This window comes from Triturus cristatus, chromosome 2_1, assembly GCF_964204655.1.
Source record: "Triturus cristatus chromosome 2_1, aTriCri1.1, whole genome shotgun sequence".
Classification (NCBI taxonomy): domain Eukaryota; kingdom Metazoa; phylum Chordata; class Amphibia; order Caudata; family Salamandridae; genus Triturus; species Triturus cristatus.
In genome coordinates this window covers 705,468,450-705,612,628 of record NC_140581.1, presented here as the reverse complement: position 1 = coordinate 705,612,628, position 144,179 = coordinate 705,468,450, and positions in this window count along the sequence as shown.

The window sequence follows — 144,179 nt, the reverse complement described above, 5'->3', positions numbered from 1 at the left end:
TGTCTTTCTCTATTACTTGCCATTTCACATCATCTGCCGAATGTGATTTCTCTTTATAATGTTCCACAAGGGGAGCATTCTCCATTTGGCAACGTATTAGGCTACGGTGTTGGCCAATGCGTGTTTTCACAGGTTGAGTGGTCTGGCCTATGTATGTCAAGCCACAAGGGCACCAGATACAATAGATCACATTGGGCGTAGAACAATTTGTCAGGTCACGGAGTGTGATGTTCGTGTTGCCATGTGTGAAATGCTTAGTCTCCAAAGTATACCTACAGGTGACACAGCTCCCACATTTATAGTGCCCTGTCAATGGGGGAAGTGACCAGAGGTCGTGTATGGTGCTCTTTGTGTTGATAACAATGGTGTCTGAGTGTACTAGGTGATTTTTAACATTTTTTTGAAGGAGAACATCGGTAATGCTTGACACGAGTTCAGGGTATTTAGTGTGGGCAATGTCTTTTGATGGTTTTCTTCACCTGAGTACTTAGTGGGCAAGAGGTAGTCACACATACACTCTGCGCCGTATGTTTCTTGATGGTCTTGGTGAGTAGTACCTCATGAGGGCTGAACCACGCCCTTTTCATTGAGGTCTTGACCAATCTCATGGGATATCCTCTCTCACGCAGTCTGTTGCTTAGTATGTTTGCTTCCCTGAAGAAGTCTTCCCTCTGTGCAGTTACGCCGAAGCCTTACAAATTGGCCATATGGTAGACCATCCTTCAGAGACTTGGGATGGAAGCTGTTGTATAGTAACAATGTGCTTCTGTCTGTCGGTTTCTGATACAGTGTTACATTCATTTGATTGTCACGGCCTCTGATCTTTAGGTCCAAAAATTGAACCATCTCTTTATCTTTATTGTATGTAAACGTCAGTGCTGACTGACATTCGTGTAGGTGTGTGATGAACATTTCCAAATTTTCTTCTGTACCTGTCCAGATGAAGAAAATGTTGTCGATGTAGCGCTTCCGGCACCTGATATTATTGAAGAATGGGTTGGTATCATTGTTAATGTATTTTTCCTCAAGGTCACCTACATAGAGATTAGCCAAGTTCAGTGCAAAAATAGCTCCCATTGATGTCCCTGAGCATTGTTGGAAGTAGCTAATGTTAAATCTGAAATAGTTCATTGTGAGTGCTATTTCTAGAAGATAGGTAATAAACTCAGTGGGAACTTCAAATGGTGATGGACAGGAGTCCAAAATAGTTTTGATTACATTAATGCTCTCCATCTGTGGGATATTCATATACAACGAATCGATGTCCATGGTAACTAGCATCTCTTGCATAGGGTTATATTCCATTCCTTCCATCAAATTTATCATATACGTGTTATCTCTGATGTATGTGGGCAGGACAGAGACATAAATAATCTTTAATAAAACTGTTGATGTAGTGTCCCAGGGGTTCCAGGACAGACCCGCAACCGGACAGGATGGGTCTCCCTGGAGGATTAGTAGCTTATGTACCTTGGGTAAAGTGTATAAGACCAGAGTCCTAGGATATTCCTTGTTGAGGTAGTCAAATTCTTGTTTGGTCAGGAAGCCCTCATCCAGTCCATTTTTAGGGACTTCTTGTATTTGTTTCTGGATATCTGTCAAGGGATCCCGTGGCAATCTTATATAGTGTTGGATGTTGTTCATTTGTCTCATTATTTCGGCCTAGTATGTTGTTCTTTCTTGGATGACGATCCCACCCTCTTTGTCTGCAGGTTTCAGGATGATGGTCTCATAATTTTTCTGTGTGATCAAAGCCTCACGTTCAAGTCTTGTAATGTTGTATGGGGTGAATACTTTTTGTTCTTTAGGATGTCTTCTAGTACACCTTTTTCAAAAGCTAGGATCTCGGGAGGCATCATACTGTTGGTTGGTATAAATGTAGATTTTGGTCGCATAAGAGATTTCGAGGAGCATGGGAGTTTATTACTGAAAAACACTCTTAGGGGCCCATTAGGATGGCGTGTTGGGACCGGCCGCCAGTGGTGTGGCGGTCCTTCACCTGCAATTAAGATGCCACCGTGGCGGTGGCATCCTCCATTCCCAGCATTGTGAGCACCGCCCGCCACAATGCTGGGAATGCACTGTGTGGCATCGCCGTCACGGAAAGGCACAGCTCTGCCTGCATCCAAATATGGATGGCGGTGTCTTGCAGACACCGCCACCATATTGAGCAGCTTTTCCGCCTGGTCGACTAGTCGACTGGCGGAAAACAGGCAGACGGTCTTTCTGTCCGCCGGGGTCCCCCCATACTATTATGGCGGGGAAGAAATGGGTGGCGGGCAGGTAAGGATGTAGGGCAGATCGCCACCGCCATGCGGGCGGTGGCGATCTGCCCTACATCCTAATGGACCCCTGTGTCTTAGTGTCCTGAAAAATGTGTGGGGTTCCGTTTGAAGTTTGAAGAAATCAGTTGTTTCTGTCAAGACGTACGATAAACCCTTGCTCAAAAGGTACAGTTTATTGCTGTTCATTATGTGTGTGGATAAGTTGAAGACAGGGAAGGTACTATCTGTGTTCAAATCGTTGGTGTTTCTTCAAGGATCCACATTGTTATTCTGGGCAATGTTCATTTGGGCTCTTCCTTCTTCCATCTCTGTCATTGGCCTTCTGGTCCCCAAGTGTAGTATTGGTGCCGCATTTGCCTTTCTCCTGCAAACTAGTGCCACACTCTCTTTTGGTTCCGGTTGGTCTCTCTGCCTCTCCGTGTCTGGCCTAAAAAAGGCTGTTGTTGATTTCTTTGTAATCCACTGGTACCTTCACCCCTGTCGTCTGAGGTATTTGAACTTACTGAGGAATCTGAGAAGCCAATAAGGTTGTTATTTTTGTATCGTCCCCAGATTACACTTTTCTTGTATTGCTGTGGTTGAGTATAGAAGTCTTCTTGTAGATAAGGGTTTATCCGCTTTCTTTTTCAATTTGAAGGAGTTGAATTCATGTATTGTTTTGTTTAGTTTATCCAACGCAGCCTTGGACTCTTTGATGTTATAGACTATTAGACCTTGGGGGATGATGTTGGCCTTCATGTACTCTGTCAGCATTCGAGCGTGTAGCTCTGTGCGGGCATGTTTTACCAGTGCACCTATAAATTTATACTCGGTCCGTTACTATATGGCCGCCGTAGGTATGGTTATGAACACAGTGAGCATGTTTTTGGCATGCAAACATTCAGGCACACACTTTCCTTATATCAATACCATTAGTTCCTTGCATAAGAAACATATTTAATAATAAGAAAACATGCCTCATCCTTTTACCGATGCACCAATAACCACTACAATCTGGCCACTGTAGCTATTTGCTAGGTTGAGCCTTCTGCGCATGTGCCGATGTATCCTGTTCCAGTACATGCGCTCTCTCTTCTTTGTCGTCTCATTGAGTAGGCGTTCCACATCCGGAACATCCGCTCCATTGAGAGTTCTACTGGCGATGCTGAAGTAAGAAGCCTTGACACTGCCTGCAATTAGGCAGGTACGTTTTCAGTAACAATTACCCCTCTGATGCCATAATACCTTATTTCTTCCAGTTCGTCCCAGACTAATTACGAGTCTTGCACATCGGTATTATATGGGTTTCTACCCTTAACCCTCGATGAACTCCGGTTGCCCTATAATACAACCAAGTTGGAATTAATTGAAATTCTGGTGAGTCCGCCTGCATCACTTTAATTCTATTGTGCACGGCGCTAGCCTTGATTATACATCACTCACCCTTACCTTCCCTTTATTGTAGGATCCGTAATCTTGTTGTTCCTGTTCGTCTGGTCATCATACACCCACAGACAATTTATGACCCGGTAAGCACTATCACTTACCACCCCATGCAGGTGACACCTTTTAACTGGAGTCACCTTCAAGCTGATTTACTCATATGTGACCCGAATAGGTACCTCTCCTATCGCCAAGATACACAAAAAGAAATAGACGCCTTGTGCTGATACTGGTAAGCCACAGCGCGCCATATTTGCTTAGCACTTGCAGCACTACTAGAAAGTTCCTCCGCCCTAATTTCACTTCCTCTCATTAGTCCCCAGAAACGCTGTCCTGAAGAGACCCTGTATCAAGAGAGGATCGAAACGTTGTCGACACTAACAAAAGAGAGAGCCTGATTGATACATTACCCATTGTTTACAGCTCGTCCTTTTGTATTTTTACCAATAACCTGTTCCCCCGCTACTCACCTTTTTCACTTAGTACTCACCATGTTAGGTTATGGTCACTTCACTGGGGCTCACAAATCACTCTGATGTGCTTATAGTGTAAACTTTACAAATTCTGAAATGTATACGGAAATATTTCTGTGGTAATAATTGTGACTACAGAATAATCCCTACTCACTTCGCCTGAAGTGAGCACTATCTTAACTAATTGCTGTTTTGGGCTTTTTCAAGATTTTTCTCCTAAGAAATTGTGTAATATATATAATTTTCGGGTATTTTGACCAGGGTCTATTTAGGAAGGTCGTCATTTGAATTATTTTGTCTTAGATGAATCTGAGCAAGTTACACTAGTTTGCATATAACATATTGTTTTGATAAATGAGTTCCTTGTGAACAATGTATCTTTGCTCAAATGCAATACCCAGCTCACAAGGATGTATAGGTTGCTCTTGTTCTTTTGAAATAATAATACTATCTTCAGTTAACAGCCATGATCAATCTCTGTCATTTGATGTAAGGGAGTGCCTTTTTGCAGAGTATGAGAGCACTTGCATGTTTTAATGCAGCCTGGCCTATCTGGTATTTGCCATATTGAATTATTGGTCATTCTGCAGCTCAATAGAATACATAGACCCTCCAAGGGCAATTAGAAAGTGAGCCTATAATTATAGTGCAAATGTGTTGGTTCAATAAAAAGGTCTTAAACATAAATGCCCAAAAACAAACTTTACCCACTCCCTGATGGCCTCTCTGGAATCTGTAACTCTACATTTCCAATGTCCCTGAAGGAAAACTCTTACGATTCAAGGTGAATGTGAATACATTATTCCATTGGCCATGTTCATTAGTCTGAATGTAATACATCATCATCACTGGTGCCAGATGAGGGTGACAATGCTTAGTATGTTGAAATAAAAGATGGGTTTGTTTCTCTATGGAGAACTTGCTCTCCTTCATCCTTCCTCTCTTGTCAATGATGTCAGAATCTGCGTTGCTGTCTCAGATCTCTAATCATGGCAGATACCAGTCGAAACCTGGCAAATTACTCACCCCCATCAGGTACTCTTCCCTAAAGTAGAGGAAAGAGCCTCAGTATCATATATAAAAAGACAGTATATGCATTTTGTATGATTTTCCATTTTCTACACTAAATCCTATCGGACAAGCTTATGCCAGGGATTTCTTTGTCCTGATGTAAGTCACTGACACTGACCTGTTTGAACCTGTTGCTGAAACATGTTGACGTATGGATGTAGGTACAATTATAATCCCCTAACATCCTCAATAACCACTATTTAATAGTGTCCAAGGTGCCCTGAATAAAGCAAGATTAGCGTACGTTTTAGACAATTTTAATCTCTCATTTGTCATGTTCTTATGCTAGGGTATACAATCAATAGTTTGAGACACATCAGTTGAGACCATCTCACTGATATTATTCTATATTCGAGATGAAAGTCCAGTGATGAAGCATGCCATGGTGAGGATTTTATTTGAGGAAAAGGGGATCTTCTGACTTAAATCTTTCCCTTTAACTCTGCAAATCGAAGTGTTTGGTTTGTTTGCCTGGGCCTTTTTTTATGTATTTATAAATTACTCACCACATCACAGATAATAACTGTATCCAGTGAAATAATGTGCAAGTGCACTGCTGAGATAAGCATTGAACAAGGAATGCAACACGTTGTGTATGTGCTCCCCTGCACTTCAATCTTTTCATTAATAAGGGCAAAACACTCATCGACCTGGCCATTGATGCCTCTAATGTAGGACGTGTCAAATTGACAATAATATTTGCTGACGATGCATGCACCCTGTTCCAGGCACAGCGACCAATGTACCAATTACATCTGCTCTTTGAGAGGTACAGCATCAAAGAATTTAAAATCAAATTTTAGAATCCACAGAGTGGCTCTGGTACGAGTCAAAAACTTTAACATACAAGCAGTGTGGAGGCCTAGGTAGTGGGATTTCATCTTAGTGGGTGCAACTAACCTCTTGTCTTCTGGTTTTCATTAAATGCCTTTTTTTATAACTTCTGCACATGAAAAAGCAGTACAGCATAAAAAAGTATTGACTGTATTGACTGATGTTATTTATTACTATTGTTGATGGGGGCATCATTACGCCTTTGATATAGTAAACGTACCATTCTAAGTAATGAACATTTTGTGTTCAAAATAGTTTATTAAATTTTATTATAATAATACCAATGACAATACCAAGAAGAGCATAGGTATAGAGTACCCATAAAAAAAGTATCATTAAATAACAGTTAATTAAATACAAAGAGGTACAATGCAATATGAATGTAGTAATCAAAATATAAAAGGGACAATCAGTAATTATCATACAAATAATTTCAAATAGAGCTACTATAAGTTAAACATGAGCAAAATACAATATAAGGCAATATACAGGAAGTAAGAATAACTAAGAAGATAAATAGTGATCAATCGGTTTCCAAAAAGAATGATAAGATTCACAATTATGAGTAATACCAGACAAGGATAAGTTGACACCTCTTCTCTATAAAAAATATTCCAGGACCACCAAGCATGAAAGAATAATATGGACACATCTTTCCAACAGGCAGTAATAGACTTTAGAGCGACTGAAAAGTTTACAAGTCAAATAAAATAATTGTTCAGAAAGTGCAACAGATTTACATAACAGTAAAGTAAATGAAAGTTCATCAGAGATATTAGGTATTTGTTGTTTAATACTCCAAATTTCATTCCAAAATTTTAAGATAAATGAACGTTCAAAAAGCATATGTTTTAACGAGCCAATATGCAAGTTACAATGCCAACAATTAGAATTTGGAAGAAGTTTAGCTTTAAATAATTTTGATGAGGTCCATAAGCAATTAAACAAAATATAAGAATTTGTTTGATAAAGTGATTCAGGTAACCATCCTGAAATATTGGTCAACCATATTTTTTTCCATGTATGATATGAAAAAGCAATTGAAAGCTCATTATTTTAAAATGTTGAAATCGTATCAATATTGTTACCTTGAAATGTTTTCAACTTCATACACATTAATGAAACAGCATGAGAGGAAGAGGAGACCGATTGAACATAAATAGTTATTTCTGATTTTATAATTGTAGGAATTTTATAAGGAAAGGAGTCTAGTTTAGAATTGCATAAAAGTTCAGATTTAAGGAAATCAGAAGGAGGGAATTGAAATTTTGCCTGTAACACATCAAATAATATAAAAGTATCATCATGGTAAATATCTTTTAGGTAAAATATACCCACATTGATCCACGACTGCAAGAATTTGACAAAACGAGGGAGCTTTAGTCGGGAATTGTACCAAAATGAAATTTCTACAGAATTAAAAATAGTTGATTGAAAAAGTGAATCTACATCGTTTAATATTAACTTTGTGGACTTTAAAATATTAGATTTATTAAATTATGTTTCATTATTGGACATGGTTAGTAAAGTAAATAATGGATACGGAGCCACTAAATTTATTTCTATAAGAAGCCATGTAGGAGGACTATTAAGGTGAGAGTGACTAAACCAAATAGAGCTCTGTAAACGCTTTATGATAGTTAAAAAAATCTGGCATACCAAATCCTCCATTACATTTTGCCATTTTTAGTTTTTTATAGCAAATACGAGGTGATTTATTATTCTAAAGAAACTTAGAAAGATGACGATCAATAGTTTTATAAAATTTCATGAAAAATAAAAACTTTTAGGAGCTATAGTCATTTTTATTGTGTCCATTTTCCCCCACCAGGAAAGGTGAAGTGGAGACCATTTAGATAATCTATCACTAATATAATTTATAATAGACTCAAAATGTAATGTAATACTTTTCTTTATAGATGAAGAGAATAAAATACCAAGGTATTTGATTTTGTCTCTTTGCCAAATTATTTCTTTCATGGGTAGCATATCTGGGGTACAATGAGTATTTAAGGGGAAAAATTCAGTTTTATTGGTATTAAACGCATAACCAGAAATTCAGGAATCTGCAGGCACATGCATCAAAGGAAAAACCGGTTGCAAACGGGCAGATTCAAAGAATCTGCACCTTTGCGACCGGCATTTTTGCATTTGGGATGCATCATCCCAAATGCAAAAATTGCAATTTAAGGAATCTCTAAATTGCGATTACTTAAATTTAAGGAATCCCAAACTGAGATTCCTTAAATGCAATGCATTAAAGTAAAAAAATTAGCGATTTCGCTAATAGATGGAGCAAATTACCATGAAGTTTAACTTCATGGTAATTTGCAAAAACTTTGAAAAATGCACTTTTGAGTATTTTTCAAAGTTTCATGTTGCGCACACACATGCCCTTAGGGCATGTGTGTGTGCAACATATGTGCACAGATCAATTTCCGGGGTGCAATAGGGTGTCATTTTGACACCCTTGCACCCTTGAAATTGCAATCTCCAATTCATTCCTGTGGGCCTGGAGGCCCATAGGAATGAAAGGGACGGCATTCCTTAATTGCGACTCGCAATTAGTGAGTCGCAATTAAGGAATGTGTAGGAATTGCTATAAAAATAGCGATTCCTACATGCATAGGATTTGCAATTCCTTAATTGCGATTCCTTAATAATCGCAATTAAGGAATCGCAAAAGCCTACGTTGATGCATGTGCCAGCTAATGAGATAATATCTAACAAATGAGGAATTCAGGATTCAGGATTACTTATAAACAAAAGTACATCGTCTGCATATGATAATGTTTTAATGTGATCTCTTTAATACTAATACCGGTGATATCATTACATTTTCAAATATAAATAAGTAACGGTTTGATAACAAGAATAAAAAAAAGCGGGCACAATGGACAACCCTGTCTGGTACCTCTTAAAAGAAAAAATGTATTCGAAATTTGACCATTAATAAAGAAGCGAGCAGTAGGGCTAGAGTAAAGAGCATATATCATACGAATAAACACATCACCAAAATTAAATGTAGCTAAAGTGTGAAATAAAATTTGTCTATGGACTTTATCAAAAGCTTTTTCACCATTCAGTGCAAGAACTCCAGATGGTAAGGAAAGATTAGACCCTTGTTCAATAGCATGCAACAAAACTCTTGTGTTATTAACCGAACATCTATTTTTCATGAAACCAGATTGGTCAGGATGGATAAGAGAATCCAATACGGAGGTCAGTCTGGTTGCAAGAATTTTAGCATATAGTTTATAATCCTGATTTATTAAGGAAATAGGGTGGTAATTCTATACAAGTGTTGGATCTTTGTTAGGTTTTGTTAAAACAATAATTAAAGCTTCTTTAAAGGAACCTGAAGTTGAACCTGAAGCACTAAAAAAGGAAAAAAGTTAAGCAAATGAGGAATAAGTTGCAAATCAAATTCTTTATAAAATTCTGCTGAAATTCCATATGGACCTGGGGATTTATTTAGTTTAAGAGATTTAACCCCTTCGCTGCTAGGCCTTTTCCCCTCCTGTGCTAAGCCTTTTTTGGGCTATTTGGGGTAGTGCGCGCTTAGGCCTCTGTAACTTTTTGACCACATTAGGTATCCACGCCAAATTTGCGTCCTTTTCTTCCAACATCTTGGGGATTCTAAAGGTACCCAGGGTTTGTGGATTCTCCTAGAGGGTTCCCAGAAATTAGTCAAAATACAGCAATTTTTTTTTTTTGTGAAAAATGGGAAAAACAGGCTGCAAATGAAAGCTTCTGGGTTTTTTCTGCACATGGTATCAAAAAAGGGTTTGTGGGGCTGAAATCACCATTTCTCCAGCTTTTAGGGAATGACAGAATTTTGTTAGAAAACCAACAATTTTTACACAGTTTTGGCATTTTTCTGGGACATGCCCTATTTTTGCTATTTTTTGTGCTTTCAACCTCCTTCCAGTTAACGGTAGAAATGGGTACAAAAACAATAATGGATCCTGGAAAGCTATACATTTTTGAAAAGTAGACAAAATTCTTAATTCAGCAAGGGGTCATTTGTGTAGATCCATCAAGGTTTCTTTATAGAAATTTACAGGTAAATATAGGAAAAATTAAAAATTTGTTGAAAAAAGCAGCCTTGTGAGTCAACGTTTTCACCTGTAACTTCTTTGAATTATGACATCTCTTTGAAAGCAATGTACCGTTACATCCGGTAGACCTTCCTGGTTGTGGGGACATATAGGACTTGTAGGTTCACCAAGAGCCCAACGAACCCAGAGTAGAAAACTGAGCAGCATTTTGTAATGTTTTTTTTTTTTGGTCCGGGTATATAGCAATTATTGTGGGAAAATGTATACATGGAAAAATCGGTATGAAAGTCACCTATGTATTTCTGAAATGGGAACAAATTACAGAGTTTAGAAACAGTGCATATTTGCACATTTTCGAAATTGGGAATACTCATATTTGCATGACAATTATTGGTCATTTTTCAAAATGACTTTTTTTTTACACAATGTCTTTCATTTGGAAGGGAGAAATGCATCAAAAATCAATAGGTAATAACAGTTGCTTTACAAATTTGAACTACCCTAAGTCTCCCGATAAAAATGGTACCTCACTTGTGTGGGTAGGCATAGTGCCCACGACAGGAAGTGGCTCAAAACCTAAGGTGAACGCACCACATTTTCACACTGAAAATTTACACTTTATTTGCGAAGAGTCTAGCTGTAGTTTTTGAACCCTAGCCCTGCCGGCACCTAGGGAAACCTAGCAAACCTATACATTTTTGAAAACTAGACACCCAGGGGAATCCAGGATGGGGTGACTTGACTGCCTCCCACCATGGTCTGTTACCCAGAATCCCTTGCAAACGTAAAAAATTGACAAAAAAAACACATTTTCCCCACATTTCTGTGATGGAAAGTTCTGGAATCTGCGTGGATCCACAAATTTCCACCCACCCCGCGTTCCCCAAAGTCCTACGAGAAAAATGGTACCTCACTTGTGCGGGTCGGCCTAGTGCCCGCGACAGGAAACGGCGCAAAACGCAACGTGGTTTTGCAGTGAAAAATGACCCTTTTTTTGGCAAAGTGACTAGCTGTAGATTTTGAACCCTAGCCCTGCCAGCACCTAGGGAAAACTAGCAAACCTATACATTTTTGAAAACTAGACACCAAGGGGAATCCAGGATGGGGTGACTTGACTGCCTCCCACCATGGTCTGTTACCCAGAATCCCTTGCAAACGTAAAAAATTGACAAAAAAAACACATTTTCCCCACATTTCTGTGATGCAAAGTTCTGGAATCTGCGTGGATCCACAAATTTCCCCCCACCCCGTGTTCCCCAAAGTCCTACGAGAAAAATGGTACCTCACTTGTGCGGGTCGGCATAGTGCCCGCGACAGGAAACGGTGCAAAACGCAACGTGGTTTTGCAGTGAAAAATGACCCTTTTTTTGGCAAAGTGACTAGCTGTAGATTTTGAACCCTAGCCCTGCCGGCACCTAGGGAAACCTAGCAAACCTATACATTTTTGAAAACTAGACACCCAGGGGAATCCAGGATGGGGTGACTTGACTGCCTCCCACCATGGTCTGTTACCCAGAATCCCTTGCAAACGTTAAAAATTGACAAAAAAAACACATTTTCCCCACATTTCTGTGATGGAAAGTTCTGGAATCTGCGTGGATCCACAAATTTCCACCCACCCCGCGTTCCCCAAAGTCCTACGAGAAAAATGGTACCTCACTTGTGCGGGTCGGCCTAGTGCCCGCGACAGGAAACGGCGCAAAACGCAACGTGGTTTTGCAGTGAAAAATGACCCTTTTTTTGGCAAAGTGACTAGCTGTAGATTTTGAACCCTAGCCCTGCCGGCACCTAGGGAAACCTAGCAAACCTATACATTTTTGAAAACTAGACACCCAGGGGAATCCAGGATGGGGTGACTTGACTGCCTCCCACCATGGTCTGTTACCCAGAATCCCTTGCAAACGTAAAAAATTGACAAAAAAAACACATTTTCCCCACATTTCTGTGATGGAAAGTTCTGGAATCTGCTTGGATCCACAAATTTCCACCCACCCCGCGTTCCCCAAAGTCCTACGAGAAAAATGGCACCTCACTTGTGCAGGTCGGCATAGTGCCCGCGACAGGAAACGGCGCAAAACGCAACGTGGTTTTGCAGTGAAAAAGGACCCTTTTTTTGGCAAAGTGACTAGCTGTAGATTTTGAACCCTAGCCCTGCCGGCACCTAGGGAAACCTAGCAAACCTATACATTTTTGAAAAGTAGACATCCAGGGGAATCCAGGATGGGGTGACTTGACTGCCTCCCACCATGGTCTGTTACCCAGAATCCCTTGCAAACATAAAAAATTGACAAAAAAAACACATTTTCCCCACATTTCTGTGATGGAAAGTTCTGGAATCTGCGTGGATCCACAAATTTCCACCCACCCCGCGTTCCCCAAAGTCCTACGAGAAAAATGGTACCTCACTTGTGCGGGTCGGCCTAGTGCCCGCGACAGGAAACGGCGCAAAACGCAACGTGGTTTTGCAGCGAAAAATGACCCTTTTTTTGGCAAAGTGACGAGCTGTAGATTTTGAACCCTAGCCCTGCCGGCACCTAGGAAAACCTACCAAACCCACGCATTTCTGAAAACTAGACACCCGGCGGCTTCCAGGGAGGTATGGCTTGCGTGGATCCCCCAAAGTTTCCTTACCCAGAATCCCCTGCAAACCTCAGTTTTTGCTCAAAAAATCACTTTTTTCACACATTTTGGGGTGGGAAAGTAGTGGCATCACCGGGCTCACACAAATTTACCACCACCCAGCCTTCCCCCAGGTCTCCCGGTAAAAATGGTGCCTCACTTGTGTGGGAGGCCCAAGTACCCGCGGCAGGCAAGGGCCCAAAACGTAGTGAGGTGACATCAAAATGGCCCATCGCAAAACCACCTGGTTTTGTAAGGGGGGTCACTTTGGTTTTTGGCCCGGTGCTCGGCGGCCATCTAGGGAAACCTACCAAACCCACGCATTTCTGAAAACTAGACACCCGGCGGCTTCCAGGGAGGTATGGCTTGCGTGGATCCCCCAACGTTTCCTTACCCAGAATCCCCTGCAAACCTCAGTTTTTGCTCAAAAAATCACTTTTTTCACACATTTTGGGGTGGGAAAGTAGTGGCATCACCGGGCTCACACAAATTTACCACCACCCAGCGTTCCCCCAGGTCTCCCGGTAAAAATGGTGCCTCACTTGTGTGGGAGGCCCAAGTACCCGCGGCAGGCAAGGGCCCAAAACGTAGTGAGGCGACATCAAAATGGCCTATCGCCAAACCACCTGGTTTTGCAAGGGGGGTCACTTTGGTTTTTGGCCCGGTGCGCGGCGGCCATCTAGGGAAACCTACCAAACCAACGCATTTCTGAAAACTAGACACCCGGCGGCTTCCAGGGAGGTATGGCTTGCGTGGATCCCCCAACGTTTCCTTACCCAGAATCCCCTGCAAACCTCAATTTTTGCTCAAAAAATCACTTTTTTCACACATTTTGGGGTGGGAAAGTAGTGGCATCACCGGGCTCACACAAATTTACCACCACCCAGCGTTCCCCCAGGTCTCCCGGTAAAAATGGTGCCTCACTTGTGTGGGAGGCCCAAGTACCCGCGGCAGGCAAGGGCCCAAAACGTAGTGAGGCAACATCAAAATGGCCTATCGCCAAACCACCTGGTTTTGCAAGGGGGGTCATTTTGGTTTTTGGCCCGGTGCGCGGCGGCCATCTAGGGAAACCTACCAAACCCACGCATTTCTGAAAACTAGACACCCGGCGGCTTCCAGGGAGGTATGGCTTGCGTGGATCCCCCAACGTTTCCTTACCCAGAATCCCCTGCAAACCTCAATTTTTGCTCAAAAAATCACTTTTTTCACACATTTTGGGGTGGGAAAGTAGTGGCATCACCGGGCTCACACAAATTTACCACCACCCAGCGTTCCCCCAGGTCTCCCGGTAAAAATGGTGCCTCACTTGTGTGGGAGGCCCAAGTACCCGCGGCAGGCAAGGGCCCAAAACGTAGTGAGGCGACATCAAAATGGCCTATCGCCAAACCACCTGGTTTTGCAAGGGGGGTCACTTTGGTTTTTGGCCCGGTGCGCGGCGGCCATCTAGCGAAACCTACCAAACCCATGCATTTCTGAAAACTAGACACCCGGCGGCTTCCAGGGAGGTATGGCTTGCGTGGATCCCCCAACGTTTCCTTACCCAGAATCCCCTGCAAACCTCAATTTTTGCTCAAAAAATCACTTTTTTCACACATTTTGGGGTGGGAAAGTAGTGGCATCACCGGGCTCACACAAATTTACCACCACCCAGCGTTCCCCCAGGTCTCCCGGTAAAAATGGTGCCTCACTTGTGTGGGAGGCCCAAGTACCCGCGGCAGGCAAGGGCCCAAAACGTAGTGAGGCGACATCAAAATGGCCTATCGCCAAACCACCTGGTTTTGCAAGGGGGGTCACTTTGGTTTTTGGCCCGGTGCGCGGCGGCCATCTAGGGAAACCTACCAAACACATGCATTTCTGAAAACTAGACACCCGGCGGCTTCCAGGGAGGTATGGCTTGCGTGGATCCCCCAACGTTTCCTTACCCAGAATCCCCTGCAAACCTCAGTTTTTGCTCAAAAAATCACTTTTTTCACACATTTTGGGGTGGGAAAGTAGTGGCATCACCGGGCTCACACAAATTTACCACCACCCAGCGTTCCCCCAGGTCTCCCGGTAAAAATGGTGCCTCACTTGTGTGGGAGGCCCAAGTACCCGCGGCAGGCAAGGGCCCAAAACGTAGTGAGGCGACATCAAAATGGCCTATCGCCAAACCACCTGGTTTTGCAAGGGGGGTCACTTTGGTTTTTGGCCCGGTGCGCGGCGGCCATCTAGGGAAACCTACCAAACCCACGCATTTCTGAAAACTAGACACCCGGCGGCTTCCAGGGAGGTATGGCTTGCGTGGATCCCCCAACGTTTCCTTACCCAGAATCCCCTGCAAACCTCAATTTTTGCTCAAAAAATCACTTTTTTCACACATTTTGGGGTGGGAAAGTAGTGGCATCACCGGGCTCACACAAATTTACCACCACCCAGCGTTCCCCCAGGTCTCCCGGTAAAAATGGTGCCTCACTTGTTTGGGAGGCCCAAGTACCCGCGGCAGGCAAGGGCCCAAAACGTAGTGAGGCGACATCAAAATGGCCTATCGCCAAACCACCTGGTTTTGCAAGGGGGGTCACTTTGGTTTTTGGCCCGGTGCGCGGCGGCCATCTAGGGAAACCTACCAAACCCACGCATTTCTGAAAACTAGACACCCGGCGGCTTCCAGGGAGGTATGGCTTGCGTGGATCCCCCAACGTTTCCTTACCCAGAATCCCCTGCAAACCTCAATTTTTGCTCAAAAAATCACTTTTTTCAAACATTTTGGGGTGGGAAAGTAGTGGCATCACCGGGCTCACACAAATTTACCACCACCCAGCGTTCGCCCAGGTGTCCCGGTAAAAATGGTGCCTCACTTGTGTGGGAGGCCCAAGTACCCGCGGCAGGCAAGGGCCCAAAACATAGTGAGGCGACATCAAAATGGCCTATCGCCAAACCACCTGGTTTTGCAAGGGGGGTCACTTTGGTTTTTGGCCCGGTGCGCGGCGGCCATCTAGGGAAACCTACCAAACCCACGCATTTCTGAAAACTAGACACCCGGCGGCTTCCAGGGAGGTATGGCTTGCGTGGATCCCCCAACGTTTCCTTACCCAGAATCCCCTGCAAACCTCAATGTTTGCTCAACAAATCACTTTTTTCACACATTTTGGGGTGGGAAAGTTGTGGCATCACCGGGCTCACACAAATTTACCACCACCCAGCGTTCCCCCAGGTCTCCCGGTAAAAATGGTGCCTCACTTGTGTGGGAGGCCCAAGTACCCGCGGCAGGCAAGGACAACAAACGTAGTGAGGCGACATTTGGGATAGGCAATGTTGATGTCGCCTCACTACGTTTGTTGTCCTTGCCTGCCGCGGGTACTTGGGCCTCCCACACAAGTGAGGCACCATTTTTACCGGGAGACCTTGGGGAACGCTGGGTGGTGGTAAATTTGTGTGAGCCCGGTGATGCCACTACTTTCCCACCCCACAATGTGTGAAAAAAGTGATTTTTTGAGCAAAAATTGAGGTTTGCAGGGGATTCTGGGTAAGGAAACGTTGGGGGATCCACGCAAGCCATACCTCCCTGGAAGCCGCCGGGTGTCTAGTTTTCAGAAATGCGTGGGTTTGGTAGGGTTCCCTAGATGGCCGCCGCGCACCGGGCCAAACACCAAAGTGACCCCCTTGCAAAACCAGGTGGTTTGGCGATAGGCCATTTTGATGTCGCCTCACTACGTTTTGGGCCCTTGCCTGCCGCGGGTACTTGGGCCTCCCACACAAGTGAGGCACCATTTTTACCGGGAGACCTGGGGGAACGCTGGGTGGTGGTAAATTTGTGTGAGCCCGGTGATGCCACTACTTTCCCACCCCAAAATGTGTGAAAAAAGTGATTTTTTGAGCAAAAATTGAGGTTTGAGGGGATTCTGGGTAAGGAAACGTTGGGGGATCCACGCAAGCCATACCTCCCTGGAAGCCGCCGGGTGTCTAGTTTTCAGAAATGCGTGGGTTTGGTAGGGTTCCCTAGATGGCCGCCGCGCACCGGGCCAAAAACCAAAGTGACCCCCCTTGCAAAACCAGGTGGTTTGGCGAGAGGCCATTTTGATGTCGCCTCACTACGTTTTGGGCCCTTGCCTGCCGCGGGTACTTGGGCCTCCCACACAAGTGAGGCACCATTTTTACCGGGAGACCTGGGGGAATGCTGGGTGGTGGTAAATTTGTGTGAGCCCGGTGATGCCACTACTTTCCCACCCCAAAATGTGTGAAAAAAGTGATTTTTTGAGCAAAAATTGAGGTTTGCAGGGGATTCTGGGTAAGGAAACGTTGGGGGATCCATGCAAGCCATACCTCCCTGGAAGCCGCCGGGTGTCTAGTTTTCAGAAATGCATGGGTTTGGTAGGTTTCCCTTGATGGCTGCCGCGCACCGGGCCAAAAACCAAAGTGACCCCCCTTGCAAAACCAGGTGGTTTGGCGATAGGCCATTTTGATGTCGCCTCACTACGTTTGTTGTCCTTGCCTGCCGCGGGTACTTGTGCCTCCCACACAAGTGAGGCACCATTTTTACCGGGAGACCTGGGGGAACGCTGGGTGGTGGTAAATTTGTGTGAGCCCGGTGATGCCACTACTTTCCCACCCCAAAATGTGTGAAAAAAGTGATTTTTTGAGCAAAAATTGAGGTTTGCAGGGGATTCTGGGTAAGGAAACGTTGGGGGATCCACGCAAGCCATACCTCCCTGGAAGCCGCCGGGTGTCTAGTTTTCAGAAATGCGTGGGTTTGGTAGGTTTCCCTAGATGGCCGCCGCGCACCGGGCCAAAAACCAAAGTGACCCCCCTTGCAAAACCAGGTGGTTTGGCGATAGGCCATTTTGATGTCGCCTCACTACGTTTTGGGCCCTTGCCTGCCGCGGGTACTTGGGCCTCCCACACAAGTGAGGCACCATTTTTACCGGGAGACCTGGGGGAACGCTGGGTGGTGGTAAATTTGTGTGAGCCCGGTGATGCCACTACTTTCCCACCCCACAATGTGTGAAAAAAGTGATTTTTTGAGCAAAAATTGAGGTTTGCAGGGGATTCTGGGTAAGGAAACGTTGGGGGATCCACGCAAGCCATACCTCCCTGGAAGCCGCCGGGTGTCTAGTTTTCAGAAATGCGTGGGTTTGGTAGGGTTCCCTAGATGGCCGCCGCGCACCGGGCCAAAAACCAAAGTGACCCCCTTGCAAAACCAGGTGGTTTGGCGATAGGCCATTTTGATGTCGCCTCACTACGTTTTGGGCCCTTGCCTGCCGCGGGTACTTGGGCCTCCCACACAAGTGAGGCACCATTTTTACCGGGAGACCTGGGGGAACGCTGGGTGGTGGTAAATTTGTGTGAGCCCGGTGATGCCACTACTTTTCCACCCCAAAATGTGTGAAAAAAGTGATTTTTTGAGCAAAAATTGAGGTTTGAGGGGATTCTGGGTAAGGAAACGTTGGGGGATCCACGCAAGCCATACCTCCCTGGAAGCCGCCGGGTGTCTAGTTTTCAGAAATGCGTGGGTTTGGTAGGGTTCCCTAGATGGCCGCCGCGCACCGGGCCAAAAACCAAAGTGACCCCCCTTGCAAAACCAGGTGGTTTGGCGAGAGGCCATTTTGATGTCGCCTCACTACGTTTTGGGCCCTTGCCTGCCGCGGGTACTTGGGCCTCCCACACAAGTGAGGCACCATTTTTACCGGGAGACCTGGGGGAATGCTGGGTGGTGGTAAATTTGTGTGAGCCCGGTGATGCCACTACTTTCCCACCCCAAAATGTGTGAAAAAAGTGATTTTTTGAGCAAAAATTGAGGTTTGCAGGGGATTCTGGGTAAGGAAACGTTGGGGGATCCATGCAAGCCATACCTCCCTGGAAGCCGCCGGGTGTCTAGTTTTCAGAAATGCATGGGTTTGGTAGGTTTCCCTTGATGGCTGCCGCGCACCGGGCCAAAAACCAAAGTGACCCCCCTTGCAAAACCAGGTGGTTTGGCGATAGGCCATTTTGATGTCGCCTCACTACGTTTGTTGTCCTTGCCTGCCGCGGGTACTTGGGCCTCCCACACAAGTGAGGCACCATTTTTACCGGGAGACCTGGGGGAACGCTGGGTGGTGGTAAATTTGTGTGAGCCCGGTGATGCCACTACTTTCCCACCCCAAAATGTGTGAAAAAAGTGATTTTTTGAGCAAAAATTGAGGTTTGCAGGGGATTCTGGGTAAGGAAACGTTGGGGGATCCACGCAAGCCATACCTCCCTGGAAGCCGCCGGGTGTCTAGTTTTCAGAAATGCATGGGTTTGGTAGGTTTCCCTAGATGGCCGCCGCGCACCGGGCCAAAAACCAAAGTGACCCCCCTTGCAAAACCAGGTGGTTTGGCGATAGGCCATTTTGATGTCGCCTCACTACGTTTTGGGCCCTTGCCTGCCGCGGGTACTTGGGCCTCCCACACAAGTGAGGCACCATTTTTACCGGGAGACCTGGGGGAACGCTGGGTGGTGGTAAATTTGTGTGAGCCCGGTGATGCCACTACTTTCCCACCCCAAAATGTGTGAAAAAAGTGATTTTTTGAGCAAAAATTGAGGTTTGCAGGGGATTCTGGGTAAGGAAACGTTGGGGGATCCACGCAAGCCATACCTCCCTGGAAGCCGCCGGGTGTCTAGTTTTCAGAAATGCATGGGTTTGGTAGGTTTCCCTAGATGGCCGCCGCGCACAGGGCCAAAAACCAAAGTGACCCCCCTTGCAAAACCTGGTGGTTTGGCGATAGGCCATTTTGATGTCGCCTCACTACGTTTTGGGCCCTTGCCTGCCGCGGGTACTTGGGCCTCCCACACAAGTGAGGCACCATTTTTACCGGGAGACCTGGGGGAACGCTGGGTGGTGGTAAATTTGTGTGAGCCCGGTGATGCCACTACTTTCCCACCCCAAAATGTGTGAAAAAAGTGATTTTTTTAGCAAAAATTGAGGTTTGAGGGGATTCTGGGTAAGGAAACGTTGGGGGATCCACGCAAGCCATACCTCCCTGGAAGCCGCCGGGTGTCTAGAATTCAGAAATGCGTGGGTTTGGTAGGGTTCCCTAGATGGCCGCCGCGCACCGGGCCAAAAACCAAAGTGACCCCCCTTGCAAAACCAGGTGGTTTGGCGATAGGCCATTTTGATGTCGCCTCACTACGTTTTGGGCCCTTGCCTGCCGCGGGCACTTGGGCCTCCCACACAAGTGAGGCACCATTTTTACCGGGAGACCTGGGGGAACACTGGGTGGTGGTAAATTTGTGTGAGCCCGGTGATGCCACTACTTTCCCACCCCAAAATGTGTGAAAAAAGTGATTTTTTGAGCAAAAATTGAGGTTTGCAGGGGATTCTGGGTAAGGAAACGTTGGGGGATCCACGCAAGCCATACCTCCCTGGAAGCCGCCGGGTGTCTAGTTTTCAGAAATGCGTGGGTTTGGTAGGTTTCCCTAGATGGCCGCCGCGCACCGGGCCAAAAACCAAAGTGACCCCCCTTGCAAAACCAGGTGGTTTGGCGATAGGCCATTTTGATGTCGCCTCACTACGTTTTGGGCCCTTGCCTGCCGCGGGTACTTGGGCCTCCCACACAAGTGAGGCCCCATTTTTACCGGGAGACCTGGGTGAACGCTGGGTGGTGGTAAATTTGTGTGAGCCCGGTGATGCCACTACTTTCCCACCCCAAAATGTGTGAAAAAAGTGATTTTTTGAGCAAAAATTGAGGTTTGCAGGGGATTCTGGGTAAGGAAACATTGGGGGATCCACGCAAGCCATACCTCCCTGGAAGCCGCCGGGTGTCTAGTTTTCAGAAATGCGTGGGTTTGGTAGGTTTCCCTAGATGGCCGCCGCGCACCGGGCCAAAAACCGAAGTGACCCCCCTTGCAAAACCAGGTGGTTTTGCGATAGGCCATTTTGATGTCGCCTCACTACGTTTTGGGCCCTTGCCTGCCGCGGGTACTTGGGCCTCCCACACAAGTGAGGCACCATTTTTACCGGGAGACCTGGGGGAACGCTGGGTGGTGGTAAATTTGTGTGAGCCCAGTGATGCCACTACTTTCCCACCCCAAAATGTGTGAAAAAAGTGATTTTTTGAGCAAAAATTGAGGTTTGCAGGGGATTCTGGGTAAGGAAACGTTGGGGGATCCACGCAAGCCATACCTCCCTGGAAGCCGCCGGGTGTCTAGTTTTCAGAAATGCGTGGGTTTGGTAGGTTTCCCTAGATGGCCGCCGTGCACCGGGCCAAAAACCAAAGTGACCCCCCTTGCAAAACCAGGTGGTTTTGCGATAGGCCATTTTGATGTCGCCTCACTACGTTTTGGGCCCTTGCCTGCCGCGGGTACTTGGGCCTCCCACACAAGTGAGGCACCATTTTTACCGGGAGACCTGGGGGAACGCTGGGTGGTGGTAAATTTGTGTGAGCCCGGTGATGCCACTACTTTCCCACCCCAAAATGTGTGAAAAAAGTGATTTTTTGAGCAAAAATTGAGGTTTGCAGGGGATTCTGGGTAAGTAAACGTTAGGGGATCCACGCAAGCCATACCTCCCTGGAAGCCGCCGGGTGTCTAGTTTTCAGAAATGCGTGGGTTTGGTAGGTTTCCCTAGATGGCCGCCGCGCACCGGGCCAAAAACCAAAGTGACCCCCCTTGCAAAACCAGGTGGTTTGGCGATAGGCCATTTTGATGTCGCCTCACTACGTTTTGGGCCCTTGCCTGCCGCGGGTACTTGGGCCTCCCACACAAGTGAGGCACCATTTTTACCGGGAGACCTGGGGGAATGCTGGGTGGTGGTAAATTTGTGTGAGCCCGGTGATGCCACTACTTTCCCACCCCAAAATGTGTGAAAAAAGTGATTTTTTGAGCAAAAATTGAGGTTTGCAGGGGATTCTGGGTAAGGAAACGTTGGGGGATCCACGCAAGCCATACCTCCCTGGAAGCCACCGGGTGTCTAGTTTTCAGAAATGCGTGGGTTTGGTAGGTTTCCCTAGATGGCCGCCGTGCACCGGGCCAAAACCAAAGTGACCCCCCTTGCAAAACCAGGTGGTTTGGCGATAGGCCATTTTGATGTCGCCTCACTACGTTTTGGGCCCTTGCCTGCCGCGGGTACTTGGGCCTCCCACACAAGTGAGGCACCATTTTTACCAGGAGACCTGGGGGAACACTGGGTGGTGGTAAATTTGTGTGAGCCCGGTGATGCCACTACTTTCCCACCCCAAACTGTGTGAAAAAAGTGATTTTTTGAGCAAAAATTGAGGTTTGCAGGGGATTCTGGGTAAGGAAACGTTGGGGGATCCACGCAAGCCATACCTCCCTGGAAGCCGCCGGGTGTCTAGTTTTCAGAAATGTGTGGGTTTGGTAGGTTTCCCTAGATGGCCGCCGCGCACCGGGCCAAAAACCAAAGTGACCCCCCTTGCAAAACCAGGTGGTTTGGCGATAGGCCATTTTGATGTCGCCTCACTACGTTTTGGGCCCTTGCCTGCCGCGGGTACTTGGGCCTCCCACACAAGTAAGGCACCATTTTTACCGGGAGACCTGGGGGAACGCTGGGTGGTGGTAAATTTGTGTGAGCCCGGTGATGCCACTACTTTCCCACCCCAAAATGTGTGAAAAAAGTGATTTTTTGAGCAAAAATTGAGGTTTGCAGGGGATTCTGGGTATGGAAACGTTGGGGGATCCACGCAAGCCATACCTCCCTGGAAGCCACCGGGTGTCTAGTTTTCAGAAATGCATGGGTTTGGTAGGTTTCCCTAGATGGCCGCCGCGCACCGGGCCAAAAACCAAAGTGACCCCCCTTGCAAAACCAGGTGGTTTGGCGAAAGGCCATTTTGATGTCGCCTCACTACGTTTTGGGCCCTTGCCTGCCGCGGGTACTTGGGCCTCCCACACAAGTGAGGCACCATTTTTACCAGGAGACCTGGGGGAACACTGGGTGGTGGTAAATTTGTGTGAGCCCGGTGATGCCACTACTTTCCCACCCCAAACTGTGTGAAAAAAGTGATTTTTGGAGCAAAAATCGAGGTTTGCAGGGGATTCTAGGTAAGGAAACGTTGGGGGATCCACGCAAGCCATACCTCCCTGGAAGCCGCCGGGTGTCTAGTTTTCAGAAATGCGTGGGTTTGGAAGGTTTCCCTAGATGCCCGCCGAGCCCTGGGCAAAAAACCAAAGTAACCCCCCTTGCAAAACCAGATTAACTATTGTTACTACAGTGTGAGAATTTAGGAATAATACTGCAAAGAAAATGTGGCAGACAGTTACAGGACAATGGGGATAAAAAATATTTTTCAATTCACTAGAGAGACATCACCATGAACTCCCAAGGGTTTTCGACAATATCTACAGTTGGTGGGTTATTCTTACATGGAAAGTGTACCTTGGCAGAGAAACTAAAGACAAATATTCCTGCACAACCAGCTATTCCTCAAACACACACACATACTGGTTGGATTTGGCACGAGGGCGAGTCATGGTTCAGTGTATTAAATTTTATTAACAAGAGATTTCACAAAAATGAATTGCACTGTCAATAATTAAATTCACAAAAAACCAAACCAATGACTCGCAGCTCGTGAGCTGTAATGCCACGTCAATGCACCAACCACTTTACAGGCCATTCACACACCTTTCATACGTGATACAAACAAGACCATTCGCACCACCAGGTACAAAAGCAACACAGTACGAAAATCACCAAAAAGGGACAAGGTACACCCTGCTTCAGAAAGACAGATATTACTGCACAGCCATCTAACCCGCAAGCACACACACATACTGGTTGGATTTGGCACGAGGGTGAGTGATGGTTCAGTAGATAAAATTGTATTAGCAAGTGATTTCACAAAACATGAAATGCACTGGTAATAATTGAAAGGGCGAGAAACTGAACCATTGACTCACAGCTCGTGAGCTGTAAAGCCACGACAAGGCACCAACCTCTTTACAGGCCATTCATACACCTTTCATACGTGTGAGACATACAAAACCATTCACACCGCCAGCCGCGGGCCCATCACATAACAAAACTCACACCAGCACACAGCGCCATTCAAGGGCCCATCACTTTCACACGCCCACAATCCAGACACAGCAACTACACAGGCTGAAGGATTGCGTGGAGTGACACTCAGCTAGCAGTGTGTGTAGTGACCAGCAGAAAGTCACTACTCACACACAGCCAGCCAAGCACCAGTCGACACACACCGCTAGCCAAACGCCAGTCCACGCACACCGCTAGCCAAGCGCCAGTCCAGGCACACCGCCATCCAATCGCCAGTCCAGGCACACGGCAGCCAATCGCCAATCCACCTACACCGCCAGCCAAGCTCCAGTCCACGGACACCACCAGCCAAGCACCAGTCCGCACACACCACCAGTCCACGCACACCGCCAGCCAAGTACCAGTCCACGTACACCGCCAGCCAAGCACCATTCCACGCACACCGCCAGCCAAGCTCCAGTCCACGCACACCACCAGACAAGCTCCAGTCCACGGACACCACCAGCCAAACACCAGCCCGCACACACCACCAGTCCACACACACCGCCAGCCAAGTACCAGTCCACGCACACCGCCAGCCAAGCACCATTCCACGCACACCGCCAGCCAAGCACCATTCCACGCACACCACCAGCCACGCACCAGTCCACGCACACCGCCAGTCCATGCACACCGCCAGTCCACGCACACCGTCAGCCAAGCACCATTCCACGCACACCACCAACCAAGTGCCAGTCCACACACACCAACAGCCAAGCGCAAGCCTACACACACCGCCATCACATTTTGGATTTTTTTAGAAAAAAATAAAAACACAAACAAATTGCAAATAGATACAAATCTTCTAACAGAAATTCAGCAACTAAATACATTGCACTAACACCAACCTTGAAACAGAATCATATTTTCCAAAGAATACAGACCAGGCAGTTCACTTTACCACTCATGAATGTTCCCAGAAATTTTTACGCGTGTGGTACGCTCTGAAACAAGCAGAGAGACACAGTGCAGGATGAGAGGGACAATCGGGGCAGTACATACGACTCTCCTTCCGCAAACCTCTTCGCCAACAGACTCTACATCTCCTACTGGGAAAATCTTTTGCGGGTGTGGGAGGAATGTGATCTGGAAAGTGGCGTTCTTTCAATCTAGCAACATCCTCCACCAGTCCAACTCTAGGAACACTTGCCTGTTCCACTACAACAAGGCTGCCTATTACAGACTCCTGAAACTTAGCAAAAGTCATCTTTGACTCAGGGCAAGAATCCTGGAACACAACAAAAGCATTAAACATTGCCAAGTGGAAAAGATGGATAGCCAACTTCTTGTACCAAATGTAAGCCTTACGAAGAGCAGTGTAAGGTTCCAACCTCTGATCTACTCTGTCAACACCACCCATGTGCCTATTATAGTCTAAAATGCACACAGGTTTGCGCGCTTCAGCGACCTGACCCCAAACAGTCACAGGTGCAGTGCTTTCATCATGGATGGAAGTCAGCATGTAGACATCTCTCCTGTCTGTAAACTTCACAGCAAGAAGCTCCTGGCAACGCAACGCACTGCACTGTCCCCGCACAAGCTTTTGACAAACAAGTTCTTTCGGAAAACCTTTACGGTTACAGCGGATTGTGCCACAAGCAAAAGTGTCCACTTTGGCCAATTCCCTGAACAACCGCACACCAGTGTAGAAGTTATCTACATATAAATGGTGGCCTTTGTTAAAAAATCCTCTACCAAGTTCCCAAACAATTTTCTCAGTCACTCCAAAAGTGGACGGACAACCAGGGAGGTTAAACCTAGATTCCTTACCGGAGTACACCCTGAAATTAGAGACATATCCAGTCCTACTGTCACACAGCATATACAGCTTTATTCCATAGCGTGCCCTCTTACTAGGAATGTATTGCCTAAAAACCAAGCGGCCCTTGAACAACACCAAAGACTCATCCACTGCAATTTCTCTACCAGGGGCATAAATCTCAGAAAATCGATAAACAAAGTGATCAAGGACAGGCCTAATCTTAAAAAGACGGTCACAATCAGGGTGATCTCGTGGCAACGCTAAACCATTATCAACAAAGTGCATCATCCGAAGCAGAAGCAAATACCTGTCACGAGTCATGACTGCCGGAAAAATAGACGTTGCCATCAAGGGACTGCTAGACCAATATGAAGCCAATGATGGCTTCCTTAGCAAGCCCATCAAAAAAGTTAAACCCAAGAACTTCTTCATCTCTTCAACATTTGTGGGAGTCCACCGGGTAGCTCTAGAGTGTGGCTTAAGACTGGCACTGTTGTCCCTCAAAAACTGTTCGGCATACAAATTAGTCTGCTCAACAATCTCTGCCAAAAACACATCGTCCATAAACAACTGAAAACAATTTACAGGCAAAAAGTTCTCAGTATTCACTCTAGACCCTGGAACACCAGTAAACTCTGGAAATTCCGGCTGCACCATGCCAGGGGCAACCCAGAGGTCATCACTTTCAACGGGAAGACTTGCAGCCCCAGCCTGCAGCCCAGATGCCTCTTGCCGCACTACACCAACGGGAAGTCTTGCAGCCCCAGGCTGCAGCCCAGATGCCTCTTGCCGCACTATCGGCACATCAGTCTCCTCCTCTAACACAGGCACTTCATCCGCACTAAGAGTATCTTCATCATCCGATGACTCCATACGGAGAGACAACTCACTGCCAGAATCGTCCCCTGCCTCCTCCCCCTCAGATGCAGAGTCAGTCTCTGAACCAATATCAGAGGAAGACTCAAACAGCAAACCAACAACCTGCTGAGCAGTCATCCTGCGGCTAGCCATTATACTTACTAAGATAGAAGACTGCACAAACAAGTCAACAACAACCAACAATGTGCAAACAAAGTAAGTAAAGAAATGTGTACCTTTATCACAAAGATCAATGTACTCAAAAACTATACAATCCAATTACAAGAGACAGCTGCACTCACCAGAAACCAACTCTGCAGTGACACAGCAAAAACCAACGATATCAAACTAGAAAGAAGAAAAAAAAACAAATTACTCACAAGACAACAAAATACACATCGAGCACCAATGCAAAAAGTTTTTGACACTCAAAAACCAAACATACTGCTATTATTACACCATTTGCAAAACAGGCAGAGAAATCAAACACATTTACATTGTACAAAAATAAGTCTCTTACCAAACTACACAAACAGCAGAACCACCAGTCACAACACTGCAACGTGAAATGAAGAAAAGCCTTCACCTAGAACAAAAAAGTAAACAAAAAAAAAACATTACAATTGGAATTCACAAAAAATATAACAATAAACATTATAACATGCTATGTCACTACCCAAATGGTCAATCGGGTTGTGTGCCAGAAAACAAATTACACCCTGGAAGCGAGGGGTCACTTCTATTTTTATTTGAACTAATTCCCTGGTGTCTAGTGGCCTTTTCTGCCCCCCCCTGGGAGCAGAAACGGCGAAAAAATAAAACCGATCTGCCCCCAGAGGGGGCAGAAAAGTCTTCAAAAAATTTAGGGGCCCAAGGAAGCGACCCTTGCCCAAGGGGTCGCTTCCTACAATAATAATAAGATCCCTGGTGTCTAGTGGGCTTTTCTGCCCCCCCCCTAGGAGCAGAAACGGCAAAATAAGGACACCGATCTGCCCCCAGAGGGGGCAGAAAAGTCTTCAAACAATTTAGGGCCCCAAGGAAGCGACCCTTGCTCAAGGGGTCGCTTCCTACATAAATAATGATATCCCTGGTGTCTAGTGGGCTTTTCTGCCCCCCCTGGGAGCAGAAACGGCGAAAAAAAACCACCGATCTGCCCCCAGAGGGGGCAGAAAAGTCTTATAATAATATATGGCCCCCAGGAAGCGACCCTTACCCAAGGGGTCGCTTCCAAAATAAAATAAAACACATCCCTGGTTTCTAGTGGGGCATCCCTGCTCCACGATCGCGACACTGTGCGCGATCGTGGAGCAGGAATGCCCTGTATTGAGACATCAGGGGAGAGGAAATACTCTTTCCTCTCCCCCGATGCCTCAATACGCTCTGAAAGGCCCCCGCCGCCCCACCGGAACACACAAGACTCACCTACTCGCTGTGGACGCCTGGAAGCAAATGGCTTCCAGGCGTCCGAGCACTTCCTGATGACGCCGGCGTGCGCTGTGCACGCTGACGTCACCAGGAAGCGTGGGGGGGCTCGGGGGTGGCAGCGGAAACTCTTCCGCTGCCATCCCCGTCTGTGGGGGCACGATCGATGCCCCAGGGGGGGAGCGCCAGCGCTTCCTCCAGGGGCTGTCCTCATGACGGAGCGGTTCCGTCATGAGCACAGCCCAACTGATGCTCATGACGGAACCGCTCCGTCATGAGCATCGAAGGGGTTAATAGCTAATTGTATTTTGAATTGAGCAATATGCAAATCTAATTTATCTTTGGTCAATTGCGGAACTTTAGGTAATCCAAAGGTCAATAAAAAAGATCAATAAGGGATGGATCATCCCATTGAGGCTTATTATATAGATTAGAGTAATAATTTAAAAAATCATTAACAATATCTGTTTGTGACAGTGCAATTTTCCTAGTTGGACTGTGAATTGAATTTATCAAGGTTTTCTTTTTAATACTTAAATAGTTGGCCAAGAGTCGAACAGATCTGTTGGAATTAAAACAAAACTTGGCTTTAGAGTTAGAAAGTTGTATACCAGCTCGACTACTTAAAATTGAATTAAATACATAACACAATTTTTGTAATTGTATTTTGAATTGAGGATCATTAGAAGTAATAAAAAGTCTTTCAAATTTAGCAGTTTGTTTGTCTAAATCTTTAATTTTGGAATTAAAGGTTTTGTTTTCATGTGCCATAAGAGAAATAGAACTCCCTCTAACATAAGCTTTAATCGCATCCCATCGATTTACTATAGATATAGAGCCTTCTGGGTTGAACTGAAAGTAATCTTGAGTTGCATTCAGTATTTTTGGTTCATTATACTCATTCAAAAACATGTTAGTGTTCATACGCCATGTGGATTGAGGTTTAAAATTTGAGTCAAGTTGCAATACCATAGAAACCAAAGCATGATCAGAAATATTGATATTACAAATATTAGGAGTAACCACTGAATTAATTATCGAGAAATTAATAGATAGTCTAATCTTGAATAAGAATTATGAGGGTTTGAGAAAAAAGTGAACAATTTTTGAGTAGGATAATGCAATCGCCAAATATCCACCAACTTAGTTGATTTAAAAAAAGATTTTAGAGTAAAAAATGCTCTGGGTGGACGAAATGTAGTGTGAGATAATCTATCTAATAAAGGGTCATGTACAAGATTGAAATCTCCTCCAACTATAAGTGGGACATTACCTAACTTGAGAACGTCAGTGTTTAGAATAGACCGAAAATTAGGGTCATCAACTGTTGGTCCATATACAATATTTAAAAACATAACTGTATCTTGAATTTTGACTTTTGCTATAATATATCAACTTTCTGTGTCTGTGGATTTACTTAATGTTTGACAATGCAATCTTTTTGCGAAAAGGATAGCAACACCATTTGTTTGGCCTACTGCAGTAGAAGAAATAATAGAATACACCCACTTTTTCGTTATAAAAGCTAACATTTTAACTTCAATATGTGTCTCTTGAATGAAGCAAATATCTGCTTTATGGCTACCTAAATAATCTAACATTTGTGTACATTTTACAGGATGCCTTAGACCCTTAACATTCAGTGGAACAAGCTTAAATTTATTATTGTTAGCCATAGTGAGATAGGGACAATGGAAAGAAGAAGAGGAAATAAAGTTTGTAGCATAAAAGGAAAAGAAGTAGCTCTAAAGAAAGACAGTAGGTAGAAAAAGAAAAGAAAGATAGGTACAAAAAATAAAAAATTACAGCACATAACATATATAAAAATCTTGAAACGCAGATGCTAGCATGACCGGACCATTAGAGCCCTGTAAGAAATAAAACAATTAGGCTAGCCAGAAAATCGAATACATTCATATTCAAGTGGCAGCCTCATGAGTATCCATAGGAAGCTGGGAATGTTGATCCAAAAAGTCCGCAGGTCTTCAGGTTGTTGAAAGGATTTTGAAAAGCCGTCCTTCCAGATTCGCATTGTTGAAGGATGAAAAAGACTGTATTTAAATCCAAGACTTCGTAACCTTGGGCGAATGTCAGTGAGTTCTTTGTGAGTCTCAACAGTTTCTTTAGCAAAATCCTGGTGAATGAAAAAGTTATTGCCATTTACTATTAATGAGGGAATCCCACGTGCCGCCTTCCTTATCAAGACTAAATGATGGTGGCGTAAGACTTTTAAAATAATTTGTCACAATTTAGTAAGATTTGGATTATAATGAGAAAGAATCCTGTGCGCTTTATGAATCTCAAATTTCTCAGGGAATTTAATGCGCAGAAGACCCGGTAGTAGGTTCTCCAAATATACCCAGCAGTCATTACCTTCTACATCTTCAGGTAAATTAAAAATATGCAGGTTATATTGTCTGTTATGATTACCAAGTCAAGAAGAAGGCTAGACATAGGAGATATCTTAGCGGTGAGAAAGAATCAATTTTAACTTTATTGTCTTGGATTTTAATTGCATTGTCAGATATTTTTATTGACATACTAGCCATATCTTTTGGTAAGTTTTTAATTTCTGATGCAATAGTATCAGTGGAAAAACAAATTGCCTGAATTTCAAGTAGCAAAGACAAAGAAAGCTCAGCAGACTCCACCACTTTAGATTTTACAGGAGGGGGAGAAATATTTTGCTTCCTTTCATTATGTTGGGCTTGCATATTTTTGGTCTCCACGATGCTTAAAATAAATTTCAGCAGTCAAAAAGAAACAAATATGCAGGAAGGAATTAACAATAAAGAAGATCGGTGCAGCAGCTAAAACTGCCAATGGGAGTGACCAGGCCGAAGCTTCACCCTTTCCCAGTGCATTACTCCACCCCCTGACTGGAATTCTGGGCTGTACCTGACTGCAGCGGTCAGAGAAGAACCAGAAAGCAAGAAACACCCCTTCCAAGAAGCTGTAGGACCAGAAAAGCTCCTCACCGGTAAATTAAGTTGTCAAGACACTGCCACCAACAATATATAAAATGAACATCTGGCAAGTAATGTGAAGAAAATCGTCTTTTAAGGGCATATGCAGAGAGAGCTAACCAGGGGGCGGCCATCTTGATTCACGCGTCTCCAAGTAATGAACTTTTTTATATTAATCTGATTATTTGCATATTCCCTCTCACTCTTGCTCTCTCTCCTTGTTCTCTCTTACTCTCCATATCTCTCTTTTAGCACCACTTATAACAAAACTGAAGCAGAATTTGGCACCATGCTGGTTCTTTAAGATGAAACATTAACACATCTTACATTTGGTTGAAGGATGAAGAAACAGAAGCAGACATCCTCTGTCCTGTGAGGTGCAGGACGGCCCCCACTTCCAGTAAAACTCTTGTCAAAGCACTGCATTTTTACTTGCAGAGACATCAGTGAGAAGCTAACCTATGCTTGTTCTGTGGGGTATGTTATTCTACAGTACATTGCACTTTTGATCAATGAAATTATGAGCAGATTGTGAAGCGAGGTTGTGGATTTCTTTAAGCCTCTGACTCAAGAATGGATAGTCCTTGGAGCTGAGAACAATATCATTTACTAAATGTTTGCAAATGTTAATTATTATAGGTATTATAGGATTTCGTACTTTGTTGTGGGAGGGAAGGCATGTCACATAGCCCTCTTAGAATGAAATAGTGCATCACTAACCAAGGACTTAGTAAAACACACACAGTAAGTTGTAGCCATTAAAACAAAAATGAAGTTGACTGAACACAACAGAAGGGCTGCAGCTGGAGGTTATATTGCTAGTAGATAGGTTCCAATTTCCTGTTTTCAACTGCATCAGAATTGGTCGTCATCATAAGATTAATTTGGGGATGACTCCCTGTTGCAGTCTCTATCGTGACCTGATTTGGGACATAAATGATTGGGTATTTCCTATCAGTGCTCATTAGCATGGCCCACACAGACGCAGGGATCACCCTGCATCACATGTGGTACCACCGACCGCCCCCTTTCAATAGCTTCTCCTGGTTCCGACAACATTGTCATGTGAGCTAACTGGAGGAGAGTTGGGTAGTCTTGCTAATCTCCCTATAGGCTGCTAGGAACCAAGGGCCTCATTTATTTAAACGGTTGCATCGCTGCAACAAAACAGCAATGCAACAGTTTTCACTTTGTCCTCCTTGCGACACAATGGATGTGCCGTATTTAATGTACAGCGCTCCATGTCGCAACGAAAGACAGATACATCAGGAATCCTGACGTATCTGTTGATGCAAAAATCACACATTGCTGGAGTTGTGTCACAAGCATTATGCAACTCCAGCAGTGCATGGGCTAGGCCTGTGCCTATGTCACTGCATCACCCTTACACGTGCCATGAGGCAGGCGTAAGGTTTTGACACATTGGCGTCCTTGAAGTGTCGCAGTGAAATCTCATGGATTTCACTGCAACACTTCTATGAGGCTTTCTTGCGGGAACGCCCACCCTATATACATCATACCTGACACAGGTATAATGTGGTGCAGGGCTTTACAAGGTGATGCATCTGCCTAGATGCGTCACTTTGCAAATATTTGGCAATGTGGTGCATTGGTCACGCTGGTGCTGCATCATGAAAAGATGTGCAACTGTGGCGCAAAAGTGCCGCAAGGCCTTCATAAATAAGAACCTAAATGGTTAAAATAGATATGTAGTGCTTAATTTGTTGAAAAAATAAGTGTAGGGCCCTATGGTTTTTCTTAAGAGTCTGCGACTAGCCCAGCAGAATGCCATGTTCACCGAATGCCTAGCCATGATTGTACCTCATGCCTATTTCTTCCACCATCCTACACCTACTGTCTATTTATCTGATTCACCTGCTGTGATCTCCCGAGGCGACTCCGGGAGCAACGAGACTTCCTAAGCAACTTTGCTTTGCTTTTTTAAACCACTCGCTCACTCACCTGCACTGCGCCCCGATCCCGGCGCTTGGATCCTTCCTGGCTGCCCCTTCCCTGCACGCGACCAGAGACCAGACCGCTGCCGCTGATTGCCCCCTCCTCGCTTGACTCTCGGAGGGGACGGGCGGCTCCACCATCTTGGGCGGGTCTGTCCTCGGCGCTGCAGCGCTTTTGGCTCCTCCCCCCTGGCTTGGCTCTTAAGGAGCTCACTCACCTGGGCTCTCCGACCTGCTGTGATCTCCCGAGGCGACTCCGGGAGCAACGAGACTTCCTAAGCAACTTTGCTTTGCTTTTTTAAACCACTCGCTCACTCACCTGCACTGCGCCCCGATCCCGGCGCTTGGATCCTTCCTGGCTGCCCCTTCCCTGCACGCGACCAGAGACCAGACCGCCGCCGCTGATCGCCCCCTCCTCGCTTGACTCTCGGAGGGGACGGGCGGCTCCACCATCTTGGGCGGGTCTGTCCTCGGCGCTGCAGCGCTTTTGGCTCCTCCCCCCTGGCTTGGCTCTTAAGGAGCTCACTCACCTGGGCTCTCCGACCTGCTGTGATCTCCCGAGGCGACTCCGGGAGCAACGAGACTTCCTAAGCAACTTTGCTTTGCTTTTTTAAACCAATCGCTCACTCACCTGCACTGCGCCCCGATCCCGGCGCTTGGATCCTTCCTGGCTGCCCCTTCCCTGCACGCGACCAGAGACCAGACCGCCGCCGCTGATCGCCCCCTCCTCGCTTGACTCTCGGAGGGGACGGGCGGCTCTACCATCTTGGGCGGGTCTGTCCTCGGCGCTGCAGCGCTTTTGGCTCCTCCCCCCTGCCACGCCCCCTTGACCCTCCCTCTTCATGTGTCGTCCCCACATAACTGTTCCTGTCTTCCGGCGGCGCAGCGGGCGGGCGCAGCGGGCGCGACGAAGGCGCGCCGAAGTTGCGCCTAAGTTAAGCCCGTCTGCGCCCGTCCGCGACGGGCCGGGACCAGGGGCCACCCACTTTGCCTCTCGCCTGGTTTACACTGCTGCCCAACTTATTGCACTATCTGCCTTTCCCTCTCCTGCCCCTCTCCCCCTTCACCACCTTCAATCACTTGGCATTCTCTCTTCTCCTTTACTTCGCCCGACTCTTGTTTCTCCTGATTCCCTTCCTCTCCCCCCTATTTCCCCTCTGGTTACTCGTTCCCCTCTGGCCCCTACGGTTGCCTCTGCCTACCTACTCAACACCCGGTCCGCAGTTAAACACCAGACGGCACTTTTTAATCTTTTAACCACGGATTTTCCAGACTTTTTATTTCTGACCGAAACCTGGTTCACTTCTGACTCTCTACCTGATCTGCTAGCCATCCTCCCTGACACCTACTATGCTCTCCGAGCTGACCGCCCGGATGGCAAGGCTGGCGGGGGGGTGGCGATGATTGTCCGGTCGCCTTTTAAATTTCAGCTCCTCCCTCACCCCCTCATTCCTAACGTGGACTACCTGGTGGCCCGTTCCCTCAACCTTCCTTCCCCCCTCACTGTGGTTCTTGTCTATCGCCCCCCTCAATCGATGCCTTCCTTTGTAGCCTCCATCCAGGAGTTGCTGGCCACCCTCGTGGTCAACAACTCCTCTGTGCTCCTTCTTGGTGACTTTAACTTCTGGCCAGGAGACCTTAAGGAAGACCTTTCCTCAAAAGACTTCTCTGTCACTCTCCAATGTCTGAACCTTACCTCTTATGTCACAGCCCCGACCCACGTGCATGGTCATATACTCGACCAAATCTGGTCGACTTGCCCCCTTGCTTTACCTCCCTCTATCTCTCCCTGTGTTTGGTCTGACCACTTTATTATTTCTTTTTCTGTTCACTTAGGTATGGGTGTCAAACCCTCTCCCCCTAAAAACCTTCTAGCCCGCAACTGGAACCAAACCGATCTTGATTCCCTTTCACTCTCTTTGGTATCCTCTGCTCCTGATCTCACTTGTCTCCCCCTTGAATCTCAGGCTAAAGCCATAAGTACATGGCTTGCTGCTTCGTGTGACCGTGTGGCCCCGCTTAAAAAGATCAAAGCGGTTCGTCCATACGACGCGCACAAATGGTTCTCCACTGAGCTCAAGGCATTAAAACTTGATCTCAGACGGGCGGAACGTCTTTGGAGACGTCAGTATTCCCCTCCTCTGCGAGTTCAGTACAGACAACTCCTTACCAACTACAAAAAAGCAGTCCTTAATGCCAAAACCTCTTACTTCACGGAGAGAGTATCGCTCTCCGTGAATAAACCTCGTGAAATCTTTTCTTTGGTTCGCAATCTTGCTACTTCTGATCGCTCCACCCCCAGCCTGGTTCCCTCCCAACCCCTCTGTCTGTCACTTAATAACTTTTTTATTGACAAGATTGCGAAAATTAAAGCTGACATTCCTACTGTGCCTCAGCCTACCCTCACCAGCCCTGCTACCCTCCCTTCTTCTTCCCTCAACACTTTCCCCCCTATTTCCCTGGACTTGTTTCACAACTACCTGTCTAAAGTTAAATCTGGCTCTCCTTTGGACGGTGTTCCTGCACGGATCCTCAAAATCCTCTTCACTAATTGTTCTGGTCCCCCCCTCTCTTTTCTCAACTCCTCACTGGCCTCCGGTGCTGTCCCCTCTTCCTTTAAATCTGCTGTTGTCCTCCCTATTCTAAAAAAACCTGGTCTAGATCCTTCCCTCCCAGCTAATTTCCGTCCCATTTCCCTTCTTCCCTACCTGGGTAAGATCCTAGAGACCCACGTCACCTCCTGCCTCTCCTCATACATCGAGGACAATGGCCTTTTAGCTTCTCACCAGGCGGGCTTCCGCCCTGGCCATTCTACAGAAGCGGTGGTTCTAGCGGTCTTGGATGAACTCAAGGGCAAGGCAGATGTTAACCTTCCCCAAGCCTTGGTGCTTCTCGACTTGTCCGCTGCGTTTGACACGGTCGACCATTCCATTCTTCTCGACCGTGTCTGCGCAGCGGGCATTCGGGGCGCGGCCTTCTCCTGGCTAGCATCCTTTCTTCAGGATAGGCATCAGGCTGTTCATCTCTCCGGTTTCTCTGCCCCCTCCTGTTCGGTCACTTGTGGTGTTCCTCAGGGCTCTTCTCTTTCCCCTCTCCTCTTTAACCTGTATATCTGTCCCCTTGTTTCTTCTCTTCTCAAGCGGGGGGTCTCTGTATATAATTACGCAGATGACCTCCAGCTTGTCTTTGATCTGTCTTCTTCTCCTGATTCTATTCCCAAGTTCAGTTCCTCCCTTATCTTTATCTCGGAATGGATGAGCGCCAATCATCTTAAGCTTAACCCCGATAAGACGGAACTTGTCCTCACGGGTGGTCCCTCTAACCCTTGGTCCCCTGCACATTGGCCCCCCTCTTTTGGTCCCCCCCCACGCCCTCTCCCTCTGTTCGTACCCTTGGCATCAAAGTCAGCTCTGACTTAACCATGCACAGCCAGATCAGCTCTGTTGTGTCTTCATGTTTCCTCTCCCTCCGTCTTATTCGGAAAATATTACGCTTTTTCACTACCGACGCGCTTAAATCCATAGTCTTGGCTTTAGTCATCTCACGCCTCGACTATGGCAATGGCCTGTACGTGGGTATCCCCTCCCACGAATCCCGACGTTTACAGGCCATTCAAAACCAGGCTGCCCGTCTCATTCTCTCCCTTCCCAAATCCTCGCACATTACCCCGGTTTTGAAATCCCTTCACTGGCTCCCCATCCGCTTCAGATCCCTTTTCAAACTTGCCTGCTTTGCTTTTCGCGCCCACTCCCGCTCTGCCCCTGCCTACATCACTTCCCTCATTTCTTCCTATGTTCCTAGTCACACTCTCCGCTCTTCCTCTCTCTCCCTTCTTCATATTCCCCGCTTCCGCAAATCCAGATCCGGGGGCACTCGTCTTTCCGTCTTGGCTCCCCAGTTCTGGAATAGTCTCCCACTTCATCTTCGCTCCATTCCTATTTTCAGCCACTTCCGTAAAGCCTTAAAAACTTTTCTTTTCTCTTTGGCTTTCCCCTCTTAGGTCCCCTGTGTCTCCCTCTGTGATTTCTGACCCAGGTCCCCCAGCGCCAGGAAGCCGCTTGGCAGCAGTGCGCTTTATTAAATATTGTTTTCATTCATCTAAATCTAGCTGGTTCATTTTCATTCCTGCTTTGTTCCTTTGTCACTTTCTCGTATTGACGTTTATTCCTTCATTTCCCTTTTCTACATTTCTCCCTCTTGCTGTGGGTCAAAATCTTATGATGAAAAATGAGTCCTGGACTGAAGGAATGAATGTCAGTGCCCACCGACTGCAACCACTGACTCAAGTAACCAATGCTTGCAACCATATCTGCACCACTATGGCTTTGATGCTTATTTAAAGTTTTAATCCAAAAGTGTTTTTCCAGAAGATATTAGGTTAATTTGCGGCTTTCAGAGATGTTCTGATTTGCAAGAAATCCAATAAAAAACTCAGGATCATGCAGCGGCAAATCAAAAATCAATAATAGGATGCCTTAGACCCTTAACATTCAGTGGAACAAGCTTAAATGTATTATTGTTAGCCATAGTGAGATAGGGACAATGGAAAGAAGAAGAGGAAATAAAGTTTGTAGCATAAAAGGAAAAGAAGTAGCTCTAAAGAAAGACAGTAGGTAGAAAAAGAAAAGAAAGATAGGTACAAAAAATAAAAAATTACAGCACATAACATATATAAAAATCTTGAAACGCAGATGCTAGCATGACCGGACCATTAGAGCCCTGTAAGAAATAAAACAATTAGGCTAGCCAGAAAATCGAATACATTCATATTCAAGTGGCAGCCTCATGAGTATCCATAGGAAGCTGGGAATGTTGATCCAAAAAGTCCGCAGGTCTTCAGGTTGTTGAAAGGATTTTGAAAAGCCGTCCTTCCAGATTCGCATTGTTGAAGGATGAAAAAGACTGTATTTAAATCCAAGACTTCGTAACCTTGGGCGAATGTCAGTGAGTTCTTTGTGAGTCTCAACAGTTTCTTTAGCAAAATCCTGGTGAATGAAAAAGTTATTGCCATTTACTATTAATGAGGGAATCCCACGTGCCGCCTTCCTTATCAAGACTAAATGATGGTGGCGTAAGACTTTTAAAATAATTTGTCACAATTTAGTAAGATTTGGATTATAATGAGAAAGAATCCTGTGCGCTTTATGAATCTCAAATTTCTCAGGGAATTTAATGCGCAGAAGACCGGGTAGTAGGTTCTCCAAATATACCCAGCAGTCATTACCTTCTACATCTTCAGGTAAATTAAAAATATGCAGGTTATATTGTCTGTTATGATTACCAAGTCAAGAAGAAGGCTAGACATAGGAGATATCTTAGCGGTGAGAAAGAATCAATTTTAACTTTATTGTCTTGGATTTTAATTGCATTGTCAGATATTTTTATTGACATACTAGCCATATCTTTTGGTAAGTTTTTAATTTCTGATGCAATAGTATCAGTGGAAAAACGAATTGCCTGAATTTCAAGTAGCAAAGACAAAGAAAGCTCAGCAGACTCCACCACTTTAGATTTTACAGGAGGGGGAGAAATATTTTGCTTCCTTTCATTATGTTGGGCTTGCATATTTTTGGTCTCCACGATGCTTAAAATAAATTTCAGCAGTCAAAAAGAAACAAATATGCAGGAAGGAATTAACAATAAAGAAGATCGGTGCAGCAGCTAAAACTGCCAATGGGAGTGACCAGGCCGAAGCTTCACCCTTTCCCAGTGCATTACTCCACCCCCTGACTGGAATTCTGGGCTGTACCTGACTGCAGCGGTCAGAGAAGAACCAGAAAGCAAGAAACACCCCTTCCAAGAAGCTGTAGGACCAGAAAAGCTCCTCACCGGTAAATTAAGTTGTCAAGACACTGCCACCAACAATATATAAAATGAACATCTGGCAAGTAATGTGAAGAAAATCGTCTTTTAAGGGCATATGCAGAGAGAGCTAACCAGGGGGCGGCCATCTTGATTCACGCGCTCGCGCGTCTCCAAGTAATGAACATTTCAACGTTTTTATATTAATCTGATTATTTGCATATTCCCTCTCACTCTTGCTCTCTCTCCTTGTTCTCTCTTACTCTCCATATCTCTCTTTTAGCACCACTTATAACAAAACTGAAGCAGAATTTGGCACCATGCTGGTTCTTTAAGATGAAACATTAACACATCTTACATTTGGTTGAAGGATGAAGAAACAGAAGCAGACATCCTCTGTCCTGTGAGGTGCAGGACGGCCCCCACTTCCAGTAAAACTCTTGTCAAAGCACTGCATTTTTACTTGCAGAGACATCAGTGAGAAGCTAACCTATGCTTGTTCTGTGGGGTATGTTATTCTACAGTACATTGCACTTTTGATCAATGAAATTATGAGCAGATTGTGAAGCGAGGTTGTGGATTTCTTTAAGCCTCTGACTCAAGAATGGATAGTCCTTGGAGCTGAGAACAATATCATTTACTAAATGTTTGCAAATGTTAATTATTATAGGTATTATAGGATTTCGTACTTTGTTGTGGGAGGGAAGGCATGTCACATAGCCCTCTTAGAATGAAATAGTGCATCACTAACCAAGGACTTAGTAAAACACACACAGTAAGTTGTAGCCATTAAAACAAAAATGAAGTTGACTGAACACAACAGAAGGGCTGCAGCTGGAGGTTATATTGCTAGTAGATAGGTTCCAATTTCCTGTTTTCAACTGCATCAGAATTGGTCGTCATCATAAGATTAATTTGGGGATGACTCCCTGTTGCAGTCTCTATCGTGACCTGATTTGGGACATAAATGATTGGGTATTTCCTATCAGTGCTCATTAGCATGGCCCACACAGACGCAGGGATCACCCTGCATCACATGTGGTACCACCGACCGCCCCCTTTCAATAGCTTCTCCTGGTTCCGACAACATTGTCATGTGAGCTAACTGGAGGAGAGTTGGGTAGTCTTGCTAATCTCCCTATAGGCTGCTAGGAACCAAGGGCCTCATTTATTTAAACGGTTGCATCGCTGCAACAAAACAGCAATGCAACAGTTTTCACTTTGTCCTCCTTGCGACACAATGGATGTGCCGTATTTAATGTACAGCGCTCCATGTCACAACGAAAGACAGATACATCAGGAATCCTGACGTATCTGTTGATGCAAAAATCACATATTGCTGGAGTTGTGTCACAAGCATTATGCAACTCCAGCAGTGCATGGGCTAGGCCTGTGCCTATGTCACTGCATCACCCTTACACGTGCCATGAGGCAGGCGTAAGGTTTTGACACATTGGCGTCCTTGAAGTGTCGCAGTGAAATCTCATGGATTTCACTGCAACACTTCTATGAGGCTTTCTTGCGGGAACGCCCACCCTATATACATCATACCTGACACAGGTATAATGTGGTGCAGGGCTTTACAAGGTGATGCATCTGCCTAGATGCGTCACTTTGCAAATATTTGGCAATGTGGTGCATTGGTCACGCTGGTGCTGCATCATGAAAAGATGTGCAACTGTGGCGCAAAAGTGTCGCAAGGCCTTCATAAATAAGTACCTAAATGGTTAAGATAGATATGTAGTGCTTAATTTGTTGAAAAAATAAGTGTAGGGCCCTATGGTTTTTCTTAAGAGTCTGCGACTAGCCCAGCAGAATGCCATGTTCACCGAATGCCTAGCCATGATTGTACCTCATGCCTATTTCTTCCACCATCCTACACTTACTGTCTATTTATCTAAATCTAGCTGGTTCATTTTCCTTCCTGCTTTGTTCCTTTGTCAATTTCTCGTATTGACGTTTATTCCTTCATTTCCCTTTTCTACATTTCTCTCTCTTGCTGTGGGTCAAAATCTTATGATGAAAAATGAGTCCTGGACTGAAGAAATGAATGTCAGTGCCCACCGACTGCAACCACTGACTCAAGTAACCAATGCTTGCAACCATATCTGCACCACTATGGCTTTGATGCTTATTTAAAGTTTTAATCCAAAAGTGGTTTTTCAAGAAGATATTGAGTTAATTTGCGGCTTTCAGAGATGTTCTGAATTGCAAGAAATCCAATAAAAAACTCAGGATCATGCAGCGGCAAATCAAAAATCAATAATAGTGGTGCTAGTATGGGTAATAATTACTTCTTTCTACACAGATATTTGCAGTAGATCGCAAGCAATCATTTTAACTGCACTGACAGACTTAACAATGACAGCATGCACATACCTCACATGGAAATTCCATGGGCCATACAGCTTCTTAGGAACCTTCCTTTCAGGGCAGTAGTTAACAAGGTTTGTTATGAATCCTTTAGATCAAGTACTTTCAGATCCGCCTGCCTTCCTTTCAGGAAATTGTTTTACTGTCGCTCCCCACTCCTTAATAATATAAAATTTTCGTTTTCCTTTTTTCTTTATCACCCTTCCAGATCGTGGCCCTGCAAATTTTAATATATAAAAAAACATCTGCAGGAAACCTCTGAACAAGAGGATTAAAGGTGGCACATGTTCAAAAACTATTATTGACCTGTATCATAGAAAAGAACTCGCTTACGTCGAAGGAAAATAAAGGTATGTGAAAAGCTGTTGAAAGACAAATCTGCTACATGATTTCACCAACATACTATTATTTATATTAAATTAATAATTCACAGATCTGCCAAGGTTGGAACATTTGCCCAAAACCTTTAGAAACCATGTGCGGCTGCATGCAAGCACTTTTTTTTTTATTTAAGATAGTTCTTGGTTCATGTCAAGCAGTGAACTTTGGAAAATGTTTTTCTTTGTTTCTCTTGGCCTCAAACTACAATGAATTACCACGGAAATATTTTGGAATAGGTTTAGATTTGGGGCCAGATGTACGAATCGGTTTAGTCACAAACACTCAGGGGGATATCTACAATAGAAGTGGCGGAGTGAGATGTTAGCCGTCATGGCTTAACGCCTCACTCCACCATTTCTGAAACGCAAGGCTGCACCAGCTTTGCATTTCCCCCTGCGATGGCGTTACATTTAGTAGTGTTGCGCCAACGCAGGTATCCTTGCAACATAGTACATGGGTGTCTGCATGCAGGGGAGGATTGCTTATGTGTAGGAAAGTGTCCCTCCCTGCACATAAACAATCCTGAAATGCCATTTTGTCAATTTCATGTGTGCTTCTTAATGCAGCACACATGAAAGTCACAAAATGGCATTTTGTTTGTAAAATTGTTTATGTACAGGAAGGGGTACCTTCCTGTACAAAAGCAATCCATGAAATGTAGATTTTTCCATGTGTGCTGCAAAAACGAGGAGAAATAATGCAAGACCGAGGGACGCCAGTTGCTCCTGAGGCGGAAGCCGGGAGTTTAGTTAATTTTAACCTTGAAATTGCTTTGTTGATTTTTACCTGCACCCTTTTAATTAAATTCCATAAAATTGAATTTTACCTGTCTTGCATTTCGCGCTCACGAGCATCGCTCTACACCTGCATAGCGCTGTACCTTTGGGGCCATCCTAGATCCTCGTAACGCTGATAGTTTGGTGCCGGGACGTAGAGGGACCAACTCATCACAACGGCCATCTTGGGGAGGACGAGGTTGGCGCGCTAGTTGTTGGGAGGTAGGGCGGGACACGCAGGCAGAAGGCACATAAATTGAGTGTGACTGAACAGCCTGGTAAGACCTAGGGACGCCAGTTGCTCCTGAGGCGGAAGCCGGGAGTTTAGTTAATTTTAACCTTGAAATTGCTTTGTTGATTTTTACCTGCACCCTTTTAATTAAATTCCATAAAATTGAATTTTACCTGTCTTGCATTTCGCGCTCACGAGCATCGCTCTACACCTGCATAGCGCTGTACCTTTGGGGCCATCCTAGATCCTCGTAACGCTGATAGTTTGGTGCCGGGACGTAGAGGGACCAACTCATCACAGCGGCCATCTTGGGGAGGACAAGGTTGGCGCGCTAGTTGTTGGGAGGTAGGGCGGGACACGCAGGCAGAAGGCACATAAATTGATACGGTCCACCTACGCGTTTGCGGACGCGCCGTGAGCGCTGAAGGAGCGCCTAAGGAAAGCCCGTCTGTGCCCGTCCGTGCCAGGCCGGATCAGGACGGGGCACAGGGCCAGCGCAATGGATTCTATCCCTCCCAAAACTCTCGTTTACAATGGGGAGCGGTTAAAGGCATTTATTAAGGCGGAGAGGCCCAATTGCCCGATAGAGGCTTTACCCGAGGATATATGCACTTTCTGCCCCCACTGTAAGCCTGCTAATCCAGGGAAAGCCAATAATGTCTGTTAAACATTTGCCCTGCTAAACTGTAGATCCCTTCCGAAGCACGCTCTGGAGATCCATCTGATTTTAGAGGAACGTGATCCTGACATACTCTTCTTAACGGAGACCTGGCTGACCGAGTCATCTGACCCAGATATAGTCCAGGCGCTCCCGCCCAATTATTCGATCATCAGACAGGATCGCCTGTCAGGTCGGGGAGGCGGAGTTGCAATCATTCATAAAAACTCTTTCAGATGTAGAACCTATGAAAGCCCACTTATAGATTGCGAAAGTCTTGGCTTCTCCATTTCCCTTTCACCCATATGTACCTTTTCGGGGATCTTGGTTTACAGACCACCGGGCGCCCATCATAATTTCTGCCTTAACCTTGTGGACAAAATCTCTCACTCCATCAGTAATTCCCCCAACTTTTCCATTCTGGGTGACCTCAACATCCACCTTGATGACAGCGATGCTGCTGCCTCGCAATGTCTGCTTGATTCCATGGGATTAGTACACCTGAAACAAATTGTGACAGAGCCTACACATATTGCTGGCCACTTATTAGATCATTGTTTCACTAATCTCTCGAACTTGGCATGTGAACAGCCCCTCTTTGTCCCCTGGTCAGACCACGCCCTACTTTCTTTTAGGTGGTTGCCAGAGACACAACACCACAGAGTTACTCTCTCTAAGAAAGTTAGCCGAGTGTGGTCTAGACTCCCAGTTGGGGAGTGGGAGACTGCCTTGAAGAGCTGTCCGCCTTCTCCTCACGAAGATCCAGTGGTTGCTAATGAAGCCTTTGACAACTGGCTCAATTCCACCCTTGACACCACTCTCCCTAAGAAAGAGATACACCATCGGAAGGGCCAAAACAAACAACTATGGTACTCCGATAAACTCAAGGAACTTAAGCGGCTGTGTAAACGGGCGGAAAGGAAGTGGAGAAAGGATTTTGCACCAGCTTTGAAAACCCAATATAAAGCCTCTCTCAGATCCTATAAAAACTTACTAAAATCTACTCAAGCAGCATATTATTAGGGTAAAATCTCAGAAGCAGCTAATGCTCCTAGAGAGATTTTCAAAATCTTCCAATCTCTGGTGGCTACCCATAGACCTACTAATCCGGCTTTGGATCCTCAAAAACATTATGAGGATCTAGCCGCTTTTTTTGCATCCAAAGTCTCCAATATTTATTCGACTTTTGCAACAACTCCACATAGTCCAGATGAATTGGAGATTTGCCCTGAAACGCCGGATGTGGTTACCCCTAATTCAGCTGGAGCTCTCAAAATCTTTCCGCTGCTTGATCTGGCCAATGTTGAAAGGCTCCTTAACCACCTAAAATCGGGCTCTCCTCAGGATGTTGCCCCCCCAACGGTTCTCAAGCAGGTCTCTGAAACAGTTTGCCCGGTAATAATGCAGGTCATCAATGCCTCTTTAGCTTCAGGAGTAGTGCCCCCCAATTGGAAGAAGGCAAAGGTTCGTGCCCTACTGAAAAAACCTAATTTAGACCCGGAAGATCTGGCGAATTACAGGCCTATCTCGCTTCTCCCGAGTCTCGGTAAAATAGCCGAAAAACACGTCAACCAGGTTCTTTCCTCTTTTGCTGAGTCTTCTGGTGCATTACACTCATCCCAGACTGGATTCAGAGCCAAGCAAGGAACAGAAACTGCACTGGTGGCGGTAGTGGAGGCGACCAGGGCTATTGTAGATGCTGGAGGCTGCGCTGCGGTGGTCCTACTGGACCTCAGCGCAGCCTTCGATACTGTAAATCACTCTCTTCTGCTGCATAGGCTTCGACATGCAGGGATTTCCGGTTTGGCTCTTAAATGGCTTCACTCCTTTCTATCAGATAGATATTTCTCCGTCTTTGAGGATGAGGTGTCATCAAGCCAGCTGCAACTGAGTCACGGCGTTCCCCAGGGATCATCCCTCAGCCCCACTCTGTTTAATATCTATATGAGACCTTTGGCTGAGGTGGTGCTTCCTTGGGGAATCCAGCTTGTCACCTACGCCGATGACACGCAGCTGGTTGTTTCCCTTGTGAGAGACGATACCTTACATCAGGGGATTAACAATCTTACCCCGTGTCTCTCCAATGTTCTTGACTGGATGACCTCGTCCTGTTTAAAGCTAAATGGAGCCAAAACAGACATCATGCTGCTGGGCTATAAAGCTCCAATCAATTTGGACCCTTGGTGGCCGCAGTGTCTTGGACCCCCTCCGAAGCCTAAGACCAAAATAAAAAGTTTAGGGGTCTGGTTGGACTCTGCCCTGAACTTCCAGCATCAGGCTAACAAAGTAGCCGCGACCTGCTATGGGCTTATGAGAGTTCTTAAAAAAATCCTAGACCTGCTTCCTTTTGAAGCCAGACTTTGCAAGCTGTACAGAATTGTGCAGCTCGCTTACTTATGAAAGTCCCTAAACGGTCATCAGCAAAGCCCTCAATTAGACTGCTCCATTGGCTTCCAGTCCATGAAAGGATTGTGTTTAAGACTATGTGTTTGGCACATAAGTCCATTCACAACCTTGGCCCCTCCATTCTGGATCCTTTCTTTCGTCGTTATCATTCGGTCAGATCTCTTAGATCTAACCAACGCAATCTGCTTGTTGTGTCAAAGGTCAGGCTGGTCCGCATGGGTGGCCGCCGACTTTCGGTCCTAGCAGCTAAAGAATGGAATAAACTCCCTGACAACATCAGGCTTGAATTAAATCATACTGCCTTTAGGAAGCAACTAAAGACATTCTTGTTTAATAACACTCTCTAATGCTTGATAGTGTCCTTGGTCTTGACAGCGCTGGGATGCTCTAGGGTAGCCATGCGCTATATAAGAAGGTATTCATTCATTCATTCATTCATTCATTTCTCCTCCTTTCGCCAATTTAAGACCAGGTTACACCTGGTCTTAATTTTGGCGCTGCCTCCTTTGTACCCTGCCCTTGTATGTTGGGGGCAGCGTCAAAATCAATGGGTGTTGCTGTGGAACACCCACGAAATACCCACAGCCCACTCCTTTTACGCTAACCATAGCGTCAAAGGGGGCCTTATTTACAAGGCAGCATTAAACCACCGTAAGTGGCTTAACGCTGGCTTGTAAATAAGGCTAAGCCCCTATTACCACCACAGTGTTGATAAAAGTGACGTTGTTTCGGTGATGGGGCTTGTACATACGCCCCTCAGATTCTTGAGGCCACAGAAATTCTATTGTACCAATCTCATTTTAGAAGTAAGTAAACTTTTACTGACTCCTAAAATGGGATTGCGACCTAATATAGATTAGATGTTTGGAAGAGGGCTGTTTTCAGCGTCCCTTGTAAATACTGAATTGGTATGTGATGTATCAGTGTTTTGCAATCCCAATCTGCTCATAAAACATTGGAAAATTACTAACTCTTGAGTTGGGGTGGTATCTCATTTGCAAAAAGTAAGGACCGCCCCCATGTGAATGTAAAGAAAATGTTGTGGGAGAGTAGGCAGTGGTGTATGGGACCACTGTCAACTATCAAACAACTGTAAAAAAAACTAAATGAGTAGATTTCTTTTTTAAAGCAGCACCATTTCTTTTCAAGAAAATAGGCTGCATTTTAAAAATAATTGTATTTTATTTAAACGCAATCACAGGCAACCAGGCCTGCTGATCCTAGTCGTCTTCCATCCCTGTAGTGACCACCAATCAGAGTGAGTCACAATTTGTGACCTACCTCATTAATATTCATGAGTTAGGTCGGATTACGACTTACCCCCAATTGGAATGTTATGAGCTGACCGATAGGTCCAGAGGCCAGTTTGTAAAATTCTATAATGGACCAGAAATACTTTCTTGCAACCAGTATTTGGGTACATCTCGCCCTTGGTTTTCCCACTAATAGAGCCTTTCATTTCAGAATTCAGCACTCTGGATTACCAGAGCAGTGTGCAACAAAAAATTACCCTTTTTTAAAACAAGTAAAAAAACTCATGACCTTTTTAAGTTATCCATCGGAGTATAGGACTTACCACTATATTCAGTCACCAACTCTGTCCTTCTCCTGTGTAATTACACTATGAGGTTTGTTGCAGGAGCTTTTTGAGCGTGTTGCTATATGGATGGAAGTTCAAACTTATTCTGAGGAATCATTAGTGTAATACCATTCCTGTTGAGTGTGTTTCTTCATGGGACAAAGTGTACTTTACATTTTTTGATGGCATTTTCTTATGAAATTTGAACATAGAAGTTAGAATACTTCACCTCGAACACTCGTTAGGACAGCGGTTTAATCTGATGCTGCTTTGTGAGACTGCATCACATCATCGTTGTTCATATTGAGAGAAGTACACTATGTTCGTTGAAAAGAGACAGTCCCATTGAAGACACTTTCCTAGAAACTCTTATGCCCTGAAGAAGCAGATAAGAATCCATGAAACACGTGTTGCCATCTTCAGTGTCTGTATAACCTCAAGACCTATGTATATATTATGGCACCTATGGATATGTTAGGTTGGCATGATTGATATGATTTGTGTATGAACACTATTTGCTTCATATCTACGAATACAATCTTCTATTACGAAAACAAATCTGTTTGTACTGGTGATTTGTGTGTATGTTTTGACTCCCCACAACACTTGTTTTTTTGTTAACGTATAATCAGAAGGGTAACTGACATTGTGAGTGAGTGCGCAGGGCCTAAAACTCAGATTATCAATTGTGCTTTTGAAGAGAATCTAAGTCACTGAGGTGCCTGGGAAAGCAGCAATTATTAGATACTATATCAATCCAGATTTGATCTTTGACAGCGGTTGTAGACTCAGAGAAGAAGCTCTTTTTGCATATAGCCCCCTCCCAAGCCATCCCTGTTCAAACACTGGCTGTAATCCAATTCCTGGACACTGGACCTTTCCAAAGGGTCATTGCTGACATAGTGGGCATTTCAAAGGCAGATAAATCAGAATGCTTGTGACAAGTACTGAAATGCTTTACCTAACAACTGCACCAGTTTAGGGCAATGCCGCAGCCGATGGTGCAAAGGGGTTGGGTTTTGACTTTGGCAATCTCTGTCATTGCCCACTTCCTCACCTATTATGTGCAATCAATTGCAACCACGTTGCATTTCAGCCATCCCACCCCAGGGGATACAATGTCAGCAATGGACAATGCTGGCCCTCCATCAATGTGCAAGCTGTCTGCGAAACCAGTAGCTGATTTTCCTGTGTGTGGACATGGCAGCTACATTTTTCTACAGTGTGTTATTGTATGGCAGTTGTTTGCCAGGTATTTCACTGACATGGCTAATGGACATCTTTAACTAATTCACATTGGTACTGGCTGTATATTTGAGAAATGTCAGCACAAACCTAATCATTTAAAAGTTTACTCCATCACAAGGTGTACCTTACAGCTAACATTGATTACATGCATGTCTAGGTTGTTTGCTACATTATCAAGGTAACAACTTGATACCAAGGTCACATGTCTTTGTTGCAGGAGATGCCGAGTACTTCCTCTCACCCCATTTCCTCACCCCCTTCCGACATTCAACCATACAGTGTTACCAGAGGTACAACTTTACACAGGTACGCAAGCACAGTTTTGGTATCCTAAGTCGCTCATCAGATGCCTTGATCACCTAGGCTGTGCTCCAGTACTCCCCAGAAGTAGTGTGCAGGATTATTATTGCCTGTTGTGTGCTTTACATCTCCATGTGATGGGGCTTATTTGTAGACATTATACCTGAACTACAGATCAACCCAAGTTCCCTGGGTGGTACACAGAACAGAGTGTGTTCAGGGTCTGTTGGTGCAAGACCAGCTAATGGTTTCTCATTTCACCTGCTCTGCAGCTTAGTTGCTGCCTCAAAGTGGTTCAGCTGTGTAGAGTCTGAGACACCATTGTGGCACTACCATGATGCATTATCCAAACTTGAGTTCTTCATGTAATATGCATCCGCAAAGACATAAATCACATATGGATCTACATATTCCACCGTACAACTAAATATATTATTTACTCACACTTGTCATTTACATTCACATCATTTCACCAAATATGTAATATTCGTACACTGAGATATATATATATATATATATATATATATATATATATATATATATATATATATATATATATATATATATATTCACTGAAAAAACCATAGGTTTCACACATGTTATAGTTAGCGGAAATTTTACTGATAAAAAACCAATGAAATTCCCCCATTATAGTTAGTGCAGGCAACTATAACTCACGCGACCGCAATCCTCTGCTGATGCTAATACTGTATTTAGACACTTATTTGCCCATGTCTTCTTCCATACATTTTTAGCTATACATATATTACAAATATTTTTTTTTCATAAAGACACATATGTCATCAGCAGAAGATTGCGGTCGCGTGAGTTATAGTTGCCTGCACTAACTATAATGGGGGAATTTCATTGGTTTTTTATCAGTAAAAGTTCCGCTAACTATAACATGTGTGAAACCTATGGTTTTTTCAGTGAATTTGCAAGGTTTTTTAAATGCTAATTCCTAACTATAACGTGTGTGAAACCTATGGTTTTTTCAGTGAATTTGTACGGTTTTTTAAATGCTAAGTTACTTTACGCCATTCGTGGCGTGCGCGCCCACTTAACGCAGTTTGTTCCGTGCGCGCACGGTGCGCTTCGTGCACCGTGCGCGCACAGTAAGCACGCGGTGCGCTTCGCGCACCGCGCGCCCACTTTACGCAGTTAGTGCCGTGCACGCACGGTGGGCACGCGGTGCGCTACGCGCACCGTGTGCCCACGTTACGCTAGATGGGCCATGTACGCACGATGCGCTTCGCGCACCGTGCGCACATGGAGGACATATGTTGCACTTCGTTTTGAAAGATAATATTTTCATTTTTCGTAATTTTTATAAGCCATGCACAAATGGTGCCCTTCGGGCACCATTTGCACACGGGGTGGACAGAGTGTGGATAATTTTTTTTTTTATTTTATTTTTTTTAAATATTATAGTTTATCTCATGTGTTATAAGCCATGCACATTTGGTGGCCTTCGGCCACCAATTGCACACAGGGTGGGGAGAATGTGGATAATTTTTTTTTTTATATCATTTTTTACCGTACGCGTACGGTAAGCGTAATCGGCGAAATTAGCGAAAAAAAAAAATTCCGTTTTTGGCCTTGGGGGATCTTTGGGGACTCCCTCAACATGGCTATGTGTGTGGGAGCTGTCTAAACAGCTCCTTTACATGTTTTTGTGCTTTGTATTTTCATCATCACTCTCAGTGCGAGAGAGAAAATGGCGGCCACCACTTCCTGGTTTCGGCCGATTCGAATGTTTACTAAGATCTAAGAGCCAATCAGAATCGCGCTCGCGCACGCCACCGTACGCGTACGGTAAGCGTACCGTAAGCGCACCGTAAGCTGGCTCAGATATATATATTGATTTAAAGGCTATTTTCTCAGAATCTACTGAACAGATTTACACCAAACCTACAAAAGGCACTTCCTTGACCTGAGGACTACCTCTCTGCCAAATTTCAAGTAATTCTGTTCAGCCGTTCGGGCTGTAGCCCTGTCTAAAGGTCCTATGGAAAAATGCATGGGAAAAACGCGTTTTGGGACCCCCCTTTTATCTCAGCCCACGCTTGACGAATCCCCCCGAGACTTTCAGGGTAGGAGCGGAGCGTAGCGCCCCACCTATTTTGAAAAATTCGCGAGGATTCGTCGACTGGCGCCAAAGTTATTCAAAATAGAATGTTGCGGATTTCCTATGGAAACGTGGTCCTAACTATAACTACCTACTGGCGACCGCCAGTAGGTAATTTATATATTACCTACTGGCGGTCGCCAGTAGGTAGTTATAGTTAGGACCACGTTTCCATAGGAAATCCGCAACATTCTATTTTGAATAACTTTTGCGCCGGTCGACGAATCCTTGCGAATTTTTCAAAATAGGTGGGGCGCTACGCTCCGCTCCTACCCTGAAAGTCTCGGGGGGATTCGTCAAGCGGGGGCTGAGATAAAAGGGGGGTCCCAAAACGCGTTTTTCCAATGTATTTTTCCATAGGACCTTTAGACACAGCTACAGCCCGAACGGCTGAACAGAATTACTTGAAATTTGGCAGAGAGGTAGTCCTCAGGTCAAGGAAGTGCCTTTTGTAGGTTTGGTGTAAATCTGTTCAGTAGATTCTGAGAAAATAGCCTTTAAATCAATATATATATCTGAGCCAGCTTACGGTGCGCTTACGGTGCGCTTACCGTACGCGTACGGTGGCGTGCGCGAGCGCGATTCTGATTGGCCCTTAGATCTTAGTAAACATTCGAATCGGTCGAAACCAGGAAGCGGCGGCCGCCATTTTCTCTCTCGCACTCTGAGGGGGGAGCTGATAAACAAATGCCAAAAACATATAAGGGGCTGTTTAGACAGCGCCCATGCACATAACCATGTTAGTTGAGTCTTCAAAGATCCCCCAAGGCAAAAAACGGTAATTTTTTATTTTTCGAAAATTTCGCCGATTACGCTTACCGTACGCTTATCGTACGTGTACGGTAAAAAGATTAAAAAAAAATAAAATCCACACTCTCTCCACCCCATGTGCAAATGGTGGCATGGCATATAAGAGCACAGCATTTCCCCAAAAAATTTCAACAGATTACCTATCACAAGGAAGCGCATAATATGTCCTCCATGTGCGCACGGTGCGCGAAGCGCATCGTGCGTACATGGCCCATCTAGCGTAACATGGGCACGCGGTGCGCGTAGCGCACCGCTTGCCCACCGTGCGTGCACGGCACTAACTGCGTAAAGTGGGCGCGCGGTGCGCGAAGCGCACCGCGCACGGAACGAACTGCGTTAAGTGGGCGCGCACGCCACGAATGGCGTAAAGTAACTTAGCATTTAAAAAACCGTACAAATTCACTGAAAAAACCATAGGTTTCACACACGTTATAGTTAGGAATTAGCATTTAAATAACCTTGCAAATTCACTGAAAAAACCATAGGTTTCACACTTGTTATAGTTAGCGGAAATTTTACTGATAAAAAACCAATGAAATTCCCCCGTTATAGTTAGTGCAGGAAACTATAACTCACGCGACCGCAATCTTCTGCTGATGACATATGTGTCTTTATGAAAAAAAAATATTTGTAATATATGTATAGCTAAAAATTTATGGAAGAAGACATGGGCAAATAAGTGTCTAAATACAGTATTAGCATCAGCAGAGGATTGCGGTCGCGTGAGTTATAGTTTCCTGCACTAACTATAACGGGGGAATTTCATTGGTTTTTTATCAGTAAAATTTCCGCTAACTATAACAAGTGTGAAACCTATGGTTTTTTCAGTGAATATATATATATATATATATATCCGGCTCACTCTCCGTCACGCCCCTTCACTCGCGGTCGGGTGCTCTCAGCGCGGTGACGGATACCGCGCACAGTCAAAGCTCCGGGTACAAAGGCACCAGCACTCACGGGAACAGTATCCAAGTTTATTCCAAGGATTAGCTTACAGCAAAACGCGTTACGGCTATCGCCTTCGTCAATTGCCAGAGGCGTCGGCTTTCAATGGACGTAAATACTTCATTTGAAACATAAACATCAACATAGGACTTACTTCAGTCCGAATTGGCGGCCATTATTAAACGTGCAAACAATATTCTTACTTGCAATATAATACAATACAAATCTTGCCAAGAATGGGCCTTCAAACTAACATCACACCCTGGATGGGTTTTAACCTGCCAAATGTTAAAAAACAATTTAAATAATATTTTATACCAGAGAGTAGATACCATTACATATACATTTCAACTACAGGTGGACAGTCAACTCCTCCCCACTGTTCAAACCTAGTGGCATTTTGGTCTGAATATCAATGATGTATCTGGATTCAAGTCTTCTTAGTTGTAACTGTCTGTCACCCCCTCTGACATTTAATGGTACGTGGTCCAAACAAAAGAAGCTCAACAGGTCCCTGTTGCTCTGATGAAAAGATTCAAAGTGTCTTGCCACTGGATATGACACATCTCTATTGTTAATGGCCCTCATATGTTCTAAAATGTGTACTTTAGTTGGGTGACTAGTGCTCCCTATGTAGCGTAAGCCACAGGGGCAAACCAGACAGTAAACTGTGAAATTTGTGTTACAGTTCATTAGCTTATTGATCTTTTTGGGATGTTGTAGACCTGGAACTTTGTAATGAGTAGTCTTCCTGCTATTTCTACAAGCCCTGCATGTTAAGCACGGATAAAATCCTGTTATTTTCCCAAAAGGTGATGTTATCCTCTCTTTACTGCAATGGCTCTGTACTAGGTCATCACGTAGCGTTCTCGCTCTCCTGAATGTCAATAGTGGTGCTTTAGGTATATCTCTGCCTATGACTGGATCAGTTTTCAGGATATGCCAATTCCTTCTCAATATGTTTCTGATGACCTGGGCATCTTCAGAATAATCAATAATTATCCTGAATTTGTTATCAATCTCTTTCGCTGGTCTAGTGATGTTTTCCTCGTCTTTGATCAAGTCAAATCTGGACTTGACTTCTGCCTTTTTGATAGCTTTATTAAGGATGTCTTGATGATAACCTCTCAACCTGAACCTATTCATGCTTTCTCTTGCTGCCACCTGATAATCGTTAGCTAGGGAGCAGTTTCGCTTAATCCTAAGGAGTTCACCATAAGGAATGCTACTTATGGTCTTTTCAAAATGGCAATTTCGGGCATGTAATATGGAATTCCCCGCGGTCGGTTTTCTATGCAAACGAGTGCACAGTCTGCCTTCCATGGGGAACACCACTAGATCCAAGTAGTTCACACACTCTTTGCTAATATCTCCTGTGAACCTGAGGTTTAAGTCATTGTTGTTAAGTATTCCGACAAAATCATTCGCCATTTGTTCGGTACCATTAAAAACAATGAACAGGTCATCAATGTATCTTGTCCAACTAATGACTTTCTGAGTCCAATATACATTGGTCTCCGCCCAGGCCACCTGCTCCTCCCACCAGCCCACGAACAGGTTCGCGTAGCTGGATGCGAAGCAGGTCCCCATCGCGGTACCACGTATCTGTTTAAACAAGACATCCTGAAACAGAAAAATGTTGTTACACAAGCAAAATCTCACGAACTCAATCATCATCATATTATGTTCTACCAGATTGATTGGTCGATTGTTCAAAAAATACTGGACCGCCTGAATTCCTTGGTCATGGTTAATGCTTGTGTACAGACTAGATATGTCGAGGGTCATCATTACATAGTCATTATCCCAATGAACATTTTGCACTCGTTTCAAAAAATCCTTAGTGCCCTTGATGTAGGAAGTGAGTTTGGTGACAGGTTCAGACAAAAAGAAATCTACAAACTTAGACATATGTTCCGTTAAACTTCCTAATGAGGAAACAATAGGGCGACCAGGGGGGTTAACGGGGTCTTTGTGCAGTTTGGGGAGGTGGTAAAATGTCGGAATTTTTGGATGTTTGCATTCCAAAAAACCATATTCCTCTTTGGATAACATTCCTTTATGATACCACTTGTTCATAAGATTCCTATAAGATGTTACACTACTCTCAAAGTCTTTGCGTGTTATCTTCCTGTAACTCGATACATCATTGAGTTGATTCAATGCTTCCTTTTGGTAATATTCAAATGGCATCAGAACGACGTTATCTCCCTTATCAGATGGTTTACAGATAATGGATTTATCATTCTGTAGATCCTTGATCGCCTGTTTTTGTTTCTCGGTAATATTACCCCTCCTTCTGTTGTTGATATTGCTTCCTCTCAGTTTAACCAAATCCTTCGTCACTGCTTCTGTGAACACATCAATGGAGTCAGCCGGCATCATCGGCACAAATTTGGACGTTGGTTTGAATGGGCTACCAGGATTAATTTGTATTATCTCTGATTGATCCACCCCTTTCTTTGGGATCAGTTGTCTGGGGTCACCCTCATGCTGTAAATCTTCCATAACGGCCAATATTTCTAAATCGCCAGCTGTAAGGTTTTCCATTTCACTGACAGTTGATATTCCTTTCTCTTTTGTGGATTTTTTGCCTTGAAAATATTTTCATTTTCCTCGCAAATCGGAACAAGTCAATTTTAGTTTGCGTATATTCTGATCTCCTAGAGGGGCAGAAACCTAATCCATATTGTAAGACTTGGAATTCAGCCTCAGTTAATACTCTAGGTGTTAAGTTTACCACTGGGAGTACTTCCGATGTTACCGTCTCGCCCCTCTCCTGCTCCGGGTAATCCGAGGAGATGCGGTACTGCTGCTTGCTCCAGCCGCCTCTCCTTGTTCTACGTCTGCTTTTTTCCTTTGTGGCATTGGTTTGCCTCTGCCCCATGTTTCCCGGATAATACGGAACTCCTCGTGAAAAGGGGTCGCCACTACGTTTTCAGCACGTCTTGATTCCCTTTCATCACTGCTCAGCTCTGCATCAGTGACTTCTGATTCGGATGTGTTACGTTGTTCAGTTGCTACTTTGCTTCTGCCACTGAGTAATTGTCTCCTAGGTAAAACATACCTCTTGGCAAAGGTCAGAACGCGTCCCTGCTCATAATCCCTCTCGTCGCGCTCAAACTTATTTTGTTTCCTTTGTCTTATTTTGAGTTCGTATGTTGCAATGCGTTTCTTCATGCTCTCTTTAAATTCGTCCAATTTACTCTTGTCGCATTCTTTTTCGATCTCCTCTTCCAATGTATTGATCTCCTGTAGCGTGATGTCCCTATCGCTCCAGGCGAACTTAATCAGTATCAGTAGCATTCCCTTAGATGATGCCGCTGTATGCTCCGCCCATTCCTCCAACAGTTTGGGATTAGGATTTTCGTAGGCGGGAATGGTGTAAATCCTAAAACCTCTAGGGACTCTATCCACATCAATATAATGCTGTAGCGAGGTGGCCTCCCACCATTTCCGTATTTCTCGTTCATAGAGTCTTTCTAAACGAACAAACTGTTCCTTCAATAAATTGGCCCCACAGGTTACATTTTGTCCGCCATCACTACCGCTGCCCCCTGAACGGGTATCTGTTCTCTTTCTAAATATTTCATTGGCCACTTCTTGTCGCGCCTCTACATTAAACATGATTCTTATGATGATGATCAAAGTTAACTGCTGTTTGTTCCCTCGATCTGCCGCAATATAATACACAGCTTTTAAAGACTGAATGTCAGTTTCCTACCCGCTGCCGAGAATCTCTGTTTCTCTTCACCAAGTACGAGTCCGTTACGTGAAGGAGTTCACGTCTTTCTCTGCTCGGCTACAGTAGCAGGCTCTCAGCGCGGTGAAACAATGTTGCAAGAATCCATTGCGGCGGTGAAGGGAAATTCAATCCGGCTCACTCTCCGTCACGCCCCTTCACTCGCGGTCGGGTGCTCTCAGCGCGGTGACGGATACCGCGCACAGTCAAAGCTCCGGGTACAAAGGCACCAGCACTCACGGGAACAGTATCCAAGTTTATTCCAAGGATTAGCTTACAGCAACACGCGTTTCGGCTATCGCCTTCGTCAATTGCCAGAGGCGTCGGCTTTCAATGGACATAAATACTTCATTTGAAACATAAACATCAACATCAACATAGGACTTACTTCAGTCCGAATTGGCGGCCATTATTAAACGTGCAAACAATATTCTTACTTGCAATATAATACAATACAAATCTTGCCCTGAATGGGCCTTCAAACTAACATCATATATATATATCACATGAAGAAGTACACAAAGACATATTAATATGCATTTATTTCTATATGCTAATCATAATGGCATTCAAATGTGTTATCCAGTACCACTAGGGAGAATTTTGTAACCCAGACATGTTTTGCCCTTACTTTTCTTCATAGGCCCATGTCTTTATTGTGGATTTCTCTACCTTCGCTGTTTAGGTTGAGAACTGTGTAATGTAGACAGACTGTAGTGGGGAGAAGTCTTCTGCCGAAACAGGATATGATGTACAGGAATAGGAAGTAGGTAAGTTTTGGCCTATCCAGGAACCACCTCTATCCTATTTCTGTTTTGTTCCAGAATTTTCCATATTGCTGCGGAAAGAGATTAGGCAGTCCCCAGTTGCTCCCAGGATCAATTGGAGGTTATCAGAGAGGAGGTCCTCCAGAAATATCCTAATTTGTATGCAGGACCTGACACTCAGCTAACTAATGCAGTGCAGATTGAGATCCGGCAGGACATTGTCACATGCTGCAGTGCAGTTGATTCTCAAATCCGAACAGCCTAGGAGTGCCAAAAGCACAGATATTACTATGGCACTGGTCAAGGCTGAAGGCACATAGTGGCCCTATACAAGATACCCCTGGCTTTTTTCACTGCACATGAGGGGCCAGAACTTAACTGGAACTCCATGCACCACTAGAAGCTAATGAGAAGTAGGAGGCCAGTAATTCTTACCATATCATTTTTTATGTTATTTTGTTCCAAGTTGTGTATGTTGTGTCTCATGTTTAATATGTCTTTTTATGTCCATGTTCTCTGTATGTATGTTGTCCTCTAAATGTATAGTTTATTGAATTATATTATTGAAATATTTGTTAATTATAATAAAGGTTTGCATTCGTTTAATTTTATCAAATTTGTTGTGTAATATGTTGCAAAGAGGTACTTGCTATTGACAATTCATCTGATATATCTAAAATATTCAATTCACTATTGGCACATGGCCTAACTTATAAATAAGGAGTTACTTAATAATGTAAATGGCACACATTGAATATAACATGGGTTAATTCGATCATATTAGAGATGAACATAGACATAGTGAAATAAGTTTTTGCATTTTGACAAAGTAACACACATAAAATACTCATTATCAAATAATGTACAGGCAATGTACATTTAGATGTATTAGCCATCACATTTCCAGATAATAGCTATATACCATGTAGCAATTAGTTATCATCTCTTGACCTGTAAATCAGGTGTATATGTTATTGTTTTAGGAAGTCAAGGGAACCCATGTGCCATCATGACATTTCTGTTTGCATATCATAGACAAACAATACTTTTTAATTGGAATTAATATATGCTTCAACTGCACCTTTGGAAATCTTAGTCTTAAGGAAGTGGCCCTTAGGGGGCACTCGGGTTACTTACAACCACCTGCTATGCCTTCCCAAGAATGAAGAGTCGGTCAGACAGTAGAGAATACAAACAAGTTTTTATTAGCAATACTCTGCAGAGGAGTCCAATCTGACTTGCACCCTAAGATTTCTGCCAAAGGACTGACCCTCCCAATGGTCTGCAATCAATCAATTAATCAATCAATTATTTGTAAAGCACACTACTCACCCGTGAGGGTCTCAAGGCACTGGGGGGGTGCTGCTACTGCTCGAACAGCCAGGTCTTGAGAAGTCTCCTGAAGGTTAGCAGGTCCTGGGTCTGCCGCAAGTGGATGGGGAGGGTGTTCCAGGTCTTGACTGCGAGGTGGGAGAATGGTCTGCCACCGGAAGTTGCTCTTCAGATGCGGGGTATGGTGGCGAGGGGGAGGTCGGCGGAGTGGAGCTGGCGGTTCGAGGTTGTAGAAGGTGAGTCGCCTGTTGAGGTATGTCGGTCCGGTGTTGTGGAGTGCCTTGTGTGCGTGGGTGAGGAGCTTGAAGGTGATCCTCTTGTTGACGGGGAGCCATTGCAGGACTCTCAGGTAGGGTGTGATGTGGCTACGGCGAGGGATGTCGAGGATGAGGCGTGCAGAGGCATTCTGTATTTGTTGTAGTCGTTTCAGGAGTTTGGTCGAGGCTCCTGCATAGAGGGCATTACCGTAGTCCAACCTGCTGCTGACGAGGGCCTGGGTGACCATCGGTCTGGTTTTGGTGGGAATAATCATTCCTCCGCAGAAGCCTCTAACCACGCCCACAGTGGAAAGTTACCAGCCTGGGCCGAACATGAACAAAGGAGGCACAGAAGGATGGGCTACCAACTGCCAGATGGGTACACACTATCTGTAACTCAAGGTCCCACGCTGAGTCTCAGCGTGGGAGCAGAACTACACACTCGGGTGGGCAGAATGGACTATTTATTAGTAAGTCGGGAAACAGCCTTGAACAGAAGAGAAAATAATAACAAAATACAGTGTTCTGCTGAGGCAAGCAATACGAATAATGAGGCCTAGTTCAAGCACAGCCTAAGAAGGTAATGGCGCCTGTGCATCTTTTAAAATGTGTGACTTTCAATGGCACCCGTGTGTTTTATTTTTTTTAATGTGGGTTAGGTTAACAAAGGATATATATTTATTTTTGCAGCACGGGACGCTTTGAGAATACCATCCGTGCGCATTGCTTTTGTACCGCTCATAGAGCGTCTTGACAGGCATGAATCGTGTGGGGCCTGCTGTGGCCACAGAACTGGAGCAGCACTGTACTGACAGCCCCACGCCTGCCCTGTCGGAGCTGCCTCATGTTGCTACAGCATTGGCCTGTCTGGCCGTGCCTGACACTGACAGAGGCCCTGTCAGTATCTTGCGTCACATCTGCTCGGCTGAATGAGCCCGCTCTCTTTCTCCCGAGGTATCCTGCAGTGAATTCCCCTCAGTGCACACTGCCACATGCCCTGCTCTCCAGACACCACCATCTCTGCCTCTCACGCTGCTCGCTCCATCATCGTAGCATTGTCTCTACTTCCCTCTCTCTCTCACTCTCTCCTCTCCTTTAGCATCGTTAAGACCTTTTCCTGCCCCTCACCTCATCCACTATATCTGCTTTTGTCCTCGCCAACGGCTGCTCCTTTCCGAGCCTTGTCTTGTACTTTCTCCTGTGCTTTGTCCCGATTCTACCGGTCATTGATTTCTGCCCCTGTCTACTTCTGCTTCCTTGCCCTCTTCTGTCCAGGGCTTTCTCACCTGTAGCCAACCCCACCTTCCCCTGTCCCCAGCTCTCTTCCAAACCTGTCCGCAGCGCCATCATCTGTCAACATAGATTTCCCACCGAGCTCCTGCCCAGGTCTAAATGACATTTTAAAACTGCACACAGGCTCTGCAGTGGCAAGCTTACAACACATTAAAAGGCTACTTGAGTGGGTGATACAACAAGAGCTGCAGGCCCACTAATAACATTTAATTTACAGGCCATGGCACATGTAGCGCCACTTTACTAGGGAATTAAAAGTAAATGAAATATGGTAATTGGGTATAAGCCAATATTACAATATTTTAGGGAAAGAGTATAAGCTCTTTAGCACTGTTTAGCAGTGGTAAAGTGTACAGAGTCCTAAAGGCAGCAAAATAAAGGAGGTCTAAAGGCAAACAATTTAGGGGCAAAACCAAGCCAAGGATGCCAGGTCTAACAGTAACTTTTTCTGCAGGACTAACCTGATCCCTGTACACAGCCCACTCTCCATTGAGGCCAGCCTGACCTTGTGACTCTTCCCCTGTCTAGCACAACCAGATGACTGCCAGATGCATATTTGGCTTTTAGGTGCTATATCTACTTCAAACCTTAAAATTGCATATCTCCGGTTTTATAGATTGGATTTTTGTTGTTTTGGTATCCTTTTATTTATAAAAATGTTCTCTATTGTTCCTAAATTGAACTGGGACTTTTCTAGTGTTTTGTTTTCACTTTATTACTGCTTGTGTGCTGCATAAATACTTTACACATTGCCTCTAAGTGAAACCTGACTGCTTTTGTGTCAGGCTACCAGTGGGTTAAGCACAGCGTAATTTAGTGACTTTTGTGGTTCACACGAACAAGAACTGTGGTTGTTGCCTGAGTAGGACTTCCACCCCCCTCAACCAATAACCCATTTTCTTACAAGGCACAAATTGCATAGAGAAAGGAAAGAATATGGATCCTAGAATGAATCAGGAAATATAGTAAGTCTTGTAGTGCTCGCATGGCATTACAAAGAGGAAAATGTCACCATCTGACTTCAAGACTTTATGAAAAATGTTGCTTGAAAGAATCTGGACTTTTTCAGGGAATTAAAATATTCTTTAAGGCAGTGGATGTCAATCTGTGGTGCATGACTTCCTCTTTCAGGGGGCTTGGCAGCATGTCAGCCAGGATGCCAGGCAACAGAAACAAAATTAAAAACAAATAACTCCAAGGGTTGCACACATAGCCTCCAAGGATGAGGTAAAGGAGCTGCAATGGGCTGCTAAATGGCTCGGTGTTTTTTTAACAAAGTAGAAAGACCTCCAAAGTCCATTTATTAATTGTAGCCTGTTATCATCATTAGTAATCCTCAGTTGCTTAAAGTCCATTCACAGTACAGGCCTGACATTTTCTAATTGTGGCCACTTGTTCCATGTTACACAACATTGCGTCTACCAGAGGTATACCATTGGACCTATCTGATCCAGATATAGATGAGGAGGCTGGGCCATGGAGAGCACAGCATTCTGGAAATGGATCAAGGGCAGCAGAGGACAGACAGCGTCATGTGGAAATAACACAGAATAATTTTTAGGGTGAATATTGATGAGACAATGCGCTGAATGACTTAAATGCTATAGTGTTTTATGTACTTTAATCTCAGGTAAAGTGTATGCACACATCCGTTATCATCATGATACACATATGAGAATATGTAGTCCATAACAGGATTTTCAAAAACAACATGCACAACAGTCAGCACTGAATACCATATGCAACAGGTTACCTCACCTATTGGCATGTCAGGGACCAATCCCTGTCTTCGTTTTACGGCCATGCACAGCACTGGCACTGTCAGTGTGTACACTGGCCTCCCTTGATGAGGCCTCAGATACCATACCTTGCCTTGCACTCCCCCGTCTGGTTTTACTCACTGGAGCAGTGATGCTTCTGAGGCTGGAGGCATTCTCACTGTCCCTGCAAGCAGTACAATTGACCCAGCTAATGTAGCTGTCTGTACTTGTTCGACAGCTTTGGTGACCTGCACCAATCCCCTGGCCACATTAGAACTGCAGTGGGCCGTTTCCACTTGCATGGCCACAGTGCTTCTGGATAGGACATCTGTGGCATTGCTCAGACATTTGATTTCTGTGGTGTAACCATCCAAATGGCCCAATATTTGGTATTTGTGTCTGCAACAAGATGTATGCTCCCTCTGCCTGGTGTTACTGAGGTTTCTGATGGGATCTGTCATGTCCCTGAGGCAATCTGCATTTGCTCTATGACCCTCCGCCACTGTGTTGGTCAACTCCCTGATGCTGTCCTTAATGTCCACCATGTTGTTCTTCAGACATACCATGTGGGATTGCATCAACCGCATGTGGCAATTGCAAATGCTGCACCTTCATCATGGTGCCCTCCAGACCGGCAAAGACAGAGGAGCCCCCTCCTACCTCAGATGCACCATGTACTCTTGCTCTGCCTCTCCTGCTAGAGGCATTGGGACTGGTCACTTTGAGTGTGTGCCTGTTCAACTGGTGCCGACTGCAGGTCTTCCTGGGTGTCATCACCTTCTACCTCGAACTCTGGTAGTGGTGACACAGTGTACCTATGTGTTGTTGGTGCAAGTGTTGTTGGCATTGTCGTAACTGTCTCATCTTCCCCTGCCTGGTATATCTGTGAAAGTAACAGAACTACTTCAGCATGATGTGTGTACAGCTTTGTAACATTTTGCGTTTAAATAAAAATGTATTTAGTTTAGCAAAACACGGTGTGTCTATTTGTCACGAGCATGTAGTACTTAAATGCACCTATGCTGCTAGCATTTGTTTGCTCTTTTTGCATCTTGTGTTCCTGACTACATCTCTCATGATGCATTGCTGGGTGGCAGCTAAGAAGTGGACTGGTGTAGCAGTTCAACAATTTACCTGGCCATACTAAGAGTGCATTTTGCCAGTTATAGGGGGCAAGTGTATATTAGCATGCATCTTACCTTGGCTAGCGGTGGGGGTGGCTGAGGAGTCGATGTCCGAGACACCAATGATGGATTCAGGCTGTAAGGTGGACTGAGGCCGGCTGGGCTGATGGTCCTCCGCTGGACTTCTTTGCCTCAGCAAGCCTGCTTGCCACCTTCTCCTTTGCCCTAATCCGCAAGTCATGCCAGCGCTTGCGTATTTCTTCAATGGAGCGCTGTGTGGCCCGTAGTGCACTGATTTTTTCTTGGATGTCCAGCTAGGTTTTCCATTCCTCCGACTCTGTAACATGGAGGGAGTTCTTTCCAAACAACTAATTGTGGCTGTTGACCACTTCCTCTATTAGGACCTCCAATTCTTTTTCACGACATTTATATTTTCTTTTCCATCCTCTAGCCTCCTTTGGGTTCTCCTGGGATGCCATGCTTGGTAGCTGTGCCTTCCTCTTCACTGTGAATGTGCTACTGGGTGTTGAGCTCCTGCTATCTGCCTCCTACTCAGCCTCAGGCCCTTTGCAACAGCATGGCAAGCCTCACTTTCATGTTGTGAGGTCATCATGCTGCTACTAAGAGCGACATTCTCAATTAGAGATTAACTAATTGCGATTCGCTATTTAGTGATCTTCGCAAATAGGTAATTGCAATTGCGATTTTTTTTGGCAATCGCAAACATTAAACGATTTTTTTTCTTACATCGCATATAGTGGTTACCTATTCACGATTTGGTCAAATTCACTAATAGGTAATCACTAAATGTAATTTTCCTACATGTGGCCCTAAAAGTTGAGTTTGCATATCATGTCAGCATTCTTATTAAAATCCAGGTTGTATCTAAAATAGACATTTATTTGTGTTACTAACTGCTGTGTTATTATATTTATTGTGCACCTAATAATGGTCAAATGTCATATGACCTTATTTTCAGTGATGTCACTGACTTTAAAGTGTGTTTGATGTCACTTCTGCTACCCCAGGCGTTTTGACGACTCAATTTTCATGCTAGGCTGATGGTCTATGAGGGCCAATCAATGTCAATGAGTGCCATATGAAATATAGTGATAACAAACTAAAGATCCCTGAGAACAAACATTCCGTCTGTGTTGGGATGATGGCAAGCTGTGAACCTTCTCTTAACAGCTGACTGCGCTACTGGAGTAGCGCAATTTAGACTTCACCCTTACACGTCACAGACATGCTCTTTTGTACCTACATGTGATAATATATTTACTGTGTGCTATAACTTTACTAGCTTGTGTGGACATTTAAACACATTAATGAAACGCATTTAATTTAGAAAGTGGAGTTTTATGACTGTCGGGCTATTTTCAGTTTAAACATGAAGATGTATTCTGTATTCACGTTTGCATTTATATTTTAAGTCGCAATTCCATATGTTCTAAAAGTTCTAAAAGTCATGTAAAGTGTAATAAGGTGTGCTATTACCCATGTTTGCATTTGTTTTTGAGTTACATGTGCACAAGTATAGCCATGTATTGGAAGTGCACATTTAAATGTCTAATTAAAGTTAGCTTGACTAAAGGCCTTGATTTTGAAATGTATTTTGTTTCGTTAGTGTGTTCTTTCTTTTGCAGGTGCGTTCTCATGATTTCATTAGCTAGAGAAAGAAGTGTTGTCTCTACTAGTTTCTTGTTAGTAGGGACGGAGAAGAGACATGTTGGGAAGAAACATGAAGACCTAATGAGAATATGAAGCCTCCTATTCATCTAGTATCAGGAACAGTGAATGTTCAAGGCTGCAGTAACTATCCAAGTTCAGTGGAATGGTGAAGTCTGGTAATGTTGCAAATGCACAACACAAGAAACACAATTACTGGTTCCTGGTGGGCAAGAAGAGATCTGATAGATTTTGAAGTCTTACTGATTTTAATTAGTGTTCACATCATTAGAAAGTAGCAGAGTCCCTTAGACTTTGAGGGGTACAGTCCTCTTTGCTACCTCTATTCTAGCAAGTGTGAAGCTTCATGCTAAACACTTGTTCCAGTTCTGGGGGAGTCTTAACTATGCTAAAACCTTCTTGCACTTTTAAATTTCCTTGACACCCTATTCTAAGAACCACCCTTTTTCTAAACTTAGAGCGTTGGTTAGATGACTTTAGAACATATTCATGTTTAGGGGAGAGAATCAGAGTGTTTTTTTAAGGAATGCCTATTTCTCTTTCTCAGTGTTTGTATTGCTGTGGCTGTGATTATTTTATATCTTTTTCTACTGAAATTAAACCGAATGTGATATTTTAATTTGGTAGCTGTAATTCTGTAGCTTTTTAATATTCTCTTGATATGCATATATAGTGATTATTAATTTAGAAATAAAACAGCTTAATTTCAAACTCTGATTCCTGGTCCTTATTGTGGGGCCTAATGAGCTTCATGAAAGTTGAACTGCATTGGTATTGCTAACTCCCTTTGCAGCTCAGTCAACTTAAAAGATCCATCAGATGAGAGATTGTAAATCATGCACCTTTGCGCTCCCAAACGATAGCTTGTCGGATGGTTTGGTTATTGACAGAGAGACCCTAAATAATATGTCTCAAGTCTGAGTTTTGGCAGAGTTCCAGCAGTTCGGAAGAGAGTTTTAACAACAGAGTGAGTATCAATGGGGTTGCACGTTGCATTTGCTTCTGTCTATCTTGTGGTGTTTTGTAGAGACTGCGTGATGTGATGCGGTGATATTTCAAGTTGGTGTGCAGATAAGGCCTGGGCGGGCGAAGTGACCAAAAATCTCCACCACACTATTCAGAGTTCCATAAATGAGTGTGCTAGGTCATGCCGTTCCCGCTGATTTTTAGTGCCGGGTGTTTGTCCCATGCAGGAAAAGCAGCACAAACTGCACTGTGCGCAGCGCAAAGGGTATTGCTTCTTTCTGCCACTCAAGTAGATGTTGTACTTGAGCAGCAGCTTCCTCAACGCGAACTAAAGGTTTCTCTACACAAGTGTTAGCGGGAATCCGCGACCACCCTCTTTGAGAAATATCAGTGGCAGGTGGTCTGGAGTAAGAGTAGGAAAAACTCTACAAGCCCCGCGAGTAGAGTGGAATTTCAATCCCAGGCCTAGTGTGGAACATGAGAGTGCTTAAAGCTAAGAAGTTGAGGTGGTTATCGGGCTTGACGTAGCCTAAGATGCTAGTAGAACCAGTCTGAATTACCTTAAAGGCAAATGCGGTATACCCAAGAACTCCACCGTACTATCTGACTACGAAACAATTTGCAGGAATAACACCTGTTATAGAAGACATGATGCAGAAGAGGATTTTGAGGGAATTGATAGGGAGACCATATCATTCTCTAATCAGAAACCCAATGAAAAATATAGGATCATTTAAGAATTGAGAAAGAATTAAACTTTACTGCAGTATGGTTTACTGTTATTGATCTTTGTCAGTCATTCTTCTCAGTGCCGTTGCATGAGGATAGCCAGTTCCTCTTTTCATTTATTGTCCAGCAGAGAGTTTTGGCATGGGGCCACGTTCCACAAGGGTATACGGAGGGTCTATCAATTTTTATCCAGGTCTTGAAAAAGAATCTAGAGCCATTAAAAATGCCCTACAGATCAGTTCTTGTGCAGTACATAGACGATCTACTTGTGGCATCAGAAACATGAGAAGCTTGTAAACACGATTCCAGTGCTCTGTTGAAGCACCTGCCTGAAAATGGACACAAAGTATCACCTTATAAACTGTAACAGAAAGAAGTTCAATATCTAGGACACATAATTGAGAAGTGAGCTAGAAAGATATCATAAGAGAGAGTTGAAGCAATTCTTTAGATCAATCCACCTTGAACACAGAAAGAAGTCAGGATAGTTCTGGGAATGGTTGGTTACAGTATGCAGTGGATACCAAACTTTTTCCCAGTGGCAAAGCCTTTACTGAGGATGACACATAAGGATGTGTCTGATCTGCTTCCTTGGGACAACAATTGCTTGAAAGCCTTCTTAGAGCTGAAAGAAAAATGTTGTTGTGTCCTAGCACTAAGAATGCCTGATTACAGTAAAGAGTTTACCTTATTTTGCAGTGAGAATGTGGGCCGCTCTCTAAGTGCAGACTCAAACACTTGGTGATGCTTGGAAGCAAATGGCATACTTTTTGACCATTCCCTAACCCTGTTCCCGCAGGACTGACTGGCTGCTTAAAGCAGTGGCCACGGTGAGCACTAGTCGGGAAAAGAGTGAGAGGATAGTGTTGTGATATCCTTTAACTGTATTGGTCCCACACTCTGTGGAGCTTCTACTGGCATGAACAAAAACCCAATACATGACCCATAATATGCTCACAAAATACGAGCAGAAAAATGTTGTCATCTAGCAATGTATTTTTGTCAAATTGTAAACCCATCAACCTTGTTGCCCAAGAATGATATTGTTTGTGATTAAATTGAACATGATTGCCTAGATTTCATGGATTTTTGCACAAAGCGTAGACCTGATGTTAAGGATTGAGCCCGACTATGTAATTTTTGTAGATAGCTCATGTCTGAGAAATAATGAAGGTACTCCGAGAGCAGCTTATGCTGTGTGTACTATAAATGATGTGTTGAAGTGTACAGGCAAAATTGATTGACCTTACCAGAGCATGCAGTTTAACTGCTCAAATGAGAGTAACTGTATTTACAGATAGTCAGTTTGGCTTTGGTGCTGTCCTCAATTTTTGGCAATTATGGTCACAAAGAGGTTTCATGACCTCTTCAGGTACCCCAATTAGGAATGGGGTGCAGGTGAAAGATGTGCTGGAAACTCTACAATTGCCTGTAGAAATTCTGTAATTAAATGTGCAGCCCATCAACATTGTAACGGCTACATTGCAATGGGAAATAGGTCTGCATGTTCTGTAACACAATAATGTGCTCTGTTGGCCTGCACAGTTAAGGAAAATTCCACATGTGAATCTGAGGAGGACACTTCATTTTCAATGTTGATGAAAGTAACTGATACATGGCATGAACTAGGAAAATGTTTCAGAAGCAGAACAACAAAATTGTATCAGAGCAGGTTGTGAGAAAAATGCAAATAGCACATGGATGTTCGCTGATGGGAGACCAATGTTACCTGATAGTATGCTATTCCCAATGACACAATATTTTCATGGAGCCACACATTTGGTGAGGGATGCCATTTTAAGACTCTTTAGGCAAAAATGAGTTAATCCCAGGTTGAGGATGCTTGCAGAAGAAGTGTGTCATTGGTGTGTGACATGTCAACAAGTGAGTGCAGGGAAAAGAACGCACATTACACTGAGTCACATACGGAAATCAAATGGTCCTTTCAACACAATGCAAATGGACTTCAATTAAATGCCTGATTGCTGCGGGCTGAGATATGTCCTGATCATAGTATGTGTCATCTCAAGATGGGTGGAAGTCTACCCAACCAGAAGAAATGGCAATCTCACAGCAGCAAAACTGGTTTAATGAGATCTGATTCCCAGGTACAGAATGCCAGTCTCTCTCAAATCAGTTAGGGGGACCCACTGTAACAACGAGGTCCTGAAGATGGTTTGCACAGCATTACATATTGAGCAAAGACACATTACAGCTATCGACCTGAGGCTTCAGGTATAGTAGAACAAATGAATGTGATTAACTAGTTTCGAATAGCTAAAATGTATGCTTCATCCTCAATGAAATGGCCAAATGTTTACCTTGGGTGCTGATGAGTATTTGTAGTACCCCTAATAGAAAAACTGGTTTATCTGCCCATGAGATTTTGAAGGGCTGTGCAATGAGGCTGCCTGCTGTATCTGCAAATGCATTATTGAATATTGCATATGATTTGCTACTCAATTACTGCAAAGGATCGGCTTATGTTGTCTGTTCTGTTTCTTACCAGGTTGCAACTACCACTAAAGATTTGCATCAAGAAGGATGCCGTGACCTCAATCTTGGTGACTGGATTGTGATCAAAAAGCACGTTCGGAAGACTTGCCTGGAACCAAGTTGGAAAGGGCCTTTCAGGTTATTTTAGTAACCAACACTGCTATTAAATGTGCTGGAGTTCTAAATTGAGTGCATGCATCGCACACCAAGAAAGTGGGTAATACAGAAGAAGAAATAGTGCTCTTTCATCCTGAATGAAGAGCATTGGTGACCTCAATACCACCAGCTCAGAGACCTCAAAGGGCAGTGGTACTGAAAACAAAACAGCAGCAAGTAGAAGAAAGTGTTGAAGCTTCACAACAACCAAAATCCAAGAACCTGTTGGTTCACACAGTGGCTTTGAAGTCTCTAATGAAGGCGAAGCAGAGACTGACTCTCAACTTGGAAACTTTAATAAGTCAAAATCAGTACAGTTGGAAGAACTGGGTGAAGGAACAAGCACTAAAATAAGAAGAGTTACCTGTAGAGTTGAATGACCACAGAACTGTACTGAGAAAGATCATATCAGTTGGTCTGATTCCATCAAATATTCATGAGGAGATCGAGTCAAGTGATACAGAAGGAAATCATCAAAAATTAAGTAGATCAAGAATATCACAAGTGCCTTGTCGGAGGTATCAGGCATCTGAGTGGTCTTACTATGAGGACTAAGTACTAAATGTAAAAATAGATGAGTTGTGTGACGTGACATCTAAACTGTTTGAGCCTTCATGACTTCACCACGGTAAGCATTGTTGGGATACAAAAATTTGACAAAAACAAACTGTGCAATCGTAAAGAGTCATTGAAAGAAATCAAATCAAAAAGATTGTTTGAAAGAGATAAAAAGACTGACACAAACTAACTCAGTTTTTATGTTAAAGAAGATAGCCTAGGTCTGAGTCGGCTGTAGAAGAGTAGTGATAACAATTTAGAATAACACGAACTAGGGTTAGGGGTTATCTATAAGAAGATTGCTTTGCTGAAAGTTACCCATCTTAACGAAGCTGCTTACAAACATTCTGCCTTGAACTTTGAACTAGGCTTCATCTAATCTGCTTCTGTAGAAACATGCGTTGCCGTAGCAATAAGTGTAAAGGTATTATGTGCTCAGTCTTTGTAATAACAGTAATGATTACAAACGTACTAGTAGGATTTTATTTCATACCTGAGAGAGGCTTTAGAAAAGCAAACACAACAAAAACACATGCATACCTACATGAAGAGCAATTGAAAGCTTCATTTGTTGCATACAATAGAGAGGATTACTCACCTAACATTCATTCTTGATTAGTACAGAAATACAAACACGACATGGGAGCAAATGACTGTTATGTTTATGCTCATTTACCGCAATCAGCATCAGAAGAAATTACATATTATCACATGCCATTACCTTAAGGAATTACGGGCCATATGTATAATAAAAATACATTTTTGCGATTCTCAAATAGTGATTTTTTGCGAATCGCTATTTGAGAATCGCAAAACGCTATGTATTTAGGATTTGCAAATATTTTTGCGAATCCTACATATTCCTTAATTGCGAATTGCCAATTGTGATTAGCAATTAAGGAATACCTCCCCATTCATTCCTATGGGCCTAGAGGCCAATAGGAATGAGTGGGAAGACATTCTCAATTTGCGATTCTCAGTTAGAGAATCACAAATTGAGAATGCAATTTCAAGGGTGCCAGGGTGTCAAAAGGACACCCTGTTGCACCCCTGAAATGTGCATGTGTGCATATTTGGCACACATACATGCCCTAAGGGCATGTATGTGCACCACATGGCACTTTGAAAAATGCAAAAAAGTGCGTTTTTCTGAGAAATCACAAATTACCACCAACTTGAAGTTGGTGGTAATTTGCGATTCCTTAAGGCCAAATTGCACTTTTTCTGTGCTTGTTACATTACATTAAAGGAATAGCAATTTGTGATTCCTTAAATGCAATCGCAAAATAAGGAATCGCAAGTTTTTCTTTAACCCCTTCAGTGCCCCGCCCTTTCCCCCTCCTGTGCCGGGCCTTTCATTAGCGGGCGGAGTCCATGACGAGATAGTCTCGTCATGGGCACAGCGCAACCGTGCTCCATGACGAGACTATCTCGTCATGGGCATAGAAGAGGTTAATATATATCACTGAGCCAAATTCGATTGCAAATGCCGAAATTCTGCGAATTTCGGCATTTGCGATCCAGTTTGGAATGATACATATGGCCCTACATGTAGTATATTGCTTTCATTTACAAATAGACACAAACATTTAGAATATTTCTATTCTAACTATGACTTAATACTTTCTAGAATGCCTTTAGTAGCAAACATGAATTTACACCCCCAAGCAGAAGAAATGGACAGAGCTTGGTATTATTTTATGCCACACAGACCTATAGATATCGTTAAGGCTGATCAAAACAGCTAAACCTGCTAAATGTGACTACTAGAGAAAGTTTTCATTATGACTTTAGAGGAAAGAAATACTAACCTGACATGTAGGAAAGATAAACACAGGGATGTTTTGAAAAATGTTGGGAAGAAAGAAGATTAATTTAAAAAGAAAATGGTTTACCCAAAATTAAAATTAGACAGTAAACATAAATAAAAATTAGTGTTTACAGAAGAAGGACACCCAAATGAGCCAGACATGTAGGGGTTAGTAATTGTGAACCTACATTTAAACTAATGAGAGGAACATGACAAATTTCATAGGGAGAAGAGTCGGCAATTCCAGGAGATTATTTTGTTTGTGGGCAGAATGCTTAAAATCTGGAACCTGCTGACTGGGAGGGTATATGCTATTTAGCTGCGCTATTCCCTAAAATCTACCATGTGGATGATTTAGATGCATTAACAATGACAACTGCACATAGATACACTAGTAGTACAAAAAGTGGAGGTGAATTAGTGGGAGACATATTTGGTGCAATCATTGCACCTGTAAGAGTCATATTAAGTGATAAAAAGATTAGAAAACTATCCACTATTGTGGACAAGCTGACAACCAATACTTCTGGAGCTTTGCTATTAGTAAACACTGAGCTTGTAGCAATACAATCAATGGTTTTGGAAGATCGTCTCGCATTAGACATTTTATTCGCAGAAAAATCCGGAGTCTGCATGATGCTTAAATAAACCCATTGTTGCTCCTACATATCTGGTAAGAGTAAGAAAATAGAGGAATTGACAAAAAAAATCTGACTAAAAGCCTGAATTATAAGGGATGGAAAAACCTAGTGTTTTTGAACATTTTTGGAAAGGGATTCATACGATTCGCAATTGGATTAAGACAGCAGGAGGAGGTATTTTGAAAGCTACACTTATGCCAATCGTAATTATAGGACTATGTTTGTTATGCCTATTTGCTTTATTTAAAGGCTGCAGACTTTAGTTACACAAGAGTAAGAGCAGAGAATGAAATAAGAAATTTGAAAAAAGAATAAGATTTAAATAACCTGATGAATGATGACAATCATAAGTCATTAAATTCCAAAGTTTAAAATGGAAATGACAGGATTCAACAGATGGTGAAAGTGCCCTTTGAGCAGAACTCACATGTGAAATCAAGATAGTGTGGTGGTTGAGATAACTATCAGATGGGGGACATGTGAAATCAAGATAGTGTGGTGGTTAAGATAACTATCAGATGGGGGATTGAAAGAATCGACTAATTCAAATGCAAATTATTTAGATTAACAGTAAAAATGTGCACTGATTAACGTAAAATTCAAACCTGAAATGACACACATTCAAAATGTGAAAACTGCGATAGGCAGTCGTAGCTATAGAAATGCTAAGAAGCAAGTTTCCTTTAACTAAAAGTGAACCTAATATTGCTGAAATGTGCACAAACGTAATTTAGAATTCTGACCCTAATGTGTCATGTTTAGAAATGTTTGTCATAACTGCAGAATGTTCTGGTTTTAATCAATGTATTATTTTACTAAGCAACATTTTGTTGTAATGAATAATTTCTGTTTATCGCCACATTTCACATAATGCTTGAAAAGGAATAGTTGTACATTTAAAACAATATTTCTTGTTCATGTTAACAAACTGCATTACTAAACAGTATTTGCAAGTTGATGTTTCCCTTCTTTAGCATAGTTCATTGTGTACACAGTGAAACATTTAGGATTTAGAAATCCAACCTGCATTCAATGCCTATGGGAAATGTAGCTTATGTTTCCAGAACTTAACTGTGTAAGAATGTGTGTAGCTAACTTGTGATAAAGCTTTGCAAGCCACATGTATTTTCGTGGGACAGGAAGAGCTACCCTGCTCACAGACGAGTGCTGTCATTCGATTGGTCCAAAGAGGAAGGAGCCTGCTACAATGTCTGCAACATGTATTCATGTCTTTTATATTAGTGTGTGTTCCTACTTAGTTTCAATGCATTTTTCGATGCTTTTCAACCTACCTTCTTGTCCTACTTTGACCGTTGTGGCTACTGCTGCTTTCTTCATCCTTACTTTATTTTTTATACTTTATTTTTGCATATTGCTACTGCCACTGTATGATCATTTGCTCATATTAACGAGACTCATCTGAGTTTCATGAACTACTCTTTATGGGAAGTTCTGATTCATTAATTTGGCTTTGAGATTTATGTTCCTTTGATCTCACTTTTTTCCTTTGAACGTGAGCTCTTCATGAGTTTACCAACTCTGAGATTCTATCCTGGTCCTTTAGAATAGGGTTTTATTTCTTTATGGAATGTGCTTGATGCATTATTTGACTATTTGTTTCTAACCAATCCTTTATGAGATTTTCGTAAACGTACTAAATATATATTGACTAATACAAAGAAAAAGAAGAAAAAGACGTTTACTAATCTCATAATGAGAATAAAGCTTTGAAAACGTATTCAAACTCTCACCGTTGACTGTACTTGGAATTGAAATGGAAATTTGCCCATGATGAAGAAATAGCTGTTTAAATCAAAATACGGTAACAAAGATCCATTACCTGAGGCAAGAAGAAACCAGCACGGGGCGGGGATTAACCCTGTAAGTGATGGTAATGAAAAGGGTGAACTGTAATATTGAATTTTGGCCCCAATCAAAAAGTTAAATTGGCCACAAGTGCATCAAGTTCCTAATTGGCTGTAGACATTGAAATAGTAGCTATGAGGTCCATGGTTTTGTAGAACTGTCTTGAGTTAGACAGCCTTCTCATGAAAGAGGGTGGAGTCTGTAAGTTGTTAACAGTCCAGCAATGCGGTTCCTATATTCCTGACAAGAGTAAGGATTTAAAGAAATATATTAAAAATATTACTGATCTAAAAGGAGATTTGAAGGAATTCGAAGCTATAGGTGCTTGGGTAGCAATTGGAAATTGATTTCCTGCAATAGGCACAGGGTTTGAAAAACAAGGAAGTGAAATAGTGGGATTTATCTTGAGACCTCTTACTGTTATTGGAAGGAAGGACAACATGGGAAAGGATTGAAAAGAACTAGAAGGGATATGGAAATGGAAGAGAATCAGTGCAGATTTGATGATGACATGAAACACCTGGAAAACACTAGATGGAAGTTGTTGAGAACATCAAGGCTTTGACTTGATTTCACCTGATAAGTAATTCATATGTGTGTTACTGTGATGGCTAACATCGCCATTGAAGGGAGGATTGAAGTAGAGCAATTTAGACTCCACCCTTACATCTCACAGAAATGCCCTTATGTACCTACATGTGCTTCTAATATGCCATAACTTTATTAACGTGTGTGAACATTTAAATGCATGAATGACATTTATTTACTGTAGAAACTAGTTTTCTAAACATGTGCACTAATGTTCAGTTTAAACATGAAGATGTATTCTGTATTCATGTATGCATTTATCTTTTAAGTCTCATTTGCATATGTTCTGAAAGTCATATTTGAAAGTGTAATCATGAATGCTTTTACTCACATTTGTATTTGTTCTTGAGTTACATGTGCACAAGTATAACCATGTATTGGAAGTCCACATTTAAATGTTTCATTAAAGTTACCCTGACTAAAGGTCTTGATTTTGAAATGTATTTTGCTTGGTTAGCATGTTCTTTCTTTTGCAAGTGCGTTCTCATGATTTCATTAGCTAGAGAAAGGAGTATTGTTGTTTGCACTCGTTTCTTGATAGTAAGGCCAAGACATGTGGCAAGAAATGTGAAGACCTAATGAGCAGATAAAGCCTCCTATTCATCACATATCAGGAACGGAGGATGTTCAAGGCTGCAGGTACTATCCAAGTTCAGTGGGATGGGAAAGTCTGGTACTATTGCTCTTACGGAGTTTAATTAGTTTTCACACCATTAGAAGGCAGCAGATTCCCTTAGACTTTGAGGGGTACAAACCTCTGTGCTTCCTTTATTCTTGCAAGTGTGAAGCTTCATGCCAAACACTTATTCCAATTCTGGGGGAGTCTTAACTATGCTAACACCTTCTCGCATTTTTAGATTTCCTTGACACCCTATTCTATGAACCACCCTTATTCTAAACTTAAAGCCTTGGATAGGTGACTTTAGAACTTATTCATGTTAAGTAGAGAGAATCAGAGTTTCTATAAGGAACACCTATTCCTATTTTGCAGATTTTGCATTGTGTGGCTGTGATTATTTCATGCGGCTCACACAAAAGGGGGTTAAGGGAAGAACTACGCTACATACAACAACTGTTGTCCTATATGTCTTCCAACTAGAATAAATCTCAAATGTGATATAGGGTAGCACAATAAAGACTAAAACCAACAGTTAACATGGGTATGTGCCAGTTTTGGACGAAAACCCTCACTCACCCGAGGGTGACATGCTTCATCATTGGGTTCCTACAGCACACGGGGACCGCAAGGTACCCCGTGTGGGCTACGACTTAACCCGAAAGGGAAGGAGCAGGAGTGCAGAAGCACGCATTGAATCTACCAACTCGAAATGGTAATGAGGGGCAGAGTGCAAAAATTGAAAAAATAGAAAACAGTGATGGTTAAAAACTATCTATTCTGGGGCAACAATTTTATTCCTCCTGCCTAAATGATAGTGATTAAAAAGCAAGTGAGTATAGGGTTAAACATACCCTATCTATTGATCAACATGTTTCTGCCCAAATGAAATGGCTGTTCAAGGCATTCTTCAGGATCAAAAGATAGTCACTCTGCGATATCAGTGCTCAAATCATAATAAAATCGTATACTTAGGCCTCAAATTTTTGACCTTCACACGGATAATTGTTCAACGTGATTGGTCATCGGGCTCTAAAGCATACTTCGTGTGTATCAACTCGACCAACTTCAGAGTCTTACATCACGCTTGATATGATGATCAACGCGTAATGCTGTTTCGAAGACTCTGCCGGGAGTGTGATTATTTCATATCTTATCTTCCTGAGACTGATCTTATTGTGATATTTCCATTTGCTAGCTGTAATTCTGCATCTTTTTAATATTCTCTTCATATGCATATATACTGATCTGATTATTAATTAGTAATAAAACTACTTAACTTCAACCTCTGATTCCTGGTCCTTATTGTAGGGCCAAATGGGCTTTATGAATGTTGAATTGGTTTATTATTGCTAACTACCTTTGCATCTCAGTCCACGTAAAAATATCCATCAGATGAGAGAATGTAAATCACGCACCTGTGTACTCTTATTATGCTGAGGCATGTGCAGAGGCCATTATAAAAATTGTAAGGGGGCAGATGGTCACTATACGGGCTCTGAGAGATGACACAAATGCTGGAGGATGACAGATGCCTGAGCAGCGGGCCTCTGCTCCAAAATTTTGAACAGCCCTCTGCCCCTATTCTCCCCCAGCATGGACTGCCAGGGCAGGAGGATCTTGGAATACATCTCTGCTCCTACCCTCTTTTTGGCACACACTTTCAGGAACAGAACAGCTTCACAGCAGATTCCTGCCCTCGCACAATGACTTGCATACACTTTTAGGGTCAGAAGACTCCCATAATATGCCCTGGGTTTAGTTTTTGTTGTGCTGCGTATAGTGTTGCTGTTCATGTTGTATCTATTTTGGGTTTGAGGAATGTTTACAGAGCTGATATCTTTGCTCTAAACTGGTCCATGGCTGAGGAAATGCTTCCTTTACCGTTGCACAAGTGGTACTCGTTCTTGGTAAGTCACTAGGGTGACCAACCGTCCGTAAATTTCACGGACAGTCCGTAATTTCTGCCGTCTGCCCGTTGTCAGTGAAGGATTCTTTAACCCCTTCAGTGCCACGCCCTTTCCCCCTCCTGTGCCAGGCGTTGCACTAGTGGGTGGGGTTCATGACGAGATAGTCTCGTCATGGGCACAGCGCAACCGTGCTCCATGACGAGACTATCTCGTCATGGGCACTGAAGAGGTTAACGAACGCCATTTGTCCGTAATTTTAACCGGGCACCAGTTGCACCACCCTAAAGCCGGCACAGCTTCCACCCATCTCCCTTCTTGACTCCGATGCTGTTGAGGTCGGGTGTAACAGACTCCGATGCAGTACCAAAGCTCAGATACCCAGCAGCATTGGAGCGGCACAGCGGGATGACAACCCTCACACCTTCAGGCTTTGATGAGCTGTTAAGAGGTGCTTGAAGGTGACTGAGAGGGAGGGGCTGCAGCTTCAGGAGCAGGGGCATCTATTCAGATGCAAACAGCCCTGAATCAGTGCTTAATTTGTGCCGGTGCTTAGCACCGGCACTTACTTAGCAGGGGTCTTCGCATCTGCTGCTTGCACATCACATTTGCATGATATTGTTGACTTGGCTGACAAGACTTAATTGATTAAATACCTCTCCTCCTCACTGACTCTGTGCAGAGTGTTCTCGATGTCTCCCTTGACCACCTGAGCCATTCAGATGGCATTGGCACCACAGCCCTTAGCCGGTGGGCGGGAGACCGAGTGGGACACTAATTGGGCTAGATTTGGTTCTTCCGGGGTAGGGGCTGTGCGGCAGCGTGAGCATGCGCAGATTTTATTCAGATGATTGCCACGCACTGGCACACATGCGCACCTCACGAGTCCTCATCAGCAAGCATTAAGGCAGGCATCCCGACGACCTTGAGAGCAGGCAGCACCAGGCCCAGTTTATACTAGGGATAAGGCAGTGTGCCTCGGCCCAGCACACCACGTAACAGTCGATCCGTAAGTACTAAAAACGTACTAGCAATATGTATAATAGTAAATTATAGCAGTAATAAATGCAGACTTGTGACTGTCCACCCCCAGCCTGTGGCATAGCTTGGGCCACAGCCGCCAATGAGCCTCTTGGCACTGCACGCACCAGCGTCCGTCTGTGTTTAACTTTAAATTAGGATTTTCCTGCGCTGGCCCGGCCGATGCACAAACATTATTTGCTGGCACTAATACTGAGGCTTCGTTTGACACTGCGCATATCAAACGAGTGTTGTAAGTTATTGTCTCGTGCAGAAGAAGCTGCATGTAGAAGTTCACACCTGAGTGCCCCAGCCAATTGTTGCTTGTTTTTCGGGTCATTACTAGTGTTTATAGACTTGGGAATATTGGCACCAGCCAGCTTTATTGACGTCTTGTCAAAGGCGCTGAGGGACATCTCTTTGATGTATTTACAGATGTGTTTAAGATTCCGTTTAGCCCGTTGAGCAATTTTAGATTTAAACTCTCCTTTTTAGAGCCTTGGCTGTCTGTCTGTGTCAGTGTTTTTTCACCTAACAAGTGCCACATCTAAACGTGTGTGCATGATGGAGCATGTGACAGAGAAGGAGAACATAAGTGAGGTGCGAAAGAAATGATGTTTCTAGAGCGGGACATGTCATAACTAAACCAAAGCAAAACCAAGTGTCAGTTCAGAACAAAAACGTGGTTAGAACGTGAAAATAAATGTTAAAACCACAGAAAGAAATTCATTTCACTGTATTTTTTTCACACATTTGCTGAATTCAGGTCCTGTATTGTTTTTCCGAAGTGCAGTCTACCCTGGACCCCCAAAAATTATCACAAAATAACAATTAAAACAAAGCACTTGGAACTAATGTGCTTCTTTCCAAAAACTCCAAAGGGCAAGATTTGCGGCAGCTTTGCGTTTGTGCTGAACTGGTTGGTGTAGCGCCAAGTAACTGTTTGTAGGTCGAGTAAAGCTTATTTTCCTTTGTTCCAATAACATTTTGTCATTCACAAAGCCTGCTTAGAAATGGAGAGGCAGAGTGTCCTCTGTACACCACAGTAACTGGAGGGGGAGATACAAAGGCCAACGTTAATGATTCCGGCAGGTATCTCCACTCCAGCATTCACAAGTTACCAGGCACGGGATCAGGGTAAAAATGTAGGCCTTGGGCTTACTAGTCCCATTCCTGCATGTGGATCCCTGATCCCAGGCCCTGGTGTGGAAGTTTTCCATCTGCTTCCGACTGGTGGAAAGTGTGCGCAGTAAAGCATTGTGGATTCTTGTTTTTTTGTTTGGAGTTTTATATAGTGTGAGCTTGACCCGAAGATATCAGAGCGCCTTACATGAGCACCAGTTGCATTACATATGGACACATTTTTTGTTTTTTGTTTGACCCGGGGAGATTAAGTGATCTGCCCAGAGTCACAGGATGTTGAGCATCCTTGCGGAGACTCGATTGCTCTAGCCCTTAGACCACATCCTCTCTGTGCTCCTGTACCCAGACTTCGACTTGAGCACAAAATACACAATTAGGGGTGTGGCCTAAATCATGCAAACTAGAATCATGTGCTTCAGAAATTCATAAAGTTGTATTTAACAAAGGATAATAAAATAGCAAAATGTTACATGAGAACTGTGCACAGCATAGCCAGGCAACACACACAAACTAGCATGCTTAAACAACAGTGATGTAGAGTGTTTCGTGGGCCGTGGGCCCTACTGCAAGAAATGAATTGGGTCAGCACTGAGAGTGATCTATAAGGGAAATATTTTTTGGTTTTTGCAAACTGAAGCAGCAACTAAGTACTTATAGACAGTGGTGGCTCACAGTGGGAGAACTGTGGGCGGGGCGGGGGAGGGGCATGGTGGGGTGGTAGTGAAGTCAAACATACGACGGCCAGGAGTAAAGTAAAATACTTACTTTAATCCTGGCTGTCGCATGTCCGACTTCACTATCCCTCATGCTGCCCCTCCCCCGCCCCACATCACTCCCACTGCGAGCCGCCACTGCTTATAGAGTATGAAAGCTTGCAAGAGAGGCAATGGTGGTGAAAAGACTTAGGTGCTCGGGGTGTGTTGGTGACTGTACGTATGAAAAATAATGTGCTTCAACTACAGCTTTTTGGTGTTCTAAACACAGTCTGGTAATTGGCAAGCTATCTGTTTTGGTAACCTTCCCATGTTAAAGGTGCACTCTCAGGTGCAAATAAAAACAAAGATTACAAAATACTTATTAAAATCTTTAAATTTCATTAAACTTAAAGAGAGTTGTTATTTTGCTAACAGTTGTTTTCTTAAATTCTGTTGTGGAAAGAAGACTGCTTATTCTCTTTGCATATGTTATATAACACAATTGCAATTAAACCTTATTCTAAGCTATTGTGTAATATCAAACACCTAGAAACAGTTTGTATAATTGGAAGACCTCATCTATGAGAGTTATTAACTGCCCTAACTGTTGCACAGGAGTCTATAGCGGTACTGCCTAAAGAGAGTAGAGTTTAGACTGATGAGTGATAAGAGCACCATTTGAAGTATGATTGTAACAAAATGATTTATAAAAACAATTTTCAACTAGAGGACAAAAAGTCACAAGTGTAAGTGACAAAGTGACTCATTCAAGTGTATTGCATGATTTTATTCAGTGTATTTGTTTAGAGTGTTCTAAGAACATGTTGGTTTATTTTGTCACATAAGCTATGTAAAAGTTGTATCTTTGAACTCATAGACTTTTAAAAATGGCATCCCCAAGTATTGCCAGCTCCCCAAATCGGCAAAGAGCACTGGAATTGTCCCTTTTCAATGCATTAGTGATTTTAGCTAATTTATTTCAAAATTGTCCTTTAAATACACTTTTGATTTCAATCTATTCAAAATGTTCACAGGGCAGGAGAACCTCCTATCAAATCCTTACTATGAGGAAGGCTCCCTTGCTGAAATTCAGATTGGGTATTACATCTGACTTTTAGCAGTGACTAGTTGAGGGTGTGGGTGGAGCTAGTGGAGTAAGTGGGTGGAGCCAGTGGAGGAAGTGGGTGGAGCCGGAGAAAAGTAGGTGTGGCCTCCGACAAACATTTGAGCACCTGCACTTCATTTTTTACAAATTAAGCACTGCCCTGAATGCGTCACGTCTCTGCAATTTAGAGGGGCCTCACACATTCCCTTTCTGCCCAGGGCCCCAAACATCCTAGAACTGGCCCGGATTACCCCGAGGCAGCACGTGGTTCTCTTCACAGAGCTTCAGAGCATAATTACTGTCACTAAATTGTAAGCAAACCTCGGTTCTTCAAACATGCAGTCTATAATGTAATAAAATAAAGAAATGGCACAATCGCACCCACACTGATTAACAAAGTATGAAGGACAATCAGTTAAATCAGTTCTCTTGGAGTATCTCCTTTAAATACTGTACATCACAGTGGGGGATGGCAAAACTAACATTTTGGAAAGAGAGCCTGTCTTCTCGTTGTCTTGTCCAGGAGGGGGTGAGGAGCCCTACCCCACCCTGGAAGAGACCAAGATGATACTAGAATACTGCATGCCCACCCCTGTGCCCACCCTGGTGGATCCTGTTCCCCCTCCTGTGATGGTTCCTTCCCCCCCCCAGTGATGGCTCATGTCCCCCCATGTGGTGGCTCCTGTCCCCTCGCCTGTGATGGCTCCTGTCCCCCCTGTGGTGGATCCTGTCTCCGCCCTGGGTGGCTTCTGTCCCAGGCCTGGAATGGCTCCTGCAGCGAGGGTGAAAAAGGCTCAGCTCAAAATTAATATGAAAAGGTGGGCGAGTGAGTAAGTGAAGGGATGGGTGGATGGCTGGATGAATTCGTGAAAGGTTGAATGGATGAATGAAAGATTAAATAGATGGATAATGAGAGAGGATGGATGGATTGATGAGTGAGTGGAAGGATGGATGAGAGAAAAGGTAAATAGCTGGATGTATGGGTGGAAGGGTAGCTGGAAGGGTAAAAGGGTGGATGGATGAGTGAAAGAATGGATGAGTGAAAAGGTGGATGATGAGTGAGTGAGTGGGTGGATGGATGAGTGAAATGATGGATGGATTGATGAATTGATAAGTGCAAGGGTGAATTGATAGACGGATGTGTGAAAGGGTGGATGTAAGGATGGATGAGTGAGTGAAAGGGAGGGTAGATGGACACAAGGATGAATAGATGAGTGAAGTAGTGAAAGGATAAATGGATGAGAGAAAGGATGGATGAGTGATAGGGTCAATGGATGGATTCATGAGTGGATGAGTAGATGGATGGGTGGGTGGATGGAAGGAAGGATGGCTAAGTGAAAGGGTCGATGGAGAGAGAAAGGGAGGATGGATCGATGACTGAAAAAGTGGATGGGTGGAAGGATGAGTGACTGGGTGGATGGATGGATGAGTTAGTGAAAGGATGGCTGGATGGGTGAAAGGGTAAATGGCTAGATGGATGAGTGAATGGATGGATGGGTAGAAGAGTGTATGGATGAGTGTACAGATGGATAGGGTGAAAGGGTGGATGGATGGATAATGGATAGATGAGTGAAAAGATGGATGAAGGGATGGATGAGTGAAATGATAGATGGAAGGATACATGATGGATAGGTTTGCAAATGGTTGAACATGTTTGGATATGGCTGGGTTTACTTATATACTATTGCTCGCCCTCCTGTGATATGTCTGTAAAACTTACCTATTGTCCTGAAGTTTTGTCCTGAATTTTGACCTCCTGTCCTGAATTTGTGTCCTGAATTTTGACCCTTTATCCTGAATTTTTACACTCACCAGCCTGAATTTGCACCAATGCCAGTTGGTCACCCTATAAGTCACACACGTTTGCACTTCTTTTGCATGTGCTTGTTCAAGGTGCATTAGGGAAGTTATCGCCACCGCTGGCGCCTGTGCTTTATTCAATGATAAGCACATTGTTCAGAGGAAAGGGCTGGGATTTGGACAACACAATATTATTTTTGTTCTGCTATGTTTGAATTTTTTTTATACTAAGCATAAATTAGTTTGATGACCACTGTACCATGAACTTTTATTACATTGGAGTCAGTTTGGAACACTGTCACGCCCTGAATAATTAGAGGAATTTTAGAAGTGTATTCCTGGCACATAGACTGCAAATCATTGTTCCTTTGTTTTACTTGCTTGAGGCGAAATTAGAGCATGCCCTTGTTTGCCATTTTTTGTGCATCAAAGTGTACAATATGCTCTTTAATTCATATTAAGGTTACTTCTTTCAAGGATAAAAGCTAATGAGAACGAAAGAGCGGAAACGAAATAAAATAAATTCAGTAACTAAGAGACAAATGCCCCGAGTCAACATCTATTTACCTCTCTGCAAATCTAATATGCCGTGTATAGAAAGAGATACGCTCTTCAGTATGCGGGTGGATAATGTGGCTGTGTAATTTGGCAAATATCTTACACGGAATAAGACTCGGCATGTTGACTTTAGGCCTTGTTTGTTTGTGCTGGCTTTTGTCGAATGGGAGAACAAAAAACGTTATATAACGCAACGTTGTCATTATTCAGATCACTAAGCTGCCAACGGGGAGATTTTCACAGGCAAGAAGAATGCCCTTAAAGCCGCAGGGCACCTCATGAAATTGCCACGCGAGTACAGTTCACTGCCCCCTCCTGCCCAGCCCCCGCTGCCAAAAAGAAGCCTTGTTACAACAGTCTCTGGCCATTGCTTATGTCTGCTTGCCCGTTGCCTCAGGGTCCGTCCTGCCCTGGACGTGAACAAACAGAGCTTGTGAAGCCGGTTTCCATGGTCTGCTGGACGCTCATGCGGAACAACGGGATTGTTTTGACGAGCGAGGGTGAGCCGGCTATGTTTAGACAGCCTCGGTCTGTCTGCTGCTGCCGATTAAAATATGTGGCCTCGCATTAAAGTGAGCTCAGAGCGGCGCAGGCCGCAAGCCCTGAGCTGCAGATAAACTATGCATCGGGAGGCAGCACGGCGGCAGGAAGAGTAAGCCTGGACTTCAGACGTCAGCAGAACAGCTCTTCAGATCTTAATTAGCTGCTAGAAGCAGGGCGGAGGTTGTTAACTGACGAACTGTGGGGCATATCTACAAGGCGGCGATATAAAATTATCGCCGCTTTTGCGGCCGTTTTTGGCCGAAAAGTGGCGATAATGTTATCGCTATATTAGCAAGGTCACGCTATCGCATGAAACCTTGCCTTAGCGCCTGAATTCCTAACGCCCACCTTTACATCTCTAATGAGATGCAAAGTGGGCGTTCCTCCCCAGGATAATGGGAGAAATGTCGCTAAGCGACATTTCTCCTATTATCAAGCCTCACGCAAAGCAGCATAGCGACAAGAAAAGTAGTGATAACCTCTGTTAGCGCTACTTTCCTTACGCCTGCTTTGAAACTGACTTAGCCATGATATCTTATGTAAGGTGGATATCATGGCTTAGTATGTGAGGCCCTATCAGCAAGCTATCGCCAAACTTCGTGGGATTATCGCTGGGTTTCCAGCGATAATCTCACGTTTGGCAGTTAGCGCTAGGATTTTTATCGCTTTTGAGATAAGCGTTGCTAATAGCACGCAATCACAGCGATAAAAATCCATGCTAGCCGGCGATAATTATCCTAGCGCTAAGTGCGCTTAGTGATAATTATCGCCGGTTGTTGCTGATATGCCCCTAAGGGGCATATTATCAAGACAGGCATTAAAATTATCGCTGCTTTAGCGGCAGAAAACTGCCCACTAAAGCGGCGATAATTTTATCGCCTGTCTTGATAATATGCCCCTGTGTTTTGGTTCTGCTGGTGGAAGGAAGTGGTGAAACACGCAGTCTCGATATGTTAAGGATAATAGTTAAGACCTTTGCTTTTCAGTCTCATTCAAGAGGATGCGTCGAAGTCCATGGGACAGTCCACTGCGCATGCCTTCAGTTGTGTCAGGCTTAGGTGTCTGAGAAAGTGGAATATCTTCGAATATGTTGAACATTACATGATCTTAACCCTCAGCATTGTTCTAGGACACACAACACGTCGAATTGTCAGTAAGGGGTTATTTAGAAGAAAAAACACAATAGCGCACTTCGGGGCATATTATCAAGGACGACGTTAAAAATATCGCCGGTTTAGCGGCAGAAAACTGCCACTAAAGCGGCGATAATGGGCTTGATAATATGCCCTGGAGCATTCCAATAGAATACCAGGTTCACACCAGAACATGGGCTTCTATTGGAATTCTCCAGAGCATATTATCAAGACCATTATCACCGCTTTAGCGGCAGTTTTCTGCCGCTAAATCGGCGATAATTTTTAACTCTGTTCTTGATAATATGCCCCTTCTTGTCTTATGTTAAATGAAGTTCTGAGTAAGTTAGCACTGGGGAGTTGCAACCCCCTGACCTCCAAGTTGTACACAGACATCTAGAAGAGCGGCTTAATCAATACATCTCTATTAACAGGCACATTTTATCAACTTTCTGGTTTCAACGACTTTCAGTTCCAGTCAGACAACTCACACTTAGCTTTTAGAGTTAGTTTTTCTGTTTTGTAACATAGTCATTCTCACGACAATAAGTCCCGGCATACAAAAGAAATAGCACAACAACCGTGTCCTTGTGAGGCTGCATAGCATAGTTGTCCATAAAGCAGCCCTCTGCTTTGCCTGGAGTCACTACTCTACCTGAATATCTAAATTGTTTACGGATGCTGTTCAGCGATCATTCCACTGTCACAGTAAGTCTGCTGGTCAACTACCAGAGAAGACAGAATTTAGAAAAGCCCTGCATGAATAGTTAACTAATTATCAATTTAAAGAAAGAAGTAAAAATGACCCGCAACACAACATTCTGAAATCTACAAATCGTGGATTTACACTTCAGAATTTCATAAATTTATCAGTTTTTGGAAATTCACATATCAGCTCTTGAGTATACTCAGAACTCTATCCAAGCCACAAATCTCAATACACATTCTTATTTCAACATGTATATCATTAGCTTACAGCCTGCTGCCAGGGGATATATAGTCTCAAGTCACGGGCGAGGCCTTATAACAAAGGAGAGGTTATTTAACAACCGGTATTGTCCAAGACAGAAGACTATAAGGCTATTAGAATATTCCATCCACTGAGGGTGGAATGTTCTAAAGTAAGCAGGGAGAAACACAAACACAAACATTGGAATGTTGGAGCACAAGGCCCAAACCTGCCATTATTGGACATGAATTAATCCACTGTCTTAAGAGGAGCCCTCAACATCTCAAACTTCTAATACTGGGTAATATCTGTGTGCCAGACAATCTACTGGAGTATGCCTTGCAAAAGGTACATTACAAATGAGCACTGATTTTTTGTTACACTGTTGTCTGCTAAAGGATTTTTTCCCTATGATGTAACCTCCTGCTAGACACTCTGCAGAAATTTTGTGTTGTCCGAATCCCTTTTGCACTCAGCAAAGACCTACCTCCTGCCTTTAACTTTGGTAATTTAAAGTCCCTTGCCGGTCTGGGAACGACCCGAAAAATTTGAAAAACGACAGAAAAAAGTGTATGCCCACAAACATACTTCATACCCTTTTTGCACCTACAGTTACACATAAGGGCACAACTCTTTGGTGAATTAGAACCGGAGAGAGCATCATCTATCTTCGAAAAAAATATTACATTATTCTCTACAGTCAACTAAAAACACAGGGGCTTATTTATGAGCCCTTGCTTCACCTTTGCGCCGCCAGTGCATCACTTTTCGTGACACACCAGCATCGTAAAAAATGCACCATGTTGCATCATATTTACAAAGTGATGCATCTAGGTAGATGTGTCACTTTGTAAACCCATGCGCCACAATATACCTGCGCCAGGTATAATGTATGCAGTGGGGGAGTTCCGAAGCAAGTAAGCCTCGTAGAAGTGACGCAGTGAAATCTATAAGATTTCACTACGTCACTTCTAGGATGCAAATGTGTCAATATCTTATGCCTGCCTCACAGCAGGTGTAAGACTGACGCAGGCTCTTTTGAAATGGGACTTGCCCATGTGAAATGAGCCATTGCTGGAGTTGCGGCACCTTTGTGACAGATTCCAGCAATGCGTCATTTTTGCACCTACAGATACGTCAGAAATACTGCGATATGATGTGTCATACTGTAAAATATGACGCATCCAGCATGTTGCAAGGAGGGCGCAATGAAAAGTGACACATCGTAGTTTTCACGCAGCGATGCGTCACATTTAATAAATGAGGCCCACAGTAATTATTGAATGTACTCCTAGATTTGAACCTATACTGTGGAAAAATGTGCATCATGAGCGCATGGCAAATTGAAGGATATGCTCCATGTAACTTATCAGAAACTAAAAGCTGTACTATACCCCTATCTTACCTCTTTTGTGTATATTTAAGATGAAGAAAATTGATTAACAATATTCTGAGAAATTCTTGCTCATGGAATTGCCTACTATCAAGGCACACAATGTTTTCGTAGAAACAAATTCACCCCAAAACTCCTGATGTCAATCCTGGATACTTTACCGCTGAGGCACACCTGCTCCCAGAGGCGCTCTTGACTATCCCTATTTCCCGCATAAAGTTAGCAGACATATGGTCTTTTGATATTTTTTGTTTTTCTTGTGCTCAGGGAATCCTGGGAACACCACAGCTGCCCTAATCCAATGGAAGCTGATGCTGCTGAAGCTCCTGCCCCTGCAGGAGGGCCACATGTGAAAATGGCTGCTGAGCTCATAGAGGACTGAATCAACACAGACCTTTGAACTTGGAGTCATGTGAAAATCAACAGGAGCGGAAGTAGGGGTCATGAAGCAAGGCTGCGGGGAGCTACAGTATCATCATATGGGATCCGTGCAATAGGTAAGATGGTGGAATTATCTGGTAGTGAAAATGAGAGAAATATGCGATAGACCCAACAAGCAAGTAGAGACTAGTGCAAAATGTGTAGCAAAAAGCAAGGGATTAGCCATTTTTTAGCCTGACTTTCATTTTAAAATTGATCTGAAAAGCAGCACAAGTTTTCTCGCAGAGCTGCATGTCGAGAGGCAAAAAGATGTTGGCACAATTTTCTGACATACAAAAAGGAAACCATTATGTGCAGAATAAAACAACCAAACCATTCTGGAGTCTGATCACTTACAATAGCTTCCTTTACACTGCAAATGAAACGTGAAGCAGCTGTCCTTAGGGTGGATTAAATAACATACATTCATGAACATTTGAAGATGAACGTGGATGCCAGCAAGTCGTTAAAAGGAATGAAATATATATGTTTGGGTTACGTTAAGATTTGTCTATGAACAGTATTCGGAAGATTTCATTTATTATGACAATAATTCTGTTACTGATATTATGCAATGAATTTATCCATAAAGGAGGCCTAGAAACATTGTACAATTTATTAACAAAGATAGATTTTGCTTAAGGAAACTTTACAACCTCTGCAATGGCTCAGAAAGCGGTGGTTTGTCACTACGGAATATGTGCACTGATTATAATGCACGGGCTACTTCCTGGTGACGATGGAAGTTTGCAATATTCAATGTCAAACACGTGCCTTGAAACAGAGATAGGAGACGCATAGTGCTTTGAACCATTCTTCTCTTAGCTTCCAGCCAAACCCTACAGTCAGGTTTTTGATACTGAAAAATATGAAACCCTCCAAGGTACAGAAATGATAACACAGCTACTTAACTTCAATATTAATGGTGAAAACCGTACCTGGAATACACATGACTTTTTAAGTATTATTTCTAATGGCCAGAGCTCACTTTATCATGAGAGTACACCAAAAGCAGATGCTGGAATTTCATAGTTCTGTGGCCCCCTATGTATAGGAAGACCCTGGAGCAACTTCAGTGGACCTGCCAGAGACAGCAGCCAATCGGAAAATATCCTTGAGTCAGAGAGAAGAGAAACGAGGATGGGATCTCAGACCGCCCTCCAGGGCCAGTCCTAGAAACAGAGCTGTACCAGTCCATGGCATTCCCACAGCAAAGACGAGACAGCACGTCATGAGCTTTGATGAATCCCTGTATTATTGAACTGCTAATGCACAAAAATGCAGTAGACAGTGCTGCACCCTGCTCTACCTACGAAACACTATGGGATATTTCAGCTGCATCTTACACGCTTACTAAGGGGGTAAAATGTAAGGATGGTAAAGCCACCAGATCAATCATTAAGGACATTAGCTACTACCAGCGCGTATCTTGTCTTGAAATTCAAGGGTTCAAAACGGCAATGTCTTTCTTTCATTATCTTTTCTGCTAATTTATTTTATATTAAACTCGTGCTGAAGGCTCAGCACCAGAACACATAGTAGATAGAAAGTCACCTGCATGAAAGAAAAAAAAAACTTTAAACGAGCAAGGTTTTACACTTCGTCCCACATTTTATCAACTCGTTAATGCATACAAATGTCATGTTTCCAAGCCCCTATCGCCACCATAACGTTATGGTGGCGATAGGGGCTTCGCCTTATTTCCAAGGCAGAGTTAAGCCACTTAACGTGGATTAACACTGCTTTGTAAATAAGGCACCCTTTCACGTTATACGTAGCGTGAAAGAGGCAGGCAATGGGTGTTGTGGTGGGCATTCCACCGCAGCAACCATTGATTTTGACGCTGACCCATTTATACAAGGGTGACGTAAATATGGGTCAGCGCCAAAATTAAGACCAGGGTAAGCCTGGTCTTACCCTGGCAAAATGAGGAGAAATGTTTCATTTATCCTCATTTTAACAGTTTCCACGTGTGCTGCGTTGTGCAGCACATATGGAAACAGCAAAACACCATTGATTGTTTATGTGCAGGAAGGTGTCCCTTTCTGCACATAAACAATCATTAAAAAAAGTCATTTTGCAACTTTTATGTGTGCTGCATTAAGTAGCACACATAGAAGTTACAAAACGCCATTTAAAGATTGTTTATGTGCAGGAAGGGACACCTTCCTGCACATAAACAATCTTTCCCTGCAACGCAGACACCCTTGCACTATGGTGCAAGGGTGCCTGCGTTGGCGCTATGCAGATACGTTTAGTGCCAGGACTGCACCATATTATAAATATAGTGCAGCCCTGCGTTTAAGAAGTGGTGGAGAGTGGTGTTAATCCGAGAAGGCTAACGCTGAGGCCCATGCAGTTAGAGCGGTGGGACGCTAGGGCCAGGATGGGGGGATTTCGACAGATGAGAGGGAAAATTAAATAAACAATTAATTTTGCCCTGGCCCCCCCCAACTGGGCCCCACCACTCTTACCTGCATGGGCAGCGGCTGAACGCCGCGCTCCGTCACTTCCATTGTAAATATGACCCATAGTGTCTAGCACAAATGAGCAAATGTTGTTCATGCGATTTCTCCTTTCTTCTGTGCCTCCGACGTCTTCGGCCTATTTTTATTCTCCAAACATGGGATGCAGCATAGCACTAGATTCACTAAGTCAATCAATCAGAGAATTGTGAAGCGTGCTACTCACCTGTGAGGGTCTCAAGGTGATGGAGGGGTGCAACTACGAGTCAGGTGAAGAGCCAGATCTTGAGGCTCTTCCTGAAGGCGTGCAGTGTAGGGAAGCATCTGATATTGACCGGGAGCTCGTTCCAGGCCTTAGCCATGACTTAGGAGAAGGTTCTCCCACCCACTCTGGTTCTGTGGAAGCGCAGGTTTTCTGCTAGCGCAAGGTCGGCAGAGCGGAGGTTTCTTTTGGATATGTGAAAGGAGACTCTTTCGTTGAGGTATTTGGGTCCGGTGTTGTGGAGAGATTTGTAGGCGTGGGCGAGTAGCTTGAAGGTTACTCTCTTCTTGACGTAGAGCCAGTGGAGGTCTCGTAGGTGGTGGGTAATGTGCTAATGTCATGGGATGTGGAGGACGAGTCTGGCCGCCATATTCTGGATGGTCTGTAGTTTGCGTAGCAGGGATTTGTTGATTCCAGTGTAGAGGGCGTTCCCGTAGTCCAGGCTGTATGTTATGAGTGCATGGATGATGGTCTTTCTGGATTCGGGATGATCCATTTGAAGGTTTTGCGAAGGATGCGGAGGGTGTTGAAGCGGGTGGAGGTGACGGCGTTGCTCTGGTGAGTCATGGTGAGGGAGGAGTCGAGTATGATGCCAAGGTTCCGGGCGTGGTCAGTGGGGGTGGGGGCTTGCCAAGGGCGATGACCACCAGGTGTTGTTCCAAACTGAGAGGGTGAGTCCGAGGACGAGGACTTCTGTCTTCTCCGAGTTGAGCTTCAGACAGCTGTTCCTCAACCAGGATGTGACGTCTTTCGTTCCTTCCGGGAAGCTGAGTCTGGTGGCTTTGGGTTCCTTCGTGAGGGAGAAGGTGAGCTGGGTGTTGTTGTCATCAGAGAATGAGAAAAAAGAAGCACTGCACGTTTTGAAAATAAAAAAGCAGGACACAGACTAGAGGCTGAGAAAGATAGTTTGCCCTGAGACACAGCACAAATATTGTATGCCCCTTTGCATTTGTGAGCACATTAAAGCCTTGCCAATTCCTTTTTTAGTGTGTTTGTGATCCCTAGACTTTACAATTCCTGTCTCCTACTACCACACGGGATGACTATTTCTGAGATTTATTGTTCCTGAGGAGGCATAGGTGGGAGGGAGAGATGATTAGAGATCTGACAATAGGAAGTGTGTTACAGTTATCCCTTATATGACTAGCATTATATGATTTCAGACAGTAGTCATAGAATATAGTTAGTTGGGATGTGCAGTGGTGGGCTCTGTTACAGTCCCATGGTGGCCAACAGTGTGTAGAAAATTTCTCCAGTCATTCCATATCTGTCCAGTTGGTGGTAAATGCTGTGGCAAGGAAAGGATACTGGATTATAGAAAATGCCCTGTAGCTGTTCTCTCTAATGTAAGAATCAGAATGCCATGTGGTATAAGCACATTATTATGCAACCTGTCTTAAATTACTGTCAACTGCAGGAGAGCTGAGTGTTAGAACATTGGTAAAGACCAGAAGGGGTTAGGTGTCCAGAAGTAACTAGTCTTACCTCTGGTTGAGTTGCAGACATATTTGACTATGCTTGTTTTCTGTTGCTAAACACCAAGTCCCAGATTTATGAAGCCCTTGTATTGCCATTGCATTGCGCAAGTCAGCACAGGGGAACACAAGGACAACAGTGAAATTTACTAAGTCACGCAAAGCCATCTTGCATGGCTCTGCATGGTTTAGTAAATCTAAGTAAACCAAGGCAGCTCATGTCACTGCCTTGCATTTATCTGAGTTGGGAAGGCTTTACATGGGTAAAGAGTGGGTGTTCCCACGCATCCACCTGTGGATGTGGTGAATTCCCATATTTACTAAGACTAGTAAACCTTTAAATGCATCAAAATGATGCGCCTTTCCAGGCAAGGCATAACAAGGAAAAATATCTTTAATTCTCCTCATTATTTCCTCTTTCTACTAGTGCTGCATTCTGCAGCACTTGTATGAAGAGAAAAGTACATTTAGGGATTGTTTTTTTGCAAGAGGGTGTACCTTCTTGCACATAAACAATCCTGTCTGCTTTGCAGACACCCTTGCACTATGGCACAAGGGTCCCTGCATTGGCGATTAACAGCCACAAGTGGGTCAACGCAGAGAGAGAGAGCAGAAATGAATCACATGATAGTAATTATGGCACAATCCTGCTCTCTCCATTTTCCCAGAGCAGCAAGTTTGGATTTCCAGATGAGCCAAGTAAGTGGGCTCTACCCAGGAGCATAGCTCAGAACAGCTACCTATCCTCTGTGGTGATGAGCGATTGCTTACATGATGGTCTGGCAGTGAAGTTGCAGAGTTTTGGGGTTTAGGCTCTTTCTAGTCCCCAACAGGCAATGCTAATAACCCTTTGCCCTTTACCTGGATGCCCAGTAGAATTTAAAAGTGCACATTTATGTTAATTTTGGAAGGAATTAATAAGCTATAAATGGACAGTTCACCCTACCCTCGAAATGGCACTGTCAGATTCTGTGTCACTTTGCTACATGAATTTTTAAAATATTTGCCACTTTTACCCCCAAAATCATGACCGTGCCTTCATCCAGACAACGATGCCACTGAGTATATATTAAGGGGCTTAAGTACAAACCCTTTGTGACTCCGCCGCATCACTTTTTTGATGCAGTGGCTGTGCAATCAGTGCGCCTTACTGCTCCATATCTACAAATCAATGCATTGGGCCCAATGCGTCAGTTTGTAGAGTCCAGCATCACATTATAACTGCGCCAGGTATAATGTATATAGGGTAGGCATTCCCACGCAAAAAAGCCACATAGAAGTGGGGCAGTGAAATTTGCAACATTTTACTGTGTCACTCTATGACTGGACTTTATGAAATTCGTTGTGCCTGCTCAGATGAGGCGTTAGGATTTATGCAGGGCTTTTACAATGGAACTTGCCTAAGTCTTCTGACGCATTGCTTGAGTTGCATCAGTTTTACGACCAATCCCAGCAATACGTCACTTTTGCGCCAACAGATGCGTCAGAATTTATGACTCATCTGTTCAAACCTTGCACCATGGAGACCTGTATTGTAAACACAGAGCATCCATGGTGTCACAAGAACATTTGGCGCAGGCTCAAGGAAACTGATGCATCCATGGTGAAAAGGAAAGGCTTCAAGAGGCAGTAATTACGCCTGAATTTCTGTTTCTAGGTTTCCAGTGTTGCATTTTTTGGAAATTACATCAAGACAGCCTTGCCTGCTAATTTTCAAAATCCATTCAAAATCAATTTGTATTAATAATCGCCAGATAAATTATAACATTTGACGTGTGTATGGTTAGAAGTACCCATCCTACTGTACCAATACTACTGGATTATCTAGCTGCGAGTGAACAAATACTATGTTCACACAGTTTTGAGAATTATCTTGTTTGAATATTTTAACATGTATTTTTATGTTTTAATTACAGATGTTTGTACAGCACAGAGCTAACCTCTTTAGCTGTAGAGTGTTTTTCATAACCTTGACTAACCTTGAACATATCTCAGGGTGTTGCCGAGGGGCGGGGGCGGCTCTGTGATGTGCCTTTTGCCCACTACTGTAACAAGGTTCTGTTGTGGGTGGTTTTAACATCTGGACCGGCTTTCGTCACTCTCTCCCTACCTGATTTATGTCTGTCCCTGCCAGCACCCGGCTAATCCTACCCATCACTCATGTCACCGCACTGAGGCGCTATAGTGATTCTACCGCCATGGTTGGATTAGCACCTACTTCCTACACATAATCCTCTCAGTTATGATATATTTAAAGGCGGCTTTCTGCTTATTAAACTTCCTGTACCAGGCCCCAAGGATCTGATTTGTTCCTAGACTTTAACATATGCTTTCTGAGCCATCCAGTCTACTCCTCGCCTGAAGCAGTCTATCCTCTGGAATGGAGCAGTAAAATCGAAAGAAAGCCCTTAAAATATCTTCACTCTGACTCTGGGGCCCCCTGCTCTACATTTGCAATGATTCTAAAAAGAAGCCTGATGCACAGGAAGCAGACCCACGTGTGAAGAGAGCGCATCACAGCGGGCTGCGACCTGCAATGTTGCTGGCGTTTCGCTATTCATTGGTTGACATCACTTAGAGGACTTAGAGGTCAAGGGGCTCTGGCATTAGTAGGCTCCTCCCCCTTAAGCTGTGTATGTGATGTATAGGCATCTCCTAGGACAGCCTTTAAGCACCCCTCCTCCTCAAATGCTTTGCCCATTTCCACCTCAGCGGGTGGGATTGAAAAAGGCAGGGCTGTACTGATCAATAGTAGTTACTGAGCTCTGCAAGCAAAGCAGGGGTCAAATGTAAGCCGACGCTTCCTTAACACCCACCCTGTGCCTACCCTGACCCTGGTGAGCCCACAGGTGCGAGGAGCACCATGATGGGTGCATTTGTGTGTGCATCACTACAAGGATGTGAGTGCTACCATATTATCTTCAGAGCATGGGAAAATTGGAACGACTGCTGCCCCCAAAGAGGATGATAGCATTTAACATTAGAGGAAAAATCACAAATGAAATATAGCTATTTCAACAATCATATTGAGCACAACAAACGTGAATATTCATTAGCAAAAGAAATATGTTCTGCCTGTGTATTGTGGGCTTACAAGAGTCCGGTAGGCACACACCTCGTGCTGACAAGTATCAGGACACCCTTCAGAGAACACACACTCAACATCCCTAGTGAGGACACCGAGGTGTACCTGGGGCCCCTCATCGCTGAATCAGACTACAAGGAAGTACCTAGTCCTACTGTTACTTACTGTACGATGCTACAACCTTCAGAATAAATTATTTTTCCTGGCTAGACTCATCTTTTAGTGCTAATGACATTCTTTTATATTTCACATATATATTAATATGACTGGTTTGCTGCAGCCACAATACCTGCAATGAAGAAAATTCATATCTTTATTATTCATGTGTTAGTTTTCATGTTAAATGTTTTTACCCCACTCATAGGGGTACACTACTCACCGAGCGCTGTAGATATAGAAGTACACTTATAGGTAATTAGTCAGTTTGACTCTCGGGGTGTTTTCCTCAGTTTGTAAACAGAATTGCCCAAACTGTATACCAATTGAGCAAACAATTATCCTATTTTGAAGAGCACAAATGAATGTTTGTTTTATTTGGAATAATAATGCTAATCAAGGCAGAAATTATTTGAAATTCTCAGGGTCTTTATATTCAATTCGTCTTTCGTGACAGTTGGCATTGCATCCTCAGAACACAATTCAATTTTACTACATACATTGATAAGAGGCTCTTGTTCAATGATAAAAAAGTGACTTGACAGTAATTCTGTATCCTTACTCTCCGAACAATTTTTAAACCGTATGACTGTCAAATTTAAACTCTTGACTATTTTCAGTCGTTATTTAAAATGATGGAATCCCTTCTTTCTCATGAATATGTATTGCTAAGAGATTCAAATAATTGAAATACACTTTCTTTCTTGAATACCTTTTTGCACTTTTCCTTTCTCTCTTTTTCCTCTTAATGGCCAAGAAATAGAGGGCTCTCTGGATCGTATTCTGGTGTGGCATTTGAAGAAATTTGGCCAAGACTTTGATGCCATCATAAGTAGATTGTGGATCCTTTCAAGAGGGTTGGGTTCCCGATAAACGTAAGAAGTATAGCTTATAGGTCCATTGTCGACATTTGCTAAGTTAGCATGAGCTTCGCTGCGATGAGACTGCTTTTGCGCACGACTTTGCCTGCATATATTTCGCAAGACTTTGTGCCCTTTTCACATGAGAACTGTCTACCTTGCACGTTCTCTGCTGTGCTCTGAGGTTTAGTCTGCACACGATGTTCAAGGTCGAGCAACAATGCACCTTGTTATTCCGTTCTAGTCAGTCCCTCGCACCTAGACATAACATGCTACACACAGCTGCACTATTGGAAATCACGTGTTTTAAAATTGCAAACGAAACAGGTTTTGACACACTTGGGGAGACCCCTTTCCGAAGAGAAGAGCTGTGCTTGTCCTGCGATGTGAACATTGCATCTAGGCCTTGAGGTATGGGGGTCTGCTTACAAAGCCCGAAGGTCTTCTTTTTTACAATAAACTATCTCTTGTCACGGGGAGGGTGGTTAGGTCATTTAGCCCTTTTCCACTGTTTTATATAACATGATATCCTAGTTTGTATACTATGGTATTGTAACAATGCTGACTATATTGTGTTTATGCATTCTGCTGCTAGTATTGCCACGTGTACTGCACCACAGAGCACGTTAGTTGAAATAAACATTTTAAACTATATTGCGTCTCTGATTACTCGCATTGTGGACGAGTATGAGTGAGTGAGCGAAAGAGTGTCGGGCTCCCGCGATTCCCAAGATAGAGTTACATGTTCTGGGTTGTCTAATCATCGGTAGCTTCGCTGTAGACAGAGAATGAATGAGACACTATAGCTAGTCGGTTTGGGATTTTGGGTACTAATGTGATAGGTTGGTACACCCCTATTCACTGAGGTCCCGTTTTCCTGTGCATAGTTCTGTATATGTGCAGAATCCCCACAACATGGCACGCCCAACGTTTGGTCTGGTTCTTATCTGCAAGACGCTTAAGTAGTGCTTGTGCTTGTCCAAAATACCCTCATTTCTGCCTCTGGAGGGAGCTATGACGGTGTAGCCTCCTATATTGACATTTTTATAGGTTCTTTCAAGCTTGAAGTTTAAAAAAAAATGTTTCTCTCTCTTCTTTGCCCTTGTTGTGCAGCCGACTTTTAAGTTGTTCTACATTCTTTTTGTGATGGGGCATAATATTGCTATTCACAATCGCACTCCACTCAGGGATTACTTGAGAATTTATGGTGTCCCTGATGCTGGTGTGGATCAGATTTTTGTAGTGGAAGAGAATCCTGCGTTCCTGTTTGAGGCCTTTTACTCTTGGGTCACCTTTCCGGTGGTGAACTGAGAAGACAATCTGTATCATGAATACACCGCCGCGGCTGTTCCGATTGCGTATCAACCCTATTGGACCCTTGAAGTTCCGCTCACAGCTTGGCAACACCGAATTTGGTTTAATGGCGCCCTTCCTCATTCATTCATGCTGGTCCGTTTAGGTCCTTTACCAATAGAAGGGGGCCACATGGCCTGTATTGGATGGGTATGCACCTCATCCGCGTGGGTTAACTGCAGCAACGCTGGCCAAGCTAAGCATGTTGCATACTTCTCTGATTCGAGTACATAGAGCTGTTATTCAGTTTGTGACGCATACTTTCCAGGTGGCTTCACCTGGAGTCATTGCGCAACCCGCGGGCCCTGGTGGAGTGACTATCAGTCCCGTTATGTTTAATTCAGTAATGGCAAGCATCCAACAAATAAGAATGATTTTCATTATTGGATTGCTGAGAAATTTGGACAGCTTGAGGCTGTTTTGCCTAATACCTCTCCTGTAGAAAAAACACTGGATTTTGACTATTAGTTTGCCTAAAGACTTAATTCCCGAATTAGCTGATTGTAACACCTGGGGTAAGGTGTTTGCAGCTGTGTATTGTAAGTGTTTCGGCACTCCCTTTATGACTGTCCTCCCCTCCGTGATTAAGCGTGTTCAAGATGAGCATGGGGCTGAAGCTGCTGTGGAAATGGGGATGTGTCTGGTGGGAGTGTTCGACGTGGTGGCTGATATGATCCTTGTTAATTTCAAAGGGTGATGCAGTAAGCTTTCAAGTCGCTAACAGCTTGGCAGTGGTCCTTGATGCAGACAAACCATGTGAATTACCAAAAATTATTGCAAAGGCTTATAAGACCATTGGCCGCAATAGTTGGGATATTAAGCCTTTTACTCAAACGCAAACTCAGTCTCAAACACAACCGAGAGCTCCATCTGACACAGATGGACGCCCAGTCTTTTCTAAAAAAGAACTGGAAAAACAAAAAAAAGGGGTGGGCAACAACTCCAACAGAAGCAAGGGTCACGTGCTTGTTCACCGACACATGAGACTTCTGAGCGTACTTATGACTTGCCCGACTGCGCAAAAATTCAGACTCCTGATAGATTTCAGGTCCCTGATAAGTGTTCTCCTCGTTCTTCACGGGAATCATCTCGCTCACAAGTCGGTGGTGGAGAAGTCCAGGATCGTGGTACGAGTCAACCTGTTCCACGGGGAAGTGATCTTCCTCGCCAGTTTGACAGCAAAGGGAAACAGGAGGAACAACCACGCTTCCGTGCCCCTTTTCAAAAGTTACCGCTTTGACAGTGAGATATGCCTCAGACGGTGAGAACCCGGCTGCTGGACTGGACTTGGGCAGTGACCCTGCTAGGCAGCGGAGGTTACCATAGTGTGGGAGGCACTGCGTCCCTGTCTGGAGGCGACAGCAAGTGAAACTTTCATTACTGTGGAGACAGCTGACACCTGGGTTGCCCCCCCCCCCCGGATCGGCTGTATAATATGGTCTTTTGTATAGAGGGTGACATCGAGTGTGTAGTCACAGGGATTTTTTGGGAGAAACTGACCACTTCCTTAGACATTTTATTAGCGGAGGCGGATTGGTCCCCACCTTTTGTTCTGGCTGCAGCACGCGGGGAGGACGTGATACTTCCTAGTTTTTAGTGTTACGTCCCCAAGGAGCATGCAGATGCTTTTGCAGCTGAGTGGGCTTTGGCCCTGGCACCTGCCCTGTACCGTAATCAAGTTGGCTGAGATAAATATTTGCCGCCACATGAAATTCCATTGCGGTCTATGCCTCAACCACAACCCCAATATCCCATACTGCGGAAAGCTAAAGGTCCCGTTGCTGATATTCTCACTTAGTTAGAGTATCAAGGAGTGATTGAAACATCTGTGTCACCAATGAATAATCCGCTTTTTACTGTATCCAAACCCGATGGGTTTTACCGCATAGTTTTTGATTACCAGCATTTGAACTCTCATTGTCGGACCTTAGCGGTACAGAATACCTATAGTTCTGCTCTAGTAGACAATATAGTTCGTAAAAAATATAAAACAACACTTGATATTTCCAATGGTTTTTATAGCCATAACCTGTCCTCTGAATGCAGTCAATGGACCGCATTCACAGCCGATGGAAAACAAAAAATATACCAGCGTTTGCCTATAAGAATAGCCCCGGGGTTTTCGCCACTCGTGTTGTCTCTCTGTTGGACAGCATAGACCCGGATGCTTACTCATGCATGGATGATATTTATCTCACAGACGACGAATTATGGCCGCATCTGTGCCGTGTTGACCGCATAATTCTGGAATTTGCGGACTACGGCTGCAAATTTAATTCTGCTAAATCACAAATCGCTTGTTATGCGGTGCTCTTTTTGGGCTATGAGCTCAATCATGAAGGATGGGGCTTAGCTCCCCACTTTCTGGAGAAATGCGCATGTTTGCAGTCTCCAACGACCCTGAAGAAACTTCAGTCTTTGCTGGGATTTTTGAATTTCGGGCATTCTTTTATTCCAATTACGCCCAGCGAATCAAGCATCTTTATGCCTTGATACAACCTACATTTTCAAAAGCCAGCTGGTTACTGGAACATTCTGCTATTTTACTTTCTTTTCAATCTGATTTACTCGAATCTAAGTACATGTTGACATGTGATAACCACACTAACCTAGTGATACAAATCGTGTCAGGTGCAGTGAGTTTCACTTACTTGACGTACAATGAAGGAGACACAGGACCTATCGCTTACAAATCACAATTGTACACTTTGGCCGAGATGAGGTTTTCGACTGTTGAAAAAGTTTTGACAGCTGTGCAGATGGCGGTTCTGAAGGAACGCGCACTGGCACAGGGGAAATGCATTTTGGTGGTTACGCCTTACCCTACTTTAGAAGCAGTGACAAAGGCAAGTGTGCCAAACTCAAAAGCTTTGCATCCCCGTGGATACAATGGGCTACTTCCTTGACTTCCACCGGATGTCACATTTATCTTTGACCCCTCTGTTCAGACACAGGCGTTTTTGCAGTATGAACACGTTCATCTTCCTCCCCGTCTTTGCTTCCTTTGGAGGAGTACGAATGTATCATTTACACCGATGGTTGGGTGCAATCGGCCACAGGTTCTAAATATGCTTATTTGGCAGCTTGTGCCATTGTAGCAGGTACAATGGTGAATGGTGAGTTCAAATCTTCAATTATGCATACTGAGGCACTGGGAGAGTGTACCGCTCAATTGGCCGAACTGCGCACTCTGGTTCTCGCTCTCGAGTTTGCTGATCCAAAAGGCAAACCAAATTACTTGACAAATAAGCTCACACTATCAGGTGGAAGCTCATTGCTATGTAGCTCCAAATCCATGCTCCTAGATATCCCAGATTTAAGAAACAAAGAACCATCTCTCATTTATTTTTAGAAAATTCTCCCAACATCTAGTATTAGCTTATTACAGAGATAGGCACTAATAGTTCATTTGAATCAATCAAAAAGAAACAAAAAGGCCTATTGTTCCCAAACCACCTTATTAGTTAAATGTCTTTAAAAAAACTTGAATGCAAATGGAAACTTTAGTATGATTCAAAGACAAAAGAACAAAAGAACCTAAAGTGGACCCTTAAGTTTTCAAAAAAATATGTTTCCTCTGCTAAGGTTAACTATTATGCCAATAGGATTTTCAATGCCTCAAATGCTTCCCAGTACATTTTTCTATAGTTGGTTCTTTTGACCTCCCTGTCTTTTTATTCCAGGCTACAAAACACTCGCAAGGCCAGCTATGTGTTCTTTTTTCCGACAAGAATGAAAACATCTGTAATGCTTTTGATTTCCCCTCTTTAAGACAAGTGAGTCAGGCCGCGCCCTGCGTGTATCGTGATCACAATTCTCACTCTTTGTCCTGTTTTGATTCACTAACATTAGATGATTTGACAGATGTTATGTTGACTATTTCCTCAGGTTCTCAATTGGATGCAGCTCCCCCTGGAGTAATATGTTCTCTTGTCCCTTGTCTGTTACAGTCTCTATTGCAGATGGACAATACATCTATTCTTTCTGCTTGCATACCTAAGGCATGGAAAACATCTTAAGTTATTTCACTCCTCAAGAAACATCTGCCTAACCCTTCCTGCCCGAGCAATTATTGCACCATGTTGTTGCTCCGTTTGCCTGTGAAGAACATTGAGAAGTTTATTAAAAAGCAACTCTACTCCTTTCCAGAGTAACTTATGGCTTTGGATGCAGCACTATTGGGGGTTGGGCATGCCTTTAGAACTGAAACAGCTTTAGTTTCCAGAGCCATTCATCACCCTTGGTTCAGCTAGATGTGTTGGCTGCTTATGATTTGGTGTCTCATGACTAGCTGTTGTTAGAAATGGGGGTCTCTAGTTTGCAGTGGTATGCACCCTGTCCAAATAGGGACCCTTCCTTCTAGTCAGGGTAAGGGGGTTACACACCCAAGATAACCCCTGCTCACCCCCTTGGTAGCTTGGCATGATTAGTCAGGCTTCTCTCAGAGGCAATGTGTAAAGTGTGTGTACATAACACACACAGTAATACATTGAAAACACAACAACTGGGCACCACATCAGTTTGGATCAATAACCTATCTTTATCTTAACAAAAGACGCACAAAACGATAACAATTCAACATACTTAACTCAAAATATCACTTTTTAAAGGTTTAAGCAATTCTGTCTGAACGACAAGGATGCAGTGATTTTACACAAAGCACCTTTGATGCTTCAAAATCCACAAGGAAAAACAACCGCAGAGGAGGGAAGCATCGGAAAACACAGCAATGTGGCGGTTCCTGAGTCCCTGGGGCACTGATGAGTCAGTTCTGCTGTACGCAGGGGAAGTGTTGCATCAGTTCTGTACTGTAAGGGGAAATGATGTGTTGAAATCTAAAGACCGTTCTGGTCTGTGGGTGATGAAGTGGAAAACTTGGTGCACAGGTGCGATGTTTAGAAATCCAGACGGGCTGGAGGTCGGGTGGTGGTGGCAAACAGGCGCTGGACGATTCATTCATTCGCAGACTGGTGATGCATCGATTCTTTCAGCCGCATCGAATTAGTGCGGTGGTCTCAGTGTTTGGAGACATGGGGCGCTGGACTCAGGCTGTGGCATTTTTTTGGACTGTGAACAGGTGCTGCATCAATTTCTTCAGCCACACGATGGTGGTGCAAAGACACATCTCCAGCACGGCGGTGCTGCATCAGAAAAACAGGCACTGGAAGGGTGATGCATCGATTTTGCACCCTTTGCAGCAGGAACAACCTCCAAGGGCCCCGAACTGGAATTGTCAACACTTGGCAGGTCAGAACTCCCATCACGTGGAATTTATAGAGGCTGCAGGTGAAGTTTTTGATGGCCCTGAGACTTCCAACAGGAGGCAAGCATACACAGGCCCTTGGAGACCCTTGGAAAAGCCGGATTCAAAAGCATAGTCCAGTTCTTTTACTGCCTACAGACAGAAGCAGCAACTGCAGCCCAACCCAGCAAACCAACACACAACAAAGAGAGCTCTATTTCTTTGCATAGTCCTCAATCCAGGAGCGTTCCAAAACTCTGGGGTTTTAGGTCCAATGCAGATACCCATTTTGGCATTTGAAGTAGGCATACTTCAAGGGAGAGTTTTTGACGTTCCCAAATCCTGCCTTGCTCTGTCTTGGCTCGAGACACATTTCAGGGGGGCGGAAACATCATTGAGAGAGGCCAGGTACAGCCCTATTTAGGTGTATCTGACAACTCCTCCCACAACTCTATCTTAGGAAGGCCCATCAGCCTGGTGATGGGCCCTCAGGATATGCAGAGCCCACCTCGGCCCCCTTTGTGTGACTGTCTCAAGTGATTGCACAAACAATCCCCTGTCAGTCTAAACCAGACATTTATTCCATAGGCAGGCAGAGGTACAGGATGGTAAAGTTAGCCCTGGGTGGTGAACTCCGCTCCATTCGCAGAGTTCACGGAGATTTCTCTCTACACTTAGCGGAGCTTGCGAAGTGCAGAAAATTCTGCTCCGCGTAGTGCAGCAAAGTTTTTTCCTTGCTCGCGCTCACCAATGGTAAGTTCGCGCATGAGCTGCCACTCGGGTAGAATTTCTACCCAAGCAGCAGGAAGATCAGCATGAATAGCAGTTCACGCCACACTCCGCTGCTTAGGGAACTCCGCAGAGGTTTTTGTCACTCTGCGGAGTTCCGTGTTGCGGAACTCTACAAACTCTGCCCAGGCCTAAAGCAAGAAAAGGCCCACTTTCTGCCATTTTTAAATACACAATTTAAAAACCACCATTACTAAAAGAAGTTTTTTTAAATTCTGAGCTCGTAGAGCCCAAACTCCAAATCTTTAGCTTTTTCCAATTGATAGTTACACTTGTTAGATGTTATAAGGCAGCTACAATGATTGCCTATGGGAGAGCTAGTCTGTGCAATACTGAAACATAAAATTGACAGTATTTTACTATCAGGACATGTAAAAAAAAATAAGAACATGTCCGTACACTGCAATCTTCTAATGGGGGTACCTTGGGCCTACCTTAGGGGTGCCTTACATGTCATAAAAGGAAAGGTTTGGGCCTGGCAAGTGGGTGCACTTACCAGGTCGACATGGCAGTTTAGAACTGCGCTCACAGACACTGCAATGGCAGGCCTGAGACACGTTTACAGGGCTACTCATGTGGGCAGCATAACCAGTGCTGCAGGCCAACTAGTAACATTTGTTTTACAGGCCCGGGGAACACATAGTGCACTTCACTAGGGACTTACTAGTAAATCACATATGCCAATCATAGATAATCAATCAGAACCACAATTTACACAGGGAGCACTTGCACTTTTGCACTAATCAGAAGTGCTCAGAGTACATAAACCAACAAAAATAAAGTCCTGCATAGCATCAAAAATACAGGAGATAGAAGCAAAAAGACAGAGGAAACCACACCAAGGATGTCAGGTCTTACAGCTGCATGTTGTGAGTAGTCAGAGTGCATGGCCCTGCCTTGAACTAGATTAAATCATATTTTCATCTTTGTTCTTAGGCACTCAATCTCTCACCTTTATGCTCTGAATTTAAATCTCTGGATCAGAGTGTGCCTCAAGTGTCTACCCTGAGCCCCATCTTGTTTAACTTGTATATGCGTCTGTTGACTCAGCTGATCAGTTCTTTTGAATTCAAGTCCATGAGCTATGCAGACAACATGCAGATCAACATTTTTCAATCATAAATCTCCTGGTCCCCTTCACAGCTTTCAAACATTTATGCTAGCAGTGGCGCAAGTGGTTGTCAGATCATTCTTAGACATTGAATTCAGACAAGACAGAAATTCCAACATTGCTTCTTGATGTTTCCTGGCCAAGGTAATTGGGTTCTCCTCCTACAATTCAGTGGGCTTACAACCCACCCACAGCATGCTGTTAGTTGTTTTGATTGTTACTCTCATTTGCAATAGTTCAATTTCGTAGCTCCCAGAAGCTTCCCTTCCTTTCTTATGTTAGATCCTACTTGGAGCATGGACCAAATACATATGTTCTTCCTCATCTTTGTTCTTCCTTGTCGTTTTTCAGCACACAATCTTAATTTTATTTTATGAGCATTTCGGTATTATTCCTGGATGTGCAACATTCTTTCCTACTTTTAACACAGGCATACAGCTTCTTATTCATGTGACTATCACGGTACCCGATGCTTTAGTAACTCATGCCCATAACTGTATTACTGTATGCTACTCTACACCGCTCCACTCCACTCTATACCACCCTACTCTATGCCACTCTACTCTACGCCATTCTATTCTATGCCACTGTATTCTACATCATTCTAACCCAATACACTGTACGCCACTCCATGCCACTCTATGCCACTCCACTTCAGTATACTCCACTCTACATCACTCTAAGTCACTCTACACCACTCTACTCCACTACAATCTACTTTATGCCACTCTACTCCATGCCACTCCATTCCACCCAATGCCACTCTACAATACTACACCTTACACACTCCACTCTATGCTACTCCACTTTGCTCTATGCCAGTCTACCCCACTCTACTTTATCCCATGCCAACTACCCCACGCTACTCTACCCCACTCCACCCCACTCTATGCTACTCCTCTCTCTGCCACTCTATGCTACACCACTCTACGACACTCGACTCTATGCTACTCTACTCTATACCAATCTACTCTACGCTACTGTACTCCATGCCATTCTAATCACTAAAATATGAGGGAGGTACCCTAGTACTTAAATATTTTTCACGTGTATTTGAACATTAGTCATCGAGATCGAAGGTTGCTTAACTCAGGAATGAGTTCATCAATAACTCGACTCTGATTCAACACACCTTGAGACAATTGAACATGCTCAGGAGGTGTACTCATATAGCAAGACCAAATGGATTGCTAGGAAGCATTTTCTGGAGAAAGCATTAATCACATCGTTTCTCCTGATATTTGAGCTGGCATTAAATTGCTCTATATATTGCTTCATTGACCTGATTATAGATTTTCCACTACCGTGAACTGTGGAAACTGACAAGGGATTCCGTATTCAGCATTGACGTGTCCTCTTAAATAAGTTCAGATCATGTAGAATCCTTATTTGGGTCCATAAAGTGTAGAGCGGAAAAAAAATATATAGGTATTTCCATTCGAGTGCTACGCTACTCCCAGTGTGAGGTGACGTTTTGTAGGGTACTCATACCGAAAATTATAGATAATATGCATTTCTTGTCCTGAAGAAGGTGGTGAAATTTTTTAATTGTCACCGAAACTCCGTGTCGACAGTTGTTCTTATGTATTTCAACTCATTTGCAAGTATAGTGTTTTCCATGATATGTATAAAAAGGATGAAACCTTTGCATTAATGAAATTTTGTTGACATGAATTTGTTAACTTATTGCATTTGCACTTTGTCAAGATTTGAGCAATATCATGAAAGTTTTTAAATAAGTTTTGAATAAATCTAGTCATAAGTTTTAAATTGATTTTTTTAAGTGTATTGCTTTTCATTGCTTCACAATTCAGCAATCAGAAAGTAGTTTTCTTTCTTTTGATTCTTTTGATGTTGAGTCTATATAAATACTGTTTGGGAGATGTTTTTCTACATATTATATCACATCAACCTTACATCCGGTTTGACCATGTTATTTATTGTTTAGATTAGGCTTGTTTTTCGATTCATGAAAAGGGAATTCTTGCTTTGTTACTCCATGCCACTCTAAACCATTTCAAACCAGTTTATGCCCTCTACGCCACTCCACTCCACACAATGCCACTCTACTGTATGCCACTCTTCTCTAAGCCACTCTACTTTGTGCCACTCCATTCTACTCCAATCCACTATACACCACTCTACCCCACTTCACTCTACTCCACTTCACTCTACTTTACGCCATTCCACTCTATTCCACTCCAGTCTATGCCATGTCACTATACCCTATGCTACTCTACACTTAGCCACTCCAATCGACTCAATGCCACTCTTTCTTTATGCCACTCTGCTCTATGCTACTCTATCCTAGCCCTCTCTACTCTACACCACCCCAGTCTATGCCACTCTACTCAACGCTACTCTACTCTACGCCACTCCGTGCCACTCTGCACTACTCCACACCACTCTACTCCACTCTTCTCTATGCCAAGCCAATATTTTTTAGCCATGCCAAACACCAGCCACGCTGCTGTTGAACATGGCTGAAGACATTGACATAGTCAATAGCTCTCACGTTGGAAAGGCCTCTATTATCTTTGCCATTGCTTGCTCATTTTGTAGCTCCAAAATAGTAGGCGAGTAGAGATTCTCTTGTGCAAGGCAATTAAAAACAGTTTGATAATTGTATGACAGGGCATTTGGTAGTTTAAGATACTTGCTTAACTTCCAAAAACTTTTTTAAACCTGATACGTGCAGGATTGCATAGGTTCTTCAGAGACACGTCAATGTATTTTGTCGCCATCTCCTATGTGTACAACTTAAGATAGCACACACATTCTAGTTTTAAAATCCACTTTATAATGAGACATTTATGTTGATCAGTACAGGCGGACAATGATGATAATCCTGTTGGGTGAGGTGCATGGAAATATTTAAAAATGTTTATTTTTGCCAAAAAATATCAACTGAACTTGTACGTGAGAGATGATTTGATACCACGCCCGGATTATGAAATACGTCACTCACTTCCACATGCTAAGGCACATGAATAGTGATGCATACAAACGAGTGCAGGAATTTGACAGCAGCACAACATAAATGAGCAGTCGGATAACCGACACCCTGTCAGAGTGTTCGTACTACCATATTATGAAGGTAGGTTTCTGGTGGTGGAAAGTGTGCCAAAATGTTTGTGCACAATTATTGTGTAGCATTTTGCAGTGGCATAGCAAGGGGGGCGGGAGGTGTAGTACACCCCAGGCGGCACGAGTATTGTGGGCGGCGGGCGGCATCCCCCACCCCTGCACTCACTTGCAGCCTTCGCTCTAAGATTCAGCTGCCGCAGGCAGCAAACGCAGGGGTCACCATGGGCGGTATAAGGCCTAGCTATACCACTGGCATTTTGTTGCAGTCGTGGTGTTCTGCTGGTTGAGGCGCTGCTGTGCTCTTGCTCTACATTATTTTAATGTGATGTTGTTGTGTTGTACTGTAATGGTTGTGTTTCATTTTGTTTTGTGTTTCGACTTTTTTGTTGAGTTGTGTCCAGTTATTTTGTAATTGTTATGTTGTTTTGTGTGAGATATTGTATTATGTTTGGTTGTTAAATTTATATATCAATAAATGCTTCTAGATTTCCTGCAAAAAACAACACCGTATTAAGAATAGTTCTCCTGACAACCAACCACTGGCCACTGTAAAATGTGGTAAAGCAGTGCTGCCCTATCTCAAATTGCCACTTGCATTGCTCATTTTAAATAATACCGTTTTTTTCACAATTCGAGGAAAATTTCGAATTATATAGTAAACCTGGTAATATTCTATGTCCTCAGGGCTTAGTGTACTTCACATAGTCGATTAAGTTGTTCATTTTTGCTGAAGACCTACCCAATCCGAAATGATGTGATTACCACATATATATTTATACTTCTTAGAACTTTATTGTTCCAGCGATTAAGATTCAGCCCTGCTGTACTCACACATTTCAATCCTCTTTCATGCACTTTTCAAGGAGATATAAATATATGTATATACATATTATCTACTGGCGGTCGCCAGTAGATAGTTATAGTTAGGACCGTGTTTCCATAGGAAATCCGCAACATTCTATTTGGAATAACTTTGGCGCCGGTTGACGAATCCTCGAAATATTTTCAAAACAGGTGGGGCGCTCCGCTCCGCTCCTACCCTAAAAGTCTCGGGGTGATTCATCAAGCGGGGGCCAAGAAAAAAGGGGGGTCCCAAAACACGTTTTCCCAATGCATTTTTCCATAGGGACCTTTAGTCCATGGTACAGCCCGAACGGCTGAACAGAATTACTTGAAATTTGACAGAGAGGTAGTCCTCAGGTCAGGGAAGTGCCTTTTGCAGGTCTGGTGTCAATCTGTTCAGTAGTTCCTGAGAAAATCAAAAGTAAAATCATATATATATGTGGGTGGAGCCTAACCACACATCTCATCCTGAGATCTGATTGGCTGTCAGCACTTCATCCAAGAAGTGTTGGCAGCCATCTTGGGACCAATATACATGATAGCACCTCATTAAAAAGCATTGCAGTTAATAGAAGGTTTTAAGACTTTAGTTACATTATAAATCATTTGTTGATGGTACCATACTCATTTTAGGAATTGTGGTATGTTCTAAGGTGATTTCACCATGTGAAAAAGCCTTCTGCTGGGATATCATGATTGAGAGAAAAATATTTTCTCATGCTTTTCCCACAGAGGTTTGGAAGGTGATCTATAAGCTAAACTGAGAGCATATTTTCTGTAAATTCACATTATCTTTCTCAGTCATGTGAGAATGAAGTCTGACATTCTCAGTAAAACATGTACATCCAACAAGGGCAGAGACTGTCAGTTGATTCCTTTGTGTTCTACTGCAGCTTCCCAGAGTGTTCCAAAGAACAACTAGAGCGCTAACAGTCCTACTTATGATAAACGTATGGCACACCTGAAGCCATCTTGCTTGGATTAAAGTGGTAACTCTTAAAACATTTAATTTAAAAAGGAACAAAATGAGGGGGTTCATTTTTCCATAAAAATTATGATTAGTGCTGCTGAAAGAAAAATTAGGGCACATTTTGAGTGACTTCTCAAATCCTCTTCTATTTCATTAAAACATTCTGACATGCAGACTGAAACATGCACTTTTAATACCAGGAACAGACTTCCATGGTGAACAGTAGTTTTACTACAGTGATCTAATGAGCAACTAGAGTGCTAACATTCAGAATTTATGGCAAATGTGTAACATATCTGAATACCTTCATGATGGAATCAAAGTAAAAAACTGAAAGCATTTCCTACTGAGGAGACTGCAGTACATGAGGAAATTAGGAAACTTCATAACAAATAAATCTCCCAAAATGGCCACCGGAGACAAAAGAGCCCAAATGTAGCCCAAAATCACCCAGATGTAGCCCAAATATAGCCCAATGACAGAAGTGTGCAAAACACTTATTATTTTGTGTTTTTGCAGTGTTATATAGTGCAGACCTGTCAGGTATTGGAGTGCTTTACATGAGCATTGGTTACATCACACAAGAACAAATTCATTTTGGTTGTAGACATGGGGAGACTAAGTGATTTGACCAGAATCACAGAATGTCGAGCTGAAGCAGAAACTCCAACCTGGTCCCCAGTTGCAAAGTCTGCAGTTCTGGAAGTAACACCACATCCTCTCCCCAAAGTGCAACATTTAATCAAGTGGTCAACTGGATAAAAAAACATAAAGATAACAAATAATTTAAAAGTGCTTTGATGCTATTTGAAAACTCAGAAAATATGTCCTTATTTTAGTCTTTTAGGCCCATATGCATCAAAGCAAAAGCCAGTCGCAAACGGGCAGATTCTCAGAATCTGCCCCTTTGCGACTGGGATTTTTGCATTTGGGATGCATCATCCCAAATGCGAAAATCGCAATTTAAGTAATCTCTAAATTGCGATTCCTTAAATTGCTATTGCATTTAAGGAATCCCAAATTGAGATTCCTTAAATGCAATGCATGAAAGTTTAAAAATTAGCGATTTTGCTAATAGGGGGAGCAAATTACCATGAAGTTGAACTTCATGGTAATTTGCAAAAACTTTGATAAATGCACTAAAGTGCATTTTTCAAAGTTCCATTTTACACACACACATGCCCTTGGGGCATGTGTGTGTGCAAGATGTATTCATATGCAGATTTCAGGGGTGCAACAGGGTGTCTTTTTGACGCCCTGGCACCCTTGAAATAGCATGAGCAATTTGCGATTCTCTAATTGAGATTAGCAAATTGAGAAAGTCTTCCCATTCATTCCTATGGGCCTCTAGGCCCATAGGAATCAATGGAGAGGTATTCCTTAATTGCGACTCGCAATTTGCGAGTAGCAATTAAGGAATGTTTAGAAATAGCTATTTTGTAAGCGATTTCTACATGCATAGCCTTTTGCTATTCCTTATTAGCGAATCCTTATTTTTCGCTATTAAGGAATCGCAAATGGCATTGTTGATGCATGTGCCAGATAGAGCACTAACCATAATTTTGATGCCAATAAGACCCTCTCATATATGTAATTTCTAAAGGAAATGCTCTAGGTATTACAGTATTGATTACATCAAGATGACGTCAGGCGTTCCACACTTTTGTAATAAATATAGAATGTTAGCAATCTAGTTGTTCATTAGGATACTGTTGAGAGGCAGAGGCCAGGGGCACGGACTCTGAAAATTGAAGGCAGGTAGGAGGGTGCAAAGGCAACAATTTAACCACACTGAGCAGGCAGGAAGGGCCGTGGCAGCACAACAGACTTTGGAGGGCAGTGGAAAGGGGGGCAGGGGCAACAAACCAACAATACAGGACTTGCAAGAGAGGCTGTGGCAATGTAATAGACCATTGTGGGCAGAAGGAAGATGCAATGGTAGTACAACCATACATGCCAACAGACCCGATTCAGCCAGGAAACGTCCAATGTTTTTAAGCTCAAATGGGCTTTATTTGATCTGTCTCCTGTCTACAATCTCCTCTTTTTCAATGTAACTTAAAAGGGAAAATCAATACCCCAGTGCTTTTTCAAAATCTCCCTCTTACCAAGTTCAAAATGTTCGCAAGTATGGTACATTGGATCATGGAAGGACATGGGGTAGGGACATGGACTTGGATAACAGAGGACAGGAGGGACATGGAGAGGTGCACCAAACTGACCCTGCAGGGCAGGCATCAGGGTTTGCAGCAGCACAATACACCACACAGGGCATGCGGGACGGGAGTGCAGCACAACAATCCATAGAAAGCAAGAGGGAGGGGACAGGACCATGCACATGGACAACAGAGAACAGAGGGGCAAGAGGCAATGGTAGCTAGCTGACCATAATGGACAGACAGGAGAGAAAGCTGCAGCATAACAGACCATAAAGGGCAGGAGGGACGGATCAGGGGCATTACAATGGAACAGACAAGCCAGGAGGGAGGGAGTAGGGGTCTGCACATGTAAACAGAGGGCTGGGGGCAAGGGGGCAGGGCAGGAGCAGCAAGATAGCCATGGAGGTCAGGCAGGATGGGCACTAGAAGCAAGACACACCATGAAGAGCAACAGTGAGACTGTGATGGCATACACACAGACCATGGAGGGAAGGTGGGAGGGGGTCAGGGGCAGCTAACTGACCACACAGGGAAGGTGAGAGGGGCCATGGCAGCACAGAAGACCATGCATGGCAAGTGGGAGGGTTAGTGGCAGCACAATGGCTATGATGGGCAAGAAGGAGGGTGCAGGGGCATGCACAAAGGACGATGGAGGATAGAAGGGAGGGTCAGGACCTGTGCACAGACAAGAAAGTTCAGGGGAAGGGGCCTCACAACAGACCGCACAGGGCAGGCAGGAGGAGCAGTTGCAGCACAACAGACCAGGGAGGGCAGAAGGGTGTGGCAGTACAATGGACCATGTGGACAGGAGGAAGAGGATAGGGGCATGGCATGTGGACAGGCAGGGTGGAGGTGGCAGGGACAGGTTACAGTCATCTGACAATGCTAGGCAGGTGGGAGGGGAGTGGCAGCTCAACAGAACACTCGAGGTAGATAGGAGTGGCAGGTCCATGGAACATGGTGGGCAAAAAGGATGGAGCAGGGGCATGCACAAAGACATCAGAGGGCAGGGGGAAGGAGAATAGGGGCAGCAAGCTAAGCACAGAGTTTAAGCAGGAGGTCAATGATGGGACATAGAATTGGGCCATGGAGGGCAGGAGGAGTGGACTGGTACATCATACTAAATTGAGGGCAGTGGCAGCACATCAGACCATGCATGGCAGGAGGGAGGAGGCTAGTCCATGGATTCACACAACAGAGGATAGGGAGGAGGGGGATGGGGCAGCAAGCTAACTGTTCAGAGAAGGCGGGTATTAGGAACTTTATTGTTTTTAAAACGTGTGTCTGTTCAAACTACTTAAAATATGAACAAGTATGCAGCATAATCTCACTTTTATTCAGGAAGAAGAGGACGTTTGTGACTGTGACTCCGGGCTCACTTGGCAGAAACACCCCCTGACCCTCCACCCCCTATCGCAAAAAGTAATGCCTGTGAAAAGGGTAGGTGAACACAGTGTTATATAGAACATAGTCCTGAGAGCACGATTGAAAATGAAAACTAGATATAGTGTATGGTATAAACTATGCACCAAAAAGTGTGATATAAGATGAACCGGCCGTGAAATATAATATGCAATACATTGTGCGCAATGACAGATTCATTGGAGAGCGCAAGATAGCACAGGCACTAGCGCGTGCTATGCGATATGCGCCTTGGAGTGTAATATGCACAGGGCAGTGTTGTGTAACCTAACTAGTCTCTAAAGTTGTAATATAAAATATGTGCTGGGGAGTGTAACGTTGCATATGCACTGTTACAAAGATATGGATCCCAGATTGTAATATGTATGGCATAGCACTGTGCGTTATAACATAGGCATCGAGGAAGGCACGTTAGATGGGGCAATATAACCCGTGCGAAGACAAGTGTGGCATGACATATTCACGGGGTGGTGTTACAGTGCACATGGGCTAGAGAGTGTCATAGCATATGCACTAGCTAGTGGAATACAACACAGAGGTGTGTGGCACTCAGCAGGCAATGGTGGGTGTAACACAGCATTGGGCTCTGCCAGGAGCGCGCTGTGACTCTCAAGTGATGTTCGTCCCCTTTCCAGAGACTAAAATAAAAAGTATTACACATCCGGCAGTGGATGTGTGTTTTATTAATCGTGAGGGGGGTTTCTTGCATAGTTTTGGTCGAATTTTTGTCGAATCCCCTTTGAATGGCTTGGTGTGCATGTGTATTAAATGTGCCCGTCAATAGCTACCCATGTTTGTATAAATAAACGACAAGGGTGTCTACCGGGATTAGGCACGGTAGGGCATCAGACATGTCAGAGCTTCACTAGTGGTGTAAATACATTCCACGTGGATTCATTGTATGCATAGTCGCCTTTTAATGAATATCACGCAAATCGTCATGGTGATAGGTACGTACTGTTTGTCCAGCATGTCCTAGGTGTGTCTATAAATATATATTTTTTAAAAATAATAAAAAACAGTGGCCGGCCCTGGGGATTGGGGTAAAAAAAATATAATTAGGAGGCCCTGGGGGATGGGGTCATCAGGGCCAATAAATTAGAATAAGAAGGGGAACCACACAGCCCCCCTTCTTAAAAAATTAAAATAAATAAAAGACTGGCATCGTGCCGGAGGCGACGCCCCCTCCTTGCAGCACTCTGCAAACGCGCCCCCTGGCGAGTTGTAAGTTGAGGAATTAATTCCTCTTCAATACTGTACAAGTACAAGTACAAATGACTTTATTCGATCGTAAACCTTACAATCATAAAAGCGCAATTCATAAACATACAGTTAAAATCAAACCATCCATTTCATTTGTGAGACAGAAATTTACATAAACAATATAAAACAAGAGTACAGGCAGAATAAACATGTTAAGAATATAAATAATTATAACAAGGTAAAAAAAGTTAAAAATACCTAACGGCAATAGCAGCATAATTATCCCTCCATACTTTTCCTGAAAGTAATTGCTAATTTCAGAAAACTGCATACAAATAAGGTGCAGTCACATTTCAGGAGTTGAAGGTAGTAAAGTGCTGGTTTGATCTGTGCAAATTTCAGTTCTTTCAGGCATGGTTTTAGATATAGCCTCCGAGGTACTATGTAATAAGGACAAATAAATAAAAAGTGTGCCAGATCTTGCGGAGACTTCCCGTCGCAGCCGCAAGCTGGTAACACTTGACCTCGATGGGCCCCACTCGGTACCGCCAGTAAGAGATGAAACAGGTCAAAACGGAACCTTGTTAATAGGTAACGTTCGTAGCCAGTCATAGGCCATGATAGATATGGTTCCATTTGTAGACAGGTTTTAAGTAGAACATGTTTCCTAACACTGTCTTTCTGGAACTCAACCTCCTCCCGGGCAAAATACCTGGTTGTCATGAATGTATTTTTCACAAAAGTGACATCTGATTTAGTAATGAAATTTGGGGTTAAAAACAGGTCAGGCCGTCCTATTTCAATAAGACGATCGTTAATATACTTCAGCCACGGGACCTTGAACCTACCATCCCATGTTAAAGCTTCTTTTAGTATATCATGGGTAAAAGGTATGTCGTTATTTAGCCAACAGTTCATCCAACACAATAGGGGATTTGCTGCTATTCTATCACTAAGGTAGAGCACACCTAGCTCCTCGTGTACCGAGAAGTTTCCGGTTCCCCTTGGCAGCCTCAGTATCTTCTTCAGAAAGTTATTTTCTACAACCTCCAGGTCCCGCGTCTGGCTGTAGCCCCAGAGCTCGCTTCCGTAGCAAGCAACGGCAACGCTCTTGGCCTGGTATAATTTAAGCAAGGCAGCCACCGGGCTATTGCCCATTTTTCTCGCGAAGCCAAGTATGGCTGCGTTAACACGGGTTACCTCGCCCTTCTTCTTAAGAACAGCGGGGCCCCAAGATAATTGATGATCAAAAAGGACCCCGAGGTATGAAAAGGTTTTGGTGGTTGGAATTTTTTCCCCATTTATGTTAAAAAGATTAGATTTTCGTGACCCTAGGCCTGTCTTCATAACATAGGACTTAGAGTTGTTAATACTTAGGCCTCGAGACTCCATGAAATCAAAGAAGGAGTTTAAAAGTGTCTGAAGGCCGATTGCTGTCCTTGAAATAAGGACAGCGTCGTCCGCGTAGAGCAGAACTGGAACGCCTTTTCGGCCTACATAGGGGTAATCCGCTCCAGTTCTTAGCAAGTATTCCTCCAACTCGTTGATATACAAGTTGAAGAGGAATGGAGCCAGGATACACCCCTGTCGAACACCCCGGTTAATTCTGATATCCCCCGTCACTTTCAGGTCTTGGGTATATCGAACATTAGCTCTTGTATCGGAGTGCAGGTCAGCCAGTAGGTTAATTAAATTCTGCTCAACGCCCATCTTTAACATGGTGTCCCATAGTTTGCCTCTGTCCACACAATCAAATGCGGACGATAAGTCCATAAAAGCCATGTGGATGGTTCCCTGCCGGGCCAAGGTGTATTTACCTATAATCAGATATAGGTTCAGACACTGAGTTACTGTCGAGTGGCCAGGTCTGAAGCCGTATTGTATTGGGGATATAACATTATTCTCATTTTCCCATGCATTTAACCTGTTCAGGATTACACCCCCTACCACTTTGGCTACAGAATTGATTAAAGATATTGGCCTGTAGCATAACGGGCTACTACGATCGCCCTTTTTAAACACGTGCACTATAGTCGATAGCCCCCACGACTTTGGACATCCAAAGGCCGCAGCTGCATTTACTACAGCAGTAAGGACAGGGGCCCATAATGAGATACAAGATTTAAAAAGGTCCGGAGGCATGCCATCCGGGCCTGAAGCCTTGTTACTAGTTAGCCCTTGAATGCCCTTTTCTACTTCATTAACTGAAAAGCACAAAAGATTCTCCATAGGAGTTAAAAAGTCATGTTCTGCCTGTTGCTCCTTGCTTTTAAAGATTGCACTAAAGTGAGTGACCCAGTCCTCCTCTGGGATATTAGTACCAAGTGCAGTGACACTGGGATTGTCAAACAGGGGTTTATTAATAATTTCCCAGAATTTGCTGCTTTTGCCCAGGACTGATGGATCAAGTAGAGACTCCCAGGTACAAGCCTTAATTTCTTTTTTCCGTTTAGCAAGTGATTTCTTGTAAATCAGTCGCAGGTTTTTAATTTGACCTGAATCTCTGGGTTTGGTTTTTAGCGCCTTTCTCAGGTCTCTGCTTGCCTCAGAGCATGTGTGGTCAAACCATTTAGGATTGTTTCTAACTTGACCCTTCACTGGAACTATTAACATAGATCCTACTGATAACACCACAACCTCAAAAATGGCTAAGGTTTGTTCTGGGGACGTAGATGGTAACACACAAGCCGCAAGTTCCTCACCACATGACTTATTGATTTCAGTGTACAGGTTTTCATGATATACCAAATACCATTTCAATCGACGTTTACCATTTATACATTTTAAAGTTCCCCGGCCTTCACAGTTCATTCGCTGTTCAAATACTCCCCCACCCAATCTGATGGTTAAGGGATTATGGTCACTGTAAATGATCGTTTGAATGGTGAATCTGGAGGCCTGATTGGCAAGGTCAGCAGATAATAATATATGATCTATAAAAGACCCCTGACCTGAGCCTTTAAATGTTGGGGCATCAAAGACCTTGGACTCAGGCACCATGGACATAGCTACAGATAGGTTATTTTCATTCAACAGATCGTTGAGACAAGTACCACGCCTAGAGTGGTCAAAATGAAAACCATTCACACTATTACACCCCAGAGATCCCATGGGGGTAACTCCTGGGTTACCACATGGGTGTACATTAAAATCACCTGCGATCAGTAAGTTACGTGACAGTGTACCTGCTCCCTCTCTCAGCATCTCTTTCAGAAGCAGTATATTACATTCCCCTTGGCTGGTTATAGCATTGTAAAAATTAATTAAAGTCAGAGCATGTTTGCCTCTCTTCAATTCGAGCACTTGGATATTCCGATTTGCCTGATACCGGTTACTTATTTGGCAGGAAAGTGCCAGATTAATGAAAATAGCCAGGCCCCCCTTTGCTCTTCCACTAATTGAGGGGGCTGCTGGCCTAAGAAAGCTTTGGTAGCCCTCAATGAAGGCGTTATTATCTTCCAACCATGTCTCTTGGAGGCATATAACTGCGTATTTCTTAACAAATGCCAACCAGGCAGAGTCACATATTTTATCAGCCAAACCTGCTATATTCCAGGAGACTAAACTCGCATTACAAGCATCACCAGACTCTATTCCAGTGACGACTTCTGTGGTTATAGGTTCTAATAACCGATTAAGTTGTTCTACGTGTGTGTCTCCCAGAGTTTCTATTGTAGAAGAGTTTAATTCTACATGGGTTGGAGGAAAATTAAAAGCCTCGGGCAGATCATGCAGTGTACTAATGTGCTCATGTAATACGGAGCTGTCCGTTAGAGAGTCTACATCTAGCTCTACCTGATTGTTGTTATCTAATTCAACGGTTGAAAAGGGAAAAATTGCTGCTTGTGTAGCCCTAATTTCCCCATGTACAGGATTACTTTGCGTGTGACCAGTATGCGTTGGTATGGCTGGGGCAACATGTAGTCAGTCGACCCCCTCCAAGCCATTCTGCTCACAAAAAACATCAAACCTGTTTAAAGTAGGTACATTGTAATAGGTGTTAGGGTATATTAGTTGAGAGTGGTCGCGGTGATGATACAACCCATGTGAGGCCTCCCATCTCTCATGATAAGTTAATGGATGGTTGACCTGTCTGGTCTCCCAGGGTATATCTCTCCTATACTGTCTTTGATCTCCTGCAGTGTAATGTCCATGGTTCCTTGGAGTTACTCCATTGTGATATAAATTACAAATGTCATAGGTTTTCTCCTGCTCTAAAATGGGGTATGGATACACTTTATTTAAACTGTGATCACTTGAGGGATAGAAATAACTTAGATCCATAGTACGGATCAAACTGCTAATCGGGCCATCCTTCCAGCTAGTAATGTGCCTTGCTGCACGATTATCCATAAAGTTGACAACAATACAGTCACCCTCAGTGGATTTAAATCTGTGACACACCCAGTCGACCCTCCTAACATTTGTTATTTTACCACTAATGTGGGGAGGGATCGGTCTATGGGCGGTTAACCAGTGACTCACTTTGTTTTTCAAATCCCCATAGCTCTCTACCTTGCCTACTTCTAATTGCGGTACACCTATCATTACTATGGTGTATAAGTGGGATTCAGGAGGAAGATTAATGTGAATGTTTTTTTTTAGTTGTGTCAGCTTAGGTGTTTGCGCTGGTCGTGTATTTATGGCTGTATTTTCTGTTGATATAGGCCTTTCAGGCTCAGCCTGATCATCAAGTGAAGCAGGGGGTAAACCTTCCGCAGCCCATTCACTCTCATCGCTACCAGTTGTGGAACCATCTGAGATAGTGGGCAGAGTCGACGCTACTGCCGTTTCGTTATTTACACATATAGGCGGATTTGTAACGTTATGATCTATAACACCCAGGGAAGGGGTAGATGCCGAATTAGAACTATCATTTTCAGTATTTTTCTTAGTTCGTGTCTTTTTAGTGTTAGTTTGCTTATGGTTGCCGTTGGCCGGTAAAAGGCTGTCCTTCTGTGTGGGTGCAGTAAGAATTTTTAACATGCTCGTAGTGTCCTTTTTTTGAGACTTCTCAAACTTCACTAAGGTTTGCTCTATACTAATGATTCTTTCGCTTATAGGCTGCAAAAGAGATCTGACTAGATGTTCCAGTTCTGTCAGGTATAGTTTATCTGACGTAGTCGCCCTTTCGGTCTGGCTTGTCTGGTCTGTATAGGTTTTAGTATACTCTGGCTGTGTTTCGTTGGGCAATAATACGCCCTGATTTGAAGATGTTGTAATCAAATTGGGTGTTCTAGTAATTGGTTTAGCCAGTCTAAAATTTAACCAAACATCCTTTGCTGAGGGCTTATGATTACCTAGAGGTCTATATGTTTTCCTCACAATAGATTTGTTTTTTTTCCCATAACGCCGTTTCGTCTTTTTTGGGGAAAGCGGTTTGTCTACTGCTATTATATTTACAAGAGGTGAGCTTTCAGCAAGTACTTCACCTGGGGAGTTTAGTAACATAATTCCTGGTTGAGACAGGCACAAATTGTCCCCGGAATTAGAAATAAACAAAGGGCTTCCTTCTATGCTATTTAATGGTATAGGTGAGGCTAATGATGCATTTTTCCTACTACTTTGGCCACTGGGTAACCCTGTAAAGGATTGCAGCAAAAGTGATTCCTCCAAATTAATAGAGGACTCCGCAGTGTTGTTATTGGCAGTAGTATGCAATGAAAGATTAGGAAAGCACATATTTGGGGTCATTGAAAGACGCCTCTCCGTGTTTTGTATAGCATCTGCAACTACACCTATAGTCTTTTGTAACATCAAGTCAATGGCTGTAAGAGACGGTAATGGTGTAGATGGAACAGTCTTATTTCTAGTCGACGATCTTGTAGCCACAGGAGTCTTTCTTACTTTAGTCATCATGTAGGAGAAGTCCGGAGGGACAAATAGAATACTAGGCAATTATGAAGGACTAAGCTTAGCAGCTATAACAGACCACACATGCAATAATATGACCAGAGAAAACACTGACACTGTCACCTTGTGCTGTGTAGATAAACAAAGAAAGAGTGTGTCCGTCAGAATAGGACCAGTGCTAAGGTATTTCAAAAGGCACGGGGGTGAATCACTATGTTTTTAGAAGAACCCTCACTCACCAGCCTAGCTGGTGACATGCTTCATCATTGGGTTCCCACCGGAGAGACCGAATGTCTCCCCGGTGTGCTGCAACGCCTGAATTACAGCGGAGCTGGATTTTTTGTGAGTGAAGACAGTGCAGTCAGTGATGGTGCTGGTTAAAATGTGTCACAATTTAAACAAATAAACAACTTTAATAGTGGTCAACTGGACACAGTTTAAAAAATATAGTGTGGTGGACGTAAGAACTCTGGTAATAAGTTGACCAGCTACGTCCTAGAGACGGTGCAATATAAACAAAGTGGTTGACATGTTTCTGCTTCTTACGATATTACATGAAGCATTCTTCAGGACCTAGTGTTTGACCACCACGGCGGTATACGCTCGCTAAGGCGTACCCTGACCTGTGGGGTCTGGAACCGTTAGAACTTACGGTTGAAGTGAGATAACCCTTCAGGATTTCTGAGAGCTTTCGGTTCTGTTGGAGCAAAGCAGAGGTAATAGGGAAAAACAAAACAAACAGTGATTCACAAAATACATAAATATTCACAGAGAACAGACCATGGACACTCAAACAAATTTGTGAATGAACGTTGTGCTCACAAACGGTGATTTTCCATAAAACCTGGAACACTGGGAAATAACGTTCGTCTCAGCCCGTGCCGGTGTTGTGAATTTCTCATAGTGCTAACTAGCACTAGACAATTGTGCCAAACAGTGCTGCACCCTAGTGAGAGATAATTGCAACTAGGGTGAACTTTCACGTGAGGTGCACTCAAGGTACAAAAGACTTCTGGCCATCAAACTCATAATCAGCATTATACTCCAGTTGACTAGGGGAGGCCAAATAAGTTAGACAAAAGAAGGGGAAGAAACGCTTGGCTTTGTAAATGGAGACATAAGGCATTATCAAACTGATTTGGTGAGAACCCACGCGGAACCACAAGGTTGGTAATTAGGTGCTTACGTGATGTTGAATTCAACGTTACTGCATGAGTCCGGGTGGGGGGCGGGACTTGTAGTCACACACTAAACAGAAAATGGAAAGTAAGTCACTTACGAGTAGAGGTGAGGCGGGATTGAGGCAAAAGAGGTCCTCTACTTACTACGCCAAAGTCGCCAGCCCACGAGCAACCTATTCGGTCCACCTTTGGACTCGGATGTTGACGTCCGGGCCGGGAGTGGTACGGAAATAGGGAAAGCTCTTCCGATGAAAGGATGTGGCGTCATCACGCCTGTCACGTGGTGCGCAAAAAGCGGAAGTGGAAGACTAGACCGCTACGGTCGCTTCCCATGTACAGTGTGTTGCGTAGTTACAAGGGTTTCTAAGGAAACCAAAAAGCATCAAGAGGCTCACTCGACCTATATGATAAAGAGATGCCGGTTGTATGGGATTAATGAAGTGTCATGTGTAGGGAAAAGGACCTAACTGTTTTAATGATCCTTCCTCTGACCAAAGGTTGGTGCGCGTACAAACGGACCATTTCTTTATGTTAATGCCTAGTTCTGGGTTTGTAAGGCATCGAAGTAGGCAGAGACCATAGAGGAGATAGCAGACATTAGAAGGTGGAAATTTCTGCATGCTAGGAAAATAACAGAATATGTGTGTAGTCCCCCGCTCTGCGGCCGCTTGGTTGTGCTTGCGGCGGCGGGGGGACTACAGGGCAGGGTCAGTAGCGGCGAGGCAGCGTTTCTGCAGCAATCCTGGAGGGCAGGTAACAAGGATAATTAGCGGCAAGCGTCCACTCCGACGCTCAAGGTCAGCAAATATCGGAACACACCCCCTTCTTATGTCGCATTTGTGGAGCACGCTCTCCTCCACCAAGTTGTATAGCTGGTTGGAAGTTGGTTGTGCTTCTGTGGCGCCCGTTTAGTGCTTCCACCCAGTGATTCTGTGGTGCGCTGTCCACGGAGGAGGTGGGTCTCACTTCTTTCAGGGCTATGCTCCGGCGGTTTTCTCGCTGATCTCCGTTTTACTCAATGTTGTGTCCGCTCGATGAAACAGCGAAGAACACTGCGCAAGCACAACCGGAACCGGAACTGGTGTGGTATGGAGTTCCCAGAGGGCCAACTAGCCCAACAGGCATCTCCAGTATGCACCAGGGAGCTGCGCTGCAGACAGGTGTTCTGAGGCCAAGCCCCTTTTTACACCTCTCTGCAACGCAGCTCTGTTGTGCTTACTGGAGGTACCTAGTGGTCTAGTGACCCTAGGGACCCTTAGGATTCAAGGGGACTTAATCTCTCAACTTTGAACAGCCACAGGGCGCGTTTACACAGTGGTGAAGGGAGGGGACGGAGCCTGAGGTGACGTGTGCAAACACGCACTATGGCACGTTTTAAATTGGGGATATAATTTCTCTTCAATACTGAGGGCCCCTGGGGGCTAACTAGCCCACCAATGCTTCCAGTAAGCGCCACTGAGCTGCATTGCAGAGAGGTGGTCCAAGGCGTGCCACTTTTTACACCTCTCTGCAACGCAGCTCTGTGGCACTTACTGGAGGTACCTAGTGGGCTAGTTGGACCCTAGGGACCCTCAGGATTCAAATGAACTTATTCTCCCAACTAAAAACGGACACAGGGCGTGTTTACACAGTGGTGAAGGGAGGGGACGGGGCCTGAGTTAACATGTGCAAAAACGCCCTGTGGCCTGTTTTAAGAGGTAGTTTTAATCCCCCTGCCCTATTATATACTAGGGGCTTACAGAGGAGGTCATGCTAATCACAGGGGGACCCCAACGCATAATGTTCCCTAGTGTATGTAGGTGTTTTCACTGTATTCTAAGTGTCTTTTAACATAGCACTGGTTCTAGGACTGGTTAGTCAGACTCAGTTACCACCAGTATCCGTCTGAAAAAGTTGAGGGTACAGGATGATTTTGCAACAAGGCTTCTTTCTGCTCTTCTTTTTGTTCTTTCTGCACGTTATCCTTCTTCCTGCACTTTTCTTCGTCTTTGAGGACTTCTGTTGCTTCTTTCTGCACTTCTTTTTTTCTTTCTGTGCATCTTTTCTTCTTTCTTCACATGTCCTATCTCTGTAGGCATAGTTAGAAATTAGCATTTAAAAAACCTTTGAAATTCACAGAAAAAACCATAGGTTTCAGGCATGTTATAGTTAGGAATTAGCATTTAAAAAACCTTTGAAATTCACAGAAAAAACCATAGGTTTCAGGCACGTTATAGTTAGGAATTAGCATTTAAAAAACCTCAGAAATTCACTGAAAAAACCATAGGTTTCAGGGGTGTTATAGTTAGCTGGACTTTTCACTTGGACAAAACCATTGAAATTCCCCCGTTATAGTTAGTTCAGCTAACTATAACTCGCGCGCCCGCAATGCACTGCTGATGACGTCACATATTACATCACTCATGACATGGTCAGTGACATCACTCATGACATCACTAATGACATCTCAAATGACATCACTGATGACATCACTGATGACATCATCCTTGTGATAGAGTGGCAGACCTCCTCTCACCCTAATATAACCTTTGATACACACATTCAAAAATAGAGACTACAATTTTCAAAACAATGGACATACCAATACCAATTACAACAACTTCTTCAGTAATTCTAAGATCCACATACACATCCACTCATTCACCAACAGTCCTATACAGTCACTCATACATGTACTCACTCATCATATGTACTCATACACCTATACATCCTGTTACACAATGCCACTCATCCATAGAGTTACTCACACACATAGTCACTTATGCTAATAAAGAATCAAACATACATTTACTTGCATATACAGTTATACACACACCACCACACTTACTTCTACAGAAACTTACACATACTTAGTCTTTTAAACAATCACTTATAGAAACACATACTTATTCATACAGGAACTCTTTCAATCTCTCACTCTCACATATACTCACTTATATACACCAATAGTCACATATACTAGTTTAAAACATATGTAGTTACTCATAAAGACACTATTGAGACAGTCATTCACTCACTAACACACCCATACACACACTCATCCACCCATACAAACAGTGAGTCACTCATTCATGCAACTATGCACTACGCAATACCCCCCACCGAACCATGCAGACACTCAGACGGATACTCAAAAAAACAACTAATAACCTATATAGACACCCATGTAGCTACTCACCAACCCATGCAGCCACTTATACACAAAGTGAGAGACTGATACAGATATTTACATATTTAAATATTACTCACTAAGCCATGTATTCACTATGATACACTTAATCAGTCAGTTACACAATCAATTTTTCAAAAACAAATCATCCATTTAGACACTTATCTACCCATTTATTCTTCCATCGACCTTGAGATATACATATATAAAACATATTTAATGTTCAGAAAAACAAACATTCACTGGATGATGTCATCAGTGATGTCATCAGTGATGTCATTTGAGATGTCATCAGTGATGTCATGAGTGATGTCACTGACCATGTCATGAGTGATGTAATATGTGACGTCATCAGCAGTGCATTACGGGCGCACGAGTTATAGTTAGCTGAACTAACTATAACGGGGGAATTTCAATGGTTTTGTACAAGTGAAAAGTCCAGCTAACTATAACACCCCTGAAACCTATGGTTTTTTCAGTGAATTTCTGAGGTTTCTAAATGCTAATTCCTAACTATAACGTGCCTGAAACCTATGGTTTTTTCTGTGAATATATATATATGCAAAAATCCAAAGTAAGTACGCTCTCAGTCAATGACGCTCTCAAATAAATGCGACTAGGTTTTATTCCACACGACGCGTTTCAACTGCTTCCGCAGCCTTGCTCACGTTTGAGATGGCACCTAGAGGTTTGAGAATTTTCATCACTGCCTCATATGAAAAACCCAACCCCAAAATGTTGGAAGAATGGTCTCTCAACTCAGCATTAAGCTCCAGACGCATGTTGGAGATACTGATCAAATATGCCTGGAGCAACCGAGAGATCTTACTACAGGATATTAAAGATTTACAAGATGATCTTTTGAAAATTATGGGGATGGATATCTATAATAAGGCCATGGCCAACATCAAGGAACGACTGATAAAACATGAAGAAGATATTAAGGGACGGAAGCAGAGAAAACTCAACAGAGACTATGCAGATTATGAGAGTGGCAGAATACTAACATTTAGCCGCAAATATGACCATCTGTATAAAGACAAAGAAGCTGTGGTAACTACAAATGCTAATATTGCAGAAGGGGACATACCTGGGGCATCCACTGCAGTGATACGGAATCTGATGTGTCGAAAGGTGAAACCTCTGGGGAAGAACGCAACATACGTGCGACCACTTTTTAGACGAATACAGGACAATGCGCCAAACACAACAAACAACGAGGGAGGCAGAAACAATGAAAGTGAGAGGTCAGAGAGGACGAGGTCGAGGTCGAGGCCGAGGAGACGGAAGAACAGACGCCAACTAATCCGACAACAGTGGCAGAAGAGGCAGAGGAAGGGGCCGCATGGGAAACAACAAGACGCGCTCCAAAAAAACATACTAATGGATCAAACTATGGTCAATAAAACTATCATTAATCTCTCTAAAAGACATTTAAGCGATGTAGAGAAGTATACATTATGTTTAGGATTATCCTTCTGCCCTTCTACCAGATTCAACTATGTAGAAACTAGAATAGATCTTTTTAAATATGTGAGAAAGTTGAAACTTAGTAAGTGGCATATATTACGACGTCAAAAACCTAGAGTAGATTTTAGGGCAGAGGAGCAAGGTAAGGAGAATAATGATCTCAACATCGGAGATATGGATACACTTACCACCATGTTTGAGCTCCATAGTGACACCGTTTCTAACATAGCTGAGACAGACTATGTAGATGTCTTAACCACTATGGGTATATCACATGACTCTGCGGCATCAACAGGTTTCAGACCACCTTCTACCTTTCTACCCACCTTACCCCATGATGGCATTGACACATTTCATGATAATGTCACAAAGGCCCTCATAGATCTGAGACACAAATCACACAATAACAAAAAGTCTAACAACAACATGACTTACGAACAAAGACAGCTGCTAAAATCACTAGCCGATGACAAAGACATAGTGATACGACCCGCGTACAAGGGTGGGAACATAGTCATACAAGATAGACAACAATACATCACAGAGGCCCAAAGATAACTAGGAGATGGTGCATCTTATATCCAAATCACCAAAGAAATATATAATGACAGCATCATTACCATATGGGATAGACTTGCTACTTGGAGGGATAAGGGTATCCTGGAGTGGGAGGAGTACTGCTATCTAAAAAGAGATTTTCCCAAGATACCGGTACTATACCTATTACCTAAAGTCCACAAGAATCCCGAGATAACACCTGGCCGGCCCATTGTGTCTTCTATAGGCAGTGTAGCTGAGCACATATCCAAATATGTGGACTTTTTTCTCAGGGATTATGTCATCAAACTCCCGAGTTACGTAAGAGATACTAAGGACTTCCTTAGCAAACTTGAGGTTGTTAATTGGGAGAGTGGTTTTCTTCTCATAACATTGGATGTACAGTCTCTGTATACGATCATTGACCACCAGCAAGGTTTGGCAGCCAATGCACATTTTCTAAAACAGAGAAATATAAAATACTGGGAACATAATCTCATGATTATTGAAATGACGGAGTTTTGCCTCACTAATAAGATCTTTGTATTTGATGGCATTATCTACAAGCAGTTGGTCGGAACTGCGATGGGTTCATGTCTGGCTCCTAGCTTTGCGAATCTGTTTATGGGCCTCTGGGAAGAAGAATTATTCTCTGGGGTAAACACTATGAATAACCTGAACAAGATAGAACTTTGGCTCAGGTATATAGATGACTTGTTCATCATATGGAAAGGCAGTTGCACAGAGGCCCAGGAATTCATTCATGAACTTAACAAGAACAATCGCAACATACACCTCACAGGGGACATCAGTGACAGTAAGGTGGAGTATCTAGATGTCAAAGTGGAGATTAGACAAAACAAAATACATACTTCCCTTTTTCGCAAAACCACTGCTGGGAACAGCATCCTACATGCCCTCAGCAGCCACCCAGAAACCCTTAAGTGGAGTATCCCCTATGGGGAACTGCTGAGGGCAAAAAGGAATTGCAGCAGTAATGTTGCATTTGACAAAGAGAGTGCAGAGATGATTGAAAGGTTCGGACTGAGGGGCTATCCCACGTGGGTCCTCAAAAAAGTGATTGACAGAGTAGCAGGCATTGAAAGGAAGGATACTCTGATGGAAAAAACATCAACTCAGAAGACACTATGGATGTAGACACCAGGATTATCCTCACTTTCAACTCTGAATCAGAGAGCATCAAACGGATTTTAGCACAAAATTGGGAAACTCTGAAGAATGATGGAAGTATAGGTAATACCATCAAGAATAGATATATTACCTATAGAAGGGGTAGGAACCTTAGAGATCAGCTTGTACACAGTGACATAACTCAGATACAGGACAGAAGTATACAGAATCTCAGAGGATTCTTCCCGTGTGGACATTGTAAAGCATGTTCAGCTAGCACTTACCGCAAAGAATATACTAGTGGTCCTAATCAGAGAGAATTCACCCAATTTTTAACATGCAGCACCACGTTTGTTATATATGCCATAGAATGTCCCTGTGGACTGTATTACACTGGCAGTACCACTCTTATGGCTAAAAAGAGAATTCTTGAACATAAGCGAGCAATTATGAATAAAGATCCCAAGTATCCGGTGGCTCGCCATTTTCAAGAGAGACATTTTTCCAACTCCTCGTTACTCAAATATTTTATTTTTGAACAGATCCGGATGGGAATAGAACACTCAGACTCAGGGAGAAAGAGTTGAGGTACATCATAGATCTTCAGACCCGAGCCCCAGGTGGTATGAATCAGGATGAAGCACTTTCGATACACCTCAAAAAAGAGTAGACCGTATCTTGCATCATGAGATGTCATCAGCGATGTCATCAATGATGTCACTGACCATGTCATGAATGATGTAATATGTGACTTCATCAGCAGTGCATTGCGGGGGCGCGAGTTATAGTTAGCTGAATTAACTACAACACCGGAATTTCTATGGTTTTGTACGAGTGAAATGTCCAACTAACTATAACATTCCTGAAACCTATGGTTTTTTTCAGTGAATTTCTATAGTTTTTTAAATGCTAATTTCTAACAATAACATGCCTGAAACCTGTGGTTTTTTCAGTGAATTTCAAAGGTTTTTTAAATGAAAATTTGTAAGTCTAATGTACCTCAATCCTATGTTTTTTTATTTTATATATATATATATATATATATATATATATATATATATATATATATATATATATATATATATATATATATATATATATGTATATATATATATTCACTGAAAAAACCATAGGTTTCACACACGTTATAGTTAGGAATTAGCATTTAAAAAACCTTGCAAATTCATTTAAAAAACCATAGGTTTCACACATGTTATAGTTAGCTGGACATTTCACTCGTGAAAAACCATTGAAATTCCCCCGTTATAGTTAGTGCAGGCAACTATAACTCACGCGACCGCAATCCTCTGCTGATGACGTCAGCTATTACATCACTGTGTTTAGACACTTATTTACCCATGTCTTCTTCCATTAATTTTTAGCTATACATATATTACAAATATTTTTTTTTCAGAAAGACACATATGTCATCAGTGATGTAATATCTGAAGTCATCAGCAGAGGATTGCGGTCGCGTGAGTTATAGTTGCCTGCACTAACTATAATGGGGGAATTTCAATGGTTTTTCACGAGTGAAATGTCCACATGTGTGAAACCTATGGTTTTTTAAGTGAATTTGCAAGGTTTTTTAAATGCTAATTTCTAACTATAACGTGTGTGAAATCTATGGTTTTTTCAGTGAATTTGTACGGTTTTTTAAATGCTAAGTTATGTATTTTTTTTTTTTGTTATGTTTTTCACCGTGCACGTACGGTACGCGCACGGTGATAAACCTTAAAAAAAAAAAATACATAGTGTACCGTATGTGCACTGTGGGCGCTTGGTGCGCTTCGCGCACCAAGCGCCCACGATCCGTTGTTCATGCCGTGCGCGTACGGTGCGCGCACCCCGCGATTTTACGCAAAAAAATATATATTTTTTTTACCCTTGGGGGTCCTTCAGTGACCCCCTGACACAGGCTAGGGGGTCAGGACCTGTCCATCCTGCCCCCTTCTCATGTTTTCCCCCTTTGTTTTTCATTGCCTCAGACTGCGAGAGACAAAATGGCGGCCGACACTTCCTGATTTCGACCGATTCGAATGTTTACTGACATCTAACAAGCAATCAGAATTGCGCTCGCGCACGTCACTGTGCGCGTACGGTATGCTTACCGTACGCGCACGGTACGCGCTTATAGATATATATATGCTTTTAACTGCAATTTTCTCAGGAACTAATGAACAGATTTACACAAGACCTGCAAAAGGCACATCCCTGACCTGAGGACTACCTCTCTGCCAAATTTCAAGTAATTCTGTTCAGCCGTTCGGGCTGTAGCTTGGACTTAAAGGTCCTATGGAAAAATGCATGGGGAAAACGTGTTTTGGGACCCCCCCTTTTTCTCAGCCCCCATTTGATGAATCCCACCGAGACTTTCAGGGAAGGAGCGGAGCGGAGCGCCCCACCTATTTTGAAAATTTCGCAAGGATTCGTCAATCGGCGCCAAAGTTATTCCAAATAGAATGTTGCGGATTTCCTATGGAAACACGGTCCTAACTATAACTATCTACTGGCGACCGCCAGTAGATAATATATATATATATATATATATTTCCACAAGTTGCTCAGAGATGAGGCCGCACACCGCCTGCAGGTGGTTCACAAAACCTTTATTAAAAATATTGCAGCTTTCCATCACGGTAATCCGTCCCTTGGCCTTACGCGTTTCGAAGCATTTGCGCTTCTGATCAGAGGCCCACGCAGGAAAACAAAGTCCATTGCTGCTACATCTTCCCCGCTTGCTTTCAAAGAGACTCTCATTAGTCTCAGGTGTACCCTCTTTTAATAGAGTTCATCTTCAACAATGCATGCTGGGCCATGTAGTTGCTTAACACATTTCACTACCCTCTAGTGGGTTCGATTCCTGCATGTCATTTCGGGACCCATTTCAATCCCTCCAGTGGGCTCCCGGACGAAACTCTGCAATGTTAATTATTTAACCTGCTTGCGCCACATCAAAGAGGAACATTACCTCTCTGGAGGTCCTGTTAATGATTTTCAGGCAGTGCGATCTCTCCACGTCCGGAGCTGCCGCGATTTGTATTTCCACAAGTTGCTCAGAGATGAGGCCGCACACCGCCTGCAGGTGGTTCACAAAACCTTTATTGAAAACATTGCAGCTTTCCATCACGGTAATCCGTCCCTTGGCCTTACGCGTTTCGAAGCATTTGCGCTTCTCATCAGAGGCCCACGCAGGAAAACAAAGTCCATTGCTGCTACATCTTCCCCGCTTACTTTCAAAGAGACTCTCATTAGTCTCAGGTGTACCCTCTTTTAATAGAGTTCATCTTCAACAATGCATGCTGGGCCATGTAGTTGCTTAACACATTTCACTACCCTCTAGTGGGTTCGGTTCCTGCATGTCATTTCGGGACCCATTTCAAGCCCTCCAGTGGGCTCCCGGACGAAACTCTGCAATGTTAATTATTTAACCTGCTTGCGCCAGGTTAAATAAAATTAATTAAAAGTTTTCCTAAATTTATTAATAAACGTATTTTTTAAGTATTATTTTCAATTTAATGTCGACGAAAAATGATTTGATTATTATTGGATTCGGAGGTTAGGAGGGATGGCCATTTTGCCATCCCCCAGGGACCCTCAGGACTGAAGATGAATTAATTCCTCAACTTAAAACCCACCACAGGGCGTTTTTGCACACATGTCACCTCAGGCCCTGCCCCCTCCCTTCACCACTGTGCAAACGCGCCCTGTGGCGCTTTTTAAGTTGGGTGATTAACTCCCCTTGAATCCTGAGGGTCCCTGGGGTGCAACTAGCCCACCAGCTACCTCCATTAAGCGCCACAGAGCTGCGTTGCAGAGAGGTATAAAAACGGGCGTGGCCTCAGAACACCTCTCTGTAACCCAGCCCCCTGGCACATACTGGAGGTTCCTGGTGGGCTAGTTGGCCCCCAGGGACCCCCAGTATTCAAGGGGAATTCGTTCCCCATCTGCAAACGCGCCAGGAGGCGCATTTGCAGAGTGCTGCAAGGAGGGGGTGTGGCCTCCGGCACAATGCCGGTCTTCTATTTACTATTTTTTTAAGAAGGGGGGCTGTGTGGCCCCTCTTCTTTTCCTAATTTATTGGCCCTGGGGACCCCATCCCCTGGTGCATGGCCTTTTAAAAAAAAATATTTTGGAGGGGACTGTGTTGCCCCCCTCCTCAGGCCACTTATGGCCCGGGGACCCCATCTCCCGGGGCCAGCCTTTGTTTAAAAAAAAAGAAATCTATTAAAATGTTGTTGAGGGGGGGCGTGTGGCCCCCCTCCCGGGCTGCTTGTAGCCCCGGGGACCCCATCCCCCGGAGCTGAACCTCTCCGTTGGGGACTGTGGGGGGTCCCCAATCCCCCCGCAGTCCTGCTGGCTCCCCGCATCCCTCGAGAGCCGGCATTGCTTTTCCACATGGGGAGCTGCTAGGATGCAGCTCCCTGTGTGGAAAAGCAATCGTCTTTGGTTTTTGGAAACCTGCTCTCTCTTCCAAAAACCAAAGCAGTTTGCTATGGCAGGGCGGGAGCCGCAAGGCTCCCGCCTTGCCATAGCAAACTACAGTGTCCCGGGGGCGGGTACCCCAGGACACTGCAGGAGCCGGCCCTGGGGGGTGGCGGTCCCCAGGGCCATCAAAGGCTCCAGGAGGGGGGACGCGCGGCCCCCTCCCAACATTTTCAAAGCCCCGGGGGGTGGTGGTCCCCGGGCCTTGGGGGTCCTTAACAGACCCCCAAATTTAAAGACTTAGTGCCCTGGGGAGGTGGCGGTCCCTGGGGCATGTAGGGGGGCTCGAGCCCCCTCACACAGGTTATTTATTTATTTTAAAACACAAGCCCCGGGGGTAGCGGTCACCGGGGCTTGCGGGGCCTTTGAGCCCCCCACCCATGTATTTTGAAGCTCCGGGGGGTGGCGGTCCCCAGGGCTGGGGGGGCTGTGAGCCCCCCAACATAATTTTCAAAAAGCCCCGGAGGTGGCAGTCTCCGTGGCTGGGGGGCCCCTTTCGTCCCCATCCCAAAACTAATATTGCCCCTGGGATTTGTCCCACCCGGGGGCTGAATATTAACGAAGCGCGGGAGCTCACGCTTCGTTTTGTTTTGAATTTTCGGCCGAAATTCGCACTGGGTGAGCGAATCTCGCTGTTTTAAAAAAGAAAAAATGCTTTTTTTGGCCCTGGGGGTCCTTGTGGGACCCCCTAAGCAGGCCTAGGGGATCAGGATGTTTCTACCATGCCCCCTTTTTGCGTTTTGCGCACTTGTTTCACTGATTTCTTGTGCCTTGGTTCTACCGAGGCACAAGATGGCTGACAACACTACAGCACTTCCTGGTTTGGAGTTTTGACAGGCAATTAACATACAGCCCGTGATCATGAGGGTGCGCGGATGCTGCGCGGCCATAGATATATATGTGTTTTTACTTTTGATTTTCTCATCAACTGCTGAACGGATTTACACCATGTAACAAAAAGGGTTCTTTCTGAACCAAGAACTGCCTCTTATTTGGTGTAATTCCGTTCAGCAGTTCGGGCTGTAGCCGTGTCTAAAGTTTCCTATGGGAAATTGCATGGGGAAAACATGTTTTGGGACCCCCCTTTTTTCTTGGCCCCAGCTTGACGAATCACCCCGAAACTTTCAAGATAGGAGCGGACCGGAGTGCCCCACGAGTTTTGACAAATTTGTGAAGATTCTTCAATTGGCGCCAAAGTTATTGGGAATAGAATGTTGCGAATTTCCTAAGGAAAATAGGTCCTAACTATAACTACCTACTGGCGGCGCCAGTTTGTAATTATATATATATATATATATATATATATATATATATATATATATATATATATATATATATATATATATATATATATATATGTATAACAGATTTCTTGAATTAGGATCCACAAAGAAACACATCCATAAATGTTTATACAATTTAGCACAGTAGTATGGAGTTAAACACTCCTACTTAATCATAAATAACAGAACCTCAATACTACCATAAATACTTTTTACAATCTACCATACTAATGCAGAGTTATTCACTCCTATTTTAGTTATTTCAAACACTTCACAAAATGGCAGAACCTCTTGATCCAATTCTTAATAACAATAGTTGTAATCATTAGCGTCATCATTGTAAGACATTAGGTAACTGGTTGGGGGGGTGGAACCCTCGTCAAGTAGTAACCACAGTTCTTGTCAGGGTGAAGACACAAGCAAACCCTAAATTAACCTTTGTTCAGCCCTCAGGTAGCTTCGCACAGAGCAGTCCACCTAATTCAGAGGCAATGTGTAAAACATGCAGTACTTCAGAGAGTAATAAAGTGAAACTTTAACGCAAGAAAAATCCTACAGCAATTCAAAAATATAGAGTAACATGTAATAAATATTTTGACACCAAAACGTCAAAAATGCATTAAAAAAACCTTGGATATGCAGTTTTAAAGATCTGAGTGAAAATAGCGCCAAAAAACACAAAGTGCCACTTGCGGCAATCTAGTGGGGCAAGATCAGGTGAAAACCACAAGTTCAGGCTTACCACAATGGAGTGTGAGTTAGACCAAGTTAGTCTCAGTGAAAGAGTTACCTTCAAAGTCAAGAGCAACAAGTTCCATTCACAATAAAAGGGACCACAAGGAACACTAAAACCCAGGAGTGGCAAATGGTCATCGCTGTAGTGTGAAGTTCCTGTTGGCGTCATGAATGGTCCTTACCATAGCTTTTCGTTGGTGGTCCCCGTAAGTTGTTGATCCTGTGCCACGAAGTGTAGACCTCGCGCTACCGGGCAATATTGATGGTCGCTGTAGTGCGAAGAGTCAAGTTCGCTGACACTTTGCGTTGACGGGCAGCATGGGCAGCAAGATCTTGGCGCAAATAGACCCAGTCACAAAGACCCCAAAAACTTCAGAAGTATCTCAATGAAGGCCACATCAAGGGTCCAGGACTTGAGGGGCACAACTTGGGGGTCAGGAACTCACTCGAGTAGAGGTCAGAAAGGCACAGGAAGGTGCAATTGCAAGTCCAGTTGCAGGTCCAGGCGGCATCTCAGCTGAGCAGTTGCAGAGATCCTCTGGAGCTTGTAATGTCCCTGTAGCTCAGAGCTGGAGGTCAGCTGGCTGATTCTTTGAGTCACTTCAGCCTGGGATAAAGATTGCAGGTTCAATCTTCCTTCTCGGCAAACAGGGCAGCAGATAAGCAAGATAGCAGAGTGGCAGTCCTTCTGGCAACACAGCACTCCTTCTTCTGTAGTATCCACCGGACCAGGGGTGTACTGAAGAGTTGGTGTTTGAGGTCCAGTATTTTTACCTGCTCCCTTCTTTCAAGTGGGAGGAACTTCCAGACGATTCCATTTGAAGTGGGGTATGCAGTTCCTCTGTGTAAAGACAGCACTAAGCCTATTCATGTGTAAGAAGGGCTGTGACCAGCTCCTATATCCCGCCCTGTCATTGTGGCCCATCTAAGCACACATAAGCTCTCTATGTTGTGCAGCTGTCTATAAGGCATACACAAAGACCAAATGGCCACTGTGCCCAATCGTATGACCCAGAGACAGCCTGGAGGCATTAAAGGCTACAGTAATGAAATGCCAACTTTTTAAAAGTGTTATTTTCAAAATGTTAACAAAAAATCTGACTTTACCATATAATAGGATGTTTCATTACAATTATAAAGACACCAAACGTGAACTGTGTACATGTTCTCATTTGGAATTTACAGCTTGATACATGCAGTAAAGTAACTCCAATGTTACCCTATGGTGGAAGCAGGTCTTGTAGTAGTGAAAATATGAATTTAAGAATTTTTCACTACCAGGATATTTGACCCTAGGGCTGCTTTTTATGTATTAAAAAAGCAGGTTTGAGCCTGGCAAAACGTTTGTTTTGCCAGGTGAAAATGACACTTTAAAACTGTACACCCTGGCTGCAATGACAGACCTTTAAGGCTACTTAAGTTGGTGGCACAGCAAGTGCTGCAGGCCCACAAGTAGTGTTTAATTTCCATGCCATGTAATACCACTGTGCTAAAGACTAATAAGAAAATTGAGTATTTCAATTGTGGATAAGCTAATGTTATCATGTTTTAAGGCGTGAACACGCACACTTTAGCACTCATTATCAGTTGTAATGTGCACAAAGTCCTAGGGCCAACAAACACAAGTTCAGAAAAATATGGAGGAGTAAGGCAAAATGTCTGGGGGAATGACCACCCTAAGGCTGGCAGGTCTAGCAATCATCATCTGTTCACAATTTCTCAACTTTACAAAATGTGTCCCCAATAGCTGAACATACATATCATATTTCATTATTAATCAATAGTCACCCTTTTCTTATCAGGTGGTTGTCATTACTGTGATTTCTCTGTAAGGAGTTAAATAGTAATCAGTTTAGAGACTTCAATTATGGTGAAAGCTAATTGCTTACATTGTTTAATCTTTATGGGTTGTGAAGGCCTCTAAGTGTTTTAATCAATTTTGTCTTCCTATTTAAAAACAGAAATAAACTGCATTTATAATTATTATCATAAGGTCAAAGCTAGTCCATGCTAGGCACATTACATTAACTTGGACCTTATTGCAATTTAATGCAGAGCTCAGTATGCGGTTTTTGAGGAAGTTCAAATTGCCAGCACCTAATGTCCCAAAGGTATTACTATTTCTATTTTAGGCATGCATGGTAAATCATGATAAATTGTATAATAATCTATGATCTGACTCGTCAGGGTCTTCCAGCATTATAGTTAATAACTTGAAATCCCTCCTGTGTTAATCCAGAGAGGATATATATTTGTATCCATTTATCTTTTTTTTAAGTTTGAAAGGAAAGTTTATTAACATTTGATAAAATACAATCAATTAAGTACATGGTATAGAATAGAGGAAACAAAAAAGGAAATCTTTGGACATGTTATAATAGTATAAGTTAAAGAAAAATACCCGGAGTATACATATCTATATACAATATCATTGCTAAAAACATGACACACTAAGAGAAATATTATAAGTATATCATAAAATGCAAGTAATAGTAGTATTAATTAATAAATCACAGGGGTTTGGAAACCTCTTAATCCGAGGGTCATGTGGGGTAGTCAATTTTGCTGGAGCGACCAAAAAAGTTGTCACTTGAAGCCAAAGAAGGCCTCTTTTGATGGCAAGTGTTATGGGAGTAACATATCCCCTGCCCAATCTATGATTGCGACAAACACTATACCATCATGCTTGAAAAGATATGTTGGAAGAATCCTTCCATGATTTGTTTATTAGGTGAAATGCTATAGGAGGGAGTAAATCTAATATGAGAATTCTATCTTTATAAGGGGACCAATCTTCTGATAGGCTACCTAAAATAAAATGTAAAATTAAAAGGAATATGTGTATGAAAAATATTAGTTATCTGTTTTCAGAGCTTCAGCAAGAATTGATATGTAGAGGCACATTCAAAGTGCATATGTTTAAGGTCAGAAGGAGATGTATTACAGGACCAACAAGAAGAGGAGGTAGTATGGAATATCCTATGTAAGGTGGATGGTGTAAGCAGTAGACAATTATAAATCTTATAAATAAATATTAGCTGCTCTTGAAGACTTTCAAATTTTCAGCCAATTTTTTCCCCAAAGATGAATAGAGATACAAACATATAAGTCCCTTTCCAACTGCAATTCCACATCTGTCTTTTCTCACATTTCTGGATAAGTCATAATTTTATTATATAATTGTGATGAAGAAGGAAAGGAAAACAAGGAAGAAGCCCCATGAGTAAAAGGAGTGGTGGGAGAGGGGTCCTCTGATAAATTAGTATAACAGAATGAATAAATTAATTAAAGAATTGTATTTAGTGGAAAATGAAGAGGGGAGGGGGAATCGTTACTTGAGCTACAGTAAATGAGAGACAAGAATTATTTTCAGAAAGTTAAATAATCCATTTCAGACCTCTCATGTACCAAGCTCTCCAAAAAATAGTTTTGTTATTTAATGTAACCAATTTATTGTGCCAAATTGAGAAATGTAAAAAATGAGTTTTAGAATTATTATAAGGGATAAAAATGTAATGCTAAATTTTACAAGCATTCTTTAAAATAGGAAGCGAAGTAGAAAGACGATTTTGAGAGAATGAGAAAACGCTCAATATCAAATTAGAGGGGAGACTTAGTAGCAATGTTTTCATTGAGTAACAATGCAGCTTGTTTGAGGACAAAGGCAGTATGATAGGTTCCAAAAACTTGAAAATTAACTGCTACCAAATTCTTGGGGCGTTCCGTCTCTGAAGGAACATACAAGCTTTCTTTTTGTTCCAGAGAAAATTAGATAATAGCGAGTTAATTGTTTTGAAATAAAAAGAAGGAATATTGATAGAAAGATTGGATAAAGTAAACAGTATAATGGAGACGAGCATCCTTTTTAAGTACTCTAACCTATGCCCCCAGCATACAAATAAAGGATTCCATTTAGATGTAAGAGAAGTAATAGAAGAAAGAAAATGTTTAATAGTGGTAGAGACTGTGGACCTCTTTACTATGTTGTTTGTCGGACAGCCAACAGCTTATTGTTGGCGGTCTGGCCACCGACAGGCCCTCGGTCCGGCCGCAAGTATCAAAATAAAGCAGTCAGATCAAAGGGCTGTCGGTGGTTGGACCCACAGCTGCCAGGACACAAAACCCGGTGTCTCCATCAGGATCAAAGATCCTAATGGTGCGACGGTCGGAAAAGCATCCCAGAATGGCGGTAGTGCAGATGCCGGCACCACCGTTGAGTTTACTATATCCCTTTGTAAAACCCTTTACATGGCAGGGATCCTGCCCCCCTACATTCGCACTATCATGTGTGCACCGTGTGCCATGCAAGACATAGTGCATAGCATACAGTGCACTGACGTGCTGAAGGCACTTCACTGCAGCGGCATCTGCAGCAGCACTTTCCCGTGGCTGTGGCATGCCCCGCCATGGTACAGCTAAGTTCAGACTGCCAGCCTGGCAGTCCTATCTAAATTTGGCAGTGGTGCTGCTGCATACTCATTGGATGGTCCTCTGGCAGCCGCAAGGGCTGTCGGTGGTCCAAATGCCTGGTATCATAATGAGGCCCTGTGTCTTTAATGATAGGATGAAACTAAAGACCGAAATATTTGATTTTGTTTTGATTCCAAAATTAGTTTCTGTTAAATCAGCATACCAAAATGTATTTAAAAGAAGAATTTCACATTTATTGGAATTCAACATATACCCAGAAGCAGAGGCGAAATACATGACTTCTGATAAAAAGGCTGTTAAAGAGCTTTGAGGTTGTGGTATAAACACAACAATATCATCAGCATAAGCAGCACGTTTTAATTGACAGTCACCATATTGAAAACCATGAATATCTGGATTTAGTCGAAGTTTGGTTAAAAAAGGCTCTAAAGCAAGAATAAATAAGAGTGGAGATAAAGGGTATCCTTGTCAAAACACCTCTATGCAGGGAGAGTTGTAATTGTATTTATATAGCGCTTACTACCCCTGATGAGGTGTCGAAGTGCTTTTCAGCTAGTAGCACACTTCTCAGGAACCCAAAAGGATCAGTGGTGGATTAGTATAGGGAAATATGAGTATAGTATTAGTATAGGGAGGTACGAGTTAATTTGACATGGTAGTCTGTTAGCTGGATTGAATAGAGTAATGGAGAGATAGAAGAGGGAAGAAAACCGGAAGTGTTAATTGAGAGATCATAGTAGTAAGTTTAGTTCTAGGATGAGTAAAGGAAAGCTGGAGGAGGGAAAAGCCTGTAGAACGGGATTAGGGAGAAAGAGAAATCAGAGTAGAAAAATGAGGTTTGGGATGTGTCAAAGGAAAGATGACATGAGAGAGTTTTAGTAGTGTTGTTTGGGAGATCATAGTAGTAAACTGATGTTTGGAGTGAGCCAGGAGGTGTAGAGGAGGGAGGAGTCTATGAAGGGTTATTTTGGAGATCATAGTTGAAAGAATTTGGGATGAAAGAGCGTAGATTAAGGGAGGGCAGAGTTCGCATAGCAGTGTTACATGGAACTCTGCGAATTGGCAAAATATTCCACTGCTCTATGCGGAGTTCTGCGAGCAGGCGGAGTTGCTTGTCCTGCCAGTTTGCATGTTGTTTCTGCTGTACGGCAACACGGATTGCATGTTCGGGCGAAAATATCTCTGTTCTGCTGGTAGGGCCTACTTTTTGGTCCTTCTGTATTCCTTTCAATCCTTGATTTCTAAAACTTTTTTTCTGATCTTTTTTATTTATTATCATACCATCTGTCTTCCTAAGTGTGTATTTTGCCTTTTGTTCTACATTTTTGTGTGTTTTAGTGAGTTTTGTACTTTATTTTTTCTCGCTACTGTCTTCCTAATGTTTTTACTTCATTCCCTCTTCTTTTTTTAAAATAGTTTCTACATATACTCTTTTCTGCCCTCCAGTATCATGGCAAAGAAGCATACCCCAAAAAAGGCAGTAACTATGAGCCAACTTTTTTGTGGAAGGGGGCACCTGAAAGGGGTGCAGCTCCGGGCCTTGTTTTCAGAGGTGGAGGTGGCAACACTTGTTTTTTGTCCAGCACCACATCCACTCTATGCTGGCAGCAGGTGGCAGGCCTTGGTCTGGTTACAGGCTCCAGGAGCACCAGCAGCGCATGGTGAGGGTGCACCGGGCAGTGTATCACTGCTCTGGGGTCTGGCACACCATGCGCCGGGCAGTGTATCATTGCTCTGGGGTCCCACGCACCCCAAATCAGCTGAAGCATAGGTGGCCCGACATCCTGGACCTAGAGCAGGACCTGCTGGACCTGCTAGGGGTTTAGGTCACGGGTTCTTGGTGAGTAGGTAATTATTAATATTATTAACACTTGTGTGTTCTAAGTTATTGCTAGTATTGTTTTCCTTAATAGCAAGCATGCTGCTCACATGCAGGTAAGTTACATTTACAAATCATATATTATGTGATCATTTTTCTAGACTGGTGATCAGAGCTATCTAATCGTACTTGTTCGTGACTTTGCGCTCGCTTGGGCTGATTATGTAAGAACTTAAGTAATGCAGACTAGAGAGAGCCTCCTTTCCTTTATCCTACCACTAAGATAGTGGTAGTTAGTATTGGAAATTTAGCAGCGCACGTCCTCTCACTTAAGTTCTTAGAACCTTTTTTGTAGCTCGTACAGTGACAAGCAACCAACCAATTTGGTATATGCATGCTTCCATCTATCCATTTCAAGATTAAATGCAGACTTAGTGAATTGGTTAATAATGATTGCGAATGAGATTGGAACTTGGAAGTATACATCATTTGTTGCAATGTATTAATAATTCCAAAGTCTTTGGAATAGACAGGCTAGGTAGGATTAGGAAATGTGGAATCACTAGATAGGTGGGTCCACGACTGCGATACTAGTCTACTACTAGTCAATCCGATTTAAGAAAGTTCAATGTTATTGCAATTGCTGCTTCCTGCCAAAAAATCTTTGTGGAGAGATTAATTATTTACTACTAATCATTTTGTGTCTCTTTAATTATGTCTTACATCAGCATCCAGGGTAAAGAGGTCGTTCGAGGCGGATGCTGGAACTGTAGGTGCCTTCCAAGAAGAATGCTCCTCGGCTCATTGCTCTGCTGGCCCCAGTAAATCCTCCTGTTTTTAATACTAATATATATTTCCCTAACTTTTTCCACTCCTTATTTTGAACTAATTATTTCTACCTGTTTCCTAATCTTATTTATTTTCCTAATCCCCTGCGAACTATCCATTTCTAAATTCTTGTTATCCCTGCATTATCCTATTTACTTATTTTATATTTCTAGTGTCTGTATTCTACCTCAAATTGTCACTGCCTGTACTAGTCTGTCTGTAGCTTCCTTTCTACGTTTTCAGTCAGCTTTCCCTCTCCCCTTTTATATTTTGTGGACTGCCTAGGGGTGGTACTGTAGGACTCAGAGACCACATTGGTCATGGTCACCCACTACTATTAGTACTACTATTCTGCTGTGCAGATTGCATGCCCAGCTAAGGTATTCTAAGCATGTTTGTTGAGATGAGAAGGCTTTCTTTTACTTCTTACTTCTTTTACTTTTACTTTTACATTCTTTTACTCAATCAGTTAAACGAAAGAGTGGCTATGGTCATGTTGGACACCCCAAAGTTGTGTTGTCTTTTTTTATCTAGGCCTAGTATTATTAGCAGCAGTTGATTGTGAACTAATTACCGTGCACCATGGCTGGAAGGAAGTATGAGGAGGACGGCCCCATTGCATTTGCCAACCAAGAACTTATGTCCAGTTGTCTAGTATTATTTCTTTTAAAAAAACTCAGATTCATCAATAGCTCTAGCAACACCAGTACTTTACAGGTTGTCTTCTTGTGAGGCTTTCCAAACATTGCCCCCAACAAAATGCCCAACTGGATATGGTTGATAGAAGATACTGTCCGTATCCGAATTATAGTGATATGTGTGGTGTATTTTCAATTGTGCTACAAACAAAATAGCGGGAGGCGTAACTGGCATCTAAAAAATGTGTAATGTTTTTTCTACCTCCACTGACGTCCAGTTCCAGGGCCACCAGGGATGGTGGAACCAGCCAGGTAGCAGATGCGGCAGCTGTAGGGGGAGAGCCAGTGGCAATGGCGGGTGGTAGTAAGTCATAATGCTTGCTTATTGACATTTAATTATATACTCGCTGTAAGGATGTACAATGTACTGTTGAGACTTGTGAGCAGTTGAACACAGCCCTCTTTATTTAGCATATACAGCATGAGTTGAGTAACTAACGGCCTCTTCTATCTTTAAATTGCAGAGAATGTTTCATGAAGAATCAGACCTTGATGGGTTGATGAAAAAGGGAAAGAACAATGAGGAAGGATGGGTGAAATGTAATATGACTGAAAGAGAAGAATGCATAGGGTGAAAGGATGCATATACTATAGGTGGTTGATAGGATGCATAGGTGAGTGAAGGATGGGTGAAAGGATGGCTGCCTAGGTTGGTGAAAGTGCATGGGTGAAAGGAATCATGTGGGGGTTTGATGGGTCTGCGGATGCATGGGTGGTTAAATGACAAATGCATGTTGGTGTAAGGTTTCTTGAGAACAGTCTCTTTCAACAAACCCAGGGTGCATCTATGGGTAGTACATTTGCCCCAAGCCTGGCATGTCTCTACATGTCGGATTTTGAGGGCAAACATGTACTCACCAACACTAATCCCTTCCGGGATAATGTCCAACTCTGGCGATGCTATATAGACGACGTCCTTGTGTTTTGGAAAGGCATAAAAGGGCAACATCCCTGCCTTCCTCACTTGGATTAATAGTCTTAATCCTTACCTTAAGTTCACAGCCAATAGCTTAGTCACTGAAGTCCCCTTCTTGGACTTCCTGATCACAAGACAACCAAATAGACTGGTCACCACCACCTATAAAAAACCCACAGACAGCCACTGCCCCCTACTCTATCAGAACTTTCATCCCAAAGCCCTCAGGGAAAATCTTCCCTATGGGCAATTTCTGCGTATATGCAGGAATTGCAGTAACATGATTGATTTCAAGAAACAGTCGTCTGAACTAAGTAGCAATTTAGCACGGAGACAATATCCAGCTAGCCAGATAAAAAATGCCCAAAAAAGAACCCAAAACACCAACAGACAGGCTCTCCTCGAAAACCAAAACAAACCAAAGACCGACCTGCTGACTTGCATCACCACATACACCCCAGAATCCAATATGATCAAGAAAGTGATCAACAAACACTGGATGATCCTACAAGGAGAGGAACAAACATTCAGCAAACCCAGGTTTGCCTTTAAACGCACAGCAAACATCAAAGACTTGCTAATCAATACAAGATCCAGGCAGCAGACTGAAGGACTGGGTTTTTCTAAGACCCAGCGGTGCCAGGGAACAACACCTGAAACCTTCGTGTGTTACCTGTTCTGGCGTACCAAACACAGAGACACGGGACACTTCCAGCGGCGTCAGAGTTCAGCGTTTATTTTACTGCAGGGATACAGAGGTCACAAGAAGTACACAGCGTGTAGGTTCTCGGAGACTGCTTCAATTTGCAAAAGTGGATCGCTCCTTTTATACACGTTTTTCCCATAGCCCAATTTTCACCCTTATGCATCAAGCCAAAATCCAGTCGGTAAAATACCGATTCCTTATTAGCTCCCGGTATTAAGTAAAAAATACCCAATCCCAATGCATCAACCCAAAAGCAGAAATCGGTATTTAAGGAATCCTTAAATAGCGATTCTTTAAATAGGGATTCCTTAAATACCGATTCCTTAAATAGCGATTGCATTTAAGGAATCCCAAAGTGAGATTCCTTAAATGCAATGCATCAAAGTTAAAAAATTAGCGATTTCGCTAATAAGGGGAGCAAATTACCATGAAGATGAACTGCATGGTAATTTGCAAAAACTTTGAAAAATGCACTTTTGTGCATTTGTCAAAGTGTCATGTTGCGCACACACATGCCCTTAGAGCATGTGTGTGTGCAACATATGTGCACATATCATTTTCAGGGGTGCAACAGGGTGTCCTTTTGACACCCTGGCACCCTTGAAAGTGCTCCAGCTATTAGCGATTCGGTAATACCGATTCGCTAATACGGAATGGCTTTACATTCATTCCTATGGGCCTCCAAGCCCATAGGAATGAATGGGTAGGTATTCCTTATTACCGATTCGGTATTACCGATTCGGTAATAAGGAATGTTAAGGAATCGCTATTTGAATAGCGATTCCTACATGCATAGCCTTTTGCTATTCCTTATTAGCGATTCCTTATTTTTCGCTAATAAGGAATCGCAAATGCTAATGTTGATGCATATGCCCCATAGTGAACAAAGATTACAACTCAGTTCCCACAATAAACTTCAAAAAGGGTCGCGTTCATGTTTCAAGAGGCCGGAACATGATTACCACAGTATTGCCAGTTCCCAACTGTAAAAGCATATAAAACACATTCCATCCTGATCGTAAACCCATTAAGAGAAGGGACAA